A 144,179-nucleotide genomic window follows, 5' to 3' on the forward strand; every position below is an offset into this window, starting at 1 on the left:
TCTTCGAATCCATGAACTCTCTCGCGCGCTTCTCATCAGCGCATCTCGTCTGCACAGTGACCTGCAGCACGCGCCGACACAAGACTTCACTCGCATCTCGCGACAGCTGACAGAACAGTCACTTGACTAATCGGGTCATTGTTGCATTGTCACAAAAATGTATAATTTGCACACATTTTTAAGTATTTTAAGCCATGGTACTCACATGCTCCGAAGGCTGTACGCTTTCATCAACTCTTAGAGGTTATATAAAATTTATTGTTGCTGCCATAGTTTGACCAAACTCCCCACCACAATCATTCCCATTAATTAGACTCCATAATGGTTTGCCACCTGATGATGATGATGATAACAATAGCCTAATAATAATAATAATAATAATAAAAAGAAAGAATAATAATAATAATACAAATTAAAAAGTTATGTAGGCTACTAGCTATTTTTTTGTTATGTTTTAGGCAATTTTTGGCATACAGAAATTTTTACAAAATTTAACAATAAATAGCTTCGATATTTGATCACTATGGTTGGTTACAAAGACTTTACTTAATAACGAGATACAAACCTGTAAATATTCAATCGACTTTTCATAAATTCAAAACAAAATATTAATGCATTCGTAATTTCCATTTCTGAATAGTTGCTATATGGTCACGCAGGTTTGCGCATTAAACTCGTGTCCCCGAAAAATAGTCTATCAACAATTATGTTTTTTCCCTGAACATGACCCCTCTCTGCCAACTTTTTGAACATTTGGTCATTTATTTATTATTATTATTATTATTATTATTTAAATAACGCATAGGCCTAAATAGAAATGATCAGAAACAAATCCAAAGCTGATCCGCTTCAACACGTCGAGTTGTTTTTGATTCTGTGTATTTTAAGGAATCAAACGAGTGGATTGAACGCACGCATTAAGACAGTGTCTTTCTGCCACCTGGTGTCTGTTTTAGTTTCATATTAAACGTAGGTCTATCACTTTATTGATTCCATCATGTCATATTTATGTCTTCAAAATGTAAAACACTTCATAATATTTCTATGCACTTGTAGGCTAATTGCTGTGTAAATGCATTAAGATCTCTTCTGTATTGATGGCTCTGATGAAGCTCTGGTTGGATTTTAGTGGTAGGCTAACTGCCCTACATTCTTATCCTCTAACTGAATTTATCGATGTGGATTAACGTGACTTTCATACATTTAATAAGGTTGCCCCTGGACATGAGTTTATGGAGGTAGGCTAAAGATTACCACCGCTTAATAGAATAAAAAAAATGTTCAAAAGCATTGGTCAATATGCTTGCGTCGACTTCACTGTAGCCTAAATCTGCCCTGCTTCCTTTCCGTGAGTTCTGACCGAAAAATGGAAAATATCAAGCGCTTCAGTCTCAGAGTCCCAGGGCTTAATTTGTGCCGCAACACGCCGGATCCGGCACCTCCGAAATCCGATCCGGCACCTCATTTTGGCGGATCCCCCTCCTCCAGGGACGGCATTTCCATATGGCAGACAGAGAATAGCCAGATGTGCCGTGAAAAACTATCCAAAATTCATATCTCTATTATAATTCGTTATTATTATTTATTTTCTTTACTCAAACACTATGTCTGTAAAGGCTAATGTTTTTGTGTGTTTGAAGACTGGTTTTTCGCAAGCCAATATAGCCTACTTTTGTACGTTTTAAATGTCCTGTGCATAAGCGCTTAATCGTTTATATCATGAGATTTTGGCCAAATGAATTAAACAACAAGAAAAACAAATCGCCCATATAGCAACAATAAATGTTATATAACCTGTAAGAGTTGATGAAAGCGTATAATGCGATGCACTTGCCTCAGATGCGATCTTCGCCAGAAAAAACCTGTTTACTCCATTTGAGCTTGTTTTTCATATAGCCTCATGTTAAGTGCAAGTGTCCGATACAATACCAACACTGACGACTCAGTGTTGTTTAATTATTGATTTTTTCCCCTTTTCTTTATTTTTTCCCCATGTGTTTAAGTAGCCTATAGAGTGTGTCATGAAATTGTTTTATTTGTCAACACCCACAACAGACATCATATTGTGTGTATTTGATTGCTTAAGCTCAACAAACTACGAAAAATAACTCATATAATAGGCTACTCGCGAGGCGGCTTTATACGCGTGAACTTTGGTTGTGACTGTGAGGGCACATAATACAGCCTTTGGAGCGCGTGAGTACCATGGCTTAAAATACTTAAAAATGTGTGCAAATTATAAATTTTTGTGACAATGCAACAATGACCCGATTAGTCAAGTGACTGTTCTGTCAGCCGTCCCGAGATGCGAGTGAAGTCTTGTGTCGGCGCGTGCTGCAGGTCACTGTGCAGACGAGATGCGCTGATGAGAAGCGCGTGGGAGAGTTCATGGATTCGAAGACTGGTTTCGAATGAATTATTTAATCTTACATTTTGCGTGGATTAATTTTTATTATTCAAACCTACAAGCTATGTTGAATAAATGCAGGAATTTTCCTCATTATAAACTTGAAAGCTGCGAGAATTATTAAAACCATGCGGCATAGCTACACAGTCCCCCACCGAAATTTAGGACTCTATTATACAGGGATTTGTCAAATAAAATTCCACAACTTTTCAAAACGTTTTTAGGCCTGGAAATTGTTATTTTAAAATTGCATGGCATTTCCATGTTATTCATGAACATACAGACCCTAAAAGCAACTGATGCATGCATTCAATCACTTAAACTGCTGACCAATGTGATTGCGCGAGTGCTCCGTCACCTCTCCCTCCTGTAATCACATGCATCCGGCATCCATTACCCCGCTTTGTTCCGGGACCTCTCAATTTACAAATTAAGCACTGCAGAGTCCCTGTTTCATGTTTGCTAGCCCAGGACTTTTTACAAATCCAGACCAAACGATGTTCTACGGCCATGTCCGGAATAAAGAGTAGCCTATCCATGTCACACAGTAAGATTTAGGATGTTGACCATATACCTCGCAGTCACAGACCGTATCAACTTCAGTGAGCTATACTAATTGCATTTCGCCACACAATAGGCATCACTGTGGCCTCAACCCTTCGCCTTCGCTTACTCTGAGCTCGATTGCTATGTCTGAGGTAAACCACGCCCTCCTCATTACCCTACGCAGGAAGAAATGTAGGAAGAAATAAATGAATGAATAAATAAATGTATAAATAAATAAATGTATAAAAAATACATGTAGAAATGAATAAATGTATAAATAAATAAAATAATAAATAAATAAATATGGAAAAAAATAAATATTTACATAAATATGGAAATAAATGTATAAATAATTATTTATTTTAATTTTTTTGCTTTTCTATGTATATTTATTTATATATTTATGTATTTATTTATTCTTATTTACATTTATTTGTATATTTATTTATGTTTTTTTTTTTTTTTTAAATTGGCAGCTCTGGCATTCCATATGGAACAACATGAGGGTGAGTAAGTAATGACAGAATTTTTATTTTGGGTGAACTATTCCTGTAATGGTTAGAATGGAATTGCTTGCTGGTATAGTGCAGAGCAATTGAGAATAGATAGCTGTGGACAGCTTGTCTTCCTACTGTGATTGACATTTTTATTGTTTATTGTTTATTTGGATCCCCATTAGCCACTACCAAGGTAGTGGCTATTCTTCCTGGGGTCCGACAAAAATAAAAAAACAAAATTACATTAATCCATAACAATAAAAAACCAATACAATAAAACATACAAACCCAAAATTCATTCAAAACATCAAACTCAGCAATTTACTGTGTACTGTACCATTAAATATTTCTTTAACAATTTGATAAAAAACATGTAATATCTGATGGCAATTCATTCCATATAAGTATTTCCATTATAGTTAATCAGAACTCTGCTCAGACAGGTCTGGACGGATAGCATTACCTTCCTAATGATGAGACACTAAAACCACACCCACCAACCCACCAATCTCGGATCGGATAAACAAAGGCGCAAAAGAAAAAGAAAAAAAGGAGAAAGGGATGAGCTGGGTGAAAACCAAGCAATTTACAGCAATCTTTGAGTTGTCACTTGTGTGCCAGAATTGTTCTTCAACAGCTCATACTCATATGCTTAGCAAGATCCTGTGCAGATAAGCAAATATTTGCTGCACAAATTCTCGCAAACTTGCTAAATACTCACATGATATTAAACTCTGGAAAGAATCCAAAATGGTTACTTAGAAGCAGAAATATATTTGGGCCATGTCAAATTAAACTAATTAAAACTATTTTGCAACAAATACACAAGCTATTTACCAGTATACAGATAATGTTGAACATTTCTAAAAACATAAATGTTTGTATCGTTAATAAAATGTCCATATTCTCTACCGGTATAGTCAGCTAGGTTATTTGTCATATTTATAATATTTAGTTCTTTTTAGTTAGGTGCCTTGCTGTATACATAGGTAGCAGCCTGATTAAGATTGAACTTCTTAAGTGACTGATTTGGATTTAGTTTAGAATGTTATACTAATGAGCCAATATATTTTAATAATTTTAAGGATACTTAGTTAAATAATATTACTGAATAATAAATATATTATTAGTTAATAGTATTTTCCATCTAAAGTTAACAAATGCACCTGCTGTGTCTCCTCCACTAATGTACTAGTGTCCAAAATTCCACATTTTGTTTTCTGTCCAAAATTATCACAAGCACAGCTTGCCAAACTACACATAATTTAAACGAGTTAAACTACAGTTCTGTCAGGACAATGTTACTATGTTTGGTCTTAGTGGAATAGATCTGCTACACTGCTGCTTCTGCGGCAGAGCAGCCAAGATTTGGTACTGCCAATACATCCACTGCCATGATGCTGTGAGCATATAGGAAATACTGCCACTGCACATATAAAATATATTTAATAACCCCGTGTAGAACATAAATGACATCAACCCATAGCAGATCTATACAGGTGGAGCTGGGGAAGGTGGAGGGTTTCTGAAGTACACTGCAACTGCTACAGCAAGCACTAACCAAGTATTTGAATGTTGAGCAACAAGCTCATTGGTTGCTGATGCAAAAAGAAACCAGTCAGCTGCATGTCCATGTGAATGATGATGTAATTACATTAGATTGGGTTAGAACCTATCGGCTTGCACCATCTAGTTTCATGGCAGAACTTTAGATTTAAGCTACATTTTGGAAACAGTAGTAAGCTATATTGCAAACTGCCCACAAAAAAGATAATTATATTGCAGTTACCGAAGTGAACAATATATTTTGAATATATAAATATTATGTGCTTAAATCAGTGAGCATGTGCTTGTTACAGCTACACTTTAGCCTTTAAAATGTTAGACATATATTTCATGAACTGGACTGTGTGCGCATACAGAATAGCAATGAACCAGCAAACACGTGCCACCAAAAAGTTCAAGAGAATGTTACTGAAATGCCAGTCATACCATTAAAATCTGTGAAAAAAGCCTGAAACTCACACTGAAGCAGAGGGGGAATAGCCAGAATAACCTTGATTGACAAAACACCTTTCCAGAGTTAAATTTCAGCAAAAAAAAAAACCTTCAGCACCACACTTTGTCAGACTAAATCCCATCTGAGCTGTACGGATAGATTTAATAAGGCAGGGATCAGAGACACGGACTGACCGCAACACGTGCCACACGCGCCACAGAAGAGCTGAAAGATGAGCGCTGTGAAAGTGGGATTATATTGGCCTGATGTTAAATAATGCATGTCATTATCTGACTACAGGGAGTGGTTAAGAGCCAGTGTCTGGCCAAAACAGGATGCCCTCTCCCTGCCGTCACCTCTGCCCCCTCGTCATCATAAATCACTTCCCAAATCTGATCATCCCTACGCGCCCTTCATTATTTAAAAATGTTTATCATCAGACACAGAGGGTGAAATGAGGTGAACGCAGTAATGTGCACAGAATGGCTCAAGCTTCTTTACCCTTTCAGTCCACAAACTCAAAGTGACCTTCTGGACATCAAAAAATAAATAAATGAAAAAAAAAATTAATAAATAAATAAATAAATAATAATAATAATAATAATTCACACACACACACACACACACACACATATATATATATATATATATATATATATATATATATATAATATTTTGATTTATATATAAATATTATATTATCTAATATAACACACCCATAATGCCATAAATGTGAAATATTATTATTAAAAGTAGTAGTAGTAGTTATAAAATTATTCCTATTGAGAAACCTTGATTGTACATCCAGATTATTCTAAATGGAGACACATGTGCAGCTGGTAATTAGCATAATGCATGCCCGAATCATCTCCATATAAGGACTTTCTGCATAACCTGTCGTGTACAGGTATCATTTCAGCTGCAACATATAGACAGCTTCATCGATTATAATGGGGCCATACAGTATGTATGGCATTGCTCACTTCCAGAGTCCAAGTCAGATTTCCAAAAGATGAAATCTGTTTTCTACAGAGATTGTCACTTCAGATAAAAAGGTTGATGAGGTCAGAATGGAAGCAGCAGAGAAGAGAGAGCGTGAAGATAAGCCTGTGAGTGAGGAAGAAGAGGTGAGAGAAGGTACAAGAGGAGAGATGAGACTGGAAAAAATAAGGGACAACTGAGAAATGGAGAAAGGAAATGAAGAGAACGTGAATACTGAATAAGGTATTGAGGTATTCAGCAGCAGATGCATGCTATCATTAAGATGTAAAAGAAAACAGAGGAGGTGTAATAAAGGTGTAATAAAGCACTCCTGCCAAACTAGTTAAGTGCAAAACTAAAGATTGTATTGTTCAAATTAATCACAATGCTGAGTGTCTACACAACTCTGAAACAAATACTAACCCATAACCCAAACATTAACCTAAGCACATCATAAGCAGCATTACGGTTTGTCTTGATCAGATCAATCCATGATTTCTGACAGTGTGTGTGTGTGTGTGTGTGAGTTGACCAATGAAATTGCCTGATCAGCAAAAACACTCTACATAGACGGCAACTCAATACGCATGGGAGATGCAATACTATTGACTTTGAAATTAGCACGTTGCTAAATTAATGCCAATACTCTAAAAACAGACACATACAAATACTGAGTAAAAATGTTTTTATTATTTGACATTACATTTACACAAACACCAATAAAAAATGTCAGTAATGTTTTTTTTTTCTTTTTTGAAATAAAACAAAACTTTTATTCAGCAAGGATAATGATTTGATGACAGTAAAGATTTTTATATAGTTACAAAACATTTCTACTTGAAATAAATGGTGTTCTTTTGCACTAACTTTTCATAAAATAACCCTGGAAAAAAATTCAGTTCAATTAGTTTATTAAACTTTTACAACTTTTGAAAGATATAGTAGATGAAATAGGAGAAATATCAGTATTTATCACAACCACTTGTTCATTTCTGTAGACTTTTCAAAAAATTATGGATAAGTGTTTTTTATTTTATTTTATGTAAGATAAATGTTTATACTACAAATCCAAAGATAGCTATGAGTATGAATAAAAAAAAATGTAAATGTCTTTTTCTCTATTTCCAGTCCATAAAGTAGCCTGTGTACACCAGTGGACAAGTGTTCTGATAAATGCAGAATGATAGAGAACTGGATGTTAGCGAAGGAAACAAGCACCTGAGTTCATCTGCACAAGATCTCCAGTAACTGTACGTTACAGGAGACAGTGAGGCACACAGATACACAAGCTGCAACAAGCTGCCTGAGGCTTTTTATTTTTGAAGGTGTTGGAAATTGACAGGACTATTAATCAGAAGTGTGGTCAAGCTGTAGGAACAGCAGTCCAGCTGACAGCTCACAGAACTGTACGTGATGCTGTAGCTCGAGAGGAAAGGAGGAAAGCGGGTTTTCTGAGTGCATTCGGCAATCTTTCAGCAGTGCCTGCACCTCTCCAGCAGTGATCCGCCCCTACTGACTCAATAATGGAGATTTACCATCTGACCTCAGGTTAGTCGATGCCTCTGGAAAAAAAATAAGGGCTGCATCACTAGCTGTCTTAGCATTGCCTCCAGTGACAAAGTTTCCCTTCTAATTGGTAAAAGGTGGGAGGAAATTGTGTAAGTTACCCAAGCATCTGCTTGAAAGTTACAGGATCGATATTATTTCAGTAGAAAACAAAACAAGATACAGATAATAGCTTTTTTCACATAGCTGTAAAAATGTTCCACAAGGTGATGCTTACAGATTATACATGCACACATAGTGACTAGTGTGCAATCAGCAGAACATAGTCCAGTAAAAATAGACCATAAAATTTCATTACTCTCTGGAAAGGTGTGCGTCATATAAGCAAATCATTAACTGTATAAGACCATCTACTCTCCTTATTCAGTAGCATTGCATGATCATGCTCTCCGAGTTAAAAGGGCACGCAATAAAAACCAGTATGTATGATAATTTGAAGTCTATGCACCATTTCAGACAAATTTTACACAGAATTAATATCTGTATCTATAACATAGTTTAGTTGCCTTGTTCAAGTGATGGTAATTTTCAAGTTCCTTCATTGACGACTGTTCAAAAATAATTGTATTTTTGAAAGCAACATAAATCACAATAATAATAATAATAATAATAATTAGTAGATGTTTCACTAAGATACAATGTAGGGCTGGACTTATACAGTAGAATGTTGATTGGATTTTGAGATGCTGGCATTGCATTTAAAAGTGGAGGCAGATGAACGTGAACTTGCAAAGGTGAGATTTAAGATGACTATGATGAGGCATATGTTTCCAGAGAGAAGTTTGACATTTTCACCTGATAACTTATGAAATTTTTCTTGGAAATTACCTGTTGCCTACAGGAATGAATCATTCACAATAAGATCAATAACATGCATTTAGAAAATACTTTATCTAAATTTTAATTTCATGCCGACTTTAAGTTATTTTGGTTGGGCTTAAATCAATTGCGTGCCAATTTCATATCTCTCTCTCAGTCAAGATTTAAGCACTAATTCAAAGGAGACCCAATAGGTGTGTAATTGAGTCTGTGTATTTTGTCATTCTCATGCTTCAACAAAAGTTACTGGAAATTTAGTGTGTCTACGCATGTCTGTCTCCTCATAAACCTGTCATTTACATATTTCTCTTCTTTCATTCAATAGAGAGGATTTATATATAGTTATTTATATATATTTCAATAGAAAGTGTATTATTATTATTTTATTTTTTTCAATTGTTGCCAATGATATTTAATATACAGAATGTTTTGGACTGTGTAATCTTTTGGTGTAATTAATTACTCAAGAATGCCACCAGAAGAAACTTCTTTCTTCTGGCTTTGGCTCATGTTCTTCAAGACTTACAGTGCACAATCAGAGAGAAGATTACATCGTTCTTAGAGTTTCATTACAATGCAAGATCGGTTTAGCACTCTGGAGGATTACTGTGGTCCCAGCCAAATGTGGCAACCAGATAACATTTTAATACACTGTTCTTTTGTTTGCTTCCTCTCTTGTACCCTATCCCAATTCTAGAACTGAAAACATCCAAATCCAAGCAGGGGCTACATAAGAAAAAGATGACGGGAAGGTGGAAAGTTGGCACAATGTTGGTTCCAGAGATAAAACATTTATTTATTTTTTTCTTGGAGGCTGATGGGAAATTCCCAGGCAATCCAGAATCACATCCTACATAAAGCTCCACTCCTCCAGCTTGCAGCTTTTTATGCTGGGACAGGTGTCAGGAATAGACATATGGACTATGACTACATTAGAATTTCTTAAGTAAAATTACAATTCTGTTGTTAATTACTCACCCTTGTGTCGTTTCACTCCTGTAAGACCTTTGTTCATCTTTGGAACATAAATTAAGATACTTTCCATGAAATCTTTCCATGAAATCTGAGAGCTTTCCATCCCTCTTCTGAGAGGCTCTCTCAAACCCATTGCTTTCTACAAAGCCCCTCATTCCGATTGGTCGAACACCGCAAGCACTCGTTGGAAATGTAACAACTTTTCATAATTGCGAGCTTCATCTTTCAAAATAAAAGTGAAGACAATTAATAATGTCCTTAGTTTTTAGATCAGTTCAAACCCAAAAGGGGAAAAGAGTCACGTGACAGACACACTGATAAAGCCCGTATGTGTTTGCAGTACACAAGCCATGGACGGTTAAGACAGCTGACTCCAAAGTGGTGTGACCCTGTCTCTCTCTCTCTCTCTCTCACACACACACACACACACACACACACACACACACACACACACACGTGCACACACGATGCACAAAAATCTGCATTTGAACAGTCAATAGCAAAAATTTAAAATAATAACAAAACATTCTTCCAGTTGCTGATTCAGAAGCGCCAGATTGTCGTAGCAAAGTCAGAATAACCTCCTCTCCTAGGTTCACGAAAAGGTTGTCCATAAAATGTGTTGTTGTTCTGTAGTAGGTTATCCTAAAGATTCTAAATTTATCTACTCTCGGAAGGCCAAATAATGTTTTTTTGCTTTCAACTAGATACACACAGCATCTCCCTGACATGGCTGCTTCAACACTAACTGTGGTTACTGAAACCCTGCCTTCTTTCTTTGCGTGAACATTTGGGCGGCATTACGCAAATATTTCCACATTGTAACATAGACATGTGGGGGCGTGTTTGAATGAGCCATTTCAGGGGGGCATGGAAGTTTCAACTTTGATAAAGAATATTGCTTTGGTTATGAAACTTTAGTCTTTGCCACTTCAGGGATCTTATCTTTGCACAATCAGATTGTAACATTTGAAACATGAAATTGCATCATATGACCCCTTTAATGTGTTTGGGGATGTTTTGAATAAAAAGGAAAAAATAAATAAAACAATAAAACATAAGTGCTGTTGTGGCTACTGTGTGTCACATGATAACCCCCCCACCCCCCATACACACACACAAACACTTGCCCCCTCAAAAATAATGAATGCATAATGCGACAATGTGACCTAAACTAATCAGGGCTTTATAAGTAATTAGCAAGAATTTAAAATTTCCCTACTGAACACTGTATACATTTTAAATTCTTGCTAATGGCAGAACCGGGCTATACTTCCTTGTTCTATAAAGAACTCTAGCTGCTGCATTTTGAACCAGCTGGAGTTTGTTTATTAAGCATGCAGAACAACCACCCAATAAAGCATTACGATAACCTAACCATGATCTAATGAACACATTAATTAATTTTAATGTTTTAAAAGTTGCTATCAAAATAGCACACCTAGGTTCCTAATTGATGATGAAGAACTGACAGTACAGCCATCAAGTGTTAAACATTGTTCTATATTAGGGTGACCATATGTATGGAAGCAGATTAGTCTCAAATATAATTCACGCAGAAAACATGATTCACACATGCGTAGACAATTTTACATGCATGAAACCTAATTCACGTACACACAAAAAATATCCACGTGCTTGAAAAAAAATATATTCACAAAAAGCAATTCACATGCGCAAAATAAAATTATATTAAATGTTTTTTTTTACATTTTCCCAGGACGCGTCCTAGCCAGGATTTTTATATTGCCTAAAATATCCAGATTTTGGCTGTTTGTGCTTTGCAGATCGATCATTATATGACATTCATAAGAGCTATAGAGAGCAGAGCAGCCGGCTCCTTATGCATTAAAATCACTCTCTTGGTACTTTGGTGTCATAATGATTGGTGCGCAGCGACGCTTCAAGTTGAATAAACCTTCTCACACGCCACGATTGGTTGATTATGTACCATACCTTTATGTTATTGGTCAAACTACTTTGGATGTTTTAGGCAATATAGAAATCCTGGCAAGGACATGTCCTGGGAAAATGGCTCATATGGTCACCCTATTTTAGATTATTAAATACAGAGGATTTTGTTATTTGTTAGTTTTTTTTTTTTTTTTTTTTTTTTTTTTTTTTTTTTTTTTGGAATTTAGCAATAGGAAATTACTAATCATCCAGTTTTTTTATATTCTGGTAATTTTTGCAAATTGATATGTTTTGTTGGGTTGCGAAGAAATATAGAGCTGAGTATCATCAGCATAACAATTAAGCTAACACCATGTTTCCTGATGATATCTCCCAAGGGTAGCATGTGAATATGCACATATACACATATACATACACACTGGTCTATTTACTTGTTTATTAATTGATTTGTAAAATTTGGTACAAAAAATGTACGTAGGATAATTAGTTGTGGTAGGTAGTAGGTGGTAGATTGAGATTGATTTTGCACTGAATAGGATTGCATAAAATATTGAGGTACTATTTGCATAATGAAAAATAAAGATTTTGAATCTGATTCTGAAAGCATGAAAAACAATGTATAACTGACCACTCATCATACATAAACAGTAAAAAAAAAAATATAATAATAATTATTATAATTATATATATATATATATATATATATATATATTGTTACGTTCATGGACTGCCTGCCTCCTTATTTGGTCTTTTTCCTGTTCTTGTTTAGTTAATTGATTATTCCTGTCTCCAGTTCCCTGATTACCTCCTGTGTGCTCGAATACCCTGTCTGTTCAGTTCTTCCTCATCCGTGATTATTGTAAGTTAATGCTGTTAAGTTAACCTGATGGAATGATGTTAATGTGTTGTATATTGTCTGTTATCTAAAATTGTTCAGTAAACTCCTCATTTGATCAAGACCCTCCTCGAGCGCTTTATTCCTACGTTAGCATACACCTTTACTGTAACATATATATAAAGATATTTGGAGTGTTTAACAATAAAATACTAATTCAGTCCCTCTACTAACATTTCACATTTTATTCAGTGTTTTACTTGCCTCTTTTTGTGATTATTTGTGACATTTACTAGCAATTTCTGCCTGAATTTTGTTTAAATCCTACACCAATTTTTTTCAGTGTAGTTGTGTTTGTTTTCTATCTTATAGCGGTTGCCAGGGGCAACAGTCAAATATAGTTCAGTGGTTGTTGTACAAAAATATTTGACCTTGCCTCAACTGACCAACCAAAATCAAGTACTCAAGAGATAATATATGTTCTCTTTTAACATAAAGAAAGATAAAAGCACCAAAAACATTAAATAGATCTGGATTTTAGATTTCCTTGACAAACACAATTTGGCTGGAATTCCATGTGACTATGTTGGCATTTCCCTCTCTGTGAACAAAAGGACAAGTGGGCAAAGTCGTAGCACTCCTCAATCCAAAACACCTCAGAGAAGACACTCGTCAGCCTTTCAAAGGCCTTTCATCCACTGCTGTTATTCAAGGACCATTGTTATTGTCCTCCACTGCATTTCATGAAACTCTTCCTGCTTACTAAATGGCTTTCTCACTCTAAGACAAAGTGGAATAAAATGCTGATGTTCAGAAAAATGGGCCACGCTAGCGCATGGCGCGGTGTGTTAGAGTGGCATTTAGGTTTAGAAATATTGCTAGAGAGCAACAAAAGATTCTAATTTCCCTCCGGCGACACAGAGAGTTTTTTTTGTTTTTGATGGATTGGCATCTCAGAGTGGAAGGACAGCGTTTGAATTATTAATAGTGGAAAACATCAAATAATTGCTGTAATGTGTCATATTAAGCTCTGAGTGTTTGCCAAAACAAGTTTGCCCTTCTTACTGTATTTCAATGAGACTATGGCCATTCAGAGCCTCAGTACTTTCTGCTGAGACCCTAACATGACACATTTTGAAATTCCAGTTTGTATGAGGTAACACTGTCATGCAGAGAAAGTAGATGGATACTGGAGTCGTGGATACCCAGGAGTTTATAATAGAAACATGCTTGAGTGTTCGGACTGTCAGGACTGATTTTATTCATGCTTCATTGTTAAAATTAAAACAGTGCCAGAATTTTATTAGAATTTGAATTGTCCTGAAATAGCTGTGAAATAAGGTGCCGAGGAGATGGCGACACCCAATGTTCACACCATTTTATTTATTTATTTATTTATTGCATATGAATAGCTCAATTAATTACAAGAAAATGACCAAGTTTACCTTTGAAAAATAAAACCATGATTACAAAATAAAACTATGATTACAAACTTCCACGTGCAATCAGTTAATTGACCTCTTAATAAGACGCTGATATATTTAAATGAGAAAGTTAGACTGTGAAATACCAAAAAGGATCTTATGGGAGGGGGAAAAATGACAGCTAAACCCTCTTGACCTTTCACTCAGCCCATTAAATGGACTGCCAGCACCTGCCCTGTAATTAATGTGCAAATGTGACTGTGTCCATCGCCTGCGCCCCTCCCCCTCGACTCTTCTCTGACTTCACCAGCCCTCTATTTTCCTCCCTCACTTTCTCTCAATTAGGCAGGAGCTTCTAATGGAGATTCTCATTACTGAAAGCAAATTGGTTTTAAATTCCAAGTCCATCAAAGACTAAGTTATCTCAACTCTATACAGGAATACAAACTTGCCACTGTGTCATCCTGAAACTTTTTTGTCATTGTTGTTTATTCGTTTGATTAGTATATGAAGTACTGAAATCCACTGTGTTCCGGGTGACTTAAATTTGTCTTTCAATGAGCTTTTTCGACAAGTCAAGTCAAGTCAAGTCACTTTTATTTACAGGTGCTTCTCAATAAATTAGAATGTCATGGAAAAGTTCATTTATTTCAGTAATTCAACTCAAATTGTGAAATTTGTGTATTAAATAAATTCAATGCACACAGACTGAAGTAGTTTAAGTATTTGTTTTTAATTGTGATGACTTTGGCTCACATTTAACGAAAACCCACCAATTCACTCAACAAATTAGAATATGGTGACATGCCAATAAGCTGCAAAGGTTTCCTGCAAAGGTTTCCTGAGCCTTCAAACTGGTCTCTCAGTTTGGTTCACTAGGCTACACAATCATGGGGAAGACTGCTGATTTGACAGTTTTCCAGAAGACTAGCATTGACACCCTTCACAAGGAGGGTAAGCCACAAACATTCATTGCCAAAGAAGCTGGCTGTTCACAGAGTGCTGTATCCAAGCATGTTAACAGAAAGTTGAGTGGAAGGAAAAAGTGTGGAAGAAAAAGATGCACAACCAACAGAGAGAACCAAATCATTATGAGGATTGTCAAGGAAAATCGATTCAAGAATTTGAGTGAACTTCACAAGGAATGGACCAAGGCTGGGGTCAATGCATCAAGAGCCACCACACACAGACGTGTCAAGGAATTTGGCTACAGTTGTCGTGTTCCTCTTGTTAAGGCACTCCTGAACCACAGACAACGTCAGAGGCGTCTTATCTGGACTAAGGAGAAGAAGAAATAGACTGTTTCCCAGTTGTCCAAAGTACTCTTTTCAGGTGAGAGCAAGTTTTGTATTTCATTTGGAAACCAAAGTCCCAGACTCTGGAGGAAGGGTGGAGAAGCTCATACCCCAAGTTGCCTGAAGTCCAATGTTAAGTTTCCACAGTCTGTGATGATTTAGGGTGCAATGTCATCTGCTGGTGTTGGTTCATTGTGTTTTTTGAAAACCAAAGTCAGTGCACCCGTTTACCAAGAAATTTTGGAGCACTTCATGGAGCACAATCAATGCGGATTTCATTTTCCAGCAGGATTTGGCACTTGCCCACATTGCCAAAAACACCAAAACTTTACTCTAGCAAACACACCAGACCTGAACCCCATTGAGAATCTACTTAAACTACTTCAGTCTGTGTGCATTTAATTTATTCAATACACGAGTTTCACAATTTGAATTGAATCACTGAAATAAATGAACTTTTCCATAACATTCTAATTTATTGAGATGCACCTGTATGACGAGTTGGAGTGAGACAGCGTTGCTCCTTGATCTCATATTTCTACTTTTCATCAGCTTATAGATCCTTTTATCACTTACACATATGGTAATGCTGTTACTGTAGAATTGTTTTCATTGATTGTCTTTTAAAAATTCATACATTGTATAGACAGTATGATGAAATAGTTTGCTGTATGCTCTGCCAGGAAGCAGTCACAAAAACACAAACAGAAGAGGGAAAATGGATCACTGTGTCCTCACTAAACCTAACCCTCTGTCAACTTCACTATTGTCTCCTAAGAGCAAAATATAAAGAAACAGTGCATTTTACCCCATCTGTTTCTGACAGCTCATATGTTTGGGCGGATGTGTGAAGAAGGGGCATAGCTAGAGGAAGAGGTTGATTGAGAGGGATTTAGCTCTGCTGATGTTCCAGCACTTGCCCACAAACTTCCTGAACTTCCAAAAACACTCTTCAGAAGACACTAAGTTAATCCATTCTAAACAAGGATGAGTGTTCTTGCCAGTAAACTAAGAGAGTGCTCTAAGGATATTTCTTGTCTTCCTATATTCGGCCTTTCTATTGGCACAGGAGGATAAGCAGAAAAGGCTTTTGAAGAAAAGGATGCCTGCTATGGTTCTGCATCGAAGATGAAACACAAAGCGGCCAGGACACTACGATTTCTGCAGCATAGTTGCTATATTGTGAGATTTTTTTACGAAGACCATTGGTGCTGGTTGAACCCCATTCTGCATGAAAATGATATTCCGATTAGTCTTTTGAAATTAAAAGTCACCCCATGTACTTTCTTAATACACATTCTTATTTTGAATGATTTATATTATTCCAGAGAGAAAAATATTCCACCAAAAATGAAATTCTTCCTCCAAAACAACTTTCCTTTTCCACTGATGTAATTTACCCAGGCTGGGATGCAAACATATTCCATTTCAAAGAAATTATCTTTCTGTACATCCCAGTAGTATCACATATTCCACAAAAATATTAAGCAGCACAACTGGTTTTGATATTGATAATACTAAGAAATATGAAAATAATAAGAATAATCTTTTCAACCCCAAACTTCTGAACCGTACAGTAACTTTCACTTGTCATCATTAATTTTACCATCCTTTTCAAATGATTTAAAAAAGTCCTCCACTACATTTTTTTTATTTAGCATCCTGTTTTAAAGAAACATGTCACATTAAAAAAGTAAAATGGGGTGGTCAATGACAATTCACATTAACATAAATATCTCAAACATATCTGCTCAAGGGTGTCTCAAATATTTTGTAGAGATGCTGTCAGTCCATTAGTTGTGATCCCCATAAGATTTACTCTGGAAACCATATATCTAAAATTCATTTAATTAAATATTCCCTCTTTTCTAACATGGCCTTTTCAGTCAGTGCAGCTACACAGAAGAAATATGATTCAAGTAACATACAGCCCTTACAGTACCACAGTAAAATACAGCAGTCCAACAAGTGCACGCATTTACTCTATCTGACCCAACTGCATTAATGCTCCTGTTTAACTGTTTTGTTCTCACGTAAATCCCAGCCAACTGTAGTTAAGATCATAATTTATAGGAAAACAATGGACTGAAGCCATGCATTAAATAGGAATATGGGACCAGGTTTTCTCACAAAGCTGCACTCTCAAACACTGGCATGATCTGATGTGGAACTCAGATTAGTGATTATTTGTTGCAGAGCTTCAGTCTCTGTTTACGTTGCAAGGCAAACTGTCACAAGCCACCAAGCATTTAGAATCTATACCATGCCGCATGCTTTGTGAAACAATAGAATATATTCACTCACAAAGGCGACGGAAAGACTGAATGCCATCACTTATTTTACTTCTAAGGATGAAAGGTAACAGTTGAAATTTTCAAGTGTAACTTACATCAGCAAACTAATTTCAGAAATACAGGGTCTTTTGAATGAGATTGCATGAGAAAAATGCATAATAGAGCCCATTCAACCTCTCAACTTTCTTTTTCAAAAGAACCAAAGGATAAGTATAATTAATTAAATCATTTACATATCAAAACATTCATTTCTCCATGATAATGGAGGAAAACTTGAGTCGTCTGAAGAGGTGAGGGGTACCTGGCTGCGCATAAAGGCTGGACTTTTTTTGTGTGAACGAGAAAAAAAAAATGTAGAAAGATCAGACTAATCTTTCTCTTTATCTGATTAAGCAGGTCTTAAGCATGGCTTTATAATGAGCATCACTACTACTGTAGGGCATTATGCTAGAGTCTACAGGGACCGGGCATGTCAATGACAGGCAAAAGGGGAACAATAAGATAAACACACAAAATTTGGACATATTTGGCCTCTCTGCTTACCTCACACAATTACTGCTGCATTTAAATAGGCAACGAAGAAGATGAAGTGTGACCTGTGCACATGATAACAGACTGTATGGCACTTTTCACTAATTTGGTTATATTGGAGATAACCTTGGTAGCGGTTAATGTCTCTTTAGTTTCTGTATAAAACAGATGTTCAATCATTTACTTCACCCCTTCTCAGTCACTAAGCGTAATAATGTTATGCTAATGAGCACCTGAACGTCCAAAGTTTATTCGTTAATCTGGAAGTCAATGCTACAATCAATGCTAAAATATTTATGCCTAAATTTAAGATTTACATATTTGAATAGCATAATTCCATCCACGTTTACATAAATGTAATGCATATTTATCATACATAATTTAAACTGATAACATTTCTGTAACAGTACTAATAAACTGATTGTGCCTAATAAATATATTTATCTTCAGTGCATCACTTTCGTTTCAATATCATACATTTTAACTTATTAAATAATGCTTGCTCCACAGCCAGCCAATTCTTCATACTTTTTAATTTTAACTGAATAAGTTTGTTTCACAATAAACAAATTGATTCTAAGCAATTTGAATCGATTTTAAACATATGGTTATTTAAATAAAACCGAATTGATGCAAATAGTTAATAAACTATTTCATGCTTTTAATTGCCTATTTTAAGCACTTAATGTGCATATTAAGTTTAATGACATATATGAATATTTCAAACACTTAATTTCTAATAATAAGTTCATCCGTTTATTTATATTTATAATCATTATTGTAATTTGAATGGCTGGAAATGTTCAATGCAATTCAAATACAGAAATCCCACATTTATGCCTTAATATTCTTTGTGTATCTGTCTCAGGGACATGCAATAATTACCACTATCCTCACATTCTCTTTGAAAAGGTTGACATTACACAACTTACTTGAGTTGTTTTTTTTTTCTTCTAAAAATCCATTGTTCTCGTTATGCATATGACGAAAAGGTGCGATATAAAGGTTCACATACTGTATATGAATGTGTCACACACAGGCACTGTGCTATAGAATCTACAGTACTCTCTGTTGTGCAAATCAAAGCGATAGCTGATGGTGAAAGATGGAAAGGCCTCTGATGTAGAACCCAAGCCTGCTGATATCAAAGCGCGGAGATAAATCAGATTCATGCCCCTGTAGAAGCTCCTATTGGAATGTTTTCCTGAAGCTCATGCTTGCACATCGAGAGACAGAGCTGGACGTCCAAATGTTGCTTTAATCTAATACAGTTCAAGAAACAAATCAATATCGGCCCGCAGGTGCTGTTTCATCACCAAAAACAAGAACAGGGCAAATTGTATGCGTTGAGTTGAAGTGTGAGGGCGCAGTCCCACTGTCTCACTTGTCTTTTCTATTTAAATGAATGTGTAAGGGAGTTTAGCAGAAGTAGACAGTAAATCACATAATTATGACCTAATGGCCCTTGTAAAAAATAAATATATTTAAAGGTCCTATGACATGAAAATTTCACTTTCTGAGGTTTTTTAACATTAATATGACTTCCCCTATCATGTATGTGGTCCCCAAGTTTCTAAAAATTTTAATCGGTGTAAATCAAGATTTTGCTATCTTTCTCTGCCTTTGAGAAAATGGAAGCTCAAACGGGCTGATCTGGAATCTCCTCTTTGTGACGTTGTAAAGAGAAATGTTACCTCCCCTTTCTCTGCTTTGCCCGCCCAAATATTTACATATAATCCAGTCGCAATGTCAGCACAGGCTGTTACAAACAGACTTTTATGATATGGATTCGACAGCACCGGCACAAACAGTGAGTAACAGTGTTCATTAATGCCTGATCTGTGATCAGTGATTTCTGATGTGTAGTTAATTATTCAAGTTCACACAGACTTTCTTTCTAAATCGTTTAATATTGTTTATGCATCAGTGAATCAAGCCAGTGACTAAACGATCAACTTCACGTTGTTTCTCTTAGTAGCATGAAACAAATCTGTTATTTAAATTGTGATTTAACTACAGAGAGCGATCAAAGAATGCTCCCTTTTTTCGGAGCTGTCACACATCCCGAGTATATATTATCTGCACACTTGTCCAAACTGCCGTTACAATGAATGACGCTGTTATGCTGCACAACGGAGCTCTTACTGTATTCATGTGTTTGCTGTTAGTTGTGGTGGAAGCATTTTGTGAGAGAAAACGTGTTTTTGTGACGAGATGACTGCATTCACGCGATAAACAGACTCTGTCTACTCAATGCTGCTCATCACTGCAGCCTTTCATGTGATGGGAAAAGATCGATAAAATAATTATATAATCAACAAATCCACGATTTGTTAATCTCGACAGCTGTAGTATATATATATATATATATATATATATATACATATATATTTGAGAGGGGTCCACATGTAATACGCATTTCAAATGCAAAGATGTCAGCCAATCACAACAGTTGTCGTTTACTCGGAGTCTCACAGCAGACACGCCCCTTCAAACAGAGCATTCAAGCCAGAGGGCTAATATCAGGATATAAAAAATGCTTTTTATTTCTAAATTTTAAATGTAAAAATCTTACTAACAATATAAGTACACCTAAGGAAAAATTAAAAAGCATTTAAAGAAAAGGAAATAATCCATGTCATGGGACCTTTAAAAGATATGTGTAGCCATATATGGTGTCCCATTCTCTGAATTTGTGCTCTACATCTAACCCATCCAAGTGCACACACACACACTGTTAACAACCACCCGGAGCAGTGGGCAGCCATTAGCCGCGTTTCCACTGTCAGGCTTAAATTGGGGGTGCTAGTGCATGCCAGGGCCAGTCGCGTTTCCACTGTCACTTCCAGGGTTTGATCATGCCTCGTCGGGGCTTCCTCGTTTCCTCATTGCAGCTATAACACCAGCATTAAAGACAAGTTATTCCAAACACTCTCTGCTGACTAAGAGTGAGTTTTGAGCTCAACTTATTTAAAAAAAGTCTTTAATACTGGTGTTAAAGCTGTTATCCTTCGGTAATGATCCGCGCCGCTGGCGCTCTCCTGACTCAGAGAAACTCCGCCTTTGTTCATAACCCCTCCTCTAGCCCCAGCTGGCCTGCTTTGGCCCAAGGTTTTCGTCGGGCCAAAAAACCCTGGCCGTTGGCCCCAAGGAAGCCCCGATGAGGCACGATCGAGCCCCGGAAGTGACAGTGGAAACGCAACTGGCCTTGGTGTAACGAGTTATAGTGAATACAGTTTGAATGTAACACATTGTTCTTTTTCACTAAAATCCTTTTTATTGTATTATTGATTTATTTCTGTTTTTCTTTGAGCAGTATATGTCGATACTGTTGTTCATTGTTTAGAGACTTTTATTATGAAAGTTCCTGTTGGCGCTCTACTGACGCCATTTTCAAGCAAGTGCGTGCTTCTCTTCAGTTCATATTGTATATGCTGATGAGAGGAATGTCTTTGGAATGCTCATCAAAGAGATTTGAACTTTGTTCATATTAATCTGCTTCAGGATCTACGTCAGTCAGGTCACCGAGGGACGCTGCTTTGAGGTTCACGGTTTTGTGAGTGAAGAAATTTGAGAATACAAAATGTGGGATTTTCAATATTGACTGGCGCATTCCTCATTAAGTGATTATTTTTCTCAGACTGATATTTGATATTTCTTAAGTTTATTACATTTGGACATTTATTTTTTGTTGCAATTATTTTGTGTATGAAACCAAACATGGCATTTAGTTTAAATGGAGATGATTTTGATGAAACAATGACTGGTTGGGTCTTGGTAGGGGGTGAATTTGGTGACACTCCAGTCGCTCCAATTGAAAGGGAGAGTAGAGTGAACAGAATGCCTCATGTTTTGTGCTCCACACGTGTAACTGATAATGTTCCCAATCCAACAGCTGACACTTTGCCCTTAGCTGTTCCAGACATTAATGATCCGAACTGGCAAGGGTTGATAGCACATATAGCTCAACAGGTTGGTCAGACAATTTTTAGCATCTCAAAGGGAAGCTAGTTACGTGGAAGGAGAAAATAGAGGTGCACAAACACAGAGGTTAGATACTTCTAAGACATTATCAGATATACCTTCACTTAACTTGACTGGAGTGAGATTGGTCATGCAGTCAGACGCAAAGGAGCTCCCAGTTTACCATAGAGATTCGTCAGACAAGCTTGAGGTGCATGAATGGGAGGAGCTGATGGACACATATCTGCGAAAGAGAGGAATACCATTAGCAGAGCAACATCAAGAGATTCTAAGCAGATTGATGGGTAAAGCTAAAGATGTTGTCAGAGTTACTCTTCGTTGTAATTCAGCTTTAAACCCAGTTGAGAACCCAAAGGTTATCATAGACATCCTGAAACAACATTATAGTGATGTCAATTATTCATGTATGCCCTTGGCTGATTTCTAATGCACTGTTCCATTAGCAGGAGAAGGTCCTGTTGAGTATTGGGTGCGGTTGAATAAAGCAGTGGATCTCGCGGAGGAAGTATTAAAAAGACTTGGAAGACGAATGGAAGATCCGTGTCAAGAAGCCGCCATGATGTTCGTGAAGTACTACCCTGACTCCACCCTAGCTTCAGTGTTTCGTTTCAAAGCTCCAGAAAAATGGACTGCACAAGAGATACAAGAACAGCTTGACAGGTACCAACAGAGTTGAAAGAGCAGATGTCAATGAAGTCAAAGCGTCATGTTACTTCAAGACATGTCACTACTCATGTTCAGACGTCACATGATGTTGATGAAGTGGATGTTGGCTTTTCAACAGAACCAGTTGAGTGTAGTCGTATCAGCACAGCACACACTATAGATAGTGAAGACAATTGTATGAGACCTCTGATTAATCTTCTTGATCGTGCACTGTCTCAAAATGTCCAAATGCCATCTCACCAACCCCAAGGCAAGCTCTGTAGAGTATGCAAATCTCCAGATCACGCCACTGTAACGCATTGCCTGTGAGGACATTTGTGCTTTGCGTGCTTCCAGTCTGGGCATAGTAAGAAAGACTGTTCAAGTGACAGGTCGAGACCTGGTCAGACAACATTCAGGGGCTCTTCAGGTTTAAACTAGATAGCTTGGGTTTGGAAGGGGGATGCGTGGGCACAAGCGAAGAACCCCTAGAGAGTGTTGATCTCCATCACTTATATGAAAATGCATGTGCACAGGCTCCCACTGGAACCAAAGTGATAGCACAAAATGTCCAGGCAGTTGAGGCATTTGATGAATTGTTCTATGTGCCAGCCAGTGTAAATAATGTGTTTCAAATGAAGGGAATGCTTGATAAAGGGTCCATGGCCTACACTTTCAGCGACAAAGCAGAAAAGAGGATGATAAGTGAGAATGTATTGCCACCACCCACACTTCTTCAACAGGAAGTCATTCTAGTAGGATGCGGAGGTAAAGTTACAAGGCCAAAGTGTATGTATGAGGTTGAATTGAAAATTTATGGGGAGAGTTGTCTAGTGCCTATTCTCGTTATACCTGGCCAGCGGGATGATCTAATCATTGGCACAAATGTGATCAAATTCCTCGCACATCGCATGAAGGGCGACAGTGATTATTGGCGACTTGTTTCTAATCAGACAGAGGAGCCGATGGCTGGATGTGAGCAGTTCCTTAATGTAATGGCCAACACTTGCCGGTGAAAGGGCTCAGAGTTGCCAGACAAGGTGGGAACCATCAAGCTCCAACAGTGTGTTACTCTTTTAGCAAGACGGGAGCACCTTGTCTGGGGAAAGTTGCCAAAAATGTCCCCATGTCACCAGGAAGCACAGTTGTAGTGGAACCAATGACTTCAAAGTCTGTATCAGGAGACATCATGATCAGGCGAGTTATCACACCATTATGGGGTGATCGCTGGGTTCCCGTAAAAGTCACCAACCTCTCTGACAAGCCAATTACTCTCAAGAGAAATCGCAAATTGGCAGATGTATCGCCATGTGTCGCCGTGGAGGACTTTGAACTTTTCCAGGGATTGAGTCGAACGGAGTTGTTTGAGAAGGAAAGTCAGTGCTTACCTAATCCATCTTCTGATTTCAGACAGCGACTGGAAACTGTTGGTCTTGCTGATCTTGACATACAGTCTTGTTCTGTCAACCTTGGGACAAAAGAGAAGTTAGTGCAATTACTGGAGATATACAACGATGTGTTTTCCAAGCATGCTTTGGACTGTGGAGAAGTAAAGGACTTTGTTCACCGCATTCGGCTAATGGATGAGCTTCCATTCAGACTCCCTTATCGTAGAGTGCCACCTGCACACTACCAAAAGTTGCATCAGGTTCTGTCTCAGATGGAGGAACAAGGGATAATTAAGAAGTCTGTAAGTGAATATGCTTCCCCGCTAGTCTTAGTGTGGAAAAAGGATGGCGGTCTGAGGATATGCACAGATTTTAGATGGTTAAATGCAAGAACGATAAAGGATGCACACCCACTTCCACACCAGTCTGACTGTTTAGCTGCTCTGGGCGGAAACACACTTTTTAGTACCATGGACCTGACATCAGGATTTTATAACATACCCATGGCTGAAGAGGACCAGAAATATACTGCGTTCACGATCACGATATACTGGGCTGCACGAGTATAATAGAATGCCGCAAGGGCTATGCAACAGCCCAGCCTCCTTTATGTGGATGATGGTAAGCATTTTTGGAGACTTAAACTTTAGCAGCTTGTTATGTTATCTCGATGATCTGCTGGTGTTCGCTCCAAGTGAGCAAGAGGCATTGGAAAGGCTGGAGGTTGTGTTCAGTCGCTTGAGGCAGCACAACCTTAAGTTGAGCCCTAAGAAATGTCATCTGCTGAGAACCTCTATAAAGTTCCTAGGTCACATCATAGACAGGGATGGAGTTTCTGTAGATCATGCTAAAGTCAAGGTGATCTCGAAGCTCTCCAAATTTGATCTGATGGAAAACGACAGATGTACCCCATCAGTGCAAAGAATTAAATCCGTCCTTGGTTTTGATCCTTTATTATCAACATTTCATTCCTGGATGTTCTTCTTTGGCAAAGCCACTCTTTGCTCTTATAGCTGGGCAGAGAAGGACAAAAGGAATTAAGGGAGATATTTGGGAGCTGTATTATCTCAAGTGCCTGCAGGCGAAGAGCGAGCTCGTCCGATCGCATTCGCGAGCAAGACCCTGAGCAAATCACAGAGTAACTATCCAGTTCATAAGCTCGAATTTCTGGCACTTAAGTGGAGCGTATGTGAGAAATTTAGCCATTGGTTGAAAGGCCAAACATTTACTGTTTGGACAGACAACAGTCCACTCACATACATTATGTCCAAGGCAAAACTCGACGCTTATGAGCAACGTTGGGTGTCAAAACTGGCAGCTTACACTTTTGAGCTGAAGCATATAGTAGGGACGAAAAACTTAGTGGCAGATGCTCTGAGTAGAGACCCTTTTGTCAAGACTGTGAGCGTCAGGCTAATGAGGGAGCGCTATCGTGATTTGCTTGTGGAAGCTGAAGAGGTTGATGGAGATGGAGTTTGAGACGCTTTTTATCAAGGTGCTCAGAACTTACAGATTTGCCCTCAGTCCTGTCTTGCCTCCCCCTTTGACAGCACCACTGTCAAAGCCTGCTTAAGTTTATATGATCAGTGGGAAGAAACATTAAAAGCAAGGGCTGTGCAGATAATTCAGTCTTATCAAGATCTAGTACCAGCTGGTGCTGATACCCTTCCTATGATTACTGCAAACGAAATCAGGGACTTGCAAGAGGCTGATTTGGTAATTTCAACAGTTATGTCCTTTATGAATTTAAAGCTTCAACCATCAAGACGAGAAAGGGCCAATATGAATTCCAGAGCATTATCTCTTTTCAGGCAATGGGACAAACTTAAGATTGTAGATGGAATACTGTACCGAGTCACACAAGTTCCACACAGTAAACATAAGCAGTATCAGTTGGTCTTACCTTCCAGCCTTAAGGACCAAGCTTTGAAAGGATTACATGACTTGGCGGGCCACCAAGGACAAGCAAGAACCACCCATCTCGCCCGCCAACGATCCTTTTGGCCAGGAATGGGGCATGACATTTGTGGATATATCAAGTGCTGCCAAAGGTGCATTCTAGCCAAGGCTCCAGAACCATCCGCGCGGGCCCCACTTGAAAGTATCAAGACCTCTATGCCTATGGAGCTGGTATGTCTGGATTTCTGGACTGCTGAGGATGGGAAAAAGCGTTCCGTTGATATGCTTGTTATGACAGACCATTTCACAAAGTTGGCTCACGCCTTTCCTTGTGGAAATCAATCAGCAAAACAAGTCACAAGGAAACTGCGGGACCGTGTATTCTGTGTGTACAGATTCCCTAGTCGTATCCATACAGACCAGGGAGCCAATTTTGAGAGTACCTTTCTAACGGAGCTTTTCAGACTGTCAGGAGTTGCCAAGTCTCACACCACTGCATACCACCCAATGGGAAATGGGGGGGTAGAGAGGTTTAATCGGACCTTGGGGAGTATGCTTCGAACTCTGCCCCTAAAAGAGAAGCACAAGTGGCCAGAGCAAATTCAAACGTTGACATTTGCCTACAACGCTACAGTCCATGAAACAACAGGGTATGCTCCTTTCCAGCTTATATTTGGTCGCGTACCAAGATTGTCGGTGGATGTTATGTTCAGACAGGTACTACATGACCCTGTAGTTGTTGATCTTGGTACTTACCTAAAATCGTTGATGTCGTACCTCCATGAAACTGCTGAGATCGCACAGCGACATTCTGAAAAAGAGCAGAGGAAACAGGCAAATGGTTACAACAAGAAAGTCAGAGGGACATGTCTGGATATTGGGGATCGTGTGCTAGTAGCAATTAAAGGAGAAAGAGGAAATTAGCAGATAAGTGGCACCCTTTAGTGTACACCATAGTGGACAGGAACCTGCAGACGCACACTTATAAACTCAAGGATGAGAAGGGGAATGTGAGGATAGTGCAGAGGAATTTGATGTTGGACATTAGTTTCTTACCTGTTCAGTCACCTCATGAGGAGGAAAGCTTCCTGCTTTCTGCAGGAGAGTCAGAGGATGAGACCTGTAGTGCTAGGAGTGAGTTCTGCGTCGAAAACGTTGATCCACCAGACCTGGAGGAAAGAACCATGAGATGGGTTAATCAAGAGTCTGAAAGCCCTCTAGTCCAGAACTTTGATGTTGCGGAAGCCATGGGCACAAATAATAAAGAGAATAGTAATGGGGATCTTCCTCAAAGTGAAGCTGAAACCAGTCCAACATCTCTTGACGTTAACCTTGACAGTGACATGGATACACATACACAAGTTCAGGCTGACATTCAAACTGACACTGACACTCAAGTTTCAGTTTCTGATGTTCAGGGTGTCAGAACAAGGGCAGGTAGAGTTGTTAAGAAAGTGAACAGATTAATTGAGTCAATGGTTCAGAAGCCTTTTAACCTCCAAGGTGTAGGGAATCATTTGAAAAAGAGATCTGGATCATTTCTTTCTCTGTTTTAAGAAGTATTCTATTGTATTTTGTTTTGTGTGATGAAAAGACATAATGACTCAAAACAAGAGATTTAAGGGTCAGGTCATATTATGGTGTACCAGGCATCGTAATGTTCCAAGATGATCTTAGGCTTGATCACCCTGAGGTTTTTCTTGACCCATTAATGGGTAACTCACAAGTTGAATTAATGAATGTTTCATTGTGGACCTGTACCAGGTGATGTGGATTCAGTGCGAATTTTAGTGCAATCCGGAAGGGGTGAATGTAATGAGTTATAGTGAATACAGTTTGAATGTAACACATTGTTCTTTTTCACTAAAATCCTTTTTATTGTATTATTGATTTATTTCTGTTTTTCTTTGAGCAGTATATGTCGATACTGTTGTTCATTGTTTAGAGACTTTTATTATGAAAGTTCCTGTTGGCACTCTACTGACGCCATTTTCAAGCGAAGAGCGCTTCTCTTCAGTTCGCATTGTATATGCTGATGAGAGGAATGTCTTTGGAATGCCCATGAGAGAGATTTGAGATTTGAACTTTATTCATATTAATCTGCAGATGGAGTAAAGTTATTGCTGGGCATGACTGACAATAAATCCCCTTTGGTGAGCAGAAGTGAAAGTGTCCTGAGCCTTCTTACACACAACGCAGATGATAGTAGCAGCGGTCAGAAAAGGACCGGTTACATTGGCACGCACTAGCATGCCCGGTTAAAGCTCAACATTGGAAACGTGCCTATTGTTGCTGCAGTGCACCGAGCAGTTGGGGCTTTGATGCTTTCCTCAAGGGTCTCACATCAGTCGTGGTATTGAGTCAAGTCACCTCTATTTATATAGCGCTTTAAACAAAATACATTGCGTCAAAGCAACTGAAAAACATTCATTAGGAAAACAGTGTGTCAATAATGCAAAATGATGGTTAAAGGCAGTTCATCATTGAATTCAGTGATGTCATCTTGTTCAGTTAAATAGTGTCTGTGCATTTATTTGCAATCAAGTCAACGATATCGCTGTAGATGAAGTGACCCCAACTAAGCAAGCCAGAGGCGACAGCGGGAAGGAACCGAAACTCTATCAGAATGGAGAAAAAAACCTTGGGAGAAACCGTCTCTAGGTTACGTATGTAACCCTAGTTCCTCGAGGGAACGAGACGCTGCGTCGAAGCGCTTTGGGGAACGCGTTCAGCATACGCGACTCTGAATATCGTGTTTAATCAGTCCAATGGAAGGGCGTGACGTCACCGGCGTGGTGACGTAAGCGACCAGGAAGCTATAAAAGCACGTGCCACGCAGCTGGCGTCAGCTTCGAGTACCAGCAAGCGCCGGCAGGGGTGCCGGGGGTATGGCTCCGAGACGCAGCGTCTCGTTCCCTCGAGGAACTAGGGTTACATACGTAACCTAGAGACGTTCCTCTTCAGGAACTCGAGCTGCGTCGAAGCGCTTTGGGGAACGAGTCCTAACGCCGCCAGACTACCAAACCCCTGCCTGGTGTGTATCCGAAGAGCACAGCTCAGGACAGGAGGACAGAAGCGCCTGGAGTGACTGGCATATCTAGGCCATAGAACCTAAAAAATGTAGAGGGCGTGGACCACCCCGCAGCGTTGCAGATGTCCAGCATGGATACACCTGCTAAGAAGGCCTTAGAGGCCGCCATACCCCGAGTAGAGTGAGCCTTGGCTCCCGACAGCGGGGGACGACCAGAGGACTCATAGGTGACGTTGATAGCCTTGACTATCCAACGACTAATAGTCTGCTTAGAAGCAGGAGAACCCCTCTTGGGGGGACCGTAGCACACAAGCAATTGGTCAGTTTTTCTACACAGGGCAGCTCTGTGGACGTATGCGTCCAGTGCTCGAACCGGACACATACAGTTTAGCTTCGCCTGGTCGGGCTCCCGAGAAGGGAGGAGGACAGAAGGCCTGCAGCACTACAGGTCGTGGTGTAACAGAGGGAACCTTGGGAACATATCCCGCTCGAGGGTATATGAATGCTTTAGTCATGCCTGGTGCAAACTCAAGATAAGAAGGGGCCATCGAGAGGGCCTGAAGATCTCCTACTCTCCGCAGAGAGGTAATAGCCAACAGAAAAGAGGTTTTAAGTGTGAGATGTCTGTCTGAGATATCTTGAATAGGTTCAAACGGGGGTTTGCACATAGCCTCTAACACCACAACCAAGTCCCACGGGGGAATACGGGACCGTACTGGAGGTCTCAGCCTCAGTGCACCGCGGAGGAAACGTGTAACTAGGGGGTGTCTTCCCAAAGACTGACCGTCGAGAAGGGTGTGGTAGGCCGCAATGGCCGCCACGTAGACCTTCAGAGTAGAGTGGGTCAACCCTGCAGAGAGCCTAGCCTGTAGAAACTCCAGAACTGTACCAACTGGGCAGTTTGCTGGGTCTAGCTGGCGGTCTCTGCACCATGAAGTGAAAAGCTTCCACTTCAGGGCGTACAGTTTCCTCGTAGAGGGAGCTCTGGATTGGAGTAGGGTCTCCACAACCTCAGTTGAGAGACCAGCTGCTACCAGTTGTGCCCCCTCAGGGGCCACACCCACAGCTTCCACAACTCTGGGCGAGGGTGAATTATCGTGCCCTGCGCCTGTGAGAGTAGGTCTGTCCTGATCGGTATCTCCCACGGAGAGCCGTCGAGGAGCGAGACTAGATCTGAGAACCATACTCGGCCCGGCCAGAACGGGGCTACTAATAACAGACGGACCCCGTCCCGGCGTACTCTCGCCAGAACTCCCGGAAGCAGAGCGATAGGGGGAAAGGCGTACAGACGAAGCCTCGGCCAGGTCTGTACCATAGCGTCCAGTCCCAGAGGAGCTGGATGAACTAGAGAGAACCAGAGGGGACATTGTGACGTCTCCTGAGTCGCAAAAAGGTCTACTTGAGCCCTGCCAAACACTCTCCATATCTGATCTACCACCCGTGGGTGAAGTCTCCATTCCCCGGGCCTCGGCCCTTGCCTCGACAGTATGTCTGCTCCCATATTTAACTTCCCAGGAATATATACTGCTCTTAATGAGAGGAGTTTGTTCTGGGACCACACCAGGATCTGGTGCGCCAGCTTGTACAAAGGGCGGGAACGCAGACCGCCCTGGTGGTTGATGTAAGAGACCACTGATGTGTTGTCGGTGCGCACCAACACATGGTGACCTCTCAGGTCTGGGAGGAAGTGCTTCAGTGCACGATAAACTGCTAGCATTTCTAGACAATTGATATGCCACGTTAGATGGCGATCGCTCCACAGACCACGGGCAGGGTGGCCACTCATGACCGCACCCCAGCCGGTGAGGGACGCATCCGTCGCTAGTGTCACACGGCGACAAGGAGCTCCCAGCACCGGGCCCTGATTCAAGAACCAATGTTTCTTCCACATGTCTAAGGCACGGAGGCAGCGCCGCGTGACCTTGATAGTGCGAAGCGGATTGCCCCTCGGGGAAAATCCCTTGGTCTTGAGCCACCACTGTAGGGGTCTCATGTACAGCAGGCCAAGAGGTATCACGTTGGACGCAGCTGCCATCAGACCCAACAATCTCTGAAATTGTTTGACAGTGAGTGACTGGCCTTCTCTGACTCTCTTGACTGAGATGAGGATCGACTCGATACGAGCAGGGGACAATCGTGCCTGCATCGCGGTCGAATCCCATACTACGCCTAGATAGGTGGTTCTCTGAGCCGGAGAAAGTACACTCTTCTTGGCGTTCAGTCTCAAACCCAGCTCCCCCATATGTGCGAGAACGACATCTCGATGTCGAACCGCAATCTGCTCTGACTGAGCTAAAATCAACCAATCGTCGATATAATTGAGAATGCGGATGCCCTGCGTGCGCAGGGGGGCCAGAGCCGCATCTACACACTTTGTGAACATGCGGGGTGAGAGTGCGAGGCCAAAGGGAAGTACTCGATATTGGTAGGCTTCGCCCCCGAAAGCGAACCTCAGAAACTTCCTGTGTTGAGGAAGGATGGAGATATGAAAATATGCGTCTTTGAGATCTATCGTGACAAACCAGTCCTCGGACCTGATCTGAGCTACAACATGCTTGATTGTGAGCATTCTGAACTTCAGTCTCATAACTGAACGATTTAAGACCCTCAAGTCTATAATCGGACGCAGCCCCCCATCCTTCTTTGGAACTATGAAATACCGGCTGTAAAATCCGGACTCCCTGTCCTGAGGAGGGACCACCTCGATGGCCCCCTTCTCTAATAGGGTTTCCACTTCCTGTTCCATAACCAGACCCTGCCCGGGGCCCACTATCGTGTGGACGACCCCGTTGAATATAGGCGGCACGGAGCCGAACTGAATGCGGTAGCCTTTTTCTACTATATGCAGGACCCAACGAGATACATTTGGCAGTAGTTTCCACGCTGCTAAATAATCTACTAAGGGAATCAGTCTCTCGAGACTGACCTCTGGTGTAAGAGACCCCCGCAGGGGCGGCGAGCGTCCCAGCCCCGCTACGCGCACGGGCGGAGGATACTGAGAACGATGCTCGCCGGGGGCCGCTGCGCCCTGGAGCACTGGCAGGGTTGGCAGAACGACCCCTAGAGGGCACTGAGGTGGGACGGGCACCGTGGACTGCGGTGTGTACCGTTCTACCCCAGCAGAGGCTGCCCTCTGAAACCCCGGGCCATTGGCGTCAGGGTTTCTTGGCCGAGGACTTCTTAGCTTCGATAACCGCCCTTAAATCTAATTTGGGCTTAGAAGACCTCGGCCTAGAGCGTCGCTGAGACTCTCGTTCCCGACGCGGAGGAGCACGAGAGGCGACGCTCTGCTTCTGGGCCTCGCGGTGTGAGGAGCTAGGGTGCGGCTGGGGCATCTCCTTCCCAGATGCCCCGAGGGAGCGACGAGGGAGGAACTTATGGAACGCCGCCGCCTGTTTGCGGGCCTCCTGGAACCTGTCGACGACAGAATTAACTGCGTCGCCGAACAGGCCAGTCGGCTGGATCGGGGCGTCCATGAGGCAGACCCTGTCCCGTTCTTTCATATCGGACAGGGTCAACCATAAGTGCCTCTCCGCGGCCACCATAGCTGCCATGGACCGCCCAATCGCTCGGGCGGTCTCCTTGGTGGCGCGGAGGGAGAGATCAGCGGTCCTTCTTAATTCAGAAATATCATGGGACTTGATCTCCTCTCCCTCATCTAGCTCCTTGAGCAGGTCGGCCTGGTACGCCTGTAACACCGCCATGGTGTGCAGACACGCACCAGCCTGACCTGCAGCCGCATACCCTTTGCCCACCAAAGCCGAAGTTGTTCTTAGTGGCTTTGAGGGCAATGCCGGGGCCTTCAGAGACGATGCCGCGCCAGGGGACAGATAGCTCGCAAGCGTCTGTTCCACCCGGGGCATCGCTCTATAACCGTGCTCTCCCATCCCCACTACATTTCCGTAGTAATCAGACGAGGGGATGTAGAGGCGGGCCGAGAATGGACGTTTCCACGACCTGGCGATCTCATCATGCAGGTCGGGAAAAAATGGAAGGCCCCGGCTGGGAGGTGGCTGACTCGCGCGTAGGAAGCGTTCATCCAGCTTGCTTCTCTGCGGTTCGGTAGACTTTTCGGCGGGCCAATCGATACTTAATTTGGCCACCGCGCGAGAAACCACCTCTAAGAGCTCCTCATACTGTAGCGAGTGGGGTGGCGAATCCCTATCGAGCGACTCCACATCGACCTCCTCGGAGGAAGAGAGGCGGAGCGTCGATCCCTCACCCTGAGTGGAAGGAACCGCTGTGCATGCTTCCGACTCTAGGGATTGGGTGCCGGATCTGGCAGAAGTGGAAGGAGATAGGGACTGGCCCGTCTCCATTCCCTCTACCAGATCGACTTGCGAACCCCACGAGTGCAGCCGCCGTTCTGCCTCGACAGAAGCGGGACCAGCACCGCAGGGAACGCTGGCGAAGGCCCCCTCCTCGAAGAGGGCCCTCCGGGAACGAAGCAGCCGCACCGACATTCGCTCACAGTGCGGGCAGTCGGCCCCCTCGAGAGCCGACTCAGCGTGCTTCGAACCCAGGCAAACCACGCACAGGTTGTGTGTATCCCCACCTGTTATATATCTCGGGCAGGGAGGAACACACAGCCTATAACGCGATTTGGAATCGCCATCTGAGTGCTTAACTTTCGCCTTGCTTTTTGGCATGTCTAGGAGCTCTTTTAACTGGACAGACAACAGTAAATAAGACTCACAAGACGGACAAATGACATTCACACACAGAGCGCTTGCTGAAAGACGCGAAGCTGACGCCAGCTGTGTGGCACGTGCTTTTATAGCTTCCTGGTCGCTTACGTCACCACGTCGGTGACGTCACGCCCTTCCATTGGACTGATTACACACGATATTCAGAGTCGCGTACGCTGAACGCGTTCCCCAAAGCGCTTCGACGCAGCTCGAGTTCCTGAAGAGGAACAGGCTCAGTTGGGGGGCCAGTTCCCCTCTGACCAGACGAAACCAGTAGTTCAATTCCAGGCTGCAGCAAAGTCAGATTGTGCAGAAGAATCATCCGTTTCCTGTGGTCTTGTCCTGGTGTTCCTCTGAGACAAGGTCTTTACAGGGGATCTGTATATGGGGCTCTAGTTGTCCTGGTCTCCGCTGTCTTTCAGGGCAGTAGAGGTCCTTTCTAGGTGCTGATCCACCATCTGGTCTGGATACGTACTGGATCCGGGTGACTGCAGTGACCCTCTGATCTGGATACAGACTGGATTTGGTGGCTACGGTGACCTCTGAATAAGAGAGAAACAGACAAATATTAGCATAGATGCCATTCTTCTAATGACATAACAAGTACATAGGGTGTTATGGGACGTGTTCCCGGTTCCGGTTTACCTAATTAATGCAGCCTAAAAATCCTTTAACGGATTTGGATATTAAAAACATATTAGTATGTTATGTGTAAGCCAGGTTAAAGAGATGGGTCTTTAATCTAGATTTAAACTGCGAGAGTGTGTCTGCCTCCCGAACAATGTTAGGTAGGTTATTCCAGAGTTTAGGCGCCAAATAGGAAAAGGATCTGCCGCCCGCAGTTGATTTTGATATTCTAGGTATTATTGAGTTTTGAGAACGTAGCGGACGTAGAGGATTATAATGTAAAAGGAGCTCATTCAAATACTGAGGTGCTAAACCATTCAGGGCTTTATAAGTAATAAGCAATATTTTAAAATCTATAAAATGTTTGATAGGGAGCCAGTGCAGTGTTGACAGGACCGGGCTAATATGGTCATACTTCCTGGTTCTAGTAAGAACTCTTGCTGCTGCATTTTGGACTAGCTGTAGTTTGTTTACTAAGCGTGCAGAACAACCACCCAATAAAGCATTACAATAATCTAACCTTGAGGTCATAAATGCATGGATTAACATTTCAGCATTTGACATTGAGAGCTCAAATGATTTTTTGAAATACTGATTCCTGCTATTCCCTGGTGGAACAAAAAATACATAAACTGGCATTTAGTCTGAAATAAAAGTTACTCGTAACTGTTAAATAATATTAAAAACTAAAGCAATAGGTCTATCACACCTGCGATAATGCTGTTGGTCTGAATATCATCTCCACTAGTATTATTGCTTAATAAACCTAGTGAGGAAAATGCGTCTCAAAGCTGAATAGTGGTAAAAATAAATAAATGGATAATAATTAAAATAAAACACTGAAGATTCCTTTTGGTAAAAGATATAGAACTAAATGTTAGATAAGACAAAAAAATTATTTGCTATCATTTTGACAAAATAACATCACTTTTTCAGACTCTTCTTTGAGCTCCGGTATATATAAAGCTCAAAACAGAGCAGCGGGAGTTCAAACCAGCGGGCAAAATGTATCATTTTTGTATTTTCTTTCTCCCTCAGAGTTCCTCTTTATTGCTATGTGAGTATTTCAACCTCTTGTCCTTGAACAAGAAACTCATCTGCCTCACAGGAACGCAGCAGTTATTGTAAATTCTTCCTTCATACTAACTGTTTAAGGCCACGCATCTTCACTGTTGTGCAGCATGTTTCGCTTCTGTTTTCTTTTCTAACCTTGAAGGTCCTTTCTTTGTGATCAAGCTCCAGCATCAACATGTCACTCATCTTTTAGCAATCATAAACTGCTGTAGCGCTTAAGGGGAATATGTGAATATCAACTCTTGGATCAAGGATTTTTGGATAGATGCAAAAAGAAGTCAGCCTTTTAAGTGATGGCAAATAAGTGGATTTAAAGATGTTAGGATGATGCCAGCACTTGGTTCTTAATTTAAGAGGAATGCTGCTAATTAAATGAGCTATTTATCTTGAAAGTTCTTGTAAAGCTAATTCATTTCTAATCAATAACATCTGTCATTGAAAAAAAAACCCCAAAAAAACAATGTTTTACATAACCTGCAAAATGAAACACTTTAAATAAGTATTTGTCAGCTTTCTGCTTTAACCCAGGAATCTCTATAAAATCATGGCGGATCTTCAAGACTGCATTCCAAAAATATCAAAATGATGATGGCAATGTGTGATATATACAACTCAACTAAAGCAAACACTGCTCTATATCAGTCAGAATAAGCATACGCTGATGCAGTCAGTGGTGCCTGTCAATCATTTCCTATTTACAAAGCTCAAAAATTCTTCAGATGTCACGGGCTGAGACTTCAGCACAGAACCATGCAAATACAATATGTATAATTTAATGGCAGTGACTTAAATCAGTATAAACATGCTCCTTGATGTTTGGACTGGGTCAAAGAATCTCTCTGCTCTTAGTCAACCAGTGATGGTGTTCAAGAAAGACACCAAAAGCATTTGATTTTTTTTTTTGCATGTTCATGTGTGTGTGTAAACAACACTATGGACTTTGATTTCACTTCAAAGCTGCTGTAAACACACACTCCTTTTACCCACACAAACAGATGAAGACCATAATGTTTCTCCTCTTCAGCTCCCATGATGCTGATATTGACAATTTAATTTGACACTTTTCTGCTATAGTTAGTGCTGACACTTCTCACACCCCTCGGCTGTCATAAACTGATGACAGACCACCTCTGCAAGCAGTTTGCCTTCAATACCTTGCCTTAAATTAGAAACACCACAACAATGGTGTATTACATAATTAACTTAAACTTAATGAACTACATTTTTTTTGTGTGTGTGCTTATTTATTTTCCGAAAGTCAAAACTGATGATGGCCAGTCTGGTCAATCCACAGAATATTTGAAGGTTGCGAGTTGTAATACAGGAGGTTAAATCAATTAAAAATGCAATTTATGTAATGATTGATCACTCCACACAATGACAGTAGAGGTATATAAAAAGAAATCATTGAATAAAGTTGTTATTTTTGTTTACTTTGCAAATCATAATGTAAAGCAAAAAATACCCTAAATGCAGCACATATTACAGTTGTTAACTTCAAAACATGTATATGGTAGTTTAATGGGCTTTTTTGCAGTAAGTAACTATAAAAGTACAGCAAAGTCTAACAGTGTAGTTGTGACATGAACACATACTATAACAAAGATGCATAGCACAACACTGACTTCAAAACAGAAAGTGTTACAAAAACTTGCATTAATAATAATAATGTAACAATATCCATCCCATTCTCCCTTATTTGGCTGCAAACCTTTCCATCACCCCAGAGAGTCTCAGTGTTTAACCATACTTACCTCAGCCCACTTAGAGCAAACTGTGTAGTGCGCCCCAGGATGCAGAGATCCAGCCTTAGGCACCCCAAGCCCCTCACTGCCTACAACAGGGATAGACGTACCTGCATGAATGCTTCCAGGGGTAGAGCGGCTGGTATGGTCCACTGCAGCCCCAGCCTGTCAATCTCAATTGGGACAGGTTACTCTGCACAGATCATCTGCATGTTTGCTGGCTCCCGATGGCAAGCCTGGAACACCACAGGATGTGACTCAACTGCCAGGAGGCAGAGAGGATTAGGTAAACAAGTCAGACACAGAGAGTAGCAACTAATGAGAGGTGATGTACTGTATGCACTTGCACTGTAGCTGCTATGCATGTGACAGAGAGATTGCACTGAATAATGTGAGCCTTTGGAGTTTGACAAACTGTTAAATCCTGGTTTGAAAAATGCACTACAGTGTTTGGAGGAAATCTTGCAACTGTTGTCTATATATTCATGGCTTATTTTCCTCAACATTTCCTAATGTACTAAAATATCTGTACAATTTAGACAATTTCAGAGTCTTTAAAGGAATATCCTGTGTATACTATAAATGATAAATACTATAAATGAAGCTCAGTCAACAGCATTTGTGGCATAATGTTTATTACGGCAAAATTAATTGTGACTCATTCCTCTTTATCATAAATAAGGGAATTAACAGTGGAAGTGAATGGGGCCGATCAGTAAACATTAAAATATCCACTGTTTACATTTACATTTATGCATTTAGCAGACACTTTTATCCAAATTATTTGGATTAAATATATCATTTCCTATTATTTTGTATTTCGGTGTTCAACATTACTCCACATACCCATGATATTCTTTTAAAGTGGCTTTAAAAACTACAATAATAAAGAACCCTGACCCTGTCTTTATAACTCAAGTATAGTTAAGCTTTCTTGGTAAGAGCATAATTTAAGACATCTCATATCAGCTTCCTATATAGGTAATATAGACTGCTCTAAATGGAGCACAAAATGTCAGTGTGCATATCTATGTAAAATGTGAAGTAATACCTCACTCTGAGACCCACCTGACAAAATTTACATAACTTTCTGCTGTTGAATATAACCTCAATCTTCAAAAAAGGTCAAATTCTGCCATGGCTTTGTGTGATGGAAGAGGATTGCAGAAGGGATACAATATCACACACTACAGTGACTGACCACTGTATAAATATTAATCCAGCTGTTTTTCTCAAGTCCAGCAGGGTTCGAACACGATCTGAATGCTTCTATTCACATCTGCACAAGGTGAGGGTGATGTGAGCCAGTTAGGTGTGAGATGTGAGAAGCCACAGGTACAGAGGACGATGACACTGAGATTGCAGCAGACTTTTCTCCAGAGAGCTTGCGGCTGTGTATCACTCTGGCCACTAAAGAGATTAAAATGCCAAGAGTCATGTGTCGTGACGGTCAAAACCGCTATATATTTACTGACGTATGAAATGACCAATATCATGATTCAACTCACCGTGTTGTCAGGTGTGACTACACAGGTTAGAAATCTATAATTCCCTGTCCACACCTTTAAAGCGTGAATCTCCCAGCCTGCCGGTTTGAGCAAGCGCTCTGGCCCTAAAATTCTTTCTGTCAGCTTGCTTTGGATCCGTTTGATAAAAGGAAAGATGCAATCTCAGTGTGATTTTGGACTCTGACCGAAGAAAAATCCCCAGAGTTCAGTGGAATTCACTTCCAAGATTCACTTTTTATGCTTAGGTGCTCAGCCTTAGTTGATGCTCTCCTCTCACAAGCCCACAAGAGCTATGAACGAGATATTGAAATTTATTATGTAACAGCTCTGGAGCTTCAGAGGCTTGTAAGCAGAAACTGCAAGCTGACCCAACTCAGTCCCTCCAACAGTATGAGCAATATTGTATTCATTGATCTCATCGCCTTATTTTGTGTTTCATTTCATACTGGTGTCACACAGAGAAAAAAAATCAATTTGATTCATGTTGAAATTCAGTTTATCTTATTAGATTTCTCACACCATTAGGTAATATTTTGTCTGAAATTCAGGGTCACTGAATAATTGTAGTTACCTCTATGAAAGATTAATCTGGCCAGAATTCAATGTTTAATTTGTCAATTCAGTGTTTCATATGTCTTGAAGATCTTGAAGTAGACAAACATGATCATTCAGAAATCATTCCAATATGCTGATTTGGTGCTCAAGAAATTTCTATTATCAGTTTTGCAAACAGTTGTACTGCTTCATATTTTTGTGGAAACCATGGCACATTTTCACGATTCTTTGAAGAATAGAAAGTTCAAAAGAAAATATTTTATTTGGAAAAGAAATATTTCTGAAACATTTTATCAATTTAATGTATCCTTTCTTTGAAGTACAACACTGATTCATGTCCTCAGTTCTCATAATGAACACACGCACATGCACACACACACACACAAGTTGCTTTTTTAAAACCTTCAGGACTTACACCACACACACAAAATACAGAATCAGTCACTGAAACTAATATGTAATTCATTCACCATATCAGCAAGAGTTCTTTGTCCTATATCTAACGGCAACAATGTTCTATATGAATGTTGATTGTGGGGACAACGGCTCATCGAGTACACTGATGCGATGCAGTGCTCCATACAGAGGACAACTAATGTGGCAGAACTTATGTGGCTTGTGTCTGAACATGTTACTGCAGCTGTATTTCACCGTGCGCCAGCACAGCCGCATGCCTTTAGACCGGCTCCCCATGCGCAGATTAACCTGATTATGGCTATTCTATGTCCGTGATAATCCTGTATGGTGGGTTAGGATATAACCGCTCTGGGATGATAAACAGGGCTACAGTCATTTTGACACCAGAAACCCATTTGCAGACAATAGGGTGGTGATTGGTGCTACTCAGTATTAACATTGAGAAAGCCCTTGAGTATGACAGGCACTAAGAAGAGCTGAAAAACAAACCAGACAGTGTATATTAAAGTCAATATTCATTCTAACCCAAGGCTAATGAAGGGCCTTTCACCTTTTTTTTCAATAGCGATCCAATCAAAGTGACTTCACAGAGGGTTTTTTTCTCCTGCAATGTCATTTGCACTGCAGATAGAAGGTAAGATTTAGGAGACATGAATGGCAACATAGTGGAGAGGCTTCTCTTTCTCACTTATGCATTTTATTTGGCAAATCTAAGAAATAGTAGCATCATGTTGCTATGCCTCCAGTCCACTGCTGTTGCCCATTCTTGAATATTGTCATCCATTAACTTTGAGGGTGATTAAACTCTAAGTGTTTTTGAATTCCTGTAGGAGGCTTCAGTCTGGCCGGCTAATCCATCAGACCAGCCTAGATGAGCCATGTGGATCTGTGCCTTAATCAGAATGAATGATGCTGCAGTGATCAAGGATGCAGGTCAATCTCTTTCTAAACTTAATTTACATTAAATGTTCCAGCCTCCAGTACTGCATTTAAACACCTGGCTACAGGCACAGTTTACCAAATATCTTGCGCCCTTGAGATGATCTCCCTCTGGATGAAGATGCAGAAGTCAGCAGAACGCCCCCTGGATCATTAAAACATTGGCATTTGATTATGGTATTGCTCACTGGCAAATGGCTTCTAAAGTGTAGAATCCGTTCTATATAGGCAAATTTAACCATATTATTGGCTCATAATGCCAATAAATGTATATAAAAAAATCTCAATTTAAATCTGGAACTTACTTTCTTAACCTTCAAAATACTTACTGTAGCCCAATAGATTAGCATTTTTCTAAATTACAGAAATCTAGAAAGAGGTAAGGAGTATTAAAAAAAGATACAATAAGATGTATTGCATAATGACAGGCTTTTGATATGAAGTGGCAGCATTTAACAGAAGGAAAGCGAAGAGATTTGGCTGAAGAATGATAGACTCAACTCTAACCGAGAGCCTCTGTTACTGCTCTCATCAGATGAGCCATGATCTAGATATGACTTTCGCGCCTGCTGCCCCTCATAAAATGTCAGGCAACTCAAAACTTTGCAACTGTGACACACAGTTTGGCGGCCTATCTCCAAAGATAATTGAAAGAGTTTACAAGGTTTGAAAACTAGTCTTGCTCTGGCGGTCTAGAGAACTCATTTTCTGAGTGGCAATTTACAGTTGATTTGTGGACACTTAAGAAAGGCATAGAGGTTCTGTCTTATCCTAAAGTTGTGCAGCCTGAGGCCTGTCTGTCCTAATCTGCAGATTGAGGTTCTGATAGCTCTATGCTTGTCTGATTGCTCTTGGTTTCCCTGAGGGGAACTGCCCTCCCCCAAGCTACCTCCTCCTCTCTCGCTGTTCAAGCACCCTATATTTTGATCATAACAATCGACGGAGAAGAAAAAAAATGAAAATAAAAAATAGTATGTAACCACAAGGCAAAAAATGGTAGCTTTTTTTTTCCTCAAGTAAACCTGTGAAATTGAAGTGTGCGTTAATGATCTGCTGTTTTTAAAGCAAATGTGAGAATTTAAACTTCTCCCAGCTGTCTGCTGTACTGTGTTCTTGTGAGATGTGAAATGTGCAAATGTAGCAGTAGCCTTAATAACAGGCACTGAGAGCAGCTCTGAGACTTTTTTAGTTTGATTCACACTATCAAATATAATGTAAAAAATAAATAAATAAAAACAGTTAATAACTTTTAAAATATTTCCAGAGATGTGTGATGATATTTATTCATCAAAAGATTGCAAATGTATGCAGTAAGGCTGCCAGCTGCACATTGAAAAACAGATAATCCTGTCAGTAACAGCATATTGTCTCAGCTTTAGAGTGATGAAAAAATGTGAATATATATGAAGAGTTCAGATGCAAAAGCCTCTAAGTGCCATCTGAAATGTTCTTCAAAAATGAGCATTTTTATAAGGCTCCTGTGTGTATGTTCAGTAATTTTTACTTTAATGGAAAAGAATGGGTTCTGTTGATTGCCAATTAAGTGTAATAACTGAACATAAACATAGGAGCCTGAGAAATTTTAAAACGACACTTATATACTTTTGCATCTGAACTCTTCATATATATATATCCAACCACAGCCCATAAGATTTATAACAGAGGCAGTCAGGTTTAGATTTTTTATCTGTTGGTATTTGATAGAATCTATGATGCCATGCATCTGAACAAGACTTCCATACGGTGGCCCAGTGGTGCACAACACAACGACATTAAAAAAGCAAACATAAGCTTACAACACAACGACATTAAGCCACAACACAAATACATTAAGCCACAACACAAAGACATTAACCCACAACACAATGAAATTCTCACAACACAACGAAATTAAGCCACAACACAATGAAATTCTCACAACACAACGAAATTAAGCCACAACACAACGAAATTCTCACAACACAACGAAATTCTCACAACACAAATACATTAAGACACAACACAACGGAAATGCTCCCGACCACTAGGGGGCAGTTGGTCTGCAGAAACGGGCAATAGACTACGTATTTCCTGTGAAATCTCAGTGCGAAAAAAAGGTTCCTGTCTTTATTCTGCCGTAGTGTGAGTGCATTACCAGCTGCAAACTTTTATCCATAAACGATGAATATTAAATCTTATTTATACATTTTGCTATAATACAACATATTAAGTATACCACAGCAATATAATTATTTAATGAAGAGTTCCATAAACATCTGTGAGGGTGGTTAACACAGCTATTGCTGTGACCCGTTTTGTGAGGCTCCTCAAAGGTTTTTCACACTTCTCCCCTGGATGTAGAAACTCGAAATAAGTGGATTCAAATTAGTAATGTAAGATTTAAGGATTTCAACATCACTTCTGATACTTCAGTCTGCAGGCGCCTCTTCAAGAATGACAACAGCATGCGAATCTACACTAGGTAAGATCTAAACTATATTAACGAGCACAATGTAGGCCTATTGTGAATTTTTTAATTGTCATTATTTATTTTTTGTCGCTGTGGTTGCCTGTTTGTTTAAAAAACCTCTTCCGTGGATCAAGGCAATGCGTGTTAATAGATGATTAACCCAAAAATAAAAAAATAAAGCTGTCATCATATACTCAACATTATGTCGCTGTAAACCCATATGGCTTGCTTTGTTCATTGGCATACAGAAATGTTGTAAATAATGTTACCGTCAGTCAGCTATCTAGATAGACCCCACAGAATAAATTCAGCACAGTTTAGAATGACACGAGGGAGAATAAGCTAAAACCCCAGCTAAAATCTTTTTACAGACCTACCTTTTTTCCACTTGTATGTCAATACATTATACATTTTAAGTATCCTTCAGGTTCAGTGTAGGCAAACAAACTTTTTACATTGTTTGGTGTGTATTTTCTGAAAACATGTCTCATCCAATCTAGATTTGAGAAGTAGATCCATTTAATGGCCTTTTGGAGAGTTATTGAACCTGCATTCCACATGGTTCGTGTGACCAGAGCAAGGACAGCTAAAGTGAGGAGAGAAGTTGCAATGGTAAATATTGATATTGTACTGTTTGTGACAGAGAAAGAAAATGTTATATTTATTTTCACTTTTTGATGCACATGTTACATGCATGTATCATAATTATTTAACATTTATTTTGACAGTGTCAGTCTCTGCAGCCCTTCGATGAGTTCCCCCTCTTCATGGTCCACCTTTCAGTCGATCTTCCACAGAGAGATCTGGCCTTACACAAGAAACTTGGGATGGATTCATTTGGTTTTATTTGTACACACTACAATAAAAAATGTAAATTAAATATTATCTAAGTGCAAATATATGTAACTTTAATATGTTTTCTTGCTCACCAGTGTAATGTAAACATGTAAATATCCACACTTAAATTTTTGAAACTTTGATACAGTTTTAATAGTTATGTAAAATACAAATACTAATAACTATGACAGTGTAATGGTGTGTTACTATATTTTTATAACACTACTATATTTATAACACTTCTGCCACTTGGAGGACTCATAGGTCAGGCAGATCACTGGTGACATCACTGTAAACATTCTCCTGAGATGAAAAACAAAGGTATAGTGTAAATTGACCATTAAGAAAAAATTACAAGTTGCATGCATAATGAATAGAGCCATAATCATTATGATTGTGTTTTTGTCTTTTTTCTGTTAGGGCTAAACAAATAGGCATGTTATACATTATGAATAAAAGCAAGATATGAAAAGATGATGTATCAATATTAGACACTTTCCTCCTACCTTAACCACTCAGCGAGTTTCCTCTCTTGAAAACAGGACCACCATCCCACTGACAGGACCTGGCTTGACTCTCTAGGCATACCAATGGGGCGTGTTAATATTATTAATTAAAGTTTATTATGTCATACACTAAAGAATTTGATAATTCTCTTACTTACCATTGTTCTAGGTTTGTGCCAGCTCTGCTCCCTTCAGTGCAGCTCTGTACAGGAGGAACTGCACTGATTCTCAGTTCTGAATAGTGTGCTGTCTGCTACAGTGCTGCAACAGTATGGATGGGAGTCCGTTAAAACAATCTGTGAAGATAATAACATTGGTTTACATATTTAATTGATTTCAGATACATTTTAAATTATTTTCAGTTGCATTTTAAATTATTACAAAGTAAATTACTCTATATTTAAAATAAATTATGACAATAATTAATATTTTATATAATGTTACAAACATGCCAATAGACTGTAAAGAGAACAGTAATATTTCAAAGGATGTCCCTATCTACTCTTAACCATTTCTGATCTTGTTTGCTTTTTACTGAATAGCTTTATCATGCTTGTGTTGGGGATCCCTGGAAAACTGCTATATAAATGTAAACAATTAATTCAAGCTTCAGTTTACAGATAATACAATTTGAAAATATAACAATAACTGTCAGACTAAAGCCCCGTTCACACAATGAATGATAACTATTAAGATAACGATAGAGTCCACAGCAGTGAACGATATAATCTGTTTATTCTAAGCACGCACAAGCTCGTCCGCTGCTTTACATTCTTGAGCTCGTTATAGCAGGATTCTGATTGGCTGTCAATGTTTTTAATCGTTCATCAGCTGGAAAAAATATAGTTCTTAAAGTGATTCCAATGATATTGTTTCTCTATATCTTTATCATTATAGCTGTGGTGTGGACTCTTTTTTTTAAATAGTGAGAACGATTTTTAAAACTAAATATCTTTATCGTTTTCTTAATAGTTTGGTGTGAATGGTCCTTTAAGATTTATTACGATACATGGCAATCTAAAAATGGCAACAGTATTTAAAATACTTTATATGTAGTGAAGAAGTTCCTATCACACCAAACACCTATCAACGTGGATTACCGGGAGTCCTGCTGTTATTTCTACTATCTCTTACCAGTTATAAAAAGATGAGGTGGACGGAGTTTAAAGCTAAACTAACTTAGCCCTGCTATTTTTGAGCTGATCAAGTCAGTGCAGCAGCGTTATCCAGCCTTATTAGCTAGATTTGCTAGAAGACGATAGAACAATACTCACCCTAAAGTTGTTGATGTAACGTTAACTTGAAACGTTTAATGCCCTTCTCCGCGCGATGAAATTCATTTACAGTCATCAGGGGAAGTTCTTGTAAGATGAAAAATCTTCTCCTCTTGTCAATTTGAAAGCTCTACGGAAAGAGAAATGGATTCCCGCACAGCACCGGATTTAAATAAGCCCCCTGAGGAAAAACATTGTGTACAAGAGCAGAGCTAAACGGTCCAAATTAAAAATATTATCAATTTACTTTTTTGCTCGATTCATGAATCGATACATTAAGATTATCAGGATATCAAAACATTTAATAAAAACACGTTTTCATTTAAAAATCGATTACACATATTAAGTTACACATACGTCTTGATGAAATATCGGTGTTTAACTTTCAACACTGCCCCCTAGTGGTCAGGAGCACTTCCGTTGTGTTGTGGCTTAATTTCGTTGTGTTGTGGCTTAATTTCGTTGTGTTGTGGCTTAATTTCATTGTGTTGTGGCTTAATGTATTTGGGTTGTGGCTTGATTTCGTTGTGTTGTGGCTTAATTTCGTTGTGTTGTGAGAATTTTGTTGTGTTGTGAGAATTTCATTGTGTTGTGGCTTAATGTATTTGTGTTGTGGCTTAATGTCGTTGTGTTGTGAGCTTATGTTTGCTTTTTTAATGTCGTTGTGTTGTGCACTAATGGGCCACTGTACTTCCAGGACCTTCGGCAGAAAAATAGCCCCTCAACATTCAAGATCCAGTAGTGCATTGGGGTACTTTATAACACTGTTTGTTTGTACTAAACCCATCTGGTGGATTTGCAGCCAAAAAGCTCTTTTTTTTTTAGTTTCATCCGACCATAGAATCCAGTGCCATCTGAAGTTCCAGTCGTGTCTGACAACTTAATATTCTGGAGTTTGTTTTTGGATGAGTGAAGAGAATATTTATTGAAACCCCATCCGAACAACATGTGGTGATGAAGGGGCTGTTTGATATATTTTTTAAGACTTTTTGACCCCAAGACTCAACTATTATTTGCGATTCTCCAGCTGTGATCCTTGGAGAGTCTCTGGCCACTCAAACTCTCCTCCTCACTGTACATTAGAACAATATAGACACATGTCCTCTTCCAGGCAGATGTGTAACATCTTTAGTTGATTGGAACCTCTTAATTATTGATGGTGGATGTTCCCTGATGGTGGACATTGGGATTTTCAATGCTTTAGCTCTTTTCTTGCAGCCACTTTCTATTTCGTGAAGCTCAACATTCTTGTACTGCATATCAGAACCATATTCTTTGGTTTACTTCTTGTTCCTTGATGGAAGATTAAGGGAATTTAGCCTTTGTGTTTATCATATTTATAATCCAGTTGAACAGGAAGCCATGGTCAGACAATTCTATGCTTCTAGTCACCCTGGTGTGCTCAGAGATATTTTACTCATAACAATTTCTAGAGTGCCAATAATTGTGGTCATTTTTGGGATAAACATTTATTTCATAATGTAAGTTTCCCTCCACTTTCAGTTGTTTTATGTCAATGAAAGATTACAATTTTGTGAATTTTTTGAATAAAAGATCAAAAAGATAATGCAGATTTATTTACACAGCTGCCTTTACTCATATTTACTAAGGGTTCCAATATTAGTAAATGCCACTATATATATATATATATATATATATATATATATATATATATATATATATATATATATATATATGTATATATATATTGTTTTATGTTAGAAAATGTGAAAAGTCAAACCACTGTGAATGATCTACAGAGTTCAGTAGCTCTGAAAGGAATCAAGGTGCACCAGTCAATCACATAATGAATTCCGCACAATGCTGACCTCTATATAGAAAAGTGGCACAAAAGGCACCATTACAAGCACATCTGGAGATTTTTAAAAGCATAACAGAGACTCCATCGCAAAATTGGGTAAAGATTTCATGGTTAGATCACACCAAGATAGAGCTTTCCAACCAAAATTCAACAGATGCATGTGGTGCTAATATAACACTGCCCACACCTCCAAAAAGCACCATATCTTCAGAGAAGTGTGCTGCTGGTGGTGCATCATGATTCGAGACTGATTTTTTATAAGCAGGACTGGGCATCTTGTTAAAATAAAGAGAACAATATATGGTGCAAAATGTAGAAAAATTTGGATACGTATTCAGCCTGCTAAAATTCATGAGTGTTTTTCAGCAGGACAAAAGGGCAAAATTAACATTGGAGGGGGTAAAGAACAAAAATATTCAATGTTTAAATGGGCAGGCAAAGCCCTGTTCTCACTCCAGTTGAGGATCTGTCACATTACCTGAAAATTGCAGAGCACAAGCATCATCCAACCAATTTGAACAAGCAAATCTGGCTGTAAGAAAGGCTGAAATAGCGCTTGACAGCACACAGCTGTCAACTGCTGCAAAAGTATATTAAATGTGCTTTTTATAAAGTGTTTTTTTGTTCTTTTTTTATTTTACATTAAACTATTTTGTTATATATGCTGTATACTGAAGACAAAGCACTGTAAAGAAAGCAACTAAGAGAAAGAGCAACACAAAGGAGAGGTTTTTATGTACAGTATGTGTATATTTGACTGTTTTGAAGAATCAACACTTTAAAGCGGAGCAGCACAGTCATCCTGAGGTCAGTTCAAAGCAAATCAAATGTGCATGGGACTACAGCATACTACATTAAACATACACAAGCCACAGAGACGACACTCAACCCAGGGCTCAGCTTTAGAGGACAAATCCACGATAATGTCAATATATGACTTGAAAATAGCAGTCTGCACCTGGCAGCTCTGCATTTGTCCAGCTCTAGATGTGCCTGATTGTGAATAGAGATCTAAGACGTGCTCTTTAAAATTATCGATCAGAACACAATTAGAAGAGCCCTTAAAGGCTTTGCATATCTATCTTACATATTTTTAAAATTATTATTATAAACTCTTTTTATATTATTACGTAAGTTTCAAATCCAGGATGTTTTCATAACATTTGTGAATTCTTCGCTAACCTTTTTCTTGGTTTAAAACAGCCATTGCTTGCATAATTATCCTGGCTGTTTTAATGAGTTTTCCACTGGCTTGAAGTGGTAATTGGATTTTTCTTGGAGCAATCTTGTTAAATGCATAAAATCGTATATTTAATTTAGAGAGGAAATCGATGGCAAAGTGAGTGTCAGTGGCAGCGCTTGTGCCGTTGTGAACATACAATGAGTGCCGCTGAGGAATAGGGAGGCAATATATCAACACACACACTAACATCTCGTTACTGTAATGAAAGCTGTAAATCCAAAGCGTGAGCTTTATAAGTGTTTCATGGGAACCATATAAGCAAGAATCGGATATTCTGTTGTGTTAGCGAGACTTTATTAATGTTGTTAATTTTCAAAATGGACTGCAAATTTTTCACGGAAAGCCTAGAGCCATCATATTTTAGTCAAACAAGAACAGACATTTCCAGTCAATATTGCTGAGCTCTGTCTCTCTGACATTTGTGTCTGTCAAACTGATTTAAAATCTGTGAGGGCAGTGAGTTGGAAAGCTGATGTGGTTTGATTTAAAGCTGCAAACACCTTCCAAGTGCTGCGTGAAGATGACGTGCTGGTAGCTGTGCTCTTTCAGGTCCAAGTTCAGCTGAGTCCAGGCACCTTAAAAGACCTCAAGAAATCAAAATGAGTGATGTGAGTTTGCTGTGAGGTTGCCTAAATGATGACAAAATTCACATTTAAATTTAGCGTCTGTCCAATTTGTACCTTTATTAGTATGAGTTATTTAGGTTCTCATAGATATATCTCTCATGTAAGGCATGTATGATTACTGCAACATGAGTATGTTTTAAGGATTATGGATTGGAGGATTATTATTATCTGACACCTGTGCATAAGATTCTTCAAAAAATGCTGTAGGCTACATTTTCTGACAGTATGCAAATTTGGACACTGCTATGGTTTTTGGCTGACATAGCCAAAGCCCACTGAGTGTGACGGACAGGTTCTAGAAGTAAAAATCCCATTCATTTTCTAAATAGGGAATTGATTTTGAAAGTTAACTTATAAATCATTAAAGACAGACTTACTTTGAGCTACAAAATGGTTATTTGGTGGCATAGACTTTTGTTCAAGCCATCAATCCACATTATTTCAACTACATATTCAACAGAGGAATTTCAGATGAAAAATGACAATGTCCATGATTCTGCAAAGAAATCTCAATGAAACTGCAACAAAGAATCACACCAAAATAAACATTAAGCGCCTACGCACTCCCATGAAGCTTTGCAAATGATGCAGATTTTCTCAGTGTACTTAAATATTTGTATACAGTATATGCATATTTTAAAATAAACAAATATATTGTTACTATAGGAAATCAGCATCTTCAAAAGATGTATTTCTCCATTGTTTTACATTTTATGTCTTCATGGGGTTGTAGGTATTTCCCTTATTAAAAACATTGAGGACAGACTTAAAACTTTTCGTTAAATTCTCAAATACTTTTTTTGGCTTCAAATCACAATATATAATGTTGTGAATCACACTGTATAAAATGTTTTTTTTTTTTTTTTTTAGTTCATGGCTTGTAATTGAAAAAAGAAAAAAAAAAAGAAAAAAAAAAACTTCTGGAACCAAGGCAGCTTAATAAGTGGGCAGGCACTCCTGCACTCTGTTTGCTATATATATATGTTTGCTGTTTATATATAAAAAAGGCCATGTCTGTCAGTATGCCTCACTCAAACTTCCTGTTTCATAAGAAAAACATCACAGGAAAGGAAACTGTGCTCGTCAAGACATTTAATGCTATAAGTGCCATTTCAGAACTGCTTTTTAAATCGTGCTAATCAACTGAGGAGAAAGTAAGGACTACTTCTGTGGCATTAAACTCATTTTCTAAGTCATATTAATTTAAGTAATCAGCCACTGGACTGAAGTTGTCATTAATCAGACTTTTGAATCACTCAGTAACTGAGCAGCTGAAATGTCCTCGCACTGTACTCTCAACGAAACAATATCAATTATTTGATTAAAAATTATACACAGAAATTGAAGTGGTTTCCTTTGCAAACATGAATATGTCCCTCTGTACACCAAGTCTTTGAGAATATCAGGTCATTGATTGTCTGCAACATGAAAAATAAGCATTCCTTTAGACAAATCCGGGCATTCACTCTCAGCCTGACACCAAGTTCACATTACTGAATGAAAATATGTATGAAGTCATAAAGAAAAAGACATAACTCAATGTGAAGTAAATAAAAAAGAAACAGAGGACAGGATGAGAGGGCTTTCTATTGAGATCTGTTCTTATAATTATTCTAAATAAATGATGAATGTCTGCTTGAGATCTCGAAACTGTGAACGGATGAGTTTTCTTTTCAGTGTGTTTTATTAAGCTCCATTGCTTTTGCCAGCCACTTGTAACAAGCCCAGCATTCCTCTCATGTGCCTTATGAGATCATTTCCAAATAACGTCCGTAATCTCGAACCAAACAGCAACCAGTTTGGAAAAGTAAACAGAATCAAACTCATGAAAAGAAAAGGCGACATTGATTTTCAGTCCCTTTGATATATGTGTTATAGAGTCTCGTGTCTGTAAAGAGAACAGTGATGGGGTGACCCTATCCTCCTTTGTTTGCATTATCTGCTCGCTGCACTGACTTGCTTAATTAAAACTGTATTTATTATTACTTAGTGCCAAGTCAAACGAGATTTCAATTGCCCTTTTAGTTTTCATTTAGCGAGCCAGTTAACAAATAATTACATTTGCTTTCTGATAGCAGCTTCCCTCTAATGATCACAGACAGTATTCTCAGTCTTTATTACCATTAATCTGATAAACAAACAAAATGACAAGTTATCACTCGCGTTGAAAGCCAAATCCATTATTGACGGCATAAAATGATCACTTTATAATCATCCGGACTGGAAAAAAAGACAAAATATCCTATTGAATTCAAATCAAATTTATATCTCCGACTTTGACAGGCACAACAACAGTTGATACTGAGCGCATGTGAACAAAGTGACAAATTGAAACCGTGTATTGTTTGGACACTGAGATTCAATCTCCAAACATTTATGCCATCTGAAAAACAGTTTACAGCATCTATCAGAGTGCCAGAATTTGTAGGGGAAGAAACCAAAATGGAGCATGTTTCATGACTCAGAAAAGATCACAGCTATCTCACACTGCCATAGCGCAGACCAGGCTGCAACAGGCATTCGTGGAAAAACTGCCATCTTAACACGTCAAGCTGTGTAAGAGTCCAACAGAGAGACTAGACTCAGTTTAAACACACTCATTGCAGGGATCTAACTAGCCCAGGCAAGACAATTTATAGCCTAAGCTTCACGTCCGACCGTGTTGTAACACACCCGCTCTTTGATGCGCAGTCTTATATCTGGATGTATGTTTGCATTCACTTACTGAATCATCAATCTCCTCTCTTGGAGGCTAATTTAGCAAAGGCCTTTTAAATGCTCTGACAAGCCTTGTGTCATTCATCAAACTCAAGGCTCCATTGGCTCTCTCGGCTAGCCTTGATTACACAACATGTCTGTGTGCAAACAACCCTGTTCCACAAACAAAAGCAGCCACTTTAGTAGTAAGGTCTCCACATCAAAATATGCACCACCATCTGGCAGTCCAAATGAATGGAAGCAGTCATGAGGAAATGGCCACAATGTATGCTGCAATTAATGTGCTTTATTACAAAAGTCTGTACAAAATGTCTTCCCAGCTTTAGGATTGAGCATGTGTTACTGTCATTTCATATCGATACAATTCAAAATCATGATAATAACCTGTCGGACAACAGCTAAACATTGAATATACTGTAGTAGTAGTAGTAAGGTCTGTGTTGTCCGTATGTTATACACCATTTCACACGTTGCCAGATATTATTTAGGGTAATGTCTTTACATTCTTTTTTCTCTTACAGTTTGCAACTCAGACTCAAACTGACAACAGGCCTGCTTTAAAACAAACAGCTCTCACAAGATATTCAGCAAGAAAAAAAAAACTGTACATGGGACAGCATAAAGCACTACAAAAACATTTTGCCGCTTTGAGTTTCTCCGCTGAGACTGAGGTTTTTGAAGAGAGGAATAGGTTTAATACAAAAGACTCCCCTTCAAACGCTCACTGTCATAAGGGATCTCTCTACAAACTTACAAAATAACATCTCAAAATAACTCGGGTTGACAGCCTCAACTGAAAGGCAAGTAATATACATTTTCAACGATTAAATCCACTCCGACCTGTCCTGCTTGATACATCAAAATCTATTCACTATGAGTTTGACTTGTATTTTGGTCGGTGGAACTGCAGGGTACTTCAGAAGGTGTGATAGCGATGCGCCTCGACCCAAATTTTGGCACGGAACTAAGGCCTGATAACAAACGTTAAGCACCGTTAATTTTATTTTTTTTTTTACAAAGCAACAGCTGCAGTTCCTTGCAAGGCAATGCATTTGGAAAAGATATCAGTGTACTTGTTTGCTGAATTTATATTGACTTTTTTTTCCAAGAGCCTATGAGTCATAGAAACATCTGATAGAACAGAAACATTGATCTTTCTTGCATCACTGCAGCATGGCTAGCTGGATGACACTGTTCTCATTTATAACCATGGGGAGAGCACTTCAAATTTCTCTTTGAAACGATTGGTGTTCCTGGACCAGCCCACATGGCCCTGCCGTCCACTGCCTATTATTCTCTTGGGCCTGAAGATCGCTCTTTGGGTGCTTGCAACCACACCCCAAGTCCAGACTTGGCAGCTAACTACAATTTAAATAGAAGTGCTTCAGACTCGAATCTCCACCGTCTATTCGTTATCAAAACTGCTGCTCTCTGCAGATATAACTTCCCCCTGTGCATTGAATGTTACCATTTTTTTGCTCCCCTCTTCTGTCAAGCATCAATGAGTCAGTGGTATTCTCTTGATCATTGTTCATTTCCATTATGCCCTTGATTGAGCAGACCTTGGCAGGAAGTTTAATCCCGGCTAGGAGGAGAATATATTGCTGCTGTCGCCGTGGCCGTACAGGTCGGCTAGCTTCCTGAAGCGAGGTCCCCAGTCACTAAGATAGTCATAGTTCTGCTCCGAGTCTGTGCTCAGGGAGTCTAGGGAACTAAGGGATTCAGCCACTGAGCCACTGCCCTCAAAAGCATATGTCTGCAGGGAGTCATAGGGAGGAGCAGAAGGATCCACATCGGCGTCCTTCAGGCGGTCCCATATAAACTCCCGGAAAATCCCGTTGTCTGGGGTGATTTTGTAAGGGGGAGGGCGGGAGCAATAAAGGGTAGGCACCTCCGGGGTGACGTCTCGGCGTGCTTTGCTGTCTCTCAGTGCATTGAGATTTCGCAAAGCCACCATGTCAAAGGCCTCTGTGTCTTCTTCACCTCCGCCTTCATCATCGTAGCGCACAATGTTCTCCCGCACATCCCGGTCTTCATCCAAGATCAGAGGTTCCTTCTTCCTCCTCCTCATTGTCACAATCAGCAGCACCAGCACTGCAAATCAAAGCCAAAAGAATCACACGTTAGTAGTATAAGCAAACCAGAGCTACCGCCAGCGACATGATATGTTAGCTTTACAGAGGCAATACACATTGTATACACTATTGTTCAAACATTTTTTGTTTGAGACTTTTGTTGTTGTTGTTGTTAAAGAAAATCAATATTTTTTTTTATAAAAAGGGATGCATTAAACTGATCAAAAGTGATATTAAACACATTTAAAATGTTAGGAAAGGTTTGTATACATACAAATCATAAATGTATTTTATTTTATAATATTATAATAATATATATTATTATATTATAATAATATTTCATAATATTACTGTTTTTTATAAAAAGAAATTAAAAAATGCAGCCTTTTCTGAGCAGAAAGTGGCAACGACAATTCTGTCAAGAAACATTTTTTTTAACCATATGATGACATAATACATATTATTTACTGTATACTCTTTTTATAATAGTATATATAGTAAAATAGTGTGTGTGTGTGTGTGTGTGTGTGTGTGTGTGTGTGTGTGTGTTTAAATCATAATATTATATGCTTTATAATACGGTAACATACTATTGTGTAATATAATAATATGCATGTTGTTTACTGCCTATAGCATATTTACTAATAGTATACATAATTTGTTTTTATTATTACTATTATAGTTAATTTATATATACATTGTTATTGTCTGATTTTTTGAAGTTGTTAGAAAAAACTAAGACTGTTTTATTGGTTTTACAAGAAAATTCAATTTAAGTTTTGCTTCAAAATGTCATGAAAAAAAAGAAGCAAAATTCAAGGCCACTTCTCTGAAAGTGCATTTATTGCTAGTTCTGTTAGTTTCCACCAGACTATTGGGGAGTAATAGCTGCAAAGTGCTGTTTACACCTCAAGCAAATAGTAATTACGGTTTAACAATTTGCTAACAATGCGAACAAGAAACCCCTTTTATATGGGAGTAGAATGTTTAATAAATTGCTTCAATACAGATTCATGTACTTGTCACCGTAAACAACAATTCCATGAAATATCAGGGACCAGGAAAGATTTAGAGGCACCAAAGCTTTAAAACACACACACACACACACACACACACACACCCTTTCAAGCAGTCCATTTACCCTCCATTCAAGATAAGCGAAGACATAAAAGGTGCAGAATCAGATAGCATTCGACCATGACTGTATCTCAACGATATTTATGACACTGGACCAAAATATCACTTTCTCATTGTTTTCCACTCTATAGACCAATTCTGCCTCAAGGCCTGACACTTTAAGCTACAACATGAAAGATAAGCTGAATTATCTCTACAGTTCAATTAGGGCAGATCTGGTACATTAGTTTTATCAATAAGTTCATCAGACTGGGTAGTAGTGATTTTAATAACACTGCTGACAAGAGGTGTTTCATCATGGGAGGTGCTCCTGGGAGCAGGAGGTGTTAAAGGAGTAACAGACTGATCTAATCTTATCCTGCATATTTGTTTACAACGGTTATTAAGCGTACAGACCCTTATCCGCGCTCAAAAACACATTTGTGGCTGAGATTTAAACGTATGCTAGCACTTTTTTCTTCTCACTCTGTGCTCTGTCATGTGTGAACATAAGCAAACAGACAGAGCTGAACACATAGATGCACGAAGAGGGAGATTTAGAGCAGGATGTGTGCTGTAAATATGGGGCTTTAACGACCACTTGCTTCCTTCCCACTCATACACAAGCTGCCTATTATGAAAAAGGCCATCATTAAATCCTTTTAATGAATGCGGCATATGCCTACTGTACATATAAATCCGTCTGAAAATATCACCCCGGCCTGAAAGCACAGACCCCGTATACAAGCACATCAAAACTATCAACATGACTACACCATCACACAAAAAGCATGTGTCTCGGCGATTCAAACTGGGGATCAAATGCATGGAGAAAGATGGCATGAAAGAGATGGAGAAATTCTGTCAATACAAAAAGAGTGCATAGCGATAAATAACTTACATAAGACACATGCACAAAAAAAGGGAAATAAATAAATTTTTTGTGGTGTGTGGAATGCAAAAACCAATCCTCCATGTTGCCGCTCTCAGACCATGAATGCGAGGGATCTTACAGTGCAGCCACAACACAGTCCTCCCACGGGAGTCTATCTCTCTCTCTCTCAATGTAGATAGCGCATATGTGTATTTGGCTGCCAATACCAAGCTCGAGGGGGAGGGAAGGGAGCAAAAAAAGTAGGGAGAGAGAAAGAGGAGGTGTAAGTGGGAGCAGGCTGAAGTGAGAGAGAGAAAGATAGAGTGGAGGGAAAAGGGAGGCAAACGTCTAATGATCCATCCTTCAGGCCTGCTACAGTGAGTGTGAAATATGATGCCAAAGTCTCATACTTCATCCTCAGGCCTAGTGTCATTTTGCAGGGGCAGACAAGCTGGGCGAGTGGGCTGGCGAGGCAACGGCTGCTCGTGTACAGTCATAATCACGGTACACATACACACCGGGAATGATATAAACAAAAGCAAAGCCAATACTGGCCTTAAATTCAAGAGCAACATTCTTACACTGGGGTTAATGGTGAAAACAAAGAAACTACTATACAACTGAAGATAACCAAATAGAAAAAATACAAATCTGTCATCGTTTACTCAACCTCTTTTCTTTCTAAAACCCCCTTTTTATTTTCTTTTTTCTGTGGAACACAAAAGGATATCTAAAGCAGAATGTCCAAGCTGATTTTTGCCATAAAATCAATGTAAGTGTAGGGTGACCATGGCTTCAAGGCAAGATTTTCTATAAATTAAAAATAAATAAATAAATACATTTCAGTCTTTTCCTCACTTCAAGCTTTTGTATAGACTGTGTATAGAAATGTTTTCTTCACTTTTTGAAGCTTGACAGCCTTTAGCCTTACTAAATTAAAACTGCATGAATTTTAATTTTAACAGAACCATAAATGCCAATAAAGAACAGCCATATTTAATACTGTATGTTGTAATAAATACAGAAAATTCTGTATGATATGACAATAGTAAAGGAGACAATCTTGAAAACATCGGTTGTTATGTACATATGGATTAAATAACGTATGAAATTGCTGGGATTTTTCTGGATCTGGGAATCTTTTCTTAGAAATCCTGAATAATATCATACCTTTCTGTAAAGCAGCTCAGGTTGCTTTGAGTGTGATTTCTAGGGTGTAACAGAAAATAAAACATGAAATGATTTTTATTACTGGGTAACCTACTAGAATTTACTTGGTACTTCAATTTTGCACTATATTTGATTTATTTTTTTATATATATATATATATATTCTTCTAAATGCTTTAAATAACACATTCAAAAACTTTAATATACAAAAAGAGCAGCATTATGCTAAAATATCTTGCGGGTGTCAAAGGGGTTTGGAACAACACGACAGTGAGTAACTAATGGCAAATGGCATTTTTGGGTGAACTATTAATAATGTACACATGCATTTCATATTTATACAGTTGTGTTTTGAATATTTTCTAGGGCAAAAACAAAGCACTTTTGCAACTGTTTGAAAAACAGTTAATTTCTCTTTAGCAACTCGGTTTAAAACAAATACTTCATATTTTGCTGAAATCTAATTCTGTGCGAAGCCTTGTTTTATTCAAAACAACCGTATTTACTCCTAAAAGGTGTATATTAGTACATTTGAGTAGTAATACTGTATGTACCCTCAGGGCACTACTAAGAACTTTTTAGGGTAAATAAGAAACGGAGAAGTATCTTTAAATGCACTGCTCCAGTGATGAGCTGTAGTATCCCTAAGGGAAAAGCTTTGAGTTTTTTAAGCCACTGTTATGTGATTACAAGGAGTTATATAGATCTAATGCAGACTTAAGTCTTAACTGTTACAAACTGCATCCACTTTAAGGCTTTATTTACCCTCTCTACAGTTTTGACACAAGATGGATGTTCAACGGGAGCAGCAGATCAATTTAACATTATCCCCAATTTGCAGTAATTGGATTGAGAAAACAATCCGTCATCCAGAATCAATTAAACAACAAGTGGGATATTTTGTGGGGGCCTCGTTCTCATCGACCTCTTAAAAATGAGGCAGCGACTACTAGATTATGCTCTGCCCTTCATTCTCTCTTTCCCTCCCTTCCTCTCTTTCTCTTGCTCCCTTCACATATCTCAAGAACCGCCAATAGCCCAGGGCAATGAAGACCAATCAAGATATACTGGCGATATGCGGATCTATCTGGCTGTTGACATTTATCCCGCTACCCAACACAAGGTGTTGTGTTTTATGACACCTGTCGGTCCCTGTGTTTTCACAGTGGCAACATTATCTGCAAAATAAAATATGATTTATTTTGGGTGATGTAAGAGCACACTACATCGCCTTAAGGGCCCTCATAAGTATTACTGACTACCATCCACTGGCACTGTCAGAGGCTATAGGAGAAGCGGGCCTGGAAGACAAAATGCCCTGCAATCGGTCGAGCAGGGATTGAAAAGGTGATGTCACTGTTGCGAGGGTGACCCGTGGACATGAATGCACCAGAGTGCCTCAGGCTTACCTAAACTCTCTGTGTTTCTCCACCTAAGACTGAAATAATGAGCACAAGGTTTTCCTCAGAACAACTAGAGTGACGCAGCGGCTATCATCATGTTATACGCGCTCCCGAAATCCTTTAGATTATTTTATGCAAACACTGATAAATAGCAATGTGTTTACCACAGCAGTTCGGTCGAATCCCTCCTTTTGAACTCTATTTACTTTATAACAAATATTTTATGTTTGAGCTTGACAGCGCAACTGAGATGTTGTAATAGCACTAGGCAAGCAAGCAATAGAGATTTCATATGATAATCTGTCACCATCAACTCGCCCCATGTTGTTCTAAAGGTTTTTTTTTTTTTTTTTTTTTACGTTTTAGAAGAATTATTTATACCAGAACAAGAAAGTGCTCTATTCCTTTTATGTGAAGTGAATGGTGACCAACTGTCAAGGTTGATTTTCACTGGATAATGACTATTTTCACACACACACACAGCTTCAGAAGCCTTTGAATATATATTGAATAAGTCGTGGACTATTTTTATGATGATTTGTGTGCTTTTGGCAGCTTGATGTCCTCTAGTCACCATCCACTTTCAGTGGACAGATTTTCCCTTTTCTTTTCTTTTTTTAAGTGAACAAAACATTTTTTTTTCTTAGTGTGAACAACATTACAATTCTAAAGAAATTCTAAAAGATTTAAATCTAAAAGAAATTCTAAATTCTAAAAGATTCTACAGAACCTTTCTCCACCCATAAAAAGTATTTTGTTCAATGGAAAGGTTCCATGCACGCCAACTATAAGAACCTTGATTTTTAAAAGTGTGCTGTTTATGGAAATGAGCAGCATTAACATACTTTTAAACATCTTTTATGTTCAACGGAAAAAAAGAAAAAAAGAGTACAATGAGGAGAAATAAAATGAAGCTGAGTAAATAATGTCAGCATTTTCATTTCTGGGTGATTAGACAAAAAAAAGAAAAAGAAAAAAAAAAACAACCACAAGGAATAAGCTGACATGTCCTTGTATATCATTCATTCCCTGGCATGGTTTTAGTTGTACGCTGCTTTGATAGCTAAAACAACGGCAGGCAAAAGGCTTGTTGATTCATTACTTCTAAATAAGATAAAAGCTGAAAAAGAAGATTCTTTTTCCCTCTGCAACTCTCCTCCTCTGAAGCCATCCTTGTTCTTTTCCTCCTCCCTTCAACCATGAGTGAGCAGTCTTGAGCCCCTGGGGCCAGACTCTCTTTGCCAAAAATAACTGAGTTGCTCAGATCAGGCAGCGCAGTGGTCTAATCCAACTTGTGTAGTTTGGGAGGAGACGGGTGTAGGGGTGGCGGCAATGAAGAACCCTACATTCACACGAGACGGCAAACCACTATTTGACATCATTTACAGCTGTTAGTTGAGCTCAGATTCAGATGAAAAATGCTTAAAAACAACGATCAATCAACATGAGGATGGAGTCTGCCACTGTGGGCCATAAGCTGTGATCTAGAGTAGATGACATTTCTCACAGGTTCCTGTTGAACCTGAGGAAGGGCAACAACGCAAGAATCAACGCAAAAACACTGTTGTTGAGTAAAAATATCTAAAACGTCCTTCAAAAAGATAAATGTACTAATTACGAAGCAAATCTGTGTAAGATATTAAATGGCACCATACATTTATTTTTAACCCATTTATCAAGTTGTTTTTCTTGCTTTAAGTATTAAGCTACTTGCCAATGGGGTAAAAAAAAAAATAACAAAAAACTGAAATCAAGTCTTAATGTCTCATGCAGTTTTGCTCCTCTTTTTTTTTTTTGCTGGAAAATATAAGTGATGTTATATATGGTGCTCCAAGTCATGTTTGAGAACAGCAGAGTTCAAAAGGAATGTGAAATTGAAACATATTGCACTTGGATTCACTGTAGTGTATTATTTCAGATCAACCATTTAGGTGTAACGTCTCTATAGACATAAAAATGAACTAGTATGAGGATCCGCATAGGCCATAATTATTGAAAAGCCTCTTACAAACACTAGTGAAACGAAAAACATTGATAAACCTTAGTAAAAATTCATTCATATGCATTACTGAAAAGCCTCTTACAAACACTAATGAAATGAAAAACACTGATTTACCTTAGTGAAATTCATTCATACGCATAACTGAAAAACCTCTTACATAGAATAGTGAAAACATTGATAAACCTTAGTGAATTTCATTTATATACATAACTGAAACAAGTAAGGATTTCAGTAGATGATGAGAGCTAATTTCACTTGAAATGGAAGCTGTGTCAACACTCCATTTAATTTAACTCTTCAATGGCGCTTAGTCGTTAAGTTGTCTGAAGCTATTAGTAATATAAACAACATTTTACAGTCGTCAAGTACAATTCCAAAAGTGGGAGAAACAGCGGGATGTTACAGAGCTTGCTCCGTGGTGACCTGTCATCGCCGCGGCTCTGGCTCTGCGACTCGACAGTCGACTGCACGGGGAGGACGTGTTTGCTAGCGCAACCGAACTGACAACACGGACATCAGCATCTCTTCATAATACTTCACAGAGTTTGTCGATTTTCCTTGCATATAACATAACGCAAATCAGTATTCAATTATTATTATATTTCTTTTGCTTATTATCTTTCTTCTACATAAATAGCAGAGTTGTATTTTGAAGAACTGCTTGCAGTAGATACTTTAATAATAGGCTACTGTAGTCCTCTTGAGGAGCATGTCCAACATTGTTTAGCACATCCAACAAGTGTTTAATTTTGTAGGCTACTTCATTGTTTTCAATTTCTATTCAGCAGTTACCATTTTAAATTTGAATCCCATTGTTAAATAAAGGTTGTATAAGGGATTTTTTCCCCCTCTAGCAATTAAAGACCAGGCAACGGTCAGTGTTTGCTTATTTAACTTTCACTCTGCAATTTCTAAAATGTACCTAATGCCTTGATGAATTAATCCATAAAACATTTTTAATTCTAAGATCACTAGGTATTGTAAATCACTAAAGGGGTCATTGGATGCTACATGCACTTTTACAAGTTGTCTGAACTGAAATGTGTTTTGGCACATGTGTGTGTACACAACCATCTTATAATGATAAAAATCCACCCAGTGTTTTTTTTTTTCTTATCTACTTCAATCTTTACCCCTTTCTCAAATTGAGCCGATCTTAGATGCCTGTCTTTGTGACATCAAACAGATAGGACCCTAATACAATAGTTTGATTGACAGTAGCACTTTCAGCGCAGACGGGACTGGCGTCTTACCTTAGACCCGCCCTGAGTGAGCTGTCATCAGTCCTCTATTGTTTCAACACTGGAGCAGGTGTAGACAAGAATGTCTCCTAAGTGACTGAGGTGTTAAAATATTACAATCTTCAGAGTTTGTTAGATAAACGCCAAATTAAATGGAAGTATTGACACAGCTTCCATTTCAAGTGAAATTAGCTCTCATCATCTACTGAAATATTTACGTATTTCACTTATGCTTATGAATGAATTTCACTAAGGTTGATCAATGTTTTCACCAGAGTATGCAAGAGGTATTTCAGTTATGCATATGAATGAATTTCACTGAGGTTTATCAATGTTTTTTTATTTCATTAGTGTTTGTAAGAGGCTTTTCAAAACTGTTGGCCTATACGGCCCCTCATAAACTAGTTCATACTTGTAATGGCACCAAGGAAGCAGACAGAGCTTCCTTTGTTACTTATTTGTCATCTGTGCACTCTGGAAAAAGTGTAATCAAGAGTGTAATCAAACAATGGAAATTACTGGGGCTCAGTTCAAGTTTTGTGTGCACACACAAATTACCATCTTGTCACAATAACAGCACACTTTTTTAAAGACAGAGACAACATCTGTCAGCAAATAGACTTGTGGTTGTGTCCATGGACAGATCTCCACACCGCCAGCACAGGCAGAGAGACAACCTATCAATGGTATTATCAAGAAATCAATCAAACCATCAGGACTGCATTCACTCCCTCTGTGCAGTCTTCAGGTCAGCAAATCAACACAAAGACACGTCAGTCAACCAATCAGGCCAAGTGAATGGTACATACGGGGTAGAGGTCACTCATCAAACAATCAGCTAATAAGGCTCCAAATAATAAGTAATCATACAGACCAGCAGCCTCCCTGGAGAGGGTAAACAAGTCAATTGCGGCCAAGCAGACCTCTCGGCGCACACCATGTCCCAACTGTTGGAGCTGTTGTGCCAGCACTTCTAAAGTAATGGCAGCCCGTCTGTGTGCTAAATGTCAGTACGGGGGAGGTGGAAATGCAATAAAGCTCTTAACAAATGTTTTTGTTAAACAATAACAATAAATGGACACATATCCTTTGATTGGAAGCTGCATTCAGAAAGCACTAGCTTTGTCCTAAAGACAACATGAAATCAAAATCAACCCTATATGCTTTATTAATAAATGTCCCTTGTCCTACTGTGCATGATCTATCACATTATTTAAAAAATAAATCCATAAATAAACAAATCAAAATACACTACTGTTCAAAGGTTTAGGGTCATTTTTTAATGAAAGAAATCAGCATTTATTTGAAACTGATTACTTCTGATCAATATAATGCTTGCAGAAATCTTACACATATATATATATATATATATATATATATATATATATATATATATATATATATATATATATATATATATATATATATATATATATACAGTACAGACCAAAAGTTTGGAAACATTACTATTTTTAATGTTTTTGAAAAAAGTTTTTTCTGCTCATCAAGCCTGCATTTATTTGATCAAAAATACTGAAAAAACAGTAATATTGTGAAATATTATTACAACTTAAAATGATAGTTTTCTATTTGAATATACTTAAAAAAAAAAAAATTCCTGTGATGCAAAGCTGAATTTTCAGCATCATTACTCCAGCCTTCAGTGTCACATGTAACATCCAGTCTATCACATGATCATTTAGAAATCATTCTAATATTCTGATTTATTATGATTGTTTGAAACAGTTCTGCTGTCTAATATATTTGATGAATAAAAGGTTAAAAAGAACTGCATTTATTCAAAAAAGAAAATTCTAATAATATATATTCTAATAATATATTTTCTTTAGTATCACTTTTTATCAATTTAACAAATCCTTGCTGAATAACAGTATTGATTTAATTTAAAAAGAAGAAAGAAAAAAAAATGACTGACCCCAAATTACTGACCAGTAGTGTATATTGTTATTACAAAATATTTGTATTTTAAAAACATGGCTTATTTATTTTTTTTTTACTTATTTTTTTTTTACTTTGCATTCATCAAATTATCCTAAAAAAGTATAACATGTTCTGAAAAAATATTAAGCAGCAGAACTGTTTCCAACTTTGATAATGAATCATCATATTAGAATGATTTCTACAGGATCATGTGATAATGATTCTAAAAATTCAGCTTTGCATCACAGAAATAAATGATAGTTTAAAGTATAATAAATTTAAAAACAATTATTTTAAATTGTAATAATATATCACAATATTAATTTTTTTTCTGTATTTTTGATCAAATAAAGGCAGGCTTCATGAGCTGAAGAAACTTCTTTGAAAAACATTAAAAATAGTAATGTTTCCAAACTTTTGGTATGTACTGTATACTGTACTGTATATTCTTTCTTAATGTACTGACTCCAAACAATATTTTTTTTATATATAATAAATACATTTGTCAAAATGTATTTTTTTCAGCCTCTGAAACTATTTTCTTTTTATCAGTTAAATCAAACCCTGATGAATACATCAACTTTCACCCTACATCGTTTCATGTTGAATATTCACATTATAAAAGCTAAATGCTGTTTCATAAAAAAAAAAAATAATAAAAATAAATAATTATAATAATAATAAAAAAAAAAGCAATTTTTTGATCATCCTGACCAGACGGACAAAGCAACACTTGTCCAACCAATGGCATGAGTTTGAGGCAGGACTAACCTTTTTTTTCACGTTTTTCATATGGCAGACAGAGGAAATGTTTAGCAAGTAAACAAAGAAATACAGCACTTTGTCAATTCAGACATTATGATTAAACAGTGTTATTAAAGGGATAGCTCAAAAATGAAAAAAAAATTCTGTCATCATTTACTTCATCCAAACCTGTATTAAGGTTTTTCTTCTGTGGAACACATGAGAAGATTGAAAACCTGAGTAAACAAACCATTGATACTAGAGTCACTGATTTCCATAGTTTTTTTCTTTCTATAATATGGAAGTCAACGGCTACTATCAACTGTTTGGCTACCTACACATTCTTCAAAATATCTTATTTTGTGCTCAGCAGAAGAAAGAATTTCATACAGGTTTGGAATGACATGAGGGTGAATAAATGATGACAGTTTAACATTTTGCGTAAACTATCCTTTTAACCATTGCTCTATGTGTTCAGGAGGGTTAAATGTATCTCCTACCAAGTAAAGTGATGATGCAGGCCAGGATGGCAACGAGAGCTCCAGTGCTAAGTCCAGCTGACAACATGAAGGCCTCTGTGCCACATGACTGGGGTGTCCCATCAGGGTCACAGTCACACACTCGAATAGACAGCGTGTTAGTGCTGCTGAGAGCAGGGGTCCCGCTGTCCACTATCAACACCGGCAGTCGATACATAGCCTGCTCCCTCCTCTGAAAACCACCCCTCTTAGTTAGAATAGAAGCGGTATTATCTGCAGAGAGAAAGAGATATATCATGTGAAAAGTGAAAAAAAAAAAAAAATGACTTTAAGTTTTTTTGGTCTTATTAGGAATAAGAAGAGTTTAGAGGATACACTATAAACTGTCTTAATGAAATCACATACCTTTATTGTCTCGGAGGGTGAAGTTCATGTTCCCAGCTGTCTCTGCAGTGAGGGAGAAGACGAAGCGATGCCCGCTGGGTGGTTCATCTTTATCCACTGCACTTATCGTTTCAATGACCTAAGACAGTGTCGAAGAGGAAGTAAAGAACAAGAAGATGAATACTGTTGCCTCACTCCAGACAAAATAATCCACAGCTCTCTCGCTCAAAACACTGAATGTTGATAATGAATGTTTGAGATTATAGGTAAACCTGAATATTTCATAAATGGAATTAGTTACTTTATATGTTTATAAATTGGTAAACAATAATTGAAATGACCAGAAAATCACCAAATGCATTATTGTGGCAGGCTAAATCACTGAATAAGTCAATTAATTATGATTATTAAATTAAATCAATATATTTTATTTCTATATGATTGAACATACACTGTACAAATATATTCACAGATTCTTCAAGCAACTGACCTGACTGTTACTGCTTTTGTTCCTATAATCTAAGTGAATCAATCAAATGAACTACTAGATTTCCCTTAATTAAATTATTTAGATACTACAGAATAGGTCTAGATTATTTGCAAATACGTTTACCATTCACAACAACCTTTTTTTTTTTGCAATTTTTTATAAGCACTTGTTAAAACACAGAAAAAAAGTCAACCATCAGCCGAATTCAAGGTCTGGGAGAAAAAAAATAATAAAAAAAATATTCTCAAGTTTAAATCATTCTGAAACCAACATCAGAGGATAGACCAAGCCAGTAAGCTATCTGAGTGAGACTACACTCATATTGTATCCAGGGATTTAGCAAAGCAGAGGGCACATCCGGGTCTAAATCAGGACTGAAACTCCCAAAGCTGGGCAAAGTGCTGCATTTTAGTGATGAATATCAGGGTGGCCCATCAGGTGGTACGCTAAGAAGATTCTCCTGACACACTGTTTTGGCCTAATCTGTGGGCTTTGGCTGGGTTAAATACTGTGTGCACAGCTCTTCCCTTGTGTCAGGCTGCAGTCAGCACAAACTCAATCTGCTTGAAAAATCTTCTTAAACCTTACACACAGGCTGAATGTAGCGGAGCTGTGGATAGCGGACACTCCTGTGTCATTTCTTCATTCACCCGATGAATATGACCTTGTACTAACCAAGAGTTTTTCAACGCTTTAATTCTCCACTCAGTTATTTTTCTTAAACACCGCCCTCCATTTATACTAAGTGAGTATTTGGCGATAGGAACTCTGACGGATTTATCATTTATCTGTAAATATTTTTGAAATCGTAAAACACTGCGCTATTAAAAACCTGCATAAACGACACAAGCAGAGCAGGATGTTTCCTCAGCACTGAATGCTGATTACAGTAAACTGTGACACAATTAATTACAGATAGTCCATTAAGGTGAGTGCAAAGTGTATTGATAAAATCATTGAGGCAATGGGTTTATTTAAAATGAATAAGAACATCTTGCCAAGGCAGAGCATCTTAAACAAAACCTGATTTTGCATTTACCAACCGAGAAGAGGTGGAAAAGTAAATCATTTTTAGAATAATACTGTAAAAAAACACAAAATGGCTATTGTGTAGCCAAGAAGTGCATTATATGGAAAAATATGAGTGATTTAAGCATTTTTGCTGTACATGGAAAAATGGCTGGAGGGCAAGGAATCTCTCCTGTGCCACCTGATTTTAGAGAGGGGAAAATCTTCACCGTGGTGAGTCCGCCCCTGGAGAGTTAGCAGTCACGAGTGCTTTAAAACACCAGTCTGTCAGCCTACCACTGCTGAACATGTCTCTGAGGCAGAAAGAAACAAGACAGAATATAGACGACCTTAAAGAGATTAAAAAAAAAAACTGTGAAAACACTCACTCCTCATAATCTAATCTGTTAAATCACCTGTAACAAATCACCTGGCTCATTTAGAGACCACAGCTTCAATTCATATTAAGGTTCTATTAAATTCAAGAAGTCATATTAGGAACAAATGAGAAACCAAGGGCACAGAGAAAAGATCTTTGTGCTAGGAAACGAAGGTGAAGACATACGTTTGGTGCCTGTGACCCCATTACAGGCACTTGTTGGATGGGGATCTGGGGACCTTTTTCAACAAGCCATCTGTTTTAGACTCGGATGCAATGATGGGGAATATTCCCTCTCGTATTATGTACATAAGGGATGGGCGATTATGATTGCCTAGTCATCCAACAACTGACTTCATCTACAGATATTTTTTTAGTTTTCAGAATTTTAGAGACCATTCTTAAGGAATTGATGGCAAGAGTGAAGATGAAACTGCACTAAATAAACAATACTGCTAATGAAAATAAGATATTAACAGTGCATTAACAATGTTTTCAAATAGAAGTAATTTGATTTACGATTAGCGTAATTTGATTAGCGTCTTGCATTTTTATGACTGTGCAAAACAAAAATAGCACAACTTTTAAAAACACGTACAGAGACTTCATTCTTATTTGTTACTTTGTGCTAATTGCTTTCTAATTTTGAAACTCTGAAATGATCAGTGTTGGGAAGGTTACTTTGGAAATGTAATAGGTTACAGATTACAAGTTACCCTGTTTAAAATGTAATAGTAGTGTAACTTTTTCAATTACTTTATTAAAGTAATGTAACTAATTACTTTTGAGTACTTTTTGATTACATTTCTTAATTTGTGAAAATTAAAGAATAATAAATAAAAGCATATACATCAACTTAAATACAGTTATCTTATAAGTATGTGACATATTCTGTGTAATAAACTCCTGAAACATTGGTGGTTTTTTATAAACTTCTGTCTCTTGTATATGATGATAGTTTTCTCAAAATAAGTAAAATGCACATGAAGTGACACAGAGCAGTTCTAGAAATTGTGTTTATGTGCTCGTGTACTCCTATATTGAAGCGGCAGAGGTTGAAAACACTGCGAGCTTCAGTAGGCCTATGTGTAGTAAATGAAACCATGTCTTTGCCATTAATTTACAGGAGGGGCGGACTGGGAAAAAAATTCAGACTGGAAAATTCAAATTCCATTCAAACAAATTCATGGACAAAACTATTTTTTATGTATTTTAAATCTTTAATTTGGGGACATGCAAAATAATTATAAGTTCTGTCCTGAACTGCACCTTCACTTCCATTTTTCTCATCAGTCTCTTTATTTTGCCCTGTTATCCATCTCTCTCATGACTTTAACTCAAGATTGAACAAAACTATACTTTACAATACAATACTCTACAATACTACAATATCTTTATAGAAAAATCCTAATACTGTACACGAGTCATATTTTTCCCTTACAAAAATTAAGCATGCTTTTATTAGCCTATATAAAAGTAAAATAACCTTGTTTCATTTTTTTTTTTTTTTTTTTTTTGCAAATGGATTTGTATTTATTTTTAAATAAATACATTTGTAAAATAATTTTACATTTTTGGTTATCACAGTTAAACAATAGTAACCATTTTCTCTGGATTTATAGTTAAATATTAAAATGTTAATTTTCTTAAGGGTTGTGTTGTTGACTATCGTAGTTCCCCCTAAACCTATAAAAAAAAAATCGGAATTTTTTTCAGCTAAATTACTACTGTAACATTACAACTGCTAATAATGATGTCCTTTATATAGTATTTTGAGTGATGACTGATGAGCAACGTGCTGCTGCTTGATTAAATAAATAAAAAAACAAAGACATAAAAGCATCTTTACAGATGAAACTGACCTGAAACCCTGAAAGCTTCTTTGCTCCAGCTGTGCGCTTCCACAGTCCACTCTATTCTCCCTCTCTCTCTCTCTCTCTCTCTCTCTCTCTTTCTCTCTCTCTCTCTCTCTCTCTCTCTCTCGCATTGATTACTCTGAGTCTGATCCAAACCGTTTGGCGGAGGCGCGGAGAGCGCGAGTCATGACTAACAATTCATGATTTATTAGAGATCAAATGGCGGATTCGCAAATGATCGCTTTAGTACATTCGGCAGGCAATTATACAATAATGATATTAAAATAGCGGGCAAAATCGACTGCCAGGCCACTGGGAATTGTCCCGGTTCTCCCGGTGTCCAGTCCGCGCCTGATTTCCACAGACACGCAGAATGTGCAGTCATATATTGCATTTTTGGGGCTTACTATTCACAGACACTAGTCCATGTCATGTTTTGATTGAAGTGTACTGACCTACTTTTGATTTAGTCATCCAAAATGTGGCATATTGCGTCCGCGTTCCGTTTTAATGACTGGATTCTACGAACCAGACTGTATTTCCGCATCCCGGAAATTATTAGGGCGGTATGTCTTAGAATAGTCAGTGCAATTTGGGAAAGAAATCAGTTAAATCTGTATGTGGATGTGTGAAAATATTCAAATGTAATCCCCTTTGTAATCGTTAAAAATTTCATAAGTAACTGTAATTTAATTACTCATTTTTTCGTAGTAACTGTAACTAATTACAGTTACAATAATTTTGTAATTAAATTACGTAATGCCGTTACATGTAACTAGTTACTCCCCAACACTGGAAATGATGTAGTTTATGCTCACTCCACGGCAAGTGAGCACATAGAAAAATTATAGAAAAATTTAATTTGCACTCAAAACCTGCTTTCATTTGTCCTCAAAATCCAGGCAACAGGTTTACCACGCAACTATTCCTTCTTCCTCCAGACAATTCTGAGGAGTTCAATTCAAATTAAAGAGCAGTCTCTTTCAGAGTGTCTGGCAGGTGTGAAGCTCTAAATATACAAATATGCAGATGAGGTGTATGAAAACAACAAAGTGGAGATACACTTGCAGATAACAATGTAAATACACACATGAAGGCTGGCTGAAAAAGAGCCTATTTTACCTCAGACGCAAATAGACAAACAGCATTTGCGACTATTTTGCGAGGCACTGATGTGACAAAGAATGTAAAAGTGCCATCACTGTTTGTTGATGATATGGTGCCTCACGGCAAACATTCTGTCTGATCAAAATTCTTCTTCTAACAGCTCCAGAATGCCTTACTCAAAGGCTTTGACTTTCAGACTTGGTCTCCAAAAGCACTCCAGGATGTCTGAAAGCCTCTGTTTTGCAGGTACAATGGTTTAAGGGCCGTTATAAGGACAGAGTCATCGTGCTAAGAATCACAAGAGAGATCCATGCTATCGAGACTATCACTGCAGCATCGCTCAAGTACTCCTATGGCTGAAGATATGGAAGTGAACATGAATCACAGGGGAAAATATATCATTATGAAAAAATATAGGCGCGCTCATTTCTATTCAGAGAAAGGGAGACCGCTCTACTGTTCCTTGGAGAAGCGGGAAAGTAATATAGCCTCTAATATGAGAGAGAGCTCTGAAACTTAGAAGTGATGGAAGTCTGGGGTGTCCAAAACACATAGAGACTGTTCTTGGGGGACTATGGTAATATGTTTCAAGGCTGAGGAAGCATTTGTGAAAAGAGCCAACCATCACTTTTTCATTTAGGCAAAACAAACACAGTTCCCTGTTGGTCTGGGACACAGGCAGGCCAGGACTAATTGTTATGGCCCCAACAATCATGCCACTACAGGGGATTGTATCTCATGCTCAGTAAACCCTGTAGCCTTGTTCTGTTCTCTCTTTGTTTTGAGAGCTCTTGTGGGAGGGATTATTTTTCTTAAGAAAAAGAAAAACAACCTTCAGTAATCTTTGACTGCTCCCAAAAGAAATGATCAGATCAAGTCCGTTTCTGATACACTAATAAAACATTGACTATTGATTCTCCTCTAAATAATCACTGTCTGTCAGTGAAACGATTACAGTTACTAACTAGGGTTATTGAGTCACAATGGCATAAACCTGCAGCCATGAGTTGAAGAAAAAGAAACAACCAATTAGACCCAAATTCTGACAAATAAATTTGATATTGTGAAATATAAAGTCACAATTGTGAGACAAAGTCAGAATTATGAGAATCTGTGAGACATGAATTCACAAATTAAAAGTGCAATTTGTAAGATATTTGCAGTAAAATATCCAAAACCACTAGGCTAGTGTTATATATTTTGTCCAGCTGATTACTAACAATATCTCTAATGTTTTCAACTACTTGTAAATCATGAGAAAATTCCCATTCTAAACAGTGACACAGGGCAGTGCAGTCGCCTGTCAATGACGTTAGTTCCCCTTTGTTACCGCCTTTACTGACGTAGGAACCACATGACAACAGTGTCATGGACGAATGCGGAAGTAGTGTCTAGCGTCCAGCAAACCACTAGCTTGCTTCAAGCAGTTCCTTATTTACTTCTTCTTGCACGTTTTGCCGATCTGGCTTGTGTTTTACTCGACAGGTGAGTTGTTTTGATTCGTATCTTTATAGAAAATGTATGCTATTATAACGATCAACAAGATTAGTATTATGGGGCATACACGCCAAACGTGGGGCATCGCGTCTCTAGACCCGCGCGAGGACGCGTCTGATCCATTGTCTGATCGCATTGACTTTGTATGTAATCTACTCGTGCAAATTGTTGAACTCGCGTTTGCTATGTATGCCCAATTATTGTGTTAGAAGACAACAAATCCCATCATTCCACACTCTTTCTTAGCATCATCAAACCACGCAATTGTTATTGTTTTGGTAGTGCGCCCTCTAGTGGCAGGTCCTACAACCTGTACCTTTAAGATAAATAAATGCAGTTGTGAAATACAAAGTCACAACTGAATATAAGCATGAACTTCTTTCTGTCTAGCTTTTATAGATTGGTAATGCAGTAGAAGCTCTGGGAAGGAAAGGCACCTATAGTTGAGTAGAGTCAGTCATGTTTTCACCACTGGTGTTGGTCCTCTGACATTACCCAGCGCTTTCAAGATCAATAGAGCATCATGCCACAAAATTTGTCAGTGGCTTTAATCATTCCCATTAGGACAGAATGAAGGTCCAGAATGTTTCCTCTATGCACTCAAAGTGAGTGTTTAGTATGTAGCATTCGTAATGCCCTTTATACCACATTCATCTTAGTAATGACGTTCTGACAAACATTGGAATATGAATGCGACAGAGAATGTGTTTAAATCAGGGCATGCTGCTGGCTCGAAAATGAGAAACCCATTGGTTTGCTTGTGTATGTGTTCTGCAATTGCTTGCTGAAGGACTTCACATTTGGCTACTTGACACAATGCCACGCTCCCAAACAAACCAATTTCATGCCACAGTCACCTCTGTCTCATTTGCATCGGTGTAAAGCTTTTTCTGCATGAGCGCACAATGTTTTGATCCCGTGATTAGAGTGATCTGCAGCAGAAAGCCACCAGAATCCTGTTGTTATCATTTTGTCCATCTGTGGCTCTCGCAGCTCTATACTGGCTATGGAACAGTAACTAAGGTCCAGATTCTTTCTGGCTGAGTTTCTGATGAAGGATATCAAAATATATGCAGATAAACGAATGAAAAAATAAAAGATGCATTATTATAATCTTGGTATCTTAATCTGCACACTGCAATGCATAATCTTACAATGAGATCTCGTCTTATTTATTAGGTGCTTCCAACAGTAATGCTGCACAAATAATTTCATGCAGTATCAGAACAGTTGTGACATGAATAATTATTTCTGTTTACTGGACTATACAGGTTATGAAAGCCTTTCTGTTGAAGAATCAAGAGCCACAATACCTGTCCTGGCCCAGAACTTTCACACAGGATGGTCTCATACTCTATGGCAAAGACTGGTGCGTTGTCATTAATGTCCATCACTGTGATCAGAGCCGCTCCTTTCCCAACCTGCGACGGATCCACTGAAATCACAGAGAAAATTATGCATGCATGAACAGGCAAACAGATGAAAAAAAAAACGAGGACTGAAAAAAAACGAGGACACCAGCACATTTATTACAATATGTTTCATTTATTTAAATGTGTTACATTATTTAATAGATTGCATTTATTTAAATATGTGCATTGCCAGCTTCCCGGCCACCATTGGTTTTTATCAGTGAAGGCATTAAATCATCATTTTCTGTTATTCTGAAGAGAAATTGTTTGATTATGAAAATATTTTAGTTCACCATATAAAAAAATATAATAATAATAAATAAGTTTTGTTCTGTATCATTTGAAAATATTATACAAATAATATATTTTTTTAAAAGAATAAAGCTAAAATTAATAGCATGAAATTAAGTATTAAGGATGCAACAATACATATACCAGTTTTTTTTTTTTTTTTTTTTTTTTTGCCACGGTTTTTGATTTGGTTCAGTTCTGATGGTATGGCACAACATTTATATATTTATTTATTTATTTTGTGTGTGTGTGTGATTTAAAACGTGATTTTTAAATCACTAAAAAAGAAATATTATTTTTCCTATTTTTACACAAAATATGACTGACTGACACTATCGAGCGCTATGTGTGCCCTTGAGCAGAAACTCCACATGTGCATCACAGAATAGAACTCATAAAACAGACAAAGGAATCCAGCCATCGCTGTAGCTGAATAAAAAGATGATGAATGATGAAACATGAAGTCAAGAAAAACCCAACAGTGAAAACATGTACTGTTTTGTTGGACGACAGGTTTGTTGGAGGACATTTCTCATTACAAGTTATTACAAGGGAGGATGTTTGGCGTATGTTTCCTTTTCAGTTGGGAGGTTTTTCATCATCTCAGCACGTAAACTCACGGGCACACACAACAGAGAGAATTCGGAAAGGAAAAAATGCACGGAAATTATTGAAATGCAAAACCAGAAAAACACAGTTTAAAAGTGTGTATTGAACCATGGATGTTGAACAGTTCAATATTATATTGAGAATTGTAGCATCCCTAGTATCTATGTATAATAAAGGTAGATAAGGGCTTGTGGAGGGTGTTGAAGCAGTTATCACAAAAGTGAGCTAAGTAGCTGTTTAACTACACTTGCATTGAGATTAACAGGATGAGATGAACATGCTCCTCCTGAACTCTCCTTATGAGCTTTACTTAAATATTCCCATTGATGTTATTACAAGTGATTGCAAATGCACTTCTCCTACTGTAGCTTCCTAAACTTTGTTCTCTTGGTTCATTTTATCCAGAAAAATAAACGAGAAGTCATTTATATCTCACAATTATTCAGAAGCTTTAGTTACATTAACAATCTGACCCTTTACATACATAGAGACAGATCTGCAGTGAGGAGTAAATCTTAGAAATGAAAGTCATAATGATTGATGTAATACAGGAAACTGAAATAGGAATTAGCTGCAGTTTTTTTTTTGTTCCCATGAGTGCTGAGGACCATAAAAAAGGACTCCAGGAAATGTACTGCTATAATACAAACAATAGAATTTTATGTGACTTTGAATCAAATTTGAGCTGTCTAAACAGGCCAATCACAACATCATCCCATCAGCAATCTGATCCAAAACAGCAGACGTAAGGTCCTTTCTGGTACGACTCGGGTATAACAAGCATATTGAACGCTAAGCCCTGTGCACAACTGATTTCTGTTTTTGTTCTACTTTTACACATAAAGTGATATTTTCAACCACCAGGCATACTGCACTTGGCAATCAGCAAATTAACAGACTGTACAAGGGCATGAGGTTATTTTTGTTGTGTAACTATGCAATGTAGATATCTAAAATGGTATTGGTGCTTAAGCAAACACCTGTTGAGGGCATACTGCCTCTAGTCAACCAGAACAGACACAGCTGCTAGTATTCTTTGAGTATGCTGACTGCTGTTTGCTAGTACATTCAGTGCATGCTCACAATGCACTACAAAACCAAAAAAAGCATTTCAGTTGTGTGCTAATCGGCAAAATCTCTATGCATTCCTACAAGCTGTCCTGTCATTATAGGCTTTCTATAATTTTGGCAGCGGTGATGATATTGAGGGCACTGAGGAGGACAAAACGAGGTCATGGTCTTCAGCCAAATGAGTTGATGGAGAGCAAAAATAAATCTATTCTGCAGGTGTGAACATGCACCGGCTGTGGGCTGGAAATATGCTGGCTCATTCGAAGTTGATTTCAATTGAAAACCCAGTGATTTATGGTGCGTACCCCACTCGCTTGACTCTTTACATGGCTAGCAGAATTCAGCCTAACTGTCTAATCCAAACGCTGTTCTGGTTTAGGGAAAACGCATATCCCAACAAAACCGGACTAGTAAATATATGACTCATGCCTCCCAGTATCTTCCAACCAAGATATATAGAGCCCATCTGCCTCTGTGCCATACACACCTGCAGGAAACTTGCTGAGTTTGCAGGCAGGGAGAGAGAAAAGACATGCGCTTTGAGCTAATTCATCTATTAATGTGACTTTTTAGAGGTTGAGGGATCTACAGTGAATTAAACCCAGGCAGATTGCCATCGCTGGATGTGTATCGTAACTTGCTTTACAATGCTCTAAACAATAAAACCGGTGTTAAGTTACCTCAGCGTTGATGGCACGGACAGCGGCTGTTAAGCACATTGTCGTGGCGGTGACTATAATGTCACAACTGACGCCCCTGGGGACTGGCTCATAATTCACCATGTTAAGTGCAGTCACAAATGTAATAGCACCACAGTTTCTTGACCAATGAATTTCCTTGACTTTTCCAAGACCTTGCCAGTCGTATGTGATTACTAGATAAAGATTGTTATGAGAAATCATTTTAGAGAGATTACCAGGCTTATTTCAGGTAAGGTTATTTTCAGATTTGTCAGGTAGCAATGTTGTGGAACAGTACATATGCACTGATTACATGTCTGGTCAAGGTAATGTGAGTTGCTTTTAGAAATACAGCGCTATGACAAATAAGACCAACAGTTTAAGATATAAGTATTAATTCGGGCTGCACAACAAATTATATAAATGTTATGATATCGCTTGAAAAAATAAAATAAACCACAACATATTTGTAGAATAGTATTTTTACAGTTTAAGTTATGAATAAGTTTATTATAGTTAATTATATATTATAGTTAAGTTATTAATATATTATAGAAATATGTATTACTTTAAACAATATTTGTATTTTATTTTAAATTAATAGTATTATTATAATATATTTAATTTTGTTTAATAATTTCATTTAATAATAATTGTTATTATTTTAGTCATAGCAAAACCAGTGGGAATGTGGCCTATGATAACACACTTGGACAACTTTTTTTTTTTTTACTCTATTTTGTACTAAGTTTGAACACCCCTTTTATTTATTTGTTTGTTTTTCTTAAATTTGTTCAGTGGCCTGTAGCAAAAAGCTGGTTTCCGTTCATGTTCATGTTTAGTTTGAGCAAATTTCAAGAAGGTGGGTTGGCTTTAAGCGGGTTTTGTCACCATTGGTAACTTATGCTACATGGCTACCCTGCTCCAGAGCAGGTTTTATTCTGAGTTAGAGATCGCAAACCAAAGCTGGGCCAATCAGCTCTGAGCAAAGTAAAATATATCTGATGCAATAAAGCCACCCCCCTTTATCTCTCACTTAGAGACAAATATTTTGCTGCTAATTGTTTACTTATCCTGATCTAAACTGGGTTGTGTTTTTCTGGTTTTGTCAACTCAAAACTTACTCTGCAACTCTGGGTTTGTTCATCTCGCTTTGTGCTACAGGCCACAGGTCTAAAAAGGATGGTTTACAAACAAACAAAAAAAGCTTCAAGGCATAACAATAACATAAGTTCTACTGCTGTTTTTTGTTTATATATACAGTACAGACCAAAAGTTTGGACACACCTTCTCATTCAAAGAGTTCCCTCTCGAGGCGGTAACTCAACATTACGTCAGTTAAGATGAATATGGGAACTCCTCCCTTCTCCACTTTCGCTGAAATCTTATTGGCTAATCCCAGCTGGGGACAGCTGGCCAATTGACGCAAAGCATGCAAATACTGACAAGTCAGCGGTCAGTATAAAATGCATGGGCGCGAAAATTACATCAGAATCTCTTTCTTCACGCTAGAAGTCTTATCTAAGTCATCGTGGAAGTTGCAATAGACGACTACTCACCCTGTTTTTCCTCTCCGCATCCGATGGCTGCTACTGCTAGATTCGGACCTTCAACAGTTCTGTGTGACCTGCCTGGAAACCTCACACGGACCACACGTACGCCCACTGTGCCGAGCTGCATGTGCGCGCCCTCAGAGCCAGAGTGGCTTGGAAAACAGCGGGAATGAGGCCCACTGCCGCCAGCGAGCCGCTGGTGGGCCCTACGCCGCCCAAAGACGAGTTTGACGTCGGCTTGGTGGACGATAGCTTCCGCCCCGCGAACTTCGTCCTCTTCGGAGCTGGCGAGGAAAACGACTCCATGTCGCTTTCGACGTCGGAAAAGGTTTGGACGTCTCAGTGGGACCGCCCCGACCAAGAGGGCCCTGCAGACCTCCAGGAGGATCTCGTCAGGGTCTTCGGAAAGGCCGTCATGGAGCTGGGTCTTGCTTGCAATGCACCTGACGAGCCTGTGAAAGGTAGCTGGACTCGTGACTCCTCCAGTCAAGCTGCTGCCAGACGGCATTGAGGCACTCTGCCATGCAGGCCATGTTCACGTATGTGGACGGGGCGGAAACCCTCCCCTCCGTCGAGGAGACTGTTACGGCGCACCTGTGCCCTTCTCCCTCTGCATTGGGTTCGGACCACAGCCTGCCTTCCAAGCCGTGCGGTTCACGGCCCATAGACGGACAAAGCCTATACTTCTGAGGGAAGGCAGCTTCTGCTCTTCATGCCAGGGCAATACTCAAGGTGTTTCAGGCAGACGGCGGCACAGTAGTGCTGACATCATCAGCGATCTGCGCGCGGCAAATGATCTCTCAGAGACGCAGAAAGCGCGCCAAGGCGATGAGCCACGTGATGCCCCGTCGCTCACTCCAGTCATCATCTGCGAGGTACCGCTCTTAAGGTACCGGCTCTAAGACCAGCTAAAACAGCCCGCCGTGGCACCCTGCTCTGAACTGGACATTCGTTTCGGCCGAAACCAGCAGTGGTAAGAGCCTGGGAGGAAACGTCAGGGTCAGTTGAGGACCCCGTACCGCTAGAGAGCCAGCGCGCCATCTTTGGCCACCAAGCCATCTCTCATCACCGAGCGCATGTTGAATTATCTGGACGATTGGCTGATTTTAGCCCACTCAAGAGATGTGCTATCAGTCACGTGGAAACAATGCTTCGCCGTTTGGATACGCTGGGACTGCGTGTGAATATGCAGAAGAGCGTGTTTTTACGAGTCGGACTGTAACATATCTGGGAATATGTTTGGACTCGATGGCGATGCGAGCCTATCTCTCTCTAGAGCATTTCATCAACTCTGCACTGTTTCAGACCGGGCAGGTCGTTTTCACTGAGGGAATTTCAGAGGCTTCTGGGACTGATGGCGGTGGCTTCTTCACATCTGTGGTCTCATACATAAATCGCGAGTCTCCTGTTGTGGGCTGACCGACAATTAATCTCCATAAGAGCGTCGCACATCCCCGGTACTCTGAACCACGGAGTTAGCATACTTTCGAGGAACGGGATTCCTCAAGGAGATGGAGGCTTCACCCAGGATCAGATCAAATGATTTTGGAGGAAGTGCATTTGTTTGCCACGAGGGAGAACACGCACTGTAAGACTTTCTTCTCGCTATCTCACTCTCCCCTGCCGGGAGATGCTCTGACATCGCGTTGGCAGGAAGCCAGGCTTACACGTTCCCTCCGGTGAAGATTCTGCCTGTGCTCTGCAAAATCAGGGAGGAGAGGGCGTCAGTTATACTCGTGGCCCCGAACTGGCCTAATCAGCCCTGGTTCGCGGACCTGAGAGAGTTAGTGATGGCTCCCCCAAGGCGAATCCCCCTCAGGCAGGACCTGCTGTCTCAGGCAAACGGCACAATATGGCACCCCAGCCCCGAGCTGTGGAACCTGTGGAACTCATTCTGCAAGGACAATATAAATGCTTCCTCATGGGCCTGGTCTAGAGGTATGTCTATCCAGTATTTATGTTTTGCTGCTGGCTGGTCTTCCCAGAACACATTCGCCAGGTTTTACAAGCTGGATGTACCCTCTGTAGCGTCACATGTACTTTTCGGTGAGTTAAGTTTTATTCATTCTGTTATAACTAGCTATAAAGTAGTTACCATGGCTGCTAACTCTGTGTTATGGTTTATATGGTTTATGCAGTTGTCACCGCAAAAGCCGTTGACTCTGTTTAACTCTGAAGCTTGAGTGCTTATTGCGTTGTGTCTGCCCTGGTTAGTGCAGACTTCGAATTTATTGTTTGAAGTTATGCAAATTTTGTTAGGGTCAGAGCAGATTTCTCATTGGTCTAGTTCCGCCTATCAGATGCAAGCACTCTTAGTGACACGGCCATTGGCTAGAACTGTCCTGCTTATGTGTGGGGGTGTTTGACTCCGTTCAGGGCTTATCTTCACTGATCTCACGGCGGGATTTTATACAGTTCCCATGTACGTCTTAGCTGACGTAATGTTGAGTTACCGCCTTGAGAGGGAACGTCTCCGGTTACTATCGTAACCTCGGTTCCCTGAGAGGCAGGAACGAGACATTACGTTAGCTGCCGTGGTCGCTGTTTGATCAGCTGTGCTAGCGTTCAGTCGTGATTCTGACGTAATTTTCGCGCCCATGCATTTTATACTGCCTGCTGACCTGTCAGTATTTGCATGCTTCGCGTCAATTGGCCAGCTGTCCCCAGCTGGCGTTAGCCAATAAGATTTCAGCGAAAGTGGAGAAGGGAGGAGTTCCCATATACGTCTTAGCTGACGTAATGTCTCGTTCCCGCCTCTCAGGGAACCGAGGACCGGAGACGTTTTCTTTATTTTCATGACTATGAAAATTGTAGATTCACACTGAAGGCATCAAAACTATGAATTAACACATGTGGGATTAAATATGGAATTATATACATAACAAAAAAGTATGAAAATATGTCATATTCTAGGTTCTTCAAAGTAGCCACCTTTTGCTTTGATTACTGCTTTGCACCCTCTTGGCATTCTCTTGATGAGCTTCAAGAGGTAGTCACCTGAAATGGTCTTCCAACAATCTTGAAGTAGTTCCCCGAGAGATGCTTAGCACTTGTTGGCCCTTTTGCCTTCAGTCTGCGGTCCAGCTTACCCCTAAACCATCTCGATTGGGTTCAGGTCCAGTGACTGTGGAGGCCAGGTCATCTGGCGCAGCACCCCATCACTCTCCTTCTTGGTCAAATAGCCCTTGATGCCATTAGTGTGACTCTACAATTTTCATAGTGTCACAGTGTCTGGGTTGCTACCTGCAGCATCGGCTTCAGTGGGATGCCCCAGCCACTTCTGTCTCTTCCGGCGGGTTGGTCGTCAGCCCAGCACCACTGCCCAGGATGGCAACCAGCCAAGCGCCACAACCCAAGATGGCCGCCAGTCCAGCACCACTGCCCAGGATGGCTACCAGCCAAGCGCCACAGCACAAGATGGCCGCTTACCCAGCGCCAATGCCCAAATTGGCCACCGTTCCAGCGCCACAGCCCAAGATGGCCGCCAGCCCAGCACCAATGCCCAAATTGGCCACCGGTTCAGCGCCACAGCCCAAGATGGCCGTCAGCCTAGCGCCAAAGCACAAGATGGCCGTCAGTCCAGCGCCACAGCACAAGAGGGCCGCTAACCCAGCGCCAATGCCCAGATTGGCCACCGGTCCAGCGCCACAGTACAAGATGGCCGCCAGCCCAGCGCCAATGCCCAAATTGGCCACCGGTTCAGCGCCACAGCCCAAGATGGCCGTCAGCCTAGCGCCACAGCACAAGATGGCCGTCAGTCCAGCGCCACAGCACAAGATGGCCGTCAGTCCAGCGCCACAGCACAAGATGGCCGCTAGCCCAGCGCCAATGCCCAAATTGGCCACCGGTCCAGAGCCACAGTACAAGATGACCGCCAGCCCAGCACCACAGTACAAGAGGGCCGCCTGTCCAGAGTCATGGCCCAAGATGGCTGCTTGCCCAGCGCCGCTGCACAGGATGAGAGTCTCAGTTGACCCTCCGGAGTCGAGTCAGGTTCCAGTTGACCCTCCGGAGTCTAGTCATGTGCCAGTGAACTCTCCAGAGTCGAGTCAGGTGCCAGTGAACTCTCCAGAGTCGAGTCAGGTGCCAGTGAACTCTCCAGAGTCGAGTCAGGTGCCAGTGAACTCTCCAGAGTCAGGGCTAGTCACCGCTGATCCTCCAGAGTCAGGGCTAGTCACCGCTGATCCTCCAGAGTCAGGGCTAGTCACCGCTGATCCTCCAGAGTCAGGGCTAGTCACCGCTGATCCTTCAGAGTCAGGGCTAGTCACCGCTGATCCTCCAGAGTCAGGGCTAGTCACCGCTAATCCTCCAGAGTCAGGGCTAGTCACCGGTGATCTTCAAGGACTGAGTCAAGTCACCGGTGATCTTCAAGGACTGAGTCAAGTCACCGGTGATCTTCAAGGACTGCGTCAAGTCACCGGTGATCTTCAAGGACTGAGTCAAGTCACCGGTGATCTCCAAGAACAAAGGCAAGTCACCTGTGATCTCCAAGAACAAAGGCAAGTCACCTCTGATCTTCATGAACAAAGGCAAGTCACCAATGATCTTCATGAGCAGTGTCAGGCCAGCACCAATCTTCTGGAGTCCAGTAAGGACACCAGGGAATTACCAGAGTTTCGTCGTCCCGTTTTGTTTCGTCCACCCGGTTGTGGTGGTCTTCTGTTCCGCCCGGGTGGGCGCCACGTGATGTCCTTATGGACTTATTTTTTGTGTTTCTTGTTTCCTGTTGTGTTTTCTGTCGATCCCCTCTGTTAGTCTGGCCCTCCGTCCCTCCTCCTGGACCTCCTCCGGTCCTCCTCCCTCCTGGTCTCCCTGTTTTGTGTTGACACTTCTGGTGTCTGTTTCCCATGTTTCCTTTCTGGCCCTCCGTCCCTCCCCCTGAGCCTCCACCTGTCCGCCTCCCTCCTGGTCTCTGTTTTGTGTCATGTCGTGGAGCGTCTGGGAGCCGGAGCCCACCTGTCTCCAGTTCCCTCATTACCTTCTGTGTATTTATACCCGGTCTGTCTGAGTATGTGTGACGGAGTCCTTGTTTAATGTTGAAAGTTTATTCATGTCCGTCATCTTGCCTTGCCTTGCCTTGTCTTTGTGTCTTGTTTATGTTTGGATTTGGATATTCTGGTTTTGACCCTGCCTGGACTGTTTACCCCTTTTGGATTACCCTTTAATAAATGACTTACCTGCGATTGGTTCCTTCTCCTGTGTTTTCTGTAACACCGTTCGTGACACATAGTCATGAAAATAAAGAAAACTCTTTGAATGAGAAGGTGTGTCCAAACTTTTGGTCTGTACTGTATATATATATATATATATATATATATATATATATATATATATATATATATATATATATATATATATAATTTTCTTAAAGGATTCACGCCCGTAAAAATGCTCATAATACAGTATGTATTACAGAAGAACTAAACAATCTAAGTTTTTCCAATATTCCTCAGCCCTAGGAACAATTACTAAACAGTGCTTCAGTAATATAGTCAATTCTTCTTAACTTCAGGCCGTTTACAGTAACTAACATGGCAAATTGCACATCAATATAGATTATGTAGGCACACGTACAGACATTTTACAACAGCTTCTGAAGAGATTCTGGCACACTGAGCAACTTTGTGCTGAATGTGCCTTTCAATTATGGTTGCCCTTAGAATCTAAAATACCCATTTTCAGAGATTTAGATTTTCTCCTTTATGATTTTCAGGGACATTAACACCTTGCCTAACATTGCCTAAAGACAAATAGCTTTGAGGCTACCTTTTTGGGTAGCTAGCAAGTCACTGTCTCATTCTTACAGACAAATAGAAGAGGACATTACAATCGTATCTGCCAAAACCCATTTTAGAGACTGTGGATGCCTCTGACAATGACTGATTGTCTATGAGGCCGAACCTGCAAACTTTTGTTAAGTGCGTCCACATTTATGGATATGGGTCAAAAATGTAACCTCATGATGGAAATTATTCCCCTCTATCACTCAAGTCAATATGGTTATGGCTGTCTGTTCGAAGACTGCAGGGAATCGAGAGAACAGATGCTCTTGAGTGAAGGTCATGGTGAAAATCAGCTTCAAAAGTTAGGTGAGAAAGGAAGCTACAGTCCTGCCCATCGGCTACAATCAGGACAAGACTCGATCAAGCTACACGGTTTCTGTAGATGCCAGTGGACAGCGGTCACCTCAGCAGCACAGCATCTGTTCACAGCTTGGCCAGAGCAGTCGCGCAGATTGAACGATTGTGCTCTATATACCGTACGGCAAGATTGACACAAGCACCATGCACAAGGGACATGGTTTGAAATATTGATCACCCAGAGGAAAGCCAACTATTAGCCCAGGGAACCTTAGGATAATGGTATTCATTGTGAAATTAAAGGCTCACATTTTATGAAGGATTTCATCCTAAAAGAATTTGATATTGTAAAAGTGAAATGCAGCTGCTCAATACTTTCCCATACAAACTGAAAGTCAAGGCATTTTTCAATAAAAGCTGTTTCTGAATGGCTCACTTATTCAAGCAGTATCAGTTTCTGTAATTGACAGACCTTGTTGGACAATAGATAAGAACACCATAGCACATCTACTGTACACAAATCAGGCCTCTTTCACATATCATATTTTGTGTTTAATTATTTGTTTCAGCCAAGAAACATAATTATTGTCAGTGTAACCTTCACAAATCTTCAGAAGACCTTCAAACCATAACAGCAACCATATAAATTAGTTAAATAATCTCACAAGCTAATTTGAGGTCACTCACAGCTTTCAATAGCCAGGATGGTGATGTTGTGCACAGCATTGGCTTCTCTGTCTAAAGGCTTAGCCGTGCTGATGACTCCGGTTGTTGACTCAATGTTGAAAATTCTCTCCAAGTCCGTGTTTCGGTCTATTGAATACCTGGGAAAAGAAAAAGTTTGAATGAACTCAAGCTTTGACTTTTAAATGAATTCTATAGATATGACCTGAAGCCAAAGCCCCAACAGCAATCATTATTTCCAGTGGCTCTTAGGCACAGAACTACTTAATTATGAGCATTTGTCTTTAAGCACTAAACACCTGAGTCCCACAACTCATTTACAGTCAAAATTTGCATCCGCTCCCTCATAAACAAATACAATAATTTAATGCAATAATAATAGCATTAATGACTTGCATATGTATTATCTTAGGCCTGTTTTATATTAACATATGTTATAGGCTTGAAATCAGATAGCACTTGACCACATTAAATGTGTATTGTATTGTGTAAATATACTCAAGACACAATGTGACGCATTGTCTTTATTAACATGCAACTATGTGAATAATATTATGTTCACTACTGTTCAAAAGTTTGGTATCAGTAACGTTTAATCTTTAATGTTTTTTTTTTGTTGTTGTTTTTTAGCAAGGATGCATTTTTAATGAATCAAATGTGACAGTAAAAACATTTATGATGTTACAAAAGATTTCTGTTTCAGATAAATGCTGTTTTTTCTCATTTTTTTCCCCACATTTTCCATACAAATATTAAGCAGCAAACACTGTATTTGACATTGATAATAATAAGAAATGTTTCCTGAACAGCAAATCACCATTGTAAATTTCTGAAGGATCATGTAACAATGAAGACTAGAGTAATGGCCAATGTCCCATGTATTTTTATATTTCACAATATTATCAGTTTTATTGTATTTTTGACCAAATAAATGCAGTGCTGGCGAGCATATAAGAGTCATCTTTCTAAAACAAAATCTAATGTGAGTTTTTGCAAGCCATTTTGCTCAGATAACTGTGGTCAGATTTCGATCCGTAGACATATAAGACTGCAAGGGAAGAATGCAATTCAGCTAAGGTCTGACAAGATATTATCTCGATACCAAAATTGGGTATTATTTTTTTATCAAGGTTTTAAAGCTTTAATTAAAAATGCTGTCTTTTTCAAGATTTAATCTTGCCTTTATAAAACCAGTATCACTGCGGTGTAAAGTCATTCCATGAGGCCACGTCCTACCTAATGGGGCTATTGGTGGAGTCTGGGTCCAGAGCAGAGACGGTTCCTATGATGGTTCCTACTTTAGCAGCTTCAGAGACAACCATTTTGCTGAGCGGAGAGAAGATAGGAGGCTCATCAACATTCTCCACAGTCAGCCTCACCATCGCTGTATCACTAAACGGTCCTTGAGACAAGAACCGTGGGTCTATGTTCCTGTTGGATGCCTCAATTTTCAGAGTGTAGCTTGACTTTTTTTCAAAGTCGAGATTCTGAGGTGAAGAGCACAAAAGGAGCAAGGGAAAGTGAAGTTTAGAAACAGTTTTGAAATTATAAACAAGGACAGAGAATATGTGGTAAGCATCCAGGCAATTCATAAACAGAGTTCACATTTGAAATCTAGCTGTGATGTGTGTACATATATAATCCATTCAAGAACTCTTGATCTACTCCCTTTATCTCTCATATTTCATTTAAGTATTGTTATCGATTGTCAGGACAGAAAAGAACAGTGTCAAAGTAGTTCATTGATTTTAAGACAGAGATACATGATGCTAAAAATGTCTTGTGGAATACTTTCTCATATAGTCATTCATCACACCTGTCTGCTGTAATATGCAGCACATTGAAAACTACCTTCCGAGTCTTCTTCATTTCACTGATAAAACATAACTTCCCTGAGGGTGCAACAAATCCAGCACGTTTTGAACGTTTAACTGTAGTTTTAAAATGAGAATTCAGAGTCAGTTTATTCAGGGTTCGTACAGAAACTGCAAAATGAAATTCCAGGACTTTCAAGGACTTTTGAAAGCACTACTTTTTTAGTTTTCAAGGACTAAAATCAGAGATCTCACTTATCAAACAATATTGTTATTATCTTTCAAATTCTAATAAACTAATAAAACAAAATGGCACTAATAAAGTGCAGCACAAAAGCATGCAAGGAGTGTGGCAACTTTAACATTTGAAAGGATATTATGGCAAAGTTTCCTTATTCAAACTGATTTTCTTTTTTTCGTGAATATTTGATTGACCTGAACAATAAATGCTGTATCTTACACTTTGGAAATTATGAGCTATATCACCACTTATCAACACTTGGGTGTGTGACGATACACTTAGCTCATGAGGTCACTAGACTGAGACAATAATTTATTACTATTTTTATTTTTGTCTTTTGATCACACAAACCAAAACAATGCAGTTGTATTCTGAAATATTTTAACTAATCAAGGGGTGTAATTAATGATTATTTTGGTAATCAAGTAATCTACTGATCATTTTTTCACAACTGAGTAATCTGACTTTTTTTTTAGTAATACAAATAGTCCTAAGTGAAAAACAGTCTTTAGTATGACTATTTGTGATGAGGCAATAATAATAGTAATTACATGGTTTTATTGAACAACCCTGATAAAATAGGCCTAAATAATGTAATATGCCTGTACACAAAATATGAACATAGCCAACTTAAATATTTGGCTGCTTGGGATGCATCATCCTTGGTACTGCCCCTTTTCTGAAGGGGGATTTTGAATTAGGGTTGGTACCATGTCCAGGGTTTCCCATTGATCTTAATTGATGCCAAACAAACATCAAGTAAAGTGTTTGAAGCACTGGCACAAGATTGTGCTAGTCTGTGTGTGAGTTTTCTGGGAGGCTTAATTCCTGTAATCTGGCTCTTCTTGTCCATTTTATATATAGGGCAAAGGGGAAGGGGGGTCAAAGCAGTTAAGGGGCACGATCGCCTGTGGGAAGACAATGTTCTCAGGTCCAGTAGTCCAGGAATGTATATGCTCCTGACGCTTCTCCCAGAAGGCAGAACGCCAGAAAAAGCGGAAGGCCAAAGTACTGTCCTTCATTCTGTTACTGACTTTCTTAAGACACTGCTTCTTCGGGGGAAATAACGTGCTGAGCAGTCTGCACTGTAGGGGCGTCCAGTGAGAGGAAGAGCAGTTTCCAAACTCTGTTGATTTCCTTAAGTCAACAATTATCTCTTTGTCTTGATGACATTAAGAGATGGTTGACTCCTTAACATTTTTCTAGATCTCTCATCTCCTCTCTACATTCTATCTCATCATTGTTGTTGATGAGCCCTAGCACTGCGATGTTATCTCTAAAGTTGATGATATAGTTTCTGGGGTGCCTGGCAACCAGGCTGAGACAACCAGGTCTGAGGACATAGCCCTGGGGGATACTGGTAGTCAGGGTGACAATTTGGGAGGCCTGGTCATGAATCCTGGCTGCCTGAGGTATGTTTGTCAAGAAATCTGACAAACAGCTTCAATGTCTAGTTTTGTAGCAAAATACCTGCTATCTGTAATCCAAAAACAAATAAATAAAAAACTCAGGTGAATAAATAATGATTTGTACCATGAGTGGTATTTATATTGAATAGTTTAGGCTTTCAGCAAAATGTCAGGAGTCAAGTGTAGGTGGGATGGAGGTCTTGATAAGGGTCATGACCAACTGCTAACAGTGCTTCATTATTATACTTCATTACTTTGACACAAACTCAAAGATGTCTTATATTAGAAGTGATCCCAGTGGTTGTTAGTGTCTTCTATACACATAGCCTCAGATTTAACCTCTAACAGCATCTAAAGATTTACATCTATCACATTTTTTTTAATCTCGCCCCCTTGACAGGCATGAAGAATGTATCGCCTTCACTTATTTCCTGTCAGCAATGGAGCCAAAAGTACATATTAAGTTTGGACTGGCTCTGGCCTACCTTTTGTAGAATTATGACTCCTTCCTGGGTATCTTTGTCTGGCACGACCCTGAACACCCCAAGGCCGTCGCCCTCTATAATCCTGTAGTCCATCTCAGCATTTGGTCCGATGTCAGAATCCAAGGCTTTTATCTTAGCCACCACTGATGCCACAGGCAGGGATTCAGGCACAGCAAACTGATAGGATTCTGCAAAAGAAGCCCAGCAAACTCACACACCCATACGCAGTGGTTATTGATGATGCTATTTCTCTTTTTTCCTTCCTTATCACCCAGCTGTTAGGGCCAGGTCTGAACTAATAATGTATTTCTCTGCTCCGTAGAAGGTAAGCCACTCTAGATATAGCAAGCATGAAGATAGTATAAGCTCTTTACACTCCCAGACACATACTTATTCCACCAATAGTATCGTGTGGTTAAAAATAGGGATAGAAATAACTCTGACAATAATCTAAAATCCTGTATTATAAAAGAAGATTGTTCATTTCTATTCTAAAGATCATCTACCTTATTTATTTACACAGCAACTACAGCGAGCGCTTGATCTCTATAATACAAGATCATTAAAAATCTCAGATTGCTTGCATGCAAATTAAATGGGGAGGCAGCATGCATTAATGATGGATCAGGTCCACGTTTGTTTTATAGCTGATAAAATAATCATACTCCTTGAAAAACGGGGCGGGTTGTCGTTAACGTCCGTAAGAGTGACCGTCACCGATGTGGTGCCTGAGAGTCCTCCCATCTGACCAACCATGTCTTTGGCCTGGATTACCAGTAGATACTGATCTCGTGCTTCCCGATCCATGTTGGGCAGAGCCGTCCTCACAATGCCTGCACAGAAAATAGGACTGTTTTAGTGAAGGTCTTGTTGCCTTGTGCTGATTAAAATGTAAGAAATATGGGGGGTTGTTGATGCATGAGATGTACTGTGTAATGATAATATCCTTCTTTTCTGTAAAAGCTGTGAAAAAGCATCTAGATTACAATATAGATCACTTCCCTTCTGCATTATACGGAGATGGAGTGTTGCATCAATTAAAATAGGATTACCATTTAGTAATCTAAATAGCAAGGACCTTTTCCAGATTTGTTAGGCCATATCATAATGGATCTCTCCACAATGAGTCAAATCCACTGAGCCCAGTGAAGGACTGTAAATCAATTTTCTCTCCAAGTCATTGTTAGTTTTGGATTTCTTATTGCTTGGCATACCCGAGAGTGATTAAATAGTACCTACTTCCTTTTTGCGCACAGAAAGCTACGATAAATCCTAATCAATAAGCGCTACTATTTGTTATTTATATCTGCCTTCATTTTCCTTCACATGCTGTGGTGGCATCTCTAAAATTAGCTGCATACTTTAAAAGAAAAAGGAGAAAAAGTTTAATCAAGCTTTGTAATTTACACAATTGATTGAGTCCATATGTGGAAATGACCTCAGTTACAGCTAGAGTGCTGATTACATTAAGGATTGCATTCCCTGTAATCAGTTGGAAAGGTGCAGCGCTAACTTCATCACAAGTACCATCAACTTTTTCTGTCTTTAATGAGTCAGTCAAAACAGCAGTCTCTTGCCGTTTTCATGTTTGCATTCCAGGAATTGGTGGTTATTGTGTAATAGAATTTGAATTATGTGATATAAAGTGATTATGTGATATTGTTCACTGTTTGCCTAAAAAACGTGATTGGTGAGAATGACTCAAAATCTTGCTGCTGGATAACATTTTAGTGCTTAAATATTTGACTGACAATATTGCAAAGAAATAAACACTTGTGTGTACCTGTCTTTGGTTCCACAGAGAAGTAGGGTTGTCCTTCAAGGATGCTGTACACGACTCTGGCACTGTTTCCGTATGTAGGGTCATCTGCGTCAGTCGCCTTAACCTCAACCACAGATGTGCCTGGAACAAATTATCCACGCAATTTGATCAAAATGGTACCAGACATACACTGGCATTGAGCCTCCCTTGATTACAGAACTGATATCTGATGTAGACAGAAAACATCAGAAAACATGAACAGGATCAAGTAAACCAATAAAGAAACATTTGGATGCACACAATTAGATGTCCATTGTTCTCCTCTAGCAAAGTTTTTTAAGGAAGACTCTCAAAGCCTGCAATTATTTAATTAAAAATACAATAAAAACAATAATACTGGGGAAATATTATTACAACTTCAAACAACTGTTTTCCATTTTTAATATATGATAAAAATATAATTTATTCCTGTGATATGCATTAAAAGAGGCTGCTTTTGGCTCCGTGAACCATCTGACATGCCGTCAGTCACAGAAACGAGGCATCTGCTGCTGATCGCTATAGCATACAGGAAGTTCATTAGAGTGTTTTGTAAGTAATTACATTTAATAAAAGAGCCACAGTGGCTTCCCCAGTGACAACAACGTTCATTTCCATTGTGCATTAATTTCTCCAGAAATTACAATTATGTTCTATTGAACACATGCAATGGAAATGCTGCTTTATCCATAAATTATTTTCACAATTGTTTTACACATTTTTCAAACGTTAATGCAACCTAACTCAGATAGAAGCATATCTTGTGTTGGCTTTTGCAGTATTTTGTATTCTTGTGCCTGTCTTGATTACAGAGTACAAAGCTGGTGTTGCCTCAGTTCTCATTAAGCCATGCACCCTTGCAAAAAGCCCTGAAGGACAAAACAAATCTAATCAGAAGCCAAACACACACTTTAAACACAATTCTGTATGTGGCTTGCACTTGCTTTTCGCAACACATGTACTATTGTTGAAAAGTTTGGGGACGGCAGGATTTAATTTTTTTTTTCAGCATAAGTCTCTTATGCTGCATTTATAAGATCAAAAACACAGTAAAACAGTAATGTTACAAAATACTGATACAATTTCCAATATCTTATGTTTTAAGATATTTTAAAATATAATTTAATTTGAATATGTTGATTTATTGTACAAGAAAATTTTCTTATCATCACAGTTGAAAACAGTTGTGCTGCTTAATCTTTATTGTGTAAAAAAAATGGTTTATTCTGTAGAACTGAAGCACAAAGGGAAGTTTGGTGCTACTTTACTGGCTTACTGATATTTCCCAGATTTGATTTAAACTGTAAAATGGCTAATGGAAAGTGCCAGGCCTTCGTTTGAGCACAATTTACAGGCCGCTCCAGACTGCGGTGTTCTTTAGAAATGCAAATTATCATTAAATGCGTTTGCTTGTAAAAAAACAATGGAGACATTTGGGGACAGGCCCAGATGTTGTCATATTGGTAACCTAAGCATCTGGAGACACAGCTGAGTGTACAAAAATGCAGCACCATGGTAACACCTCACCCCAGGGACCTAGGCCAAATGACTGTTACTCTTTATCTGATGGTGCGATGTGATTTCATCTCTTATATGTAACCTTGTACCTCCGCAGAATCATTTCAGGCTCTTTAGATTCAACAGGCCGCTACATTTATAGCCAGTTAAGGACACCGGCATATGGCCAGCCCTTAAATACATATCACAGAGAAACCGCAATGTGGGAAAGTGATTGGATGGGAGTATAAGGCATATGTTGTGAATTTCCATTCGGCATCATGCTGACGTCTGGATTGAGGGAGGGGTGTCTGGGTTAAGTTGTGGACCTCACACTTGCAAACAATCTCCTGTTTCTTAATTACCAAATTAAATTAATCATTTTCTCGTTAATCAAATCCATTAATCATCGGTTGACTTCTAATGAATTTCAATGGATCTATAAAGCAGTCATTGAGGACAAGGGTCACTTGCATTCACAGAGGCTAATGGCTTTGTTCACACCGTTGGACAGACACTGGTAGCCAGCATGTTAATTGCCCTTATTAAACAGCATGTCAATGATTGTGTGATTGTCAGCTAATATGCTCTGTGAGATCGAACTGACAAACAAGTGCCTTGTACTGGGTGTATTCATTATGTATATTACAGTTCATATTGTAGGTGATCCGCAGCTCACACTCAATACCTAAACAAATTCTTGACACAATTGTCTAATCATTTTGAAACTGGATGTCAAATCATCTGTCATGGATGCACCAAATATTTAAATCCTGGCCGAAAAGCTTATATTTGTTATATGATTATAACTGATTACTGATAAATGTTATACTATTTTGTCCATATCTATCTATCTATCTATCTATCTATCTATCTATCTATCTATCTATCTATCTATCTATCTATCTATCTATCTATCTATCTATGTTTAAATACGTCAAGTGAATTTGGGCTAATAAAATTATAAAGTAAAGTGTGTAAAAATGGTTATTAATTTTGAGATTTGCTAAAGATAACCTTAACAGCTATTGTTATTAAGGAAATACCTTCTTACCTTCTTCAGTTGACTGATTACATTAAGAACTGATTACATTAAGATAAACTATATTATCTTTTGTTTATAAGCTGTTTTATTGTCATCTTTCTGCAATTGAAATGCTGATTGAGCAATTACATGAGGCATGAGATGTTCATTCATGTTTATTTTGGATTAAAACTAGTAAAGAGGAAGGAGAACTAGGATGTCGGGTGTATTAAAATTGCCACCACTACTGTTTACAATTCGTGGAATGGTGTGCTGTGATTGGTTGAGTGGATGTATCGCATTCTGCAGAGAACAGAGACTGGTATTTGTCACGGTTTGAAATATAGCGGGAAAACATGACAGAATAACACAGCGGATATAGCATTTTCCGTAAAATTAAAAATTTACTTTTCAATACCACATACAATACTGATTTTGGCAGGAACTCAATTATTATTATTTTTTTTTAGGAAAAATAGGAGTTTAGGAGTTTAGGAACCAAAATATTCATATATATATATATATATACACTGTATATATAAATGTTTTCTGTCCACTTCTATGAAACAACACATTAAAATACCTGCCAAAATGTCAAAATTTATCATTGAATTAAAAAATGTTGTGCCTGTAGTGTTTGTTGTAAGTTTATCAACATTAAGTTTATTAAGTTTACATTACTTTTGCCATCATATAATGCTCACTTAAAGAAAATGAACATGAAAATGTCCACAATTAACCAATACTAGTAAATAATTTTAAAAACCTATATATTGTATAACCATATATATTGTGTATTCCTAACATCCCTTTTTGGTGATTGGTTTTGTATGAACAAATCCAAGGCACTTACCAACAGTAGACATTTCGGGAACTTGAGCATTGTAAGGGCCATCCAGGAACTTGGGCTCATTGTCATTGATATCCTGCACTTTGATAACAAATTCAGACTCTGGTTCGACTGGTAGGTTGGTGGCACGGTCTCGAGCCTGAGCTCGCAGCGTGTAGTAGGCCTGTTCCTCCCGGTCCAGGCGCTTCGTGGCATGTATGTCACCTGTGTTCTCATCGATGGTGAAAATAGAGGTTGCACCTTCACCATTAAGCACATATTTTACTTTGCCCTCACCTCTGTCCACATCTGAGTGAAGCTACAGGGAAAGAAGAAATGAAAAAACATTCATATCTATTATCATTGTAATGGTTGTCTAGTTAGCATAGTAATGAATAATGCCAGTAATTGTGTTTACTCATGAGAAAGTACTTATGCAGTGCTTTAAATTATGAATGCGGATAAACCATCTCCAGCAGATTTGTGCAAGGCAACAAAAGAGAACGGACTGAATAAATGTCAAATTTCACAAGTTATTCTTCCTCACACATTTCAGAACACATGGATGCATAGGTGGAGAGTGAACTAATTCAAGGGTAAGGCTAAAAGCAGCCAAATGTATTAAACATTAGAAACCCCCCTTTTTAGGCAAGAATAAGACATGGGTGTCATGTACGAAAAAAAAAAAAAGTTAAGTTAAAAAGTTAAGTTTAATGGGACTTAATTTTTATTTAACGTGATTACAATTAAAAAAAAAACATTCGAAATTGATAATTACAGTATATGTTTCCTTTCCACTGTTATTCAAACAGCGTATAAATTGTATATAGAAAATAACATCACTAACATTGATCTATGGCAAGTTTAAGCACTCTCAAAAAAACAAAACTATAGTTATTATCACTGAAGCTGTATACACTGTGAAATGAATCTCTTACTTACAATGTACGTACAGTACATCTGCGCTTTGTTTATGATGAGAGAATTCGCAAGAGTCCGGAATTCAGCCATCGAAAGCGCACGCACTCAACAAAACGTATACATTTGAACGATGACTCATCTGAATGCCTCTGATTGGCCATTGCATTCCTAAGCTCAACAGAATTGTTTGTGATTGGTTAAAATGTGCAACACTGCAAAAAACGCCTAAAATGAAAGACACGGTCTATTCATATTCACTTTTTTTAGCAACAGACTAATAGATTTAATTTGTTTGTGCAGAGGCATTTTTTGTCCAATTTAGAGGCATTTTTGCCCCAAGTCCCTGTGACTACATTAAAATAATAATAATAATAATAATAAAAAAATCCAACTTTCCTTGTTAGAATATGGCTTGAGATGCTGTTGATGTGAGTTACTTTTCCAACTAAAATAAAATAAAAAACAATCTAAACAACAATGGCAGTGGGAAATCTCAGAAATATCACGGTCAGTGGTTCTGTTCTGAATGTTTAGTCAGATTTATGAGTGTACAGTTGTTTTCTGAGAAGCCTGACAATACATGGTTTATTATTTTACATTGTGTTTAAATAGTGCCAAAAATGCACATTCGTAATAAACACAAAAACTGTTAAATTTAATTGACAGTTCAGAAATTTTCTCATGCCTTTACCATTTTATGGCAGCTGACTTGGTATTTCCGTCACCAGCATTGAGTGATTTTATTTACTTGTTTATTTCTTGAATTATTTTATTTCCCTCTCTGGGGGATAATAAGCCAAGTCTTTAGCTTTTCCTCCCTTTGCTTTTCTTTCCTTTATATAAATCATTTTTTGTCTTCAAATCCACATTTCTCAAGAGACTGACTTTCACTGTGGAACAATACTTTCATGTACAGGATCTAGCCGGTATGAAAAGACAACTTGTTTGCTTCATTTAAGCAGTCCTTTCATATCATAAGTCTTTATGATGCTCACAGACTCACAATTATAGGCTAGTGCACAATAGCTGCATTGCTTTCATGGGACAAAGTAACCCCATGATTGAATTTGGGAAAATGGCAAACAGTGTCCTGTGGTGTGACATGCTATAATTCATCTAAAACCATTTCAAACAACATTATTCTAATGATTTTATATTGCACATGCAGTTTATGACCACATTCTCTATATGGAACTGTATTTTTTATTCATTTGTCACACCACAGGACTACAAAAAGGAAACAAAAAGCTCCCATCTAATCACATCTGGTTTAGGTTGCCGTTTACTTGCCAATAAAACAGCGCAGCTCCACATATGATGTCAGTTAATCAAAAATTACAATTGTTTCAGTGCAGGAACCGAGCATGCTAATGAAACTTGAGGCTAATTAATCAAAGTAAATGTGTGTTTGGATGTCAGTGCTGGCAATTCACCGAGGCCAACACTGGTCTGATGACTGTTGTGTGGCTCGGCTCTGGAATGTTTTTTTTTTTTTTTTTTATGTTTATTTTGACCATAATTCACCATGATGATGACTGCAGATCATTAGATTCTGTGTGCTCAGCTACACCACCCCAGCTCGCAAACTCATCTAAAATTATTACAATAAATGTACATATATTTTCATCTGAATAAAGCTGTCAAACCTATTATCATTAAAGTACCATTCTCAGAAGTTCAAAAAGTTGTCACATTAACAACATTCATAATGTTACAAAAGATTCCATTTAAAGAAAAAGGGCTATTCTTTTGAACTTTCTATTCATCCATGAATCCTGAAAAAAGTATCACTGTTTCCATCACAATTTTAAGCAGCACAACATTAATAATAAGAAGCAATGTTTCTTGAGCACTGGAGTAATGACTGCTGAAAATTCAGCTTTGCCATCACAGGAATAATTTACATTCAAAAATGCATAATAATAGAAAACAGCAATTGTATTAATAGTTATTTTAAATAGAAATAATATTTCATAACATTAATAATTTTACTGTATTTTTAATCAAATAAATACAGCTTTGGTGAGCATAAAAACATAAGAAAAAAAAAACATAAAATGCATCATTCTGAACCTGAACCTTTGAAAAGCAGTGTATTTGATAAAAAAAAAAATACATATTATAATAATAATTGATCACTTATTTGGAAATACATAGAATTTTTTCTCTCTATGATGAGACTGTCCCTCACCCTAATGTGAAATGCAACCAACTACCAAGTAGCAAATCACGATTCATGTCTTTTGAGGTGAAAATGTGATGAGGATGATTTAATGTTAATAAAATTTACAATTCATTTCAGTTGATGTCTCAGAATGTGTATTTTTTGTTTGTAATTTCACAGCTGTAATACCCTACTGAAGTTGGAAAGCTCCGCTTTTCTTGTTCTCTTTCAGCGCTGAGGAGTGTTGAGAAAAGAAACCTTACAGGGGAGGCTAGCCTCCCTTTTGGTATATCAACCAATCATCATAGAGACATAAATTACGTGCTATTAGTTTTAACGTCTCCCACTGCGCCGATAAATTACCAATTGCTTATGAGTAGTGAGATTTGATCACCAACAGATTTACCAAAACTGTATACAAACAGTATATACAAGTTAAAAATAAAGGGAGAACACGCCTAAGCTGGATATAGGCTAACATTACAGAAGTCGGCTCTTTTAACACAGACTTTTAAAAAGGGATGGATGGTTGCTTCAAGTGATAGGCCAGGTAAGTTGAATTATATTACATTGCTGTATGTTTGTCATTTTTTTTATGTTTTCCAACTAAAAGCAACCAAAAATTCATTTTAAAGTGGTTAAGCAAATAATAATAATAATAATAATAATAATCAGCAGAGATCCCCAGACCAATACAGTTTGTGTGCCTTCTCTATTTTAAAACCCACAAGCCACCACTGACAGGAAACACTATCAACACAGGAAAGAAAACAACATTAGAACTTAAAACGACATTTAAATGTCTGTGCCAAGTATTTCAAATCAATATTATACATGTTTTCAGACAGATTTCTGAGCATAGCTTATATGTTTGTGTGCATGTGAATATGCTGGAATGCAACCCTTGGGTCGTCTCTTGACTTAGTCCTCTATCTCTCAGCCTTTGGCTCTTTTCAGCTCAGAGATAAAAAACAAATAAGAAGTGGAGAGATGGAAAGGCTAAAGTTGCACGTTAATGAGCTGCTGAGAACAAGATCAACAAGCTAAACAGGAAGGAGAGGAAGGAGGAACCGAGCCTGAGGAGGAAACTACTGGAGGAAGCCAGTTAAGACCGTGAAGTCTTGGGATGAGCACTTACCTTTTCTCTTTAAGCCTTTAGTTAAACCTACCGGCATTCTTACCACCCCTACCAAACTGGCTGAGTCATGCTATGTCTGAGTGTGTAAATCAGCAATGTGGGTTGTTGTTGACGGAGATGATAGAACAACATAGCGTTTCCTTCATCTGGACTGGGACCAGTCTCACGCTGCCAACACATTCCACGTCAATACAGAAGATAAATGAAGACTGTCATTACGTCCCTGTCATCTGTCTCTGGCAAACCAGCGAGCCCAATTACGTCGTGAGATCACAAACGCTGCCTGTTTTACACACAGCTAATTTATGTTCATCTGTCTCCTTCTTGGATCCTGCAGGGGTGCCCTTAATATGATGCTCTGTCTCTTACCCGCTCTCACTCCCTCCAAATACGGAAAGATTATGGATATGGCAAACGTGGAACTGCCTTGTCTGCCAGCGCACATCAATTACTTTCCTCACAATCCCATCTAATGAGAGAATTTCAAACTGAAACGAACTTCGTAATAAATAACACAATTGATATGAATGCCATTACTTGAGTGATCGGCTCTGGCGAGGCGTTCTCTCTGATTTAGTGTAATTTCTCCATAGCGTTGTAGAAGCTGTGACTAAAATCGCACAGCAAGATATATTACAGATGGTGCCTCCCTTAATTAGCTACATCTACTCAATCAAAGCAATGAACATGCCTCTTGTCTGCGAATTAAACACTGTCTAATAAGCCACATAATATAGATGTGCAGAAATTACCAGTTCTATATGTACAAATACATACAAATAATACAAAATATTAGGCAGCAAAATTTCATTTCATATTGATAATAAATATTGATTTCTTGAGCACCAGATCAGTAATGTAATACAATAAATATAAAGTTTTTTTTACAATTGTAATAATATCTCAATGTTTTTACTGTATTTTTGATTAAATAAATGCATTGTGAAATACTTATTTTAAAAACATTTGAATAACTGTATGGAGACTAATGCACATTTACCATGCTTTACCATGGTCTTTTGCCAAGAAATGCTGTAGCCTAGTTATAGGAAAGTTATAGTTTGCAGTTATAGTTTTTAACTGTATTTAATGACAGTGACAAAACAGCAACACTTAGTATTTACTAAGAAATATCACAGTATCCGACCATAGCTTTTTACTACATACAGACCATAATTTATCTACCTTCTACAGTCATTATAAAAACACCACAGTTAGACATTAATATGCTAGACCTGTGGTAAATTATCATAAAACAACTCTGAATGGAAACAGTAAGCCTGCTTTTAATGTTTCTAGTTGTATTAGCTTCAAGTACTGGATCAAACAACCTTCATACTTTCTGTCATTTCCTGGAGGAGAGGGTAACCTATTTTTGCAGTGATAGCATGATTAGCATAGCTCTTTGAGGATGACTGTGTTCTTTTGCAGGCTGACAAACAGGGTAAACTCCCACCACATCAAGGTGAGCACAGTGACTCAGCATCTGGTTTGTTTAGTAATCTTCTACGAGTTTTCCACGTGGCTGCTGGTTAGCATTATTTTCGCAACTTTTTTTATTTATTTATTTTTTACGTTTTTTAGAGGTTGCAAGTTGCCTATCTTTGATTATGTGCTTTGTGCATAAGAGAAATCAGATGACACACTTTTCCAAAGCAGAAAGAAAGAGTGCTACTTTTCTGAACCATGTTCTGTAGTATGGAACATTTATCAGTTTTACCCAACAGACAGAGCACAAGTATTTACAGTACTTAAAGTCGACTATTTAACATCACTATTAAATTGTGCTGCGATGTTCAGAGAGAAGCATGTGGATTTGGAAGTCCTGTAACAAACCTGAAATGTTTTGGTGATTTAAACTAGTTTAAGTCTAGATGAAACAGTGCTGACATTCTTAGCAGCTACATTGTGCCATGAATGGAAAGTTAGAAGGCTGTTCAATCCACAAATCACCAGCATCTATCATGGATTTTCTGTACTAACACTAACTGTAACTATGGTATTTTGGCAAAAATGGGGTATATTCATAATTAATGTTGTTATATTATTAAAATAGTAATCTATATTGTATTAAATGTACTGTATAACAGAAGTAAGGGAATATAATTATAGTATTTTAGTTAGAAACTAGATAGTTACCTTTTACCATGGAAGCCATGCATGGTTTTACTGTGGCTGTCATAAACTTCAAATGTACAATACAATAGGAAATGTGTCACTGTCAAATGTATATTTTTGACAAATTATGAAATATTATTAGCATCTACACTTTTGTGTGGACAAAAGCAACACTGGGAGTATAAATAGTTTTTTCCCCAACACCCTACAAAATCAAGTGCAAATGATCTAAAAATGACTACATCAATCAATGACTGATAAATTACTAAGACACATTTAGATTAAAAAAGCTGCATTCACATTAACCAAACCCTGATTCACATTCACACCAAAAGCTCTTAGCATAATAAACCTTCAGCATAAAGGACCGACTTTGAAGCATGTTATAAGTTTGTCAGCTGTCATTATTTGCTGCGTAAGCACATAAGCCTAGACCTGCACAGTCTCATTAAAGCGACAGTTGCCTTAGAGATACCCTTGGCTCACAGTTTAAAGGTGAAAGAAACCTAGCTTGGGATTCTGCAGCTGTTCCCATGTCTAACGACAGAACCAAGACATGCATTGTCTTCCCTGTTCCAGGCTCAAGAGATATAACGTTTTCCAATGTCATTTTCCTTTGCTTTCAAAACCATCTTACCACCCCGGGTAATCAAGAGCTGGGCTAAAATCCGGTGTATAATAAAGGAAACGACTGAATCTGTGAGGAAAGGCAGTCTTTTGTACTTGATCGTTTTTTACATACTGGATCTATTTGCCAGTGCCTTTCAATACGCTCTCATGGCATGGGATTCTTCCCTCTGTTGTAATATTTCACCTGAATCAACACCTGCAGCGTGCTATATAAATGCAAATGGTATTTTATTGTGTTGCCTAGCTGCTCTTCATTGATGAAGTGCGAGCCACATCTCTGCTTTATTGTGGAGGATTCCTTATTCCCTGTCATTAGATTCAGTGGTGTCAGCTCATATCACTCTCCATACGAGAAAGACTCTACTCGGATTCTATTAAAAAGCTCCTCTGTGACTAGACACCCTCAATACACACGGCCTTAATTATCTGAAAAGACACGATTCACTTTCTTCACCATCTCTATTTGTGGGTGTTCAGGTGCCAACCCCTTGGCGGGCATATATGCGTGCGCGCACACTCACAAGGTTGGCAACAGAGCCTGGGCCAAGACTGCCAAACCAATGACTTTCATCTGCACTGATGACAAATAGCCATGGCATGGACCAGTACGGACTGGAAGCAGATGAAAAGCGGCCCATGTTCTCCAGCGCTGCATTTAATTACCCAGCATATGTTAGAAATCACTCCAAAGAGGATTTGGGGAACGCTTGTTGATCAACAACATAAAAAGAGCTCTTTCTTTTCTGTTTCATTTTGTTTAATTCAGTTTGCGCAAATCATTGATGTGGTGGGAGGGCGGGCACGATGGAGGGCGCATTTAATCTGCTCGGCCTGGCTGACGAAAAGCTTCCCGGTGGCCAGAAGGAGAGAGAAGTGTGGATCTCTCATCCTCGCCGCGGGGTTACGGCGGTACTTCTGGTCTGCTTCTCATTAAGTGCGCATTTAGAAGGTGAGCTACGAGTTGTTTTTGGCAGGCTAGGAAAAAGGAAATGCAAATGTGCTGCGATGGAAGTCGGCCTGGGAACACTTCCCCCCCACCCTTGCTATTACACAGACTGCATCATCAAAGGATCACCCCCCCCCCCCCCCCTCCCCAATTAAGGCTGAATTCAAAGTATTTTTCTCTGGTGCACTCAGTGAGGCAGGCAGAACCTGATCGGGCATTCAATGCCCAGCTGAGGGATTCAAACCGACGGGCCCTGCACATCCTATGAAGCTCAAATACGGGAATGGGAGGACAGCAAGCAGATGAGAGGCCTTGATACAGTATGCCGGATAATCAGAGATGCATTCCTGTGATTCCGAACCAGACGCGAGATTTTTAATTACGCAGCGGCATACAAGTCCAGGTAACTTAGTGCGATGGAACTATTAACGTCATCGGACACTTGCTTATGCTTATTCTGAAGTGAACTCGCCTGGAAGTGCTGTAATGAATGTGTACTTTCAGTGGAGACACTAGGGTCATTTCTAATAATTGTTGATATTACTGAACTCACCTCGGAGACACCGATATGCATTATTCATTGCGCTCTCTTTGACATCCCTTGCTTTTGAGCATTTTATTCAAGCTGGACCTATCATATCCATATTCATCAGGCTGCAAAGAGGTCACCATGGGCAATATTCCCAGTCGCTCATGGTATGATATCAAAATGGCAAAGACATATTCATTAAATTCATTCTGGTATAATTTTGCAGCTAATAACGGGTGAGCAGATTCGACTTTGGTATGTTCGACCACATATATCTCTGTTCGCTTCTCTGCTCTTTGTTCAGAGTAACAAAAAAATCTTGTTTTCAAGCATGAACTGCAAGTGAGAGATAATCAATAAGCATAAAACCAAGAACAGAAAATGTTATTTCAAGTGTTGATTAGAGACGGAAATTAAAGGTTTCTTATGCTTTCTGCCAAATGTTTGAAACAACAAAACAAAAAAACTAAGATGTAAATGGCAAGCTGTGTATGATGGAGATCGGTGATGTGAAAATGGCTTCAAAGGGTTCTTCTATTTTACTCTCTGGAAGCATCAAAGTCTTCCTTCTATCAGCCCGGAGTCTAAACATCAAATTTCTGCCTGGAAAGTGTGTTTGTCTCGTGTATTTGAGAGCATACCGCATCTTTCAACTTTCTGCTCAAACATAAAAATAACCTTTTAGAAGTTTACAGTATCATCAAGGCAACTGTTGCTGACATGAATTAGTCTCTGATCACTGTTAATGCAGGGTCAAAAGGTCAGAATACACAACTTACGCCTATCTACCTTGTATGTATCATTCTCATGATATGTTTTTGTAATATGCATGAAACTTGTGTACTGAAGATAAATAAAAGCTTTTGTGTCCCACATGTCATCTCTTGCTCTTCTACTTGCCTCAAAACTTGACTTTGGCTTGCAAAAACCTCAGGTATACTGTATGTCAAGTGGTAATTGTAGAGAATCGTGGGAACTAGTGTGCATAAACTACTGTTGAAATGTTTGGGCTCAATCAAATGTATTAATGTTTTTGAAAGAATTCAGCATGTAATATTAGAAATTTCTTTACTGTCCCTTTTGATCAATTTAAAGCTGAGTTCCTGATGAATAAAACTATTAATTTCTTTAAAAAAAATAATCATACTGACTCCTAACGTTTGAACAGTACTATATATATCTCCTAAAAATACTTAATTACCTGATATTGGGCCATTTTGAGATTTTGAGATGTAACAGTATAGTATCATATAGTTCAAAATTAAATTATGTAAAATAGGAGCTTATTCAGTAATTTTGCATATATGTCATAATTTAATTGCAATTAATAAAATATGTATTAATATAAAATATATAAATACAAATCAACATATCAGCTTCCCTGCCACCTGGATATCAGTATCAGTCATGAAAACACCCATTTCGGTCAACCACTACTCATATCTTTATTGTTTTGCGGCTGATACCATGAAAAGAGAATATGAAAATGGTCTATAAGATCTCATGGTAAGTTGTTTGTGAGGACCCTGTCTTTTATATCTGTATTATCCTACCCTTATCCTGATGATTAAGACCATCTTTCATGCTCACTAGTGATCAAAGGATGGATGTCTACATAAAAGCCAAGAAAGGAGAACAAGCAGTCAGCCAATGGCCTTAATACAGAATACATTCAGCACTTGAGACGTGAAAGATATAGAAATTTAAAAGAGAAACCAAGAGTAAAATGTTATTGCTCAGAGGTTGCTCTTAATGGAGTTCTCAGTTCTGCCTAATGAACATTGTCTCTGATATTTTCCCCAGAAAGAAAAAAAAAACAAGGATTCAAAGGAAGTCACAAATCTGTCAGATGTTGACCTATAACAAGAAATAACCAATAACCAAATTCATCTAAGAAGCAGAGAACCAAAGTAAAAATCTCTTTACAGTCCAAGAGAAACCTTTGAGAACTTAGAGAGATTTCCTTTGTGGCTTCTCTTTCCTATGGAAAGATAGAGAGATAGGCATGTACATTACTCCACTGATCATCATTCAGTGCGGGGGAAACATTTGTGTTCAGTCACTTCTCTTTTGCCCGGATCCCTCTGGCTAGAGTGAATTGGAGATGAGCCAAAATCTAATAAGGTTCAACCTGGCTGACATGGTTTGAGTGTGTGATGGTAGAGATGTGTGTGTGTGTGTGTGTGTGTGTGTGATGTAGAGGCTGAGAGATAATGTATTGTAAGAGCCAAGGATAGTAAAGCAGGTTGCATGCTGGGGTATCTGGCTCATTATCTTTAAAATGGGAAATTGTTTGGCTGGTTTTGCGTTTAGTATCGAGCTAAGTACTTACAAGCATGTGCATATAAAGCAATCACATTGCTAGTCTGGAGCCAATACATAAAAGAAAAGATGTTTCCTATTGTGACAATGCTTTTTTCCTTTTTGTGTGGCTCATTTACTGTAGCTTTGAGTATAACTATAAAATGCACATTGCATCAGATAGGTCTGATCATACACTACATGAGACATTTATTAAACACATGATCATCCAAATGCCAAAGTGTTTTGATCAAACAATGCATCAGATATTCACAAGATTTACATGTTCATAAACACGCTAATGTCAATGTGAGGAAAACTGATGGCTAAAACACTTTAAAACCCCAGACTGATTGAACAGCATAAGTCAACATCCATTCTCTAGTGCTTTCAATTAAGGTGTCTGAAAATGATTTTCAGACAAAGCTTTTAAAACACCCTGGAGTAGGGGTGGGTGATAGGGTAAAAATATCATATTGCATTTTTTTTTTTTTTTCGAGGAAAATCATGATTCACGATTCTGGTTTTACTATTCTGCAAGTTGTCTGAGCAGTACAGCCAAACTAATTTCTCTATTTTAAAAACAAAGCGTTACATGGTAACAAAATATAAATGTAAAAAAGAATGGCAGACATTTAGGCCAAAGTGGATATAGATAAAATATGCCATTATTTTATCTCTGTTATTAAAATACAAGAGTGCTTTATTTTTCAGGGAAAGTAAGTGTATTTAGCAGTAGCATTCAAGAAATGTAATGAACAAGTTTTAAAAATAATGCACTTCACTGTGTAAATTACACATTGATTCTTATTAAAGCAACTGTATTAAAGTTCTTCAGCCGAGAGCAGTGAGTGATTTTTCTCTCTGTGTGTTTTGTTGTTTTAACATTAAAGAGATAGTTCTCCCAAAAAATTAAACATTTTTTTAAACCTGAATTAATTCCTGCATTCTGTTGAACATAAAAGTTATTTTGAAAAATGTGCTTAACCGAACAGCTGGTCCGTAGTGACTTAGTGTTTTTTTTCTTCTAAAAACCTAGTGTTTTTTTTTGTGTTTTTTTTACTCCTACTATCAAAGATGAGACCAGTAACTGTTTGTTTACCTACATTCTTCAAAATATATTCTTTTGTGTTCAGCACAAGAAAGTAATGAATACAGGTTTGGGACCACATGAGAGTGAGGTGATTTTAGGTGATTCCATCCCTTTGACAAGTGGCAGCATGTTTACTACAATTAGTCTGCTGTCACGAGAAGAACTGAACACATCTAATATACAGGCACATATCTGTTGTGCTATCAACTGTTTACTTTCACTTTCGACATATCCAATCAGGCACTGTTTGACAGGCTTTTTAGTTTGTGTGTGCTTCAGGTGTGCGTGCACAGAAATAGTGCACATCAGAACAGCACGCTAATGAAATGTTTAACCCGTAAGGCTTTAAAGCACATGCAAATAATGTACTTTTATGACTGAGTGATGTGAGTGTAACTCTACTTTTTCTGAGTTAACATTTGATGAGAATGTGTCACATTGTATTATTGAAAAGGAAGTGCCAGAACTGAAACTGATAGAATGTGCACTGTAGCACGATACCATGATATTTCTTCAAAAGAAGATTGTTGAAACATTTTAATCATCCAGGATCACAAATTGTGTTATCACACACCCCTACCTTAGAGTAATGATATATTACTGATTTAAACATTATCATAGGAAATAATCAGGCAGAGCATCTGTTCATCACACACACTTCATTAAGTGTTTGACTGACACATTTTCACAAAGTATTACTAAACCTCATCATGGTAGAAACATGAGGCATGTGAGGTTTTTTATGATTTCACTTGGCATTAATGAGAAGGAACACTTTGTAATTGGCTGATACATCACTGTTATTCAAAACATCAGTTCAGAAAATATGGCAATCAAAAGTGTTTATACCTTATGTTCATAGCACATATATCAAAAGATAAAGCAAAACTGGATTCCTTAGGACATAACTTCTTTAAAATTATTAGCAAGGTCCCTGTATGCCTAGTGTATGCACAATAGGACAGACTTGGTAATAGTCATGTTTAAACAGCATCATACATTTAAGAGGAATGGAAATTGTGTATGGTTGAGGAACAAAACTTTGCCGTACACCCCACAGAAATAAGTCTGAGTGACTGGATAGCTCTAGTGGCTTCTGGGCATACTGAGTACATTATCTAAATAAACATGTCAGCTCAGGTAACAGGCAGCCACTGGATGAGATGAAAGACCCCATTTACACCTGATATTAAAAATCATTTTATGTGTTTTTTTTTTAAACAAGACTGAATGCTAAATGCAAGAGAGAAAAAAAGTCCAAAACATTTCAGAGGTGAGGTGAACGAAAATGTTACCACACTGCATCTGACCAAAAGTGATCGAATGAGATGTAACACCAAATCATGACAACAAGCACAGCAAACAAGGTTTTAGTACAGAAAATGTACATGTCATCAGGTCTGGGTGAAATAAATATCGAAAAATATCCTCAAAAGGATGAAAAAAATTACAGTATCAAAATATTGAGTTGAAAGCAACTCAATGTTTTAGTATATTTCTCAACCTTTTAATAATTCCTACATTTATGTTTCCCTTTTTTCACTTAATGAATTCAAAAAAGAAAGAGAATAATAATTAAATGATATCACTCAGCCAGATTTGTCATAATAAATAACCTCAGTGCACTTGATACATTTTAAATATTGGAGAAATTTAGCTTTACCTTGCCAACATAAAGAGGGTCGTCTCCTGTGTACTCCTCCAGGACGAAGAATTGGTTCCACACCCAGTTGCGCTTGTGTCTTTGAAGAGACGCACCCACACTAATTCTGAGGGGCCTGAGGGAAGCCGGACGAAGCGGGAAAGAGTTCAGAGTCATCCCCCAGCAGCCCATGTCCCAATGGGCTAACAGCAACATAGTCATTACAGTCAGTCCAGTCCACACTGCAGAGCCGATCTGCATCATTTGGATGAAAGGATGAAAGTAAAAAAAGAAGGAAATTCAAAAATACACTCCGTATTGTAGAGGCACCAAAAATCTTGAGGCTAAGACGTGGCTCCTGGGAAACTTTTTTCGGGGACAGAGCAGACCGTCTGACTGGTGATTGATGGGAGGAATTAACGATGACTGTAGATGAAGCTCTCAAACCTGTGGTGAGAACAGACATTAGGAGGAGAGGTTGAAGAAAATCAGAGAGAAAGAAACAAGTCCAAGAAATATACAAAAAGAGAGTCTGTCAGCACAGATGCAGGCTTGATTTACTGTCATTTTTATAATACCACTTCACATTTGAACCCCAAATTAAGACATCATGAATTTTGGCATTTCAGAGGTTGCAGTCTGAGATGCAGGTGCAGGCAGAGTGCTACAGGTGAGCAAAACAGACATGTGGTCCTTTCCTTTGGATGGGTATGTGACAGCACTGCTGAAACTGGAGCACATTAATCTGTAGGGCTGAAGGGAACCAAGGAGGGAAGGGGAAACCGACAGAGGGAGAGGGATAGAGCTCCAATGCAAAGGTTTGGAGAAATAAAGCAAATATATACTGTACCATCTCAAGTCCCAACAATGGAAAGAGTAGCTCCATTATCATACTCAGCTTACACAAGACAGCATATGGGTCATTGTCAAATAAAAATGTCTAAAAATAAATCCAGTTTAAAGCACATGTACTTTGTATTAATGTCAGTTTTATAAAGTTTTGAAAAATGTTTGGACCATTTTCAAAAAAAATAATAATAATAAAAAAAAATCTAAAGACTAATAATAATGCCACGGTCTAACCATCAAGTAAATTGTCATATATTTTCTTGATATTATCTTAATAATAAAAAAGGGTTTAATATATTAGATATATTTTAAGGTGAATGATTTTATAGTTTAAACTATATATATATATATATATATATATATATATATATATATATATATATATATATATATATATATATATATATATATATATATATATATATATATATATATATATATATATATATATATGGAAATTCATAGAAGTGGTGTTGTGTATTAGGGCATTACATGGATGAATTTCATTTTTCAAAGGAAAAAAATTATCATGTCATTGACTCACAGTTTCACAGTATATCACATTTTTAGATTATTCTTCATTTACCAGTCACTTTCCAATCCAATGTGATTTATGGTACTTTTTGTACAGTCTGAAACTCGCACTGGGGTTTGCTCAAGAGCACAATGTCAGGGGCTCGTGAATGGCCCCATCTGGGGTTTGACCCTACAACCTAACCTTAAGAGCTACTACTAAGAACTACAAAGCCTCACTACACCGTAAAGGTGTGTTATGCTAAGTGACACTGGATTTTTATAGTGTATAAAAAAACCCTCATGCTCCAAATTGCAATGGAGAACTACAATTTAAAAGTGTGCACTCTAAGTTGAAGTGACTGAATTCCAGGCACAAATTTCTCCTAAGGGGTCCCTGGAGCTTCTCGGTCCATGAGAGCCTTTTAGGTGTTTCTAAAATTCTTTTAAAGTCAAACACTTACATGTCTGGAAAAAAAAATAGTTCAAAAGGGATTTGGGTACAGCACATATACGTTCTCTAGAGTAATCTGTCCTTCCAGCAGTTGAAACCCACAGCAGCAGGATTCACGCCCCAACAGTTTATTTTGATGTTGAAGAGGATGTCGAAATCTCCACGGAAATCCCTCATTGTCCGAAAAAAGATGAGATCTGACCTACGCTTTACAGACAGATAAACTCCCATATTGGGTTTACTGTCCATGGCTATTTGAAACCTTGCAATTATCGCACCATGTGCAGAAGATTTATTATAATATTCCCTGCAGTTTAGATGGGGTTCAAACAATGATGCTATTTGAAAGTGTTAAAGAATTACATTTATTAAAAAGTGTTGATGGTAATATAGGGTTTAAATATAAGGTGTAAAACACATCTGAGAATTAAAGCTATATAAGACAGATGCTGTAACTGTGCTAAATAATAGCATATTTGAAGCTGGGATTCTGAAGGTGAACAGAAGAGTAAATCACAATCCATCCCTCAGGGAATCCATTCCCTCCTTGTATTCCCTTCAAGCTCAAAAGGGCCGGCGCTACCGAAGGAGAACAGAACGTCTTGCGCTTTGCTTCAGAAGACCACAGTGCCAGGACCCTTCAGTGGGGAAAAGTCTCATCTAAAGCCTGTAATCTCTATCGTAAGCTTCACTTTATAGGGGAATTACAAGTGCTTAGTGACTGATTAGATCTCTGCACGTCTGACTGTGTAGATTCAACAAAAGTTTTCAAAAATGGCTGACGGGTATCAAGAAAACACAGTTATGGCAAAATAATCCGCTACACGTCTCAATTATCTCAGACCTCGAATAGGTTCATTGAAGTGCCACATGACACTACTGCAAAATAAAAAGAGCTTCGAGTCTGGAATGCTTATAGCGTAGCGGAAGCTAATAAAGAGAGCTGGAAGGTGATATGGATCATTTATCAAGCTTGCATTAAAACACAGCAAACAAGGACATAGGAGACAAGCCCTGGGATTTTGTGTTTTGTGTCTGAAGCAATATCTCAGAACATGTTTGCTTTTCTCAGAATTCCTCAAATTGCTTAGGTCCCATACTATAAGTAAAACAATAATAATAATAAAAATAAGGAGTTACAACATGACAGAAAAAAAATACCATCCGATTTTCCAGAAATTAATGTGAGGGCATCATGTTACAGTCTTAGTTAGCTCATTTGAAACATCGACACAGCTAATAAACTGAATTGAATCAACATTGAACTGACATGAGCTGTATAATGACTCTACTGCCTTCTGTAGAACTTGTTATAGCTGAATTTAACTCGATTTATAACTGATAAACTTTGCAACATCAACACAGTTAATGAACTGAATTGAAACAACCCCGAATTAAATTAAGTTAAATAATGACACAAAAGAGTGACTTAATGCCTGCCCAAATTTTTAGCTGCGTTTGTCCTCCTTGTCTCTTTCCCTTTTATTTTTCCCATAGAGTCCCATTTGAAAATCAGAGCAAAATACAGAGGTACAAGACTGTTTAAGTAATAGTGAGGGAAAAACTTTCTGTACAACATCATGTGTAATGTAGTTATTATCCATGAATTTCATTGTTAAACATGATTATTTAAAAAAATAAGTATAAATAATGCAAATAGATGGTTTCCACAAAAGCATATTGGAGCTCTTTAAAGGTTTTGATTCAAAATGTGTTTCCCTATGGAGAACATGAATGGAGTATTTACTTCTGGAATCCAACAGTCGCACTCTATCATCCTCTGTTGAGCTCTTTTACAGCTGAAATTGAATTTGTTTCATAACTGATTCATTTTACAACATTAACACTGTTATTTTCCTGTTTATCAATGTGACGCTCTAGTTTAAAACAATCTGTATTGGCACTATATATATATATATATATATATATATATATATATAAATGTCACTTGACTGTTAAACATTCAGATCTGTGTGTTTTGCATCAGGATCCTTCCCAAACCCATTATGGTTTCAATCGATTTTTCACCAATTATTCAGACTAATCAAAAAAATGGATCATGACTTAAAACCGATTTACTGTACAAGGCAACTATATGCCATGCTCTGACTCTACTATATTTGTTTTTCTTTTCTTTCCAGCTCCCCACTAAAAAAAATTTCCCTGCCTGAATCTGCTTGCTGTCGGGCTTGGCTGAGGCCCCGGACTTTGTGTTCAGCACAGATCGCCCAAATGGTCTGGGACAGGATGATGAAGTCTCATTAGCTCCCCATGCCATCTGACGAGAGAAGCTGAGGCTTCAGCGCAGACCACCCTGTGAGAGAGTGCCCACAGCCAGCGATTCAGCTCCGAAACCCCATCTCAGCACACGCTTTAGTCATATCCCCCTGTGGTGCAAGAGCAATTGTGGCACACACCAGGGACAGTATGCTCCAACACAGAGCAAAGCAAGGCTCCTGGCATCTGGACATCAAACACAGCACAGTGTGGACTGGTAGCATATGGCCTTCTTATTATGGCTGCCCTTCGCTGTGCAGACTCTTGAGGGTGACAACGACAAGATTTCGTAAAGATCTGGGCTGGATATGATTGCTAATGAGCAGGCAAGATGAAAATTCTAATAAAGAATAGATTTATAATATATTAAAAAAACGATTTTCTTGCAGAGTTTCATTATATGCTTGGCAAAAAATAAATAAATAAAAAATTTAAAAGGCCTTGGACAAAATGGGTGGGCCACCTCATGAGGTCATCCATGAAAAATCAGCAGATTTTAAATTTCCGACACACTTCTTATCTGATCTTATCTGATAACTAAACAAAGATTCCTAAAGTACATTTTACAAGAAATACTGTTTTAGTCTTTCAATTTCAACATTTCATGTTTAATTTAATGTTACTTGCTTTAGTGGAAATAGTTTGTACACGTTTTTTTTTTTCTTTCTTTTATTTTTCCCCCAGTGTATAGTATGACTTGGCACATGACATCAAATTCATACCATTTTTACACCAGTGGGTCCCAACAACACAAGAACAGCTAAACATATTCTACAAATAATACTGAAATTTACTTCACAACGAAACACACTCACACACACACCCAAAGCCACATCAAGTTGGCCTAACAGTTCACTCAACGCGCCACCTAGCGGCCGTCAGCCTGACATTACAATCGAAGTTTCCACTACGAGCCTTCCGTGCTGTCGTTGGCATTGCAGTGGCGTCCTGACGGGGAGGTATCGATACGAAGGTGTGAGGAAAATCTGCACCTCTGTACTTGTGATATCCGCTCTTGTTCTGCTGTAACACCACGCACACAAAATAAAAACAAGACCTCTAACTCACACCGAGGTATTTTCACATCAAAAAGTCTTTCACAGTCACACTACAAACGACAGTATTTGCATCACAAATGCGAGTCCCTGGCAAGGTCCCAAGCATTGCTCTTAGGACTGAGAAATTGTACTTCGTAGCGACTCCTTGAATATGCTGACTGCCAGACCTTAACTTTTATAACATCACAGATCCTACTGAGGGAAAAGCGCTGAATATTAAAACATCACAGCCAGTGAGAGAAACTTTCAGATCTTAATGCTGACCACACTGTTCGACAATATTTGAAAGTGCATAGCGTGTGAATATTTATTGGCGTTAGATTCAATTTAAATGGTTTCGTTCTTTTTTTTTAATTTGTATCTATTTATCTGTCCTTATTTATGCTATAGCCTACTTTAAGTACGTTAAAGAAAATCTGAAGTAGGCTACATAAAAATAATAACAAAAAACGTCACAACAGTATTGCCATTTCTCAACTTTTAGATTGCTATAAGATGATTTTGTAGATTCCTAATGTGTAAACAGGCACCGCAAATGCACTCAGTCCGTACAGTATTGCAGCTCAGCAAACACCGCATAAATAGACTCACCTTTTCCTTCTGGTCTTTCAAATTGATAAATTGTGGATGTTCTTGTGTAAATGCAGAAGAATCCCGTCACGTCGCAGCCGCTCTAGACGCGCTCTTCCCGAATGAGTGAAGGAAACATATTCAGGAGCATCCCTGCACTACAGGCGTCTTTCCCTCCGTTCCGCTCAATCACTGCGCTGCTCGCGCACACTCCGCGCGTCTACAATAAGCCCTATTGAGAAGCCACAGCTGCAGCGAACCTTAGCCAGGGGAGAGCACTGTGGAGAGACTCACAAAGGGATCACAACACTGTCGGCCATCCGTGAAGCATGCCTCGGGAGACTCAGTCCCCACAAACTCTGGGAAAACAGTGGTTACGAGCTACTTATTGTCTCTAGTGAAAGTGGTTGACAAAATGGACAAGTCTTTGTTAGTGTGCTACGGGAGCATCGCTCATCGGGGAAACGTTGCATTTGAGGGGAGGTGCCGATGTCAGTCAGCGTATCCAAGGTGCCGTGGCGATTCTAGGGGTGGGGGTGCAGTGAGGGGCCAAAGTGTGCAGAGAGGGACCAAATTAAAACCTCGTCAAGACGAGTCAATGTTCCCGAGATGTGGGTTCAAGACCTTTCTTTTTTCAAGCTATTTAAGAAAGACAAGTTGCCAAACCTAATCTTCATCAAGAATTCTGGATTTTTTCAGTCCAGAAAAATCACCACGTCAGTCATAGACGACAGTTCAATTGCATCTCAAAAATATATCATAGAAAAGGTCTTTATTTTTTGTAACTTAATTCAAAAAAGCAAACATTCTTATATTCTAGATTCATTGCACACAAACTGAAATATTTCAATATTTATTTATTTTTTAATTCTGATGGTAACGACTTACAGCTTAAGAAAATAAAAAAATCAGTATCTCCAAAATGCATCAAGAGTCAACACACTCGGAAGTCTTCAGAAAAAAGGGCTACAGCTGTCACATTCCTAGAACCAAGCCACTCCTGAACCAGATAATAACATCTGAAGCATTTTACCTGGGTTAAGAAGAACAAGAACTGGACTGTTGCTCAGTGGTCCACAGTCCTCTTTTCAGATGAAAGTAAATTTAGCATTTCGTTTGGAAATCAAGGTCTGGAGTCTGGAGGAAGACTGGAGAGGCACAGAATCCAAACTCCAGTGTGAGGTTTCTGAAGTCAGTGATGATTTGGGGTGTTGTGATGTCTGCTGGTGTTGCCCCATTGTGTTTTATCAAGTCCTGAGTCAAAGCAGCCATCTACCAGGAGATTTTTGGGAGCACTTCCATCTGCTGACAAGCTTTATGGAGATGCTGATTTCCTCTTCCAGCAGGACTTTAGCACCTGCCCACAGTGCCAAAACCACTTCCCAGTGGTTTGCTGACCATAATACTGCTGTGCTTGATTGGCCAGCCAAATCACCTGACATGAACCTCACAGAGAATCTATGGGGTATTGTGAAGAGGAAGATAAATAACATCTGACAAACAATACAGAGGACCTGAAGGAAAGCACCCTGGGGTTCACTAACACCTCAGCAGTGCCACAGACTGATCACCTCCATGCCACGCCACACTGAAGCCCCAACCAAGTATTGAGTGCATAAATAAACATACTTTGGATTTTAATTGTTCTTTTTCTTTAAAAGTTTCCTACTTTTAATTTTTCTAAGCTGTAAGTCACCATCAGAATTAAATCAAAAAAACTCTTGAAATATTTCAGTCTGTGTGCAATGAATCTAGAATATAAGAAAGTTAGCTTTTTTGAATTAAATTACAAAAAATAAAGAACTTTTCCATGACATTCAAATTTTTTGAGATGCACCTGTATATGATCACTATGGTTACTGCTACAGGCTCAATTGAGGCAGCTACCAGCTCCTCGTAGGAGTCATAGTAATACACACAGAGAGAACGTAAACGTCAGTGGCAGCACCATCGTCGTGTGTTTGACAACAGAACAGTGTGTAGTGAGAAGGTGGGTACAAAGTAATGGTTAGATTATTATTGTGCTTCAGCCTGCGTCTGCCCTGACCCGAATCTTTAGCACCAAAACAGGACCTGCTACGGTGGCCATGAGAGCTAAATGCGCTGCAAATGACAAAAACACCTGCAAATTATGAAAACATCTTCATCAGTTTGACAACACGTGCTGCAAATACTCACAATACAAACAAATAAAGAAATTTGCTCCAAAAACAGACCACATCGGAAATATTTAAGGGAACCGTAAAGTGACAAATATGGCTGGGACATAATTTATCAATGTTTGCTCTGAAAAGATCTTTGTTTATTTTAACAATCCTGGTCATACGATTCCTTAGCTTTTTTGTGTGGATATTATTAGCCTAAATAAGCTGACTAAATACACAATTACTGTAACTGTGAAAGGTTATGTAAGCTGGCTAACTTTTACAACTTACCTTACAAAAACTAAACATAGCCTATGGTTTTACTATTGAAATGAATTAATAAATACATTTATTATATAAAAAAGCAAACAAAAAATGGTTACTGTAATTAACAAATTAACCATGGATTTACTACTCTAACCATAGTTTAACCATGGTATTTGCACAACTATGGTTATACAAATGGTAATACTCAATGGTAATTAAAAAAAAAACTTGTTTAAATTTTCTTTTTGTTGAGGTAATTTTGTTTGTACTGAGTATTTGCAGCTCGTTTCTGTATTTGTTTGTGTTGTGTGCATTTGCAGCTTGTTTTTGTATTTCGTTGTGTTGTGAGTATTTGCAGCACGTGTGCTGTCAAACTGGTGAAGATGTTTTCTTAATTTGCTGGTGCTTTTTCCATTTGAATGTGTTTTGTGAAGTTGAGCTCTCTCGGCCACCGTGCCTCGCCCCTATTTTGAAATCTTCACCCCACATGTACATACGCAACCATGGCAACGACGATTGCGGAAACAAGCGAAGAGGACACACAAGCATATTCAAACAAAAGCCAACATGGATAAGTTGTGTGAAACAACGCAAAATCAACGTTACTCACCTTTAAAAAAGAAACCTCTGTGTCCGATTCGAGCCCTTCCCAATCCTTGAGTTTCTCTCCAACGCTGGAAAGCTGCTCTGATATTTACGCGGGTCCTACCTCTTGCCTGATTGTGTAAACTTTTTTTATATATATATATATATATATATATATATATATATATATATATGCCATCGCTCTCAATCTGTGGTCGATCTGCTAATATGCTGATTTTGGATAAAAGCATCTGCTAAATGACTAAATGTAAATGTAATGTAATATGCGTCCAGGACAAGACACGCCCCCTTACCGCTGATTGGTTACAAGTGTGTTTTGGGACTCGGTCAGACAGCGGTCAAAAGCATGTTTCAAAAATCGTTTAGTACACGTTTAAGGAGCGGTGGGCCGGGTCGCCTCTACTTAGACTAATGTACATAGCGGAAACTCAGATTAATCCTCTGTTTACCAATAGAGCCTTTCATTGAGAGAGTGAGGGGGACGAATCGGGTCACTATGAGTCTGGGGGGGTCAGGTCCCCCCGTCCTTAGTGCCATCTGCGCGCCTGCTACAATTTGAAACGAGGGAGATATTTTAATTCTTGTCACCTGTCCAGTGACAAAGGTTTAAGTATTAATACCATAAAATTTATTTAAAGTTTAACGCCATAAAATGAATATATTGGATTATTTATGTGACGAGTGGGGCGGGGCCGAGGGACATGGGAGCGAGGCCGGGGGAGTGATTGGAGATGAACTACACCTGTTCGTCCCACCGGTCTCGAGGCCCATGGAGGAGATGGAAGGATATAAAACTGGAGCGACGACAGTGAAGGACGAGAGAGGACCAGGCCTGGGCTTTTAGTTGTGTTCCAGGCCTGGGCTTTTAGTTGTGTTTTGTGTTTATTTTGTTATTAAAATGTTTTTGATTGTCCGCCGGTTCCCGCCTCCTTCTTCCGGAAGAATATGAAGGTTATATCGTTACAGTGGTGCCGAAGCCCGGGAGAAGGAGGGACGCGCTGCTGAAGATCCCTCGCCGCTGTGGTGAATCCGCGGTGCCATCGAGCTGGCGAGGAGTGTGCCGCCATGGACGCTCGAGGCGGTGGACTGGAGCGAGTTGCCGGGGACGGGCGAGCTCGCTACCGGCCGCCCACGATGTGGAGAGACGGCTGCCGTCCGTGAGGGAGCGGAGGAGTCGGCGCCGTTCGCCAGGTGGCCGGAGCCTGCTGCCTCCGCCGGAACGGGGAGGAGCAGGGAACGGGGGACTCCTGCCGGCTGCCCAAAACCGGAGGAGCCGTCGCCGTCCACCGGGCGGCGGAGGAGTGTCGTGCCGTCCGCCGAGGGCCGTCCAGTGCCACCGCCAGGCACCGCGGAGGAGATCACCCAGCTGGTGGAGGGCCGAGCAGCGGTGCGTCTGGGAACCGGAATTTTTTTTTTTTTTTTTTTTCCTCTCTCCCCTCTCTCGTCTCTGTCGCTCCTCCTTCCATCTCCTTTTCTCTCGCCTCGCCTGTCCTACCCCCAGGTTCCCGCAGGTCCCCGGGAGCGGCCCCCCCGGAGGGAGGGGGGGGGGAGTAGAGCGCAGTCTCGGGAGTACCCCCCGGCCTGCGAGGGGCGATGGGGGTATGTGACGAGTGGGGCGGGGCCGAGGGACATGGGAGCGAGGCCGGGGGAGTGATTGGAGATGAACTACACCTGTTCGTCCCACCGGTCTCGAGGCCCATGGAGGAGATGGAAGGATATAAAACTGGAGCGACGACAGTGAAGGACGAGAGAGGACCAGGCCTGGGCTTTTAGTTGTGTTTTGGGTTTTATTTGCGCGCACCAGTCGTCCGTGAGGGGCTGGTGCGCTGTTTTGTGTTTATTTTGTTATTAAAATGTTTTTGATTGTCCGCCGGTTCCCGCCTCCTTCTTCCGGAAGAATATGAAGGTTATATCGTTACAGTGGTGCCGAAGCCCGGGAGAAGGAGGGACGCGCTGCTGAAGATCCCTCGCCGCTGTGGTGAATCCGCGGTGCCATCGAGCTGGCGAGGAGTGTGCCGCCATGGACGCTCGAGGCGGTGGACTCCTCGCCAGCTCGATGGCACCGCGGATTCACCACAGCGGCGAGGGATCTTCAGCAGCGCGTCCCTCCTTCTCCCGGGCTTCGGCACCACTGTAACGATATAACCTTCATATTCTTCCGGAAGAAGGAGGCGGGAACCGGCGGACAATCAAAAACATTTTAATAACAAAATAAACACAAAACACAACTAAAAGCCCAGGCCTGGAACACAACTAAAAGCCCAGGCCTGGTCCTCTCTCGTCCTTCACTGTCGTCGCTCCAGTTTTATATCCTTCCATCTCCTCCATGGGCCTCGAGACCGGTGGGACGAACAGGTGTAGTTCATCTCCAATCACTCCCCCGGCCTCGCTCCCATGTCCCTCGGCCCCGCCCCACTCGTCACAATTTAATTTCACTAAATCATTTCAGAAGACTCCAAGTGTGTGTGTGTGTATAGAGAGTACATATTATTTTACAACACAGTACATATTAATTAGCCTTTTAAAAGGTTCTGCCCTAGTGACAGATTTTGTACCTTTTATTTCTGAGAGTGTACATGCATGTGATATGTAAGTGTGATTGCGCATGCGTATATATCTATACCTACCATATACCTAGAAAAAGGCATGTCCTACTACCTTGATTTTCTCTATAACTCACTTTTTTTACTATAACATGGTGCTTTGGAAGCCTATCTGATACCATTTTCCATAAGTGTTGACTTTATACACAAAACACTGCCTGATAAGTGAATGACTGGACAGCCAGGTAACTGCCTCCAGTTTCGGATCCAGCACTGGGATGTTTCACTGTTTTTATCAGTCCGCTTGTCAGTGTTCAATGTGTGCGGTGCTGAGAGGAAGTAGATTTGCCTGGAGTGAAGAGTCGGAGCACTGGCATTTTATCCTTTGCAATGGAAGCAAAGCTGTGTGTTTTATTCCTGTAGTCCCCCAATTTTTTTTTGCAGTTTTCTGTTGCCTAATAATCGCTCTGGCCGGGGTTTTTCTTACCGGTGAGTATGAAGCATGACTGGAAAACATGGAGTGGATCTGGGGCAAAGGGCACCTTTGAGCAGAGAGGGGCGCTCCACACATATACAGTGGGTATAGTAAAGAATCACCCCTTTAAAATAAATGATGTTTTATTAACAAGGTTCGGGAGGAACACGATCAGATAATCAACCAATTCAGCAAAGGTAGCTTAACTAGCACAATATATATATGTATATGTATATATATATATATGTATATGTATATATATATACAGCCAACTAACCTCTGTCCCACAACAGTTTTCAGGTATTTCAACTCCTCTCTATTAAACTTATCTCATCCCATACTAGGGAATGGGGAAGTTCTCTGGCTTCTGGCAATATTCTGAACTCTGAGCCCTCCCTCACTGAGTTTGGGATCGGTCTCTGTCTCTATTAAATTTGCACATCTAGACTTTGCAATATTTGACCACTCTTCTTTGAAGAGCTGCTCAAGTTCAGTTAAATACGATGGTGACCGTTTGTGGACTGCAGTCTTCAAGTCCTTCCACAGATTTTCGATGGGGTTCAGTCTGGGCTCTGAGGCGGCCATGCAAGGACATCCACTTTTTTCTCCTTCAACCACTGTGTGCTCAGTTTTGCTGTGTGTTTTGGGTCATTGTCATGTTGGAAGGGAAACCTTCTTCACACTGACAACTTTCTGGCTGAGGGCTGTAAGGGAAACAGGTCAATTTAGCTCAAAGGGAATCATTTAAGATTTTAAAGGGAATTTGAACAGAATCACTGTTTCACGGCTGATCACTGAGATGCTCTGCGATTCACTGAACGAGCCATTTAACATCAAATGTGCACTGGATATTAATATCCAAAGTATAGTGAAAACACCATTAATTAGCACAGTAACAAGATCTGCAGTTTAAGACATTAACTTAATAAGCAGAAAACACAAGATACTTCTCTTTTCAATATGAATAAGGCTTTATTAAATTAATCTAAGACATATAAGTTAATCTATCACATAAGCACATGCACTCACACATTCACACAAGTTGCAGGAAGATAGAACGTTAGGGAAGAATGAGTTTAAGAGAATGAGAATGTGGAATCCCAAGTTTACAGCAATACGTAAAATTGCATAGACATGAACAGCCATCAATCACTTAATTAACCCTCGCATTGAGTTCCTCATTGAGGTTAAAATTATATTAGATACACCAGTACAAATGTGAGTCTGGAGGTGTTACTTGCGTCTCCTTTGTAAAAGGGGGTTCCCTTTGTTGTTGTTGAAAGGGGGTTTCCCGATGTCGCTGATTGGCTGGAAGTTCAGTAGTCGCTGAAGAGACGTCTTGGGAAGCCCGTGGTTGGTCGTTGGCTGACGATGCGGAGTTGTGGGCTGGTTGACGTTGAACGGGCACTCGAGGTCAAACCCGGAGACACAGCATTACAAAACTTAACTCAGAACACGAAACTCTCAAACGGAAAAGAAAAGAAACTAAAGTAAAAGAATAGAAGTAAAGTGTGACGAGAGTAGGTGGTGTTTCTTTTCATCGTGGCTAAGTAGCAGCAGGCGTGCAGGCCAAAGCACGCTGGAACCGCGCTCAAAGAATGCTAACAGTGATGACTAAAAGCATGACTAAAAGCATGGCTAAAAAGCAAAATTTGATGGTGTCTTGAGTATTTAAACTGGCCTTTTGGCCACACCTCAAATGTTGTCTTGATCAATTAGATATTGTCTTTGCTCAGTGTATCATAAATCATATGTTATCTTATCAAGCACGTGGTCAGAATTTTCCCGCTCTTGCAGGGTATGATTTTGGACATGATTTCTATAACAAGAATATGATACATTTGACAAATAACTGATGGTCAGAAACATTTCAAGCAAGTAGATTGAAACGCATACATACTAAACATGAATATGAATCCTTAAACTATTCAATAGTTATTAAAAAGGCATACACAATAAGTGATTCGAAACATGATAGTCAAATGTGTGGGTTTCATAAATGATATGGAGTCAAGCAATGGGCTGATATTCCTTTAGAAGTCCTTTTGAGTTCATTGAGTTCACTATAAAAGACAGTTCCTGTGCCATTCTGTGCCAACATAAAGATGTTCTGTGGAGACCAGAGGTTAAAAGGCACCCTTAGGAATTTCAGTCTGGTTCTGCTAGGTGGGGGGAAGTCAATCCAAGGATCTTGTTTATTACTCTCATGGGTTTACATGTGATGGCTGGCGTTGCATCTCGATTACTTGCCCCAAATTTGACAATCTCTTCTCCAAATTGAAATTGTCAATAATTGTTCTAATGGTGTTAATGTTGAAAGCTGTTCTGTGGAAGAGTTGGTGGGTTGGTTATCTTGCTTCTGATTTGTGGCACTAGGAATTGATTTACAACCTCCTGTTGCCTTTCTGAGGAATTCGGTTCCTCCTATTTCAACCATAGTCCTGATCGAATCTTTAATTTGTCTGGTTCGGGTCTGATAAGCTACAGGGCAGCAGATTTTTCTCAATAATTTGACGTTGTTTTACCCTGTTAATTTTTCCTTTATCCTGACAAGTGTTCCAGTCCCTGCTGCAGAGAAACATCCCCATAACAGGATTTTACCACCACCATGCTGAACTGAATGGTGTTATTCAGTTAAATTCAATTCAAGTTTATTTTTTATAGCACTTTTTATGATACAAATCATTGCAAAGCAACTTTAGAGAAAGTTACTTTTTTAAAATATTTAGTAGTAGTTTATCAGTGGTGACTGTCAGTTTATTTGCATATGGCAGACATTTTCAGAAAAATTTATTAAAGACGTAGTCAAACAGATGATGAACACTATTAACAGCAATTATTATATGATGTAATCACACTTGTAGCAAAATTATTATTATTTATTTTGGATGGTAAGCTGTATTAGATTTTCAACCAAAAATATTGTTTGGTGTTGATATTGTTTTAGTATCATCTGTCTAAGAATCATCAAGGTGCATTTGGGCAAAGCTCAGTCGTGAATGCTGCCTTTCTTGAGGAGTGTTTTTTTTTCTTGCAACCCTCCCATACAAGCCATATTTGTGGTGAATTTGTGATACTGTTGTCACACGCACACAATGAACACCCTTTATAAGCTCCATAAACTCCAGCAGCTGCTTCAGAGTTGCTGTAGGCTTCTCGGTCGCCTCTCTGGCCAGTTTCCTCCTGGCTCTTCCATCCAGTTTGGAGCGACATCCTGATCCAGGGAGGGTCTGTGCTGTACTAAATACCTTCCACTTCTTAATAATAGACTGTGCTTCTGGGCATTTATAAAGCCTTTGAAATGTTTTTGTATCCATCTCCTGACTTGTGCCTATCCACAACTTTATCCTGGAGATCTTTTGGCATTGCCTTGCCACTCATTGTTGATTGTTTGCTTCAGTTGCACGACCAAGGACTGAAACACTCCAAGAAAGCTTTTTTTTTTCATACTGAGATAATCAAAATGACCACAGCTGATCACAGTTAAAAGTCAAATGGCTTTGTGTGGCATTGAGAAGGTGATTAGCTACACTTGACAGAGTTTACAAGTCATTTTTAGGAGGGGGTGATCCTTTTTTCAGCTCAATTATTTTTATTTATTTATTTTCTGACATCTTGGTGTTATATCTTTCACTGTATGGATGTTATAAGTTTGCAATAAGTAAATATAGATGGATAAAACAAAAACTGTGCCTGTCTTCATTTCAAATATGAATTCTGCGCAAGAATTGTATATTTTCAAATACAAAAGGCAAGTACAAGACAGAATCCAGGGGCTAGAACCATAAAAAAGTGATCTGCTCTGTAAAACAAACATTTGGACATGAACTGCAGTGTGTATCATAAGAAATCTATGCAAACGTTTTGTTTGTGGCCTGTGCATCTGCGCCCTTGCCACTAGCCAGGGTGCATTTGCATGCTCTGCTCCCTCATGGATCAAAAAACTTCAAGCATGTTTTTTGTTGTTTCATTTCGGTGTATTGGTTATTACAGGCATAGATTATTACTTGACATTTAATGTTACATTAAGTATGGAGATGGCTTACTGGCATGGTTGAATGAAAAGTTACATAAATGTTTAAGTTTATAATATCTCTTTCTCAACACCCTCTCTTTGTAAAGAAGCATTTACTGCACCCAATGTAACATTGACAAATTTGATCTTCCTTTGAATATAATACCCTGCCAGGTTTTTTTTTATTTATTTTTTTACTTTTTTTCTGACATAGAAAAGGAAAACAATAAAAAAATGTTTAACTGAATTATAAAAAAAGAAAAAAAAAGAAAGTGTGTTTGTGTCTTTCATCCTTTCCAGTATAAGTCATAGCTGCAAAGCTCTTCTAGCTCAATCCCTCTGTGACCTAAAACAAACAAGATAAACTTTACATTGAAGAGAGTCCTCTAATCCAGCCATGAGCATTACTTTATGAAAAAGTTAATTAACTGTTGCTGGCTTATGTCACCGTCAATAGACCTATGCTTTCAACAATAGTGCTGAGCCAGTCAAAACTATACAAATGCAACAACTTCTCAATTATAGTGGGACACTCTGCGGTATCACATTGTCCTGGATTAACCAACATGGGCGACAGCTAGAGCCCTGAGCTTCACTGAGCTACTCTGTGTCCAAAGTTCTTGCATTTAATCTCACTGCTGAGAAGCGCTGAGGCAGGGGAAGAGGTTTTTTTTTTAATAGTGCATAGTAGACCAGATCTTCAATTCGTAAGTGAGGGTGCAGCCGAGCAAGCTTAAAACCAAGAGAGGCAGTATTTCTAGACAAGGTTTCATTTTTTTCTGCTGTACAGTGTACAGTACAGTGGCAATGCATGACATCCACAGAAAGAACCACAGTTTAACCTTGATACTGAAGGACATTGTCAATGTGTGGGGGAGTTTGTGATCCAAGTAAGTTTCAGCCTTGTGATATTGCATTTGCCTTAAGTGCACAATTTAACAAATAGAGCCATCAAGTGCACATAACACTGCAAGACTGCACAGAAGCTAAGAAAACATTTTTGCCTCAAAGGTAACACTATTCATACTCCAAAGGCACACACTTGTCTTTCTGTCTTTCTGAGCGATCTATAAAAGATCCAAATCAAGCATCCACATAAGCTGACATACATTTTTAGAAGAAGATAATTGTTTGTAGTGATAAAATTCGATTTATCAAGGATAGTGCTTCTACAAAAAAAGTGTAACAAACTGTCAAAGTCACTCTATTGTCTTCTTTGTGAAGCACAAAGGCATGGTCATTCACACGCTTTATAGAAATGTAGCATTATAACCAATTATAACCAAGTTGTTTTAAAAGAATGATGCATGGTAAAGAAAAATGTATGTTAAACATTTACATTTTGTAAGTAATTGGTTTTCATATCACTTTTTTATGGATTTTACATGTTCCTTGTGCTCAATATCCAAATCTGGAATATCTGGAATACTAGTTACAGACATAATATGATGACCCAAAACCTCCATCACATCCTCCTCATTGGTTGACCACATCTGGGTTTTATTGTTTAAAGATCGAATTAACTTTGCCATCACAAGAAACAGCTGAAGGCACCCAACCTCTGTGAGCACTTAAGTTAAACCACAACCATAATCCAAGGTACTTCCTATAAATAAACTCTATAAGAAATCTTGTTTATTCTTTCTTGTTCTCTGCTATATTTTAATATCTGCTCCAGATTCTGCTCTTAAAACTTGCCATTTGTGGCACAGAGAGAATTATTGGCAGTTTTATCATAAATCGCTTAATGTTTCTCAATGTTCTTCATTTGGATAAAAGTAGTAAAAGACTAAATTAATGGATAAATGTAAACTACTTTTCAAAAGTTTTTTGGGGGGAGGAGAGTCTTCAGTGTCATATTATAATTCAGAAATCATTCTAATATGCTGATTTGGTGCTCAAGAAACATTTTATTATTATTATTATCAACACTAAAAAAAATTACTTATCTTTTTAAAAAAAAAAACACCCTGAAAATTCTGTCATCATGTACCTCGTGACATTCCAAAATTATATGACTCTCTTTCTTAAATGGTACACAAAATAAGTTATCTTGAAAGTACTAGAATCAGACATTAAAACATTTAAGCATTTCCCCAAAAATCTTCTTTTGTGTTCCACAGAAGTGGGTCATACATGTTTGTAATGACATGAGAGTGCCATAATTTTTATTTGGGAGAACTGTCCTTTAAAGCATGTAAAGCCTGATATCTCAAGAGTTTGGTTGATGGCATTGAAAATAATTGATATATCAACTAAAACGTTCGCCTTGAGTTGTTATAGATAATGACAAATATGTAGGACAGAAAGGATTGCAACTGCAATATATAAAGGGTTAAAACAAATGTGTTTAAATGCCATAATTTAATTTAAACCAGTTTAGCAAAGCATCTTCTACGCCAGTGTCAAGTGCTTTTGTTCTAGCTTCACTTCTTCTCTGTTTAAGTCCAATTGTGTTTGGCTTGTGCCCCCCACTAGAGCACCACACCAGAAGCATACGACACCATGGAAACCCTGTCTCTGAGGTTAAGCAACAGAGTAAAAATAATGCTTCTTTTGTATCAATGAGGTTACTGCAATTTCCTTGCTGGGCTACTTCGAGCATCCTGATGTGAGGCTCGAATTAGTCCATGGAGTGAGCTTGGACTGGGACAATGAGACTCCATTGAGAGGCAGCCCAGTATTTTAGAACAGGTAATGGGTGTAACGATGTCTGCCATGTCAATCAATTATCTCTTTTCTTCAAGTCCTGCTCACAGGCAGCATAAATTACCCACATTCTTGACTGATAATAGGGAGACAGCACTTATGTATTCTTGCGAGAACACATTTCGACCACACGTATGCTCTATTGTGCTTGGTTTTCATGCTCCCTACACTACCAGGATCATAATAATTTGCTGTTTTCTGAAAAAAAAATTAACCTTGGTGCAGATTTCATTAGTTTGCTTGATATTGTATGTTCTCACAAACGGCCTGTCACCTCTTATGGTTATTATTATGGAAGGTAGTCACACATCAACACATTCAAAATAAAAATAAAATATAGAATAAGAACCACAATGTTGTCACAGGTTTATCAGAACAATATGTTCATGAGATTGAAGCTAAAAACAGCTTATTCACTAGCATTCCACAACAAAAGCACCAAACACCAAAGGTGACAAATAATGTTGAAAATATTAGATAAAGGATATTGTTTATTTGTGTCAAGTAGAGAGATGAACTGGCAAAAGGAAAGTGTTCCCTTCAGACCAAGTGTATTAAACTTCATAATTAAATGAAGATTTTCTTCTCCTCAATTTCCTTCAATGGCTGGGGGAGGGGGCATTCATATGACTCTCGTCAGTGTCTGAGGAGTGAATGGAGTGACAGGCAGAACACAATAAACCCTAACCCAACGCTACTTGCTCTCAAAGGCCAGAAAATTGCATCAATCTCCTCCCATGGTTTAAAAGGAGGAGAACAAAACTGTCACTGCTCTTTTCGGTTATCTCAATGCTTTCTCTCTCGCTTTGCAGTCGCTCTGGCCTTCTTTGGAAGACTGACCATGTCTTCAATCAATCAGGCTCTTACTGAAGGGTAGCAGATGTCACCAACACTAGGGCACCAACTCGGTGATCCGCCCCCCGAACCGCACACATCTCTCTCCTCTATTGATCAGTAGACGCACAGAGGGAGAGGGTGGATTTTAAGATGGGCGCCTTTGTGCGTCTACAGTTTCATCTCCTGCTGGGTGTGTGCATGTGCACATGCTTCAGTGCTCGTGCTGAAAGACTTGGGGCCCCGTCTTGCTTTTATTCACACAGTTAGGCCCGTCATCATGCTTGTGAACAAACCCTCATCTTTAACCACTCTCTCTGTTTCTGCACCCTTTAAACAGATGCACTGTGACCAATCAGAGCGGTGCAGGCCACAAGCGAGGGTGTGAACATATTTAAGTTCTGTTTCAAAGCAACTGCAGCCATTCAAGCCACTGTTTCATGCACTTTAGGTCACTTCAACAAAGCACCATGGGATTGGATTTGATACAGTCAATATGGAGCCATGTTGTACACATAGTTTGAACCAGGCCTGTCAGGGATACAATGAAGTGAGCATCTCTAAATGACAAGAAGATGACGATGGAGGAGGCAGAGATTATGTTGATACACCTAATTAGAGCATGAAAATCCATTTCAAGGGGAGAGTAAGAGGAAGGACGAAATGAAAAGGAACAACTATAGATTAGAGTAAGGCCAGAAACATGGCTTATATGTGCAAAAGCCCAAATGAATCCCTTTTGAGTGAATTTTAATCAGTTGTATTCCAACCCCGAACCCCCACCCAAAAAGAAAACACCAAGACAAATGGGTGTTTATCTATGTCAGGCAACCATGCATGTCTGCTTTTCTTCTAAAGTGTCTCTCCAGAAGCCTGTCTGTCTACATCAGTAACAAGATTATTTCGCGTAAACACTCAACACATCTGAAAACACATCTGAAAAGTATTCCCAGATGTTGATGCTGCTGTCATTGCCTTCAGGCACTTCAGAATAAGGTAAGCCATTGCATCTCAGGTGTGCCACTTTTCCAAGCGTATGAGTTAAACATTTGGGATTAATACCTTGTGAAATCAATGAGTGCATTTCCCGCCTCGTTTATAGTGAAAGAGGAAAAGAAACGTGGCCAAAAAGATATACGGATTGAAAATCTGTGATTATAAATAGTAAAACATACAATGTAGAAGAAATATTCAGAATACTGTAATATTTCAGATTCACCAATCAAATAAGAAACATTTTAATTTATTTTTGTTAGAAAAATTGTACAAATATGTAAACTTGAAATTGAGAGAGATGAAATTGTCAGAGAAAGAAACGTCACTACTAAAAGTTCACTTAAATGTAAAGTTATTAAGCTAATATGTTTTTAATATTTTGTAACCATTTAGGCCTATTTAATGTTTGAAAAGGCACGAATTTGACAGTAGTATCAAATGGCTACATTTACTAATTTCATCCCAAGGAAAACAGAGGCATCCGCATCAGTATTGGTATTGATAATACTTGCCTTCATTCATAATACTTAGTAAAAAGATGCCATTAACAAATATTTAATACAAATATTGTCCATCGTAATGTTGTTTCTCTTTTAATTCAGAGATTCACTTTGAAAATCTGTTTATAATTACAAATTTTACTGTAAAGTGTTATTCATTTTTTAATCGATTAACAGAATTGATACATTTATAGAGAGAGAGAGAGAGAGAGAGACAGAGAAAGAGAGATATATACAGTACATACTGTATAGATATAGATATAGATATAGATATAGATATAGATATAGATATAGATAAGCTATGTTGAGTTCATGTTCATGAAGTCCCCCTCTTTGTAACTTAAAAATGACACAAGGCAGCAATCTTCTGCTTCCACTGAGTGGAATGCCATATGACTGTTTATGCCAAACACATGAGCACACTAGTAAATAACGAGGCATGCAGCAAAGCAGACATTGTTCATGTGACAGAAACACTCTTGAATGGCCAGGCTGTCCACCTCTTAATGGTATGCACAAAGCCTCATTTTCCCTGACTTCCTACGTTACAGGTCCTGTAACCCATTTGTGTGATTGTGAGCTTGATACCTTCTAAGAACAAACCTGCGGGGAGACATAAAGAGACAACCTCTGATACAGAAAACAAAGATGTATAATCTTTCACTGGTCTAATAATAATTAGCATTTATCAAGTGAAAATGCATTCTCTCGTGGGGAGAGAAATGCAGATTGCTCCACTTATCATGCATCAGCCCTCTTTTCTAATGAGTATTTATTGTAAGTCAGCAGCAGTGTGTGGAGCAGCAAAATGTAGAATTTAGGCACTGACTCCATTTCAGTTCATGAGTTGGAATTTTAATGGAAGATCGAATTGGAATTTTAATTGCAGTGACATTCACTGAATTGTGTTTTTAAAATAAAATTATACAAAGTCATAAAAAAATGTGAACTTAATTAGTCCAAAACATTAATTACTATTTATTCCATAATACTGTCACACACCTGGACTCATTTTGTGTGTTTTTGCCCCTGTGACCCAGTTTCTGTCTCTATGTGGTTTGATTAGTTCCCAGGTGTGTCTAGTCTTTTCCGCATGTGTTCCATCTCCCTGTTAATTTAGTCATGCCATCCACCTGTGTTTCCCCATTATCCTTTGTATAAATGCCTTGTCCTTTCAGTTCTCTTTTGTCGGGTCTACTCGTCTACTCGTTACTTGTCAACTTGTCTACTTGTCAACTTGTCAACTTGTTACCTGTTACTTGCCACTTGCCACTTGCCACCTGTTATTTACTACTTACCTTGTTTATGTTTGATTTAATAAATCTTTGTTTCGTTTATCCCTCGGCTTCGTGTTCCTTCCAGCAGCGTAAGCCGTGACAGAAGACCCGACCAGAAAAAGTTTAAAAAATTGCGTGTTTTCCCTCCGTTTTGTTTTCCGTTTTTTCACAGTCTTTTTCTTTCCGTAGTGTGTCATGGATCCCCTCTATCGCCCCGAATACCTCCTCCTCCTGCTGGAGCAGGAGGGACTGTCTCTCGAGGAACATACGAGATGGTTTCTCTTCATAGCTAATGCCACCAGCTACCCGGACCACGCGCTCTGCACCTTTTATCACGCCAGCCTGAACTCCAGGTGCAGAGCGTTGTCGCCCGAAGATGGTCCTCGGGAGGATTTCGCCGCCTTTATAGAGTGGAATCTGGTGAGAAATGGGTCACCTCTCACGGTCGGCCCAATGGAGGATCTCGCCAGGTCCACTCTGGACCCAGAGCCCAGCCTACAATCTCCCCACGGTACGAGGCATAAGCCCGAGCCCACCGATGACGGAGAGCCAGAGAGCAATCCGTCAGACCAGGTGCAAGAGCCGGCGACACTGCCCACCACGAGGGAGCATAATGTGGAGCGCCAAATGGGTCAAAATGAGGGGGTTTCCAATGCACCTATGCCAGATCCTCCGTTAAGCCCAGGACGGGCTCCTGATCTTCCGTTAAGCCCAGGACGGGCTCCTGTTCCCCCGTTAAGCCCAGGACGGGCTCCTGATCCTCTGTTAAGCCCAGGACGGGCTCCTGATCTTCCGTTAAGCCCAGGACGGGCTCCTGATCCTCCGCTAAGCCCAGGACGGGCTCCGGATCCTCCGTTAAGCCCAGGACGGGCTCCTGATTCCCCGTTAAGCCGAGGATGGGCTCCTGAACCCCCGTTAAGCCCAGGACGGGTTCCTGAACCCCCGTTAAGCCCAGGACGGGCTCCTGATCCTCCGTTAAGCCCAGGAAGGGCTCCAGCCCCAGAGCTTACTCCTATGCCTGCTCCTCCAAAATTCCCACCCTCCCACCCACTCCTGCCTCCTCCTCTGCTGTCGTCTGGCTGCCCCTCTGCTCGCCCTCAGCCTACCATCATTGTGGTGCGAGCTCAGCGGGACCGCCATCCTCCAGCGACGCCTTGGTCGGCGTCTCCCTCACCTCCGCCTCCAGCCTCTGAGGCCTGGACTCCGCCTCGGCCCGTTGACCCGTCGGCTCCACCATGGCTCCTAGCTCCTTCCTCTCCGCCGTGGCCCGGCAGTCCGCAGGCTCTGCCTGGCTCCCTCGTCCCTCTGGCTCCGCCTTGGTCTGGCGTCGTCCATCCTATGCCTCGGGACTCCACTCCTCCGGCTTCGCCTCATCCCTCTGTCCCTCCGGCTCCGTCAGGCTCCTTCATCCCCTCGGCTACACCTCAGTCCTCGGTCACTCTGGCCTCACCGCGGCCTTCCGGATCCACATCGCCGCGTCAGTCACCAGAGCCATCAGTTCCGCCTAGGACCTCCGGCTCCTCCCCGTCACCCTGGCTCTTCGGCTCTCCGTCTCCGCCTCGGGCTCCTCCTCCACTTGCTCCGTTGCCGTGGGTCGAGTCCCTGGAGTCGGTGACCATTCCTCCTCCATGGCTCCTTCCTCCGTCGGCCCCACCTTGGGCCGTTATGGCTGTGGCCTGGGTCCTGCTGGGTACCTCCTGCTTCAGATCCTTCCTGTCTCCTCCCTGGCTCCTCCCTCCGTCATCTCCTCCCTGGCTCCTTCCTCTGTGGTCCCTGTCTGCTGGCCCCCTCCTGGGAGGCTGTCCTCCACCGGAACCTCCTCCCAAGTTCCCACCCACGCCTCCCTTTGTTGTTTCTAAGGTGCGAGGACGCACCTACCGGGAGGGGGGAGTACTGTCACACACCTGGACTCATTTTGTGTGTTTTTGCCCCTGTGACCCAGTTTCTGTCTCTATGTGGTTTGATTAGTTCCCAGGTGTCTCTAGTCTTTTCCGCATGTGTTCCATCTCCCTGTTAATTTAGTCATGCCATCCACCTGTGTTTCCCCATTATCCTTTGTATAAATGCCTTGTCCTTTCAGTTCTGTTTTGTCGGGTCTACTCGTTACTTGTCAACTTGTCTACTTGTCAACTTGTTACCTGTTACTTGCCACTTGCCACCTGTTATTTACTACTTACCTTGTTTATGTTTGATTTAATAAATCTTTGTTTCGTTTATCCCTCGGCTTCGTGTTCCTTCCAGCAGCGTAAGCCGTGACAAATACTGCATCTAGAGCAGGACTTCTCAACATTTTTGAATTCCAGGCCCCCAAAACAAAATATCCGAAAACCCCCATATTGACAAAGATATTTAGCCATATAACACCACAAATCGTCTTACACATTTTTAAGGCAACTTTACAAAACTTGCAAAGGCAAATATAATATATTGATTATTATTAATGTTTGGCTCCTACTGAAAAATTTAGCCCAGTAGTAATTTATTAAGCACAATGAAATATAGATCAAAGACATAGCTGTATGTGCTATTTAAAACATTGCTTATTTATATTATATAAAATAATACCTCGTATGCTTTATGTTAACACATTTATAGGAAAATATGGGGAAAATAATTGTAAGGGAAAGTAAATGTGTAATCGAAAACTACACATACTGCAATTTAATTAAGTCAATTTTGCAATGTTGTTTTGGACCCTACTAACGTCTTTATTGATGTTATAGAATAATGAAAGTTGTTGAAGGCCAGATAACTGGGGGGTGGGGGTGGGGGTGGGGTGGGTGATGTGATAATGCACACAGCCTTCTCTTCAGCTACTGATCTTATTGAACAAGCCTAGATCAACAGATATTAGTCTCTAAAGAGCATGCTGTCGGAAGTGTATTAATGCCACTGCACTCTGTAAAGGGATCACTGAATGAAGTGACTTTTCATGTAATAGAGTCTGGTCTTCATATTACTAATCATAAATTGAAGAGGCACCTCAATATGCAAAGCCTTTCTGGTCGACTTTTCTCTGTGTTTGAGAGGGATTGGAGGGATTGAGTCAAGTTGTATCTGTCAAAAGCAGCAAAAGTGCACATAAACAGCTCTAAAGAGTTTTGCTCATCAGTCAACAGCTGAGATGCTTCCCCTTGATTCATTTTCTCAGCTGTGAATATTTGTCCCTTCATAATTCAATTATTTCTCATTCAATCATGCTCCATTAGATCACGATCACTCCCAGCTCGCCTCATTACCGCAGGAAACACAATCAGGGCGATTCGGTGGTGACAGTCTCAAGGCTTCACTTTGAAATGACTGCTTGTGTGTTTGATGTCATTATGTTACATGGCACATCATAATACTCTCTCTGCAGGCTGTGCTGACTGATAGAATACTCTATTCACAGGATAGAATGAGCTTTGATGGCATTAATGAGAATCTGATGCCTGGTATCAATAAAGCTTACATATAAAGATAGCAATAATTTACGTTTATTAGTGAAACTATCTCAAATTGGATCAATGAGGATCCATGAATGAGATGATTATAAAAGTACTCATGCTTTGATTGGATATCAAAGACAATGCATTTTCATTCTTCATGAATGAATTCTTCTTTCAGGAATCAGCCAGAGGCGCTTTGAGTTTATGGCTTGTGAAAAAGCTAAAATCTTTTTCAGTGAAAGAAACATTACAACCCCTGAGTTGACCAGAACTACACAGAGCAGCTAGTATGACTGGCTGATGACTGAAAAAACAGGTACAAATAATTGCATACTGAACCTCACTTTGCGTTTGGGACATGTTTTCCATAATTGCCTCATCCCTTTAATCCCTGTGTTGTGTTTAATCCCTTTTGTGACGAGTGGGGCGTGGCCGAGGGATGTGGGAACACAAGCGAGGCCGGTGGAGTGATTGGGAAATCAGCGACACCTGCGACCCACCGCCGGTCTCGAGTCCCACAGAGGAGATGGAAGGATATAAAACTGGAGAGACGACAGTGAAGGACGAGAGAGGACCAGGCCTTGGCTTTATTTTATGTTTTGGTTTTATTTTGTGCGCATCAGTCGTCCGTGAGGGGCTGATGCGCTGTTTTGTGTTTATTTTGAATTATTAAAGTTTCATTTGATTGTCCGCCGGTTCCCGCCTCCTTCTTCCCGATGATTATGGAGTTTTTATTATTACAGTGGTGCCAAAACCAGGGAGAAGGAGGGACGCGCTGCTGAAGATCCCTCGCTGCTGTGGTGAATCCGCGGTGCCATTGAGCAGGCGAGGAGTGTGCCGCCATGGACGCTCGAGGCGGTGGACTTCGGCCGCCCGCGATGTGGAGGGGCGGCCTCCGTCCGTGAGGGAGCGGAGGAGTCTGCGCCGTTCGCCAGGGGGCCGGAGCCTGCTGCCTCCATGAAGGAATCCGGAAGAGCAGGGAACGGGGGACTCCTGCCGGCTGCCCAAAACCGGAGGAGCCGTCGCCGTCCACCGGGCGCCCGAGGGGTGTCGTGCCGTCCGCCGAGGGCCGTCCAGTGCCACCGCCAGGCACCACGGAAAGAGATCACCCAGCTGGTGGAGGGCCGAGCAGCAGTGCGTCTGGGAACCGGAATTTTTTTTTTCCCTCTATCCCCTCTCTCGTCTCTGTCGCTCCTCCTTCCATCTCCTTTTCTCTCGCCTCGTCTGTCCTACCCCCAGGTTCCCGCAGGTCCCCGTGAGCGGTCCCCCCCGGAGGGAGGGGGGGGTGAGTAGAGCGCAGTCTCAGGAGTACCTCCCGGCCTGCGAGGGGCGGGGCCGAGGGATGTGGGAACACAAGCAAGGCCGGTGGAGTGATTGGGAAATCAGCGACACCTGCGACCCACCGCCGGTCTCGAGTCCCACAGAGGAGATGGAAGGATATAAAACTGTGAAGGACGAGAGAGGACCAGGCCTGGGCTTTATTTTATGTTTTGGTTTTATTTTGTGCACATCAGTCGTCCGTGAGGGGCTGATGTGCTGTTTTGTGTTTATTTTGAATTATTAAAGTTGAATTATTAAGTTCCTTCTTCCCAATGATTATGGAGTTTTTATTATAACACCTTTATATATATATATATATATATATATATATATATATATATATAGACATTATAATAATTTTATCATTAATATAAAATTATCATTTAGGAGCAGCAGATAATTACAGTAACCTTCAAAGCTTAAGAGAAGCAAACTATTCCACAGATGAATCACAAGGTTTGCACTTAGACTGCACTGGTTTTCTAAAGAGGAACCAAAACTCCAACCATAGTAATCTTATTGTGCAAAAGTTACATGTAAATTCAAAGGGAAAAATAGCTGTACACAATGTATTGATCAAAAGCTGCAGGTCACTCTTTGAATGTTATCTTTGACAAATTCAGTGAGTAAGAAAATAACTTGGAAGAAACGTCTTTGTGAGAGCAGATCAGGGGTCTGTGAAGAATGTGTTAAACTGTAGGTAGAAGAAGTTCAGTCCTTTGGATTCATGCAGGCTTGTCATGAACATTTAATGCCCCTGGCCTTTACTCCTTATATGGTCAGAGTTCCAATTTAAGTCTACAGGGTTGTTTCTTTGCTTCATGCTAACTTACCACTATGCTCTTTAGATTTTTTTTTTTTTTTTGCAAATTGCTGAAGCTCTCTTTTAACAAGCAATATTTATGCTAGTCCAAATTTTGGGAAAAGAGAGAATGAGAATAAGTCTAATAAAATTATAAATTTTTTGAAAAATGTGTTTTATATCTGCACATACAGAACTTACTTTCCATCTTAATATATTGAGTAAAATATTTAAATTTTTTAATGTAAATAACATTACTAAATTTTTGTGTTTAGATGAACAGCACAGCTGTGAATTTGAGATCATTTTAGTTTTGTTTTAACATGGAAAAGCTGGTAACACATTAACAGATATTCCAGTAATCTTTTTGTTTGTTTGGGGGTTTTTGGGGGGGGGTTGTTTGCAAATGGCGATCAATTCAATTATTTCTTGGGTCTCCAGTATCATTTTCCTTTTTAGTTTTAACAAAAAAATGCCATTCCTTGGCATCTCTGATTATATATGACAATTTTTAAGCACTAGATGTAATGGGTTTTTTTCACTCTAAAAACTCATTTCAGAATGTGACAACATTTAAAAAGACAGTTGAAAATATCTCAAGTAAATTCAAGTCAACACCTTCATATAAGCAAATTGTCAATCCCCCTCAGTGAGCAATGGCTAACTTTAGCTCTTTATTTTCATCTTGTTAATTTTCTTGACATTATGAAGATAATGCAGTGATCATTTTTTGTTTTTGGCTCTTTGCCTTTATCAGATGTGACAGTGGAAAACCAAATAGAAAGTAAAAGGGAAAAAAGGCAGAACATGATATAAACCAGGCTGGACTCGAACCCTGTTCTCCAAAACCACGATATATCTTTCATGTTGGTAGCACTAACCTAATTTTTCTCAAAGTCTTGCACACCTATAAAAAAATACTACATGGCCAATTATACTCATTTATATCCACAAGGATGATACAATGATTCTTGTGGTTGACTTCAAGTTGCTTTGCCCAGGTCTTCTTTGGCGCATAGCAGTGTACCTTCCATGTTGATGGCCATTGGCACCAGAGTAATTTGAACAACAGTCGTGATATCTATACGACACATGTGCCCGAACCACCGCATGCGTCTTTTCTGTATCGTCTCCTCGATCATGGACTGGTTGCCGCATTCTCGACATGTAGTTTCTTTCTGGAGTTGGTTGAGTCGAGAAACACTCAAGCTTTGCCTGTGGCATCGAGGATGATCAGGGTCCAGAAAAGGTGAATCTATGTCATGATAATGATGTTGGCCTTCTTCCACTAGGACCATTTTAGAGATGCAAATACTGCTGTTACTTAGCTGATTTGACATTGAACTTCTACAACTGCTGCAATCTTTTTTCTCCTGGACCAGGGATCCTAATTACTTGAAATTCTGCACTTGTTTGATTTTAATCCGCTCAAAGTTTGCCAGCGATCTATTGGAAGTAAACAAATTGGTCTTATTGTTGTTAATCTTCAGGCTGAATGGTTTGGCAAATCTAGCAATGTCATATTAGGTGTCGGTGGCCTCCGTTTCTATTTAGGACAGTATGGCGCTGTCATCTGCAAACATCATGTCGGTCGCGTATCCATCAATGCCATATTTGACTCATTGCTTGTCCTTTCTCATGATCAAGTTGATCACTGTGTGGAACAAGATTGGAAAGGTTGCATCTCCTTGATGAACGCCAGTTAAGATGGAGAACTCTTCAGACATTTCATTTTTGATTCTGATGCAGCTTGTAGAGCCCAGTGCTTAATTTGTAAATTGCGAGGTCCCAGAACAAAGCGGGGTAACGGATCCGGCATGTGATTACAGGAGGGAGAGGTAACGGAACATTCACGCAATAACATTGCTGGACCAGTTTAAGTGATTTTAAGAGCATGCATCAGTTGCATTTAGGGTCTGTAAGGTCATGAAAATGCCATGCGATTTTAAAACAACAATTTCCAGGCCTAAAAACGTTTTGAAAAAGTTGTGGAATTTTATTTTTCAAATCTCTGTGTAATAGTTATATTTAATCAGGTCCTACATTTCTGCGGTTTTAATAATTCTAGCAGCTTTCAAGTTTATAATTGTCACGGTTCATGAATTCACTGTTTTCTTCGTGTCTTGTGTATTTGTTGTTCTGTGTGTGTGTGTGTGTGGGTGTGTGTGAGTGGGAGTGACCGCTCGTTCCTGCTGATCAGCACGCCAGCTGATCTCATTCCCCCCATCAGCTGCTGCCAATTCACTCACCTATAAAGACTCATCGCACTCTCCTCTCTTTGTCAGATCGTTGTTTGGTGTCCTCAGTGTGTGTCATTGTGTGCCGTCTCCAGTCCTGTTCCTGATTCGAGTTTCCTGTTCGGTGTCTTCGTGGTGTTCGTCTCATCTCGTCTGGATGTTCACTGTCACTGGATTCACCGTCACCTGTCTTCACCAGCACGCTGACCATCTAGTCCCTGCGCCACCAGCCCACCCGAGTTCCTGTACTTCTTTGTGTCTTTTGATCCTCAATAAAGAGTTACTTGCATCATTGCTTCCACTTCATGTATTATGACAGAACGATCTGACCAAGCGATGGAAGCAGCAAACGGATCCTCTTCTCCTCTGGAGGTCGGGCGAGCTCGGCTTTCCGGGGAGGAGAAGGAAAGGCGGAGATCCCAGGGCCTTTGCCTTTACTGTGGAACTGCAGGACATTTTGCTTATAACTGCCCGGTAAAAGGGCAAGCCCGGCAGTAAATCTGAGGCTACTTTCGGGTGGGATCTCCGCTGAGAAGACCTCATCAACATCTACGCTCCTCCCGGTAAGACTAAGATGGTCAGCCAACACTCACGACTGTCGAGCACTTTTGGACTCCGGGGCAGAAGGTAACTTCATGGACTACACATTTGCACACAAGATTCAGGTTCCCCTGTTACCTCTCACCCGCACCATTGCAGTTCACGCTCTTAACGGCCAAGCTCTTCCTACCATTTCATTCACCACTGGACCCATTACACTCATCGTATCTGGCAACCACACGGAAACTACTTTCTTCTACATTCTGGACTCCCCCCTCGCACCCATTGTTTTAGGACACACCTGGGTCATTAAACACAACCCCAAGATTGACTGGCAGCAGAGATCAGTGTTGGAGTGGATTGGAGTCCTGTCTTGTGTCTGCCTGTTCGTCTGTTTCTGTTATTGCGTTTCAGGAGGAAGCAGTGGATTTGTCGAACGTGCCCACGGAGTATCAGGACCTGAAGGAAGTGTTCAGTAAGTCTCGAGCTGCTTCTCTCCCTCCGCATCGTCCCTATGACTGTGCTATAGAGTTACTGCCAGGTACGTCTCCGCCTAAGGGCAAGTTATATTCACTTTCTGTTCCAGAAAGAGAGGCTATGGAGAAATATATTTCTGATTCTCTAGCAGCGGGGTTCATCCGTCCTTCCTTTCCTCCGGCGGGGTTCTTTTTTGTGGGGAAGAAGGACGGATCCCTGCGACCTTGTATTGACTACCGGGGGTTGAACAGCATCACGGTAAAGAATACTTATCCTTTACCGCTGATGTCTTCAGCCTTCGAGAGGTTGCAGGGAGCATTGATCTTCACTAAATTGGATTTACGTAATGCTTATCATTTGGTCCGCATCAGGAAGGGGATGAATGGAAGACTGCTTTTAACACCCCCAGGTGGCACTTTGAATGCCCTTCGGCTTGTCCAACTCCCCAGCAGTCTTCCAGGCACTCGTCAACGACGTGCTGCGAAATATGGTTGATCAGTTCATATATGTCTACCTGGATGACATATTAATTTTTTCTTCTTCTCTTCAGGAGCACGTGCAGCACGTTCGACGAGTGCTTCAGAGGCTGCTAGAGAATGGGCTTTTTGTCAAGGCGGAGAAATGAGCTTTTCTAGCACAGTCTGTTCCTTTCTTAGGGTACATTGTGTCGTCTGAGGGAATGCGTATGGATCCTGAGAAGGTTAAGGCTGTGGTGGATTGGCCAAGTCCAGATTCCCGTAAGGCCCTACAGAGGTTTCTGGGGTTCGCCAATTTCTACCGGTGGTTCATTGGCAATTTCAGCCAATTAGCCTCACCTCTGACCGCCTTGACCTCCCCCAGAACTACGTTCAGGTGGTCAGACGCAGCTGAGGCTGCATTTGCCAAACTGAAAGGCCGCTTTGTTTCAGCCCCCATCTTAGTTACCCCTGATCCATCACATCAGTTTGTGGTGGAGGTCGATGCATCAGAGGTGGGGGTAGGTGCAGTGCTATCCCAACGTTCTTCTGCAGACGACAGAATGCATCCATGTGCGTTTTTGTCTCACCGTTTGTCCCCTGCCGAACGCAATTATGATATTGGTAACAGAGAGTTGTTGGCAGTCAAGTTAGCATTGGAAGAATGGCGTCACTGGTTAGAAGGGTCGGGGGTAACTTTTATCGTTTGGACCGATCATAAGAATCTGGAATACATTAAAACCGCTAAAAGATTGAACTCCAGGCAGGCTCGGTGGGCACTTTTTTTTGGACGTTTTGACTTTACTCTCGTACCGCCCGGGCTTCAAGAACATCAAGCCCGATTCTTTATCACGCATTTTTGACCGTTCTGATCGCCCGTCTACTCCCGAGTGCATTTTTCCGGAGACCCTAATTATCTCCACACTCTCATGGGAGGTCGAATCGAAGGTCAAGACGGCCTTACAAGGGGTAACGCCTCCGGTCTGCTGTCCATCGCACCGTTTATTTGTGTCAGAGGGATTATGGTCCAACATTATTCAGTGGGGGCATTGTTCCAATGTGGCTTGCCATCCAGGAGTCAGTCGCACTACATCTTTAGTCAAGCAACGATTTTGGTGGCCACGTATGGCTCGCGACTTTCACAGTTTTGTTTTTGCTTGCTCAGTTTGTTCCACTGGTGAGACTTCCAATCGACGCCCAGATGGGCTCCTTCAACCGCTGCTGATCCCTTCGAGACCCTGGTCCCATATCGCACTAGATTTTGTCACCGCCCTCCCACCCTCTCAGGGTAACACGGTAGTTTTGACCGTGGTGGACCAGTTCTCGAAGGCGGTCCATTTCATTCCCTTGCCCAAATTACCCTCAGCCAAGGAGACAGCGTTAACAGTCGTTAACCACGTCTTTCGGTTACATGGCCTCCCGACGGACGTGGTTTCCGACAGAGGAGCCCAATTTGTGTCCAAATTTTGGCAAGAGTTTTGTAGATTACTGGGTGCGACTGTTAGTCTGTCCTCAGGGTTTCATCCCCAGAGCAATGGCCAAACTGAGAGAGCCAACCAGGATTTGTGGAGTACGCCCACAATTCGTTACCAGTATCATCTACGGGCCTATCTCCGTTTGAGTGTAGTCTAGGTTACCAGCCACCAATTCTTCCTAGTCTGGAATCTGAAGTCGCGGTTCCCTCCGCTCACGCCTTCGTCCAGAGGTGTCATCGCACTTGGACTAGAGCCCGCGAGACTTTACTCCAAGCGGGAGCGCGCACCAAGGCCAAAGCCGTTCGCGACCGGTCTAGGCCTCCCGTATACGTCGTTGGTCAAAAAGTGTGGCTTTCTACCAAGAACATTCCTCTCCGTTCCGTCTCTAATAAACTTGCTCCCAAATTTATCGGCCCGTTCACTGTCACCAAGATCATTAGCCCGGTGGCAGTCCACCTCAAACTCCCTCCAGTGTACAGGAGGATTCATTCCGCCTTCCATGTTTCCAAAATAAAACCCGTGATTCATTCTCGTATTAATCCGCCTGTATACTTCTCCAGTATTCAAACACACAAAGACATTAGCCTTTACAGACAAAGTGTTTGAGTAAATAAATGCTGTACTATTCAAACAGTTATTTGTTTACCCTTGCTTTGCGAATAAGCGGAGATCTGTCTCCCCCAGGCTGTGCGCGCGTGCGCGTCAATCTGAGTGAAGGCAGGGTTTCTCTGAGAGCTTGAGGATCCAATGGCATAATGAAGTTTTAATGACAAGCTCTTGTAAATACTTATCATTGGTTAAATATTTGTAAAACCCTCTGATTTAAAATAATAATAACGAATTATAATAGAGATATGAATTTTTCACGGCACATATCTGTCTGCCATACGGAAACGCCACTGCCGGATCCGATTTCGGATGTGCCAGATCCGGATCCGGCTTGTTCAGGCACAAATTAAGCCCTGGTAGAGCCATTGTACAACTGGTTGAGAAGGCATTCAGTTTTCGGCAGTACATGTTCAACCTGCAGCCCTGTCCAGAGGGATAGCCAGTAAAAGCAGTTGAATGCCAATTTGAAGTCGATGAATAAAACCATTAGGCACTTTGCTCATTAGATCTGCTCTTTCATCAACTAACGGGGGGGGGGGGGGGATCTGGTCACAGCAGCCATGGTGTGGACGGAACCTAGCTTGGTTTTCTCTGCTCGTTTGCCCCCGATGCTTTTTTAGGTGGGTTTAGAGGATCTTCATAAACACTTTACCCACAATGGAGAGGCTGATCCCTCGATAATTCTTGCATTCTTGATTTCCACCCTTCTTGAAGATAGAAATTATAATAACCTTTTTCCAGGCTGATGGAATGAACTTGGATTGCTAAATGAGTATTTTAGTGTGTGGAGGAATGTCTGACCAAAACGTCTCCACCTGCTTTGACCGCCTCAGGGGCCACTCAGTCCATTTCGGGTGCTTATTTTTTTTCAGTGAATGGACATTGGATCTCACCATTGATGGCTCTTCATCAAGCATGGGATTCCCGAGGGGTCAATGTATGGCAGACTGGTGTCTGGACCTTGGCGCAGGTCACAATCGAGAAAGTGTTGTAAATTTTCCCAACTTTACAAGCTGCGAGATGAATTTCTGTTTCTGTGATACTCTTCTTTTCAACTCTACATACTCAATTTAGGCCAGTAATCCACTTCCCACCAGCCCCAATGCTGGCGCATGGACTCCCCATATGCGGTAGTATTGTTGGTGTTTGCGATATGTCACATATCCACTGGTTTCTTGCTTAGTTTCACTAGTCGCCCAGTTCTGGTCATCTCGGTGGGATGATCACCGTCCTCCTTGCTCAGGCCTGGTAAGACCCTCGACCCTGGGCTTGGGACTGATACAGAAGATTTAATAGGCTTGTGAGGCTTTATGAGCACCTGCAAACAGTATTATATCTATCGGAAATATATCAGCATTGGAAGTAACTACAAGATTTTGCAGGGTGCAGTTCCAGGCTGCAGCAAAGTCAGACTGTGCAGAAGAATCATCTGTTTCCTGTGGTCTTGTCCTGGTGCTCCTCTGAGACAAGGTCTTTACAGGGGATCTGTATCTGGGGCTCTAGTTGTCCTGGTCTCGGCTGTCTTTCAGGGCAGTAGAGGTCCTTTCTAGGTGCTGATCCACCATCTGGTCTGGATACATACTGGATCCGGGTGACTGCAGTGACCCTCTGATCTGGATACAGACTGGATCTAACACAGTGAAATCACTTACCCAACTTTTCTTTGAGGACAGGCCAAAGCAGCCAGTAGTTGGGCATTATATAATTGTTCAACACGTGATGTAGCCAAGTCACAGAAATAATATGTGTTTTCTGATTAACTCTCTTTGGCCTGGTCTTTGTGCTTTGTAACACTTGCAGATTGTTGACATGCACAAACAGTTTTATTGCACACAAAAAAAGGTAAAATAAAAAAGTATGATAGTTGTCCTTTAAATGACACCACAAGCAAATTTTGGGCTCTGAATGAACCACAAATCCCCCCTGTCCATTCACAAAATTTATATATTAAAACGTGCTTGTTTTCCACTTTGTTCATACTGCTCCAAAGCATCTGTCTTGGTAAATATAGTAATTTGTCACATCAGATAAACAGCCACAGTATTTAATTGTACAACATGGCCTTTCATGCAGTCCAAATCTCACCTCCCTCATTGTAGGACCAACTATAAACCGACAATTACCAGTCCACACATACCTTTCTATTTATGAACCTCAAGAAAATCTGCAGTTCAATTCACAAATCATACAGTACCTCGCCCAAGGAGTTCCTTTGACTCATCATCAAGATGATGAACATGGATCAAAGAGACATCAACAAAGCCTTTATCTTGAGGTAAAGCCTTTATCTTGAGGCCTTTATCTCAATAAATGCCCAGGTAACAAGACACTCCAGGAGAGAAAGCTATTGACAGTGGCACTGAGGATAGAAAGTAGCACTCTCATGCAAATGGAACACAGAGGCAGAGGTTAGCGAGGTGTGAGATGTGTGGCTGGCTGGCTGGGATGCAAATAAAACCCTATTTAATGAGGACTTTTACAGTGACCTTCCACATCAAAGGATCCCCAAGTTAGTCTCCATCAACCAGCGGGCACACAAAGGCTATTGCACCAGCAGCTAGAGAATTACTACCCCCTCCGTCCAAGTCAATGGACCTCTGACTCCACACAGAGTTTATCACCTAAATCTGCTCACCCACAGTCACTGTCCCAGCTGCTTGTTTTAGTTATCGACATCTGGACAAGTAAAATCCTCTTAACCTTTTATGCAGTGGAGGTCAGTTGTAGTTTACAGTCTATAGTTAATGCTAAATAACAATGCACTCAGGCATATCAATTTATTACATGCACAAATGCTCTCACTGTATGGATTACAAGTCATACATTTAATTGTTTTATACAATTAGTTTTATACAAATAGTCTAAAATAATTTTAAAAAAAAAATCCAGGTAGCAATTTGTTCCTAAAATAAATGAATTAATAAAATTTGATGACAAATGACAAAATTGCTTAATAAAGATGGTTAATGATAACAATGAATGTTTTTTGTTTAATAATATATTTTTATATAGTTTCTATAAAACTATACTGAGAATATTCATATAAATATTTTTTGAATATAATTTTAAATTTACTACAACAAAACTCTGTTGTGATTATATATATATATATATATATATATATATATATATATATATATATATATATATTATGTCTATACCCTCACATAAGGTCATAAAAGTTCGTAACAGTCACAGTGCTTTTGACATCATACCACTGCTTGAAATATCAAGCTTCATGCCTCAATATAAGTCTTTATTAAATTACATTAGGTCCCTATAGCTGTAGATAGGGCACTGCTGTGCTGTACTTGAGTGACCGGCCTACTGCCACCAGCTCCCCGATCTAATTTATAACTGTGTCTGCAAAGTCTGAGAATGCAGATGCTGAAATGAATAATGCTAAAATGAAGAAGTGACTAAAACCTAGACATATTCATTCCCTTGATCTCCATGGGATACAGTGTAAGACAGCTCAGATAGTTCAAAGACATTATTAAAAGGACTACGTTATTGAGGCACTGTTGATGCACATTATTATAAAAAGGAATCAGTGTTATTCATGTAATAAGCAATTAAAGGACTAAAAAAGGTCTGGTATAACACTTTCAGTCCATAATACAAGTGACACGGGTCAAAACACTTATGTGTGACAGCAGCCTGGCATATAAAGACAACCCCCCGTTACGGTACACATCTTCCACACTGAGCACATCCTTTCTCTCCGCTGAGACCTTTGCTTGGTTTTGCCGCAGCAAATGTCTTGGCACACATAAAGGTAAATGATATCATGTTTAATAAGACCTACACATCAGCAACTCTCTAAACATTGTCAAGTATTACTCAGATCTCCTCCTGTCTTTTAAAAACATGTACCCTTGATGAAAGCTTTAGTAATGCTGTAACATTAAATCAAAACCGACTTTATATATTTACTTTCTTAATGCAATTTTCTGCTGTCACT

At 39.6% G+C, this 144,179-nt stretch overlaps 1 protein-coding gene across 1 annotated transcript; it reads right to left on the reverse strand.

Moving 5' to 3' along the window:
- Positions 1-52,326: 52,326 nt before the first annotated feature.
- Positions 52,327-107,146, reverse strand: LOC132154916 (cadherin-7-like). The gene is made up of 11 exons (XM_059563641.1): positions 106,807-107,146; positions 93,328-93,622; positions 89,936-90,055; positions 88,818-88,985; positions 88,153-88,340; positions 85,440-85,690; positions 84,207-84,343; positions 73,137-73,258; positions 65,508-65,625; positions 65,124-65,375; positions 52,327-54,152 (listed from the first exon to the last, which is right to left on the reverse strand). Exons 1-11 carry the CDS (start codon positions 107,047-107,049, stop codon positions 53,644-53,646), a joined length of 2,403 nt encoding a protein of 800 aa, XP_059419624.1. The 5' UTR covers positions 107,050-107,146; the 3' UTR covers positions 52,327-53,643.
- Positions 107,147-144,179: the final 37,033 nt, after the last annotated feature.

The sequence above is a fragment of the Carassius carassius genome, chromosome 12 (assembly GCF_963082965.1).
Source record: "Carassius carassius chromosome 12, fCarCar2.1, whole genome shotgun sequence".
Classification (NCBI taxonomy): domain Eukaryota; kingdom Metazoa; phylum Chordata; class Actinopteri; order Cypriniformes; family Cyprinidae; genus Carassius; species Carassius carassius.

Excerpts from the sequence above, each read along its gene's own strand:
- LOC132154916 (XM_059563641.1), bottom strand. The coding sequence starts at position 107,049 with ATGATGCAGATCGGCTCTGCAGTGTGGACTGGACTGACTGTAATGACT. Across the intron at positions 90,056-93,327 it reads TCCCGAAATGTCTACTGTTG|GCACATCTGTGGTTGAGGTT; the intron begins GTAAGTGCCTTG and ends AATTTGTTCCAG. Across the intron at positions 65,376-65,507 it reads CACCCTCCGAGACAATAAAG|ATAATACCGCTTCTATTCTA; the intron begins GTATGTGATTTC and ends TTCTCTCTGCAG.